The 121,896-nt window shown below is 41.5% G+C and overlaps 1 protein-coding gene and 1 long non-coding RNA gene across 5 annotated transcripts; both read right to left on the bottom strand.

Annotated features, from left to right (window-relative positions):
• Positions 1-3,357: 3,357 nt before the first annotated feature.
• On the bottom strand, positions 3,358-34,540 carry NRBF2 (nuclear receptor binding factor 2). Of its 3 annotated transcripts, none has more exons than XM_042241156.2 (4): positions 33,960-34,540; positions 13,458-13,542; positions 8,544-8,584; positions 3,358-7,226 (listed from the first exon to the last, which is right to left on the bottom strand). In XM_042241156.2, exons 1-4 carry the CDS (start codon positions 33,960-33,962, stop codon positions 6,516-6,518), a joined length of 840 nt encoding a protein of 279 aa, XP_042097090.1. In that variant the 5' UTR covers positions 33,963-34,540; the 3' UTR covers positions 3,358-6,515. The 3 variants fall into 3 exon arrangements, with proteins under 3 accessions (XP_042097090.1, XP_004021445.1, XP_004021446.1); XM_004021396.5 differs by having other exon boundaries at positions 34,316-34,540; XM_004021397.5 differs by lacking the exon at positions 13,458-13,542 and having other exon boundaries at positions 34,316-34,540.
• A 6,537-nt stretch (positions 34,541-41,077) lies between these two features.
• Positions 41,078-83,276, bottom strand: LOC132658630 (uncharacterized). Of its 2 annotated transcripts, XR_009598497.1 has the most exons (5): positions 83,071-83,276; positions 80,603-80,756; positions 67,701-67,843; positions 43,247-43,332; positions 41,078-42,938 (listed from the first exon to the last, which is right to left on the bottom strand). It is a non-coding gene; the product is annotated as an uncharacterized LOC132658630 (long non-coding RNA). The 2 variants fall into 2 exon arrangements; XR_009598496.1 differs by lacking the exon at positions 83,071-83,276 and having other exon boundaries at positions 80,603-82,938.
• Between the last annotated feature and the right edge of the window lie 38,620 nt (positions 83,277-121,896).

The following is a 121,896-nucleotide window of genomic DNA, read 5'->3' as shown; positions in this document are numbered from 1 at the left end:
TACTCTCAGTACCAAGACTTATTTGGAGAACCGACTTCCAGGAAGATAGGCCTGAATGTCATCTGGCTCCTCAAATCTCTACAGCCTCCCTTTCCTAACCTCTCTCTCAAGAAACTCTCATTTACCTCTGGAAACCCCTGATGAGGTCATTAAGTATGTAAACTGTACTGTATCCTTTTTCTCCCTGGGCTTGTACTTTCAAGACAATCTCATTTGTGTCTTGAGTCCTCCACCTCTCATCCTTCTGCCATACTGAGAAAACACTACCTCTTTCCCCCGCCCCCCTCACTTAATGTCTACCATACAGAGGACCGTAAAAACTGGCCCCAGCTTACCAGGACCCTTTTGGCTACTGAGCAAATCCTAGCCTTGACAACATAACCCAAGTATTTTCCATTCCTCAAGACCAGGACCTGACCCTGGCCCCCTCACTCCTAGGAAATGGACAAGGACAATCTGTTGGAGCTGCCCAATATTTCCTCACGTGCCTTGCCATGACCTCATTCTGACCAAGATTACTCAGTTCCTCCTCCCCATTTAACTGCGCCTTTGTTCTTTACCTAGGAAGCCATCTCCCCATCTTCTGACCACATCACTACTTTCATGAGGGCAACATTTATCATTTTGTAGTACTCGTGGACAGTGGTATTCACTAAATATATGGTGCCTGTATTCACATTGCACAAACATTTATCATTTTGTAGTACTTGTGGACAGTGGTATTCACTAAATATATGGTGCCTGTATTCATATTGCACACCTTTTTTGGCTTATTCATAAATGCAAAACCACTCTTGACAGAATGATTTACTAGACACCAACTAATGATTTCGTGTTCATCTGCAACCCACCACAAACTCCAAGGGAACAAGAGTCAGTTTCTCACCATCCACTAGATGGCACCATTGGTCGGTGACTTAGGACAGGCTTCCAGCTGGGACAAGGTGGACAAATCCTGAGAGTCTTGCCACTCGTTCTGGCAGAGATCTTCAATTAGGCTACACTAGGACTATGACACAGTATGATAAAGATTACTGTCTAGAATGATTCAGTAAATAATAGCTGTTACTATTATCACAGGTCACGTCTTTTCAGATAGGTTGTAAATACACCCTGTAGCAGACTGCCTCACTCTGGGTTTGTTCATCTTTTAAAACAACAAAACTTCAGTCACAACTCCTCAAAGATGAAAAAGGGAACTACAGAAAGTGGACATTACGATTTCTACAAGGGATTTTAAGGATGAGCTCCGCTTTCAGCGGGTGGTCTCCAACTTATTGGGGAACAGTAGCGGGGGTGCAGTGGGGAGTATGCGCCTGAGAGGAACTTGGTGACCAGGCCGCTGGGCCACGGTAGGAAAGTGACAACAACCCAAGCGCGGCCCAGGAAAAGTGGCCCAGGACTGCTAGTCTAGACCTCTCCCCTCGGCTCTGCTGCCAATCTGGTATGCAAGTTTACATAAGTCCCACCTTCAGGGCCTCAATTTCTTTTAGAAAATAGGTCTTAAAGATCCTAAAAATTTTAACATCACATAAAAAATGGTTCCAGCCAAAGCAATCTTGAAAAAAGAACAAAAGCCAAAAGGTATCATGCTCCCTGACTTCTGAACTACATTAAGAACTACAGTAACTGAAGTAGTAGAGTACCGCGCAAAAACAGCGATGCAACAAAACAGCCCAGAAACCAGCTCCCACACACTCGGCCAACTAAGCTCCTCAGTAAGTGCTGCTGGGGAAACTGGACAGCTAACATGTAAAAGAATGAAATTAGAACATTCCCCAACATAAAAGGAAACTCAAAAGGGATAAAGGACCCTAATGTTAAGACCAGAAATCATAAAACTTTTAGAAGAAAACAGGCAGAACACTCATAAATCACAACTTTTTTTTTTAAATCTGTCTCCTCAGGAAAAGGAAACAAAGGCAAAAATAAACAAGTGAGACCAAAGTGAACAAAAGTTCTTGTCCGACAAAGGCAACCACTGACACAGACAACTTACTGAATAGGAGAAAATACTTGTGTTATGACTAATATAGGTTAGTATCTGAACTATATAAACATCATTAATTAAATGTGGACAGTAAATTTAAAGACATTTTTCCAAAGAAGACAGATGGCCCACACACATGAAAAGACGCGCAACATTGCTAGTGAGAGAAATGCAAATCAAAACCACAATGAGACACGACCTCCCGTGTCAGTATGGCTGTGAAATGTGGTATTACTTGGCCTTAAGGAAGAAAAAAATTCTGCCATTTGCATTAATACGGATGGACCAGTACGGTGCTATGCTTAGTGAAATACATCAGAAGGACAAATCCTGTATATTATCACCTTAAAAGATGATTGTAACAAAAACAGATTCACAAATAGAAAACAAACTACTTACTGGTTACCACTGGGGACATAGAGGTGGGGAGGGCCAAGACTGGGTTACGGGGTTAAGAGGTACAAAGTACTGTGAATAAAATAAATAAGCTGCAAGGATATACTGAACAGGGAATACAGCTGATATTTTGATTTTAAATGAGTAAAATCTATAAAAATAACAAATCACTGTATGTACACCTGAAACTAATAAAACCCAACTACAGGTTTTTAAAAGTATCTATACAGTGTTAAAAGCAGAAAGATAGTGTTTTAATGTTTTGAATTAACTTATCTAGAGACAAAGTATTTTCATTATTTCAATAACCTTGTGTTAAAACACTAGGGATAGACAATGGCTTCAAGAATGATTTTTAAAGTATCTTATTTCCTCATAAGCATGGTTTCTGAATTCAGTATGGACTTACATACTAACTTTCTCAAAGAAATGTTTTTGTTGACATTCTGTGAAAAGCTGAGAGTAAGAATTTAAAACTGCTTTCTAATGCCCAGTTATCTGGGTTCAAAAGCAGAGGCCACCACTAAGGACGGACAGGAGTGTACTCCACTCCCAGTACACGCATAATTCAATTTCATTTAGTGGAAGAAAGCTTTCCCTAAATCCCTTTCAGGGCCTTAAGCTACACAGAAGAGAGCACCTACAAACCCCAGTTAGGAGATGGGCCACGCGCCTTGTGGAATAGTGTTTTAAGCATCCACTCTGATGCTCAGTTGGTAAAGAATCTGTCAGCAATGCAGGAGACCCTGGTTCGATTCCTGGGTCGGGAAGATCCCCTGGAGAAGGAAAAGGCAACCCACTCCAGTACTCTGGCCTGGAGAATTGCATGGACTGTGTAGTCCATGGGGTAGCTAAATCAGACTTTCACTCACTCCATGGAGACAGTTAGGTTGCTGCAAGTCATCTGGTCAAAAGGGATATACTGGGTTGGCCAAAAAATTCCTTCGGTTTTTAAGTAAAAATGAGACACATTTTTTGTTTTCACCAAGAACTTTATTGAACAATCTCAATCACTATTTTGTTCCACTACCTTTTGCCAATTTTCAAGCAACTTCATAATCCCATCTTCCCAATACTTTTATCCTTTCAAGCAAAGCAACCTGTTCCAGGTACCTTAACAGTCTTCCAGGGAATTGACATTTTTTTCCATTGAGAGAATTTTGTAAAGACCCAAATACGTGGAAATCCGGAGGTGCAATGTCTGGTGAGTACAGTGGATGAATCAGAACTTCCCAGTCAAGCGGCCAGTTTTGCCTGATCATCAAAGAAACGTGAGCTGATGGCAGATGACGCACTGTCTGTTGAACAATTCCAGACACTATTTGTTGAGCGCTACTTTCCCTTGGTCTAACTGGAAGCGGTACACTTGGAATTGTTTGGTTTTCCAGAGGAGCTCATAATAGAGGACTGACTCCCTTCCAATCCCACCATATCTACATCACCACCTTCTTTAGATGAAGACTGGCCTGAATTAAGTGTGGTTGGTGGTGGTTCATTTCACTTGCCCCATGATCTCTGCTGTTTTACCTCGTGGAACAGTATCCACTTTTCATTGTCACATTGCCCATTCCTGTTCTAAAAATGAATGTTTTCATTAGAGGATCGTGTGTAGAAGTACGGTCAAGGTTTCTTTTGTAACTTATGTAGAACTCAAACATCAAAGGGAATAACATAATCAAACTGGTGCAACTGATTTTCAAATTTGAGTTGGATATTTTGAAGTATGTCGGGATTGTTCTCAATGTCTCGATTTGATCGCTATCAACTTCAACTGGTCTACCCGACTGTGGAGCATCGTTCAGCAAGAATCGCCAACTTGACAAACCTCTTGACACATTCCATCAGTCGGAACACCTCCATACACTGCACAAATCTTTTTTTGCATTTCAGTTGCATTTTTACCTCTCTTGAAATAATAAAGCATAATATGTCGAAAATATTTTCTTCCATTCTCAAAGTGAAAGTGAAGTCGCTCAGTCGTGCCTGACTCTTTACGACCCCATGGACAGTAGCCTGCACCAAGCTCCTCCGTCCATGGGATTTTCCAGGCAAGAGTACTGGAGTGGGTTGCCATTTCCTTCTCCAGGGAAATCTTCCTGACCCAGGGATCGAACCCAGGTCTCCCGCATTGTAGGCAGACGCTTTACCATCTGAGCCACCAGGGAAGTCCTCCATTCTCAAAATTTAAGCTACATAGAAATTGACCAATTTTGGTAACTTTTTAAAAGTGCACACTGATGTACAGTTGTCACAATACAATCTAAACTGTTTTGAGTGATGTTAAAGACAACTAAGTGCTACCAGAACCAGCTTATGGAAAAAACCAAATGAACCTTTTGGCCAACCCAATACATTCTACTGATAGACTCAAATACAAAATCTAAAAACAAGATGAAACAGGAGTACTAAAAAGTGTGAATGAATGCTTCAAAGACAATGGGGAAGTAAGGTTAGTCTACTTAACATGATGTTAGTGGGAGTGCACAGAGCAGGGCCTTGTGGAATACTGCTGAAAGCAATGCGGGGCGGGGAAGGGAGATGGCAGAGGAAGAAAAGGAGGGTGTCTTACAAAGTGTTCACATCAAAACATAACATCTCATTTTTAAAAGTAAAATGGGCTAATAACAGTGTCATTACTGGCACAATCTTTCAAATCTCAACTTTTATAAGGAAGGTTAGGCAAGCAAAGTATTCCGAGTCTAGGATACTACAACACTGAGATGGACAATCAACAGAGAACACAACTCTGATCCTATTTTAAGAAGCTAAGTTTATTTTTGGTCTCACCTGCACCACGATGGGCACCCGAGAAAAGGGACCTCTGCGTGGCCACTTCATCTCACCGTCCTGCTGGCTTCATCACTAGACTGTGGGTCCAGCCCTGTCCCCTCAGCCCAGCTGCCCCTGTCCCCTCAGGAGATGCCGTTCACCCGTATTTTCGCCTCTCCCCCAGTGTACGCCTTAGACACACCCAGTGGCTTATACCCTTCTCTTTCACTTACACCTTCCTCTTCTCCCCACTCCTGGGACATCACTGGACTCTGCAGAGAGGAGATCCAAGTAGCGCTCCGCTACCTCTGCTCTGCACTGGAGCGCGGCTGCCTCCAGCCTCAACACTGTCCCTGCGTGCCAGCCCACGAAGGCCGGGTACACAGAGGCTCAGCGACTTCCTTGTTCTCTTCCACCATAGCTGTAGAGGTAGCTGACTACAAAACATGAAGGAAATCCCTAATGTATCAAAGTAATTGTTTGACAGAACATCTTCAAATTCATGTTCAAAATTTCCAACACAGAAGCTGAACAAAACTTGCTTTTAACAAAGGTATAAAATACAATTACTTTATTGATTTATTACAATCAAATACTGCCGACTAGCATTACTTCACTCGTGCATCATTAAAAACAAAAGGATATTTCCTTGATATTTTCAAATGACGCATTACACAATAAACAAAAAAAGTTAGAACTTAAAATGCACCCTGATTAATAATGTAAACTGGTAATTAAAAAAAGCATAACTAATAATTTGGTTCCTTTCTTCATAAATGGAAATTTAAATATCTCTCCTGATAGTCTTGAGGTTATCATTATGTTACGAGTAGTGCAAAGTGTGGCACAGTTTCTTCTAGAAAGGTGTGTCTTACACACCTTACTGGACAAAGGAAACGTGCATGACAAGACGCGTACAGTCAATGCATGATAGAAAGCATGTTTCAAATACAAGGCAGCCCCCCAGGCAACCATATTATTCAGGTTTCGCATTATTGTTTATGGCATTACAGATTAATTACACAGAACATACTTCTATAAATTTTAACCCTGAAGATAAAAATAAATGTTGCTTGAAAAAAATTATTCCAGGTAGCCATTTGGTTTGTATCAGGAGAAAGTGAACCTCCAACAGTTTCGTATCTGCCAGGTCTGGAATCACTCACTGGAGTCAGTAAATGAGACGCGCGACATGCTCCGCGGTGACTGTGCCGAGTCCTGCCTAGCCTCTTCTCTGCAGTGTGCCTGGCGCGGCATCTCCGGGACTACCCTTGCACGCGGCTTTCCCTTCTTCATTGGCGCTAGATTATCTGTATTACCATATTATTTCCTCTCTTTACCTCTTCTATGGCCTTCCCTTTTAATTATTCATAAATCCTTTCAGAAAATCCTCAGAGAGCTCCATGAGGGGAAGTTCTGGAGATGGGAAATCCAAGGGAGGAAGATTGGGTATTGGAATATCCTTGGCTTTCCCAGTGTTTGAGGCAAACTTCTGCCAGGTTGAAGAGGCTGTTGCAGTTTCTGAATGTGGTGGCAAGCTCCATAACTCTGACTTTTCTACAAAATCAGCATCTACATCAAGCTCCTTTTCTATTGGGCCTTTTAGAAGTCTGGCCTTTTCCGCCTTTAGCTGTTTATTCTCTCTCCGTAATCTTTCATTCTCAGCCACGAGGAATTCCACATGCCTCTTCAAATCTGCAATTTTGGTGGCCTGTTCCTCTATAATTGTTTTATCATCTTTTGGGGCTTTGCTTCCAATGCACGGCTCTGCTGGCTCCCTCTTCTGCTGAAGTAAAAATAGTAGTGTGTCTGGATCCCTGTCAAAGACCCCCTGAATTTCAGGCAAGTGTTTCTCTGTGGAAAGGCTGTACTTCTGAGAGAGCAGGGGGCTCTGGCCGTCTGCATCCTCAGCCGAGGGTCTGTGAGATGCCTGAAGCTGGGCAGCTGCTTCCTTGTCTGTGCTCTGCTGGGCTTTCAGTCTCTCCTCCCGCTTTGCCCTCTTCCATCTCTCCTGGATGAGGAGGAGCTGTTTCATGTGGCTATCCCTTTGCAGTTCCAGTGATAAGTGAGCCTATTACACAGAAAGAAAGGTACAATTTAACATTTTTTTAAACTCTCTTTAATAATATCCAGTAAATGCTATTCTAGTATCTTCCTTTCTGAATAAGCCAGTATCACTTGAATTTTTTAAATTTATATTATGTTTGTAATTCTACAGAATGCCAAACATTTTCCAAAATAATAAATAGTCTTTCTAGGTAAGCTACTACCATCTTTATTCATAAACAAAACACTGTTTAAGAAGTCAGAGTAAGTTCTATTCCAATTCCAAATCAACACACTGAATTGTATCTTTTTTGAATGTGCCTCAGCCCTCGCAATGCTATTTGTACTCAGCTTAAAATCAGAAAATTTCTAGTTTGGACTTCTATTCTACAACTAGCTAAAGTCCTTCTAGCAGCAAGGGTTCCATGCATTGTCTGTATCACACTGATAACACAAGAAGTTCTGACAGTCAAAAGGGAGTGCCCAGAATGGAACACAACTTCTACAGAATTGGTATTTTCTCCCCTGTCACTGAGATCCCTCAGATCTCCTTAAGTCAATTAAAGATTTACCAAATAACTCCTCTGTATCTGCCACTTTTATTATCAGGAAATCACCTTTGGTTGAAGATTTAGCTTTGTATAAAGGCACTTTAAAACCCTAGGCAGGCCCTCCCCAAACACAGAAGACAATGTAAAGCCACTAGTGAAATAAAAGTGCCAGAACCGCTTAGGAGTTCAGGAAAAGACAGGTGTGGATTTAAATGGTCTTTGACAGGCAAAGGAAAGACCAAGTGGTTTCCCCTTGGCCAGGCCAGCTTGCTTACTGTGAGCTAAGTATCAGAAAAGGCATTAAGAGGGGTCTCTCAAAGACACACATGCCAATCTAAGGTCTATGAGAAAACCCTAGGAAAAAAAGGACAAGCAGTGTCTGCATGCCATCAGCAGCAATTCCGTCTCGACTTTCACTTTATATTGGAGCACAGCTGATTCACAAAGCTGCATTAGTCTCAGGTGCACAGTACAGTGAACCAGTCACAAATGCACATGTATCTACTCTTCTAGATTCTTTTCCCATAAAGGTCATCACAGAGTATTGAGCAGAGGTCCCTGTGCTGTGAAGTAGGTCTTTGTTGATTATCTATTTTATATATAGTAGTATGTGTATGTCAATTCATTTAATTTCCTTTAGAAAAACTAATCTCTTCCCCATTTTATGTATTTTTGACGGCAGTGTTTTGGGAGGAGCCATATTTCCCTTCAAGAACTTTATTTTATACACAATTCAAGTCTCCACAAGAAAACCTTTCTAACCCTTGTGGGAAATATTAAAAGTGTCTCACCTGCTCAGACTGTGTTAGCTTCATGGCTTCAGAAAGATATGCTGGTTAAAAAAAAAAAAAAACAGGGCACATTAATATATGTCATCATTTTGTTATTACAAGATCCAAGCACGAGTTTTAATACTCTTCCTGTGACAAAGAGAACTGGTCTTAGAAGCAATTCTGCTACACAGTTATATCTTATTCCTGAAAAGGATTTTTTAAAAAAGGATTCTTAACTTCCTCAAAGAAGGGATCTGTGATAATCAAATGGAGATTGATTCATACTTCACCTGGAGGAGCTGGTTCTTTTAAATCACTGTAGATTTCACAGTTAAGGAAGTAAAGATGACATAATCAGAAAAACAGAATTAGGGAAGATTAAAATCATATAAAAACCTATCAAAATCCTATTATGCTCATACAAATATCAAGATATTAACTATCAATTACTTTTTACCCACATGAATACCTAGACTATCATTTTGGCCTCCTACCAAACCATTTTATTGAACTGTTTCTAAGTTATATCATCAGCCTACTATGAATTTGGTAGTTAAAAGTCTAAAGAACTCACCGACATTTATAATAAGCAGCTGCAGGCAGAATTATGAAGTTTATGAAAATGAGCTAATTGCTGGAAACCATGGAGCCATGTTTCCCTTCAAGAGCTCATGATGCCTTTGTGAACTATACTCCCAGCCCTTTCCCACTTTATCTTTCTGTGGAGTTTATATTTTGTTGTATTCCTCTGTAAGCCCTTTTATAGCCTGTCTGGAACAAGATGGAGTATAAATAACAAGTATTATTAGCAACAGTAAAAATTAACAAGTAGTAACGGGCCTCCCTGGTGGCTCAGAGGTTAAAGCGTCTACCTGGAATGAGGGAGACCCGGGTTCGATCCCTGGGTCGGGAAGATCCCCTGGAGAAAGAAATGGCAACCCACTCCAGTACTCTTGCCTGGAGAATCCCATGGAGGGAGGAGCCCGGTAGGCTACAGTGCATGGGGTCGAAAAGAGTCGGACACGACTGAGCAACTTCACTTTCACTTTTCACTTTCAGTGTTAGTAACAAGTTGTGTCCAATCAATCCTCATTTTTTATCTCCTCCTCACTATAAACTTTTTGGCATCTCTCACACATTAAGCTCCTTCTTGCCTTTTTGCTGACACTACAGGCACTGCTTTCTGTCTATTCTTAATCCAAATATTTTAATGATTTTCTAAGTTCGTGACTTGGAACTATTGTCTGCCAGGTTCTATCACAGTCTTTAAGACAGACTAACTGGATGCTCCCTCTCCATCAGAAAACAGAGTTGGTTATACAGCCTTTGTTCCACCCATATTAAATTTTTTTTCCTCAACATTCTTTTACTCCTATATTAAGTCTGTATAACTGCATACAGACCATCTCTTTTCCTCTTCTTCAGGTTTAAGTCTGCTGAGACATTCTATTCCTCACTGTGAAAGTGTGGGTGAGTTTCTCTGGGCATCCCTCCCATTCCCTCCGCACACGTCTATCTCCCTGTATGAGCTCCAGTTTGCTTTACGTTCAGTTTCTCAACCAACCAAAGTTTCACAAAACTATGCTTAACCCAAATGGAATACCTCCCTTTGTAGAATCCTGAAACTATAACATGACAGAAGACACCCAAGGACTGAGTTCCCAAAGAGCAGAGAACTCAGCAAGAGTCACACTGTCATTTAAAAGATTTACCCAATGTCATTTTAAAATCTGAGCCTTTAAAAGTTACTTTAAAAGAAAAAAAATTATTTAAAAAATTATTTTAATTAGAGGATAATGACAATATTGTGGTGGTGGTTTTTAATCTGTTTGCATGGTAATGAATCTGTCCCATAGCCAAGTGCCCGCCATGACAAAAATGTCAGGAGAGAATACTCATCTCAGGAAATCTAACAGTGTGGTTAAACTCCTTCCTTCAACCATGATACAAGGCTAGTATTTAAAGTAAATACTAAGCAGGCGATGAGGAAAAGGAATTAAGAATATCTGAAGAATCTATTACTTTTTAACATCATCCAACCAGTCCATTCTGAAGGAGATGAGCCCTGGGATTTCTTTGGAAGGAATGATGCTAAAGCTGAAACTCCAGTACTTTGGCCACCTCATGCAAAGAGTTGACTCATTGGAAAAGACTCTGATGCTGGGAGGGACTGGGGGCAGGAAAAAAAGGGGACGACAGAGGATGAGATGGCTGGATGGCATCACTGACTCGATGGACATGAGTCTGAGTGAACTCCGGGAGATGGTGCTGGACAGGGAGGCCTGGTGTGCTGCGATTCATGGGGTTGCAGAGTCAGACACGACTGAGTGGCTGGACTGAACTGAACTGCTCCTCTATCATGAACCTGTCGAGCTGCCACAGCCTATCTGCACACACACAGCACTGACTGCACAACCAAGACTGCTGTGCTCCGGGTCAGTTCTGTGACACCGCACCCTCAGGAGAGGGTTCAGGTCGAGGTCTATTTCCAGGTATAAACACACACTCTCAAGTCTGCTCACCTTCCGAAAAGCTCACTCTGAGTGCTAAACATTGTTAATGGCTGTTACCAACTTCCCATTTAAGCCTTTGCCCTTTTTGCTGTCTGTGAAAGAAAAGAAATCCACATAGAGACTGGGCTGCATAAGACTGACAAGGGAGAGCTGCAGCAACCCAGTTACAGCTGCTGACCAAGGATTAAGCAGTACAGTCCTCTAACAGTGTGAGTTCTTGGTAGTTTATAGCTTCTTTAACATTTTTTTCAATAGAGTGTGGTAAAAATAAGTACTCCTCCTCCTCCTCCCTACCCCCTGTCAGACTGAAGGTTTTCTTTCTGAGTTTGGTATCTCAGCTGATCAAGTAACCTCTACACATTCACAAAGCACTATCAGAACACTCACTACCCAGCATAGAGGATATGAGTCCTTAGCACTGTAGTCTCAGGGTCTCCCCTGCTCTTCAAAGGAGGCCCCTTCTTCTGCTAGTGAATTCTCTCACTTCAGGCTTTTGTTTCCAACATTCCTCAGATGAGGACCTTCCCCTGCTGCGTCTCTAACATGATTTCCAAACACTAAGCTGCTTACTCTCAGGATATATTTATATCCACACCTCCCAAAACAGCTCTGTTCAAGCCCAGATGTTAAGTTAATTTAGATAACACTGAGTTCATTCCGTCCACATTAATTCTCAAACTAGCATCACATTCACAACTCTACTCTGAAACACAACACAAGGCTATTTTCAAACAAGTCTAAACTCCACATCAAATCAGCTGGCTGGGATTAAGTAACCACACTTAAAGTTGTACCTCCAAAATTAGCGCTAATGGAATCCAACAAACTGCCTTTATCTTTTCTACCCCTGACAAAGTCAAAGAATTTAGATAAAGAGAAAGGGGGACAGGTGTTTAAAGCCCAGCATTAATTTTAAATCTTCCAATGAAAACAGGAATATAGACTAGGAATGAAAGACACTTCCCTCCCAAGCAGGAAGGGAAGATCCCACGTGCTGCTGAGCACCTAAGCCTGCAAGCTGCGCGACTGAGCCCAGGCTGTGCGCGCAGCTGCTGAAGCCCGTGTGCCCTCAACCCTGTGCTCTGCGGCAGGAGGAGCCACCACCACGAGCAGCTGGGGCACCGCAACAAAGGCCCAGGACAGCCAAAAGTAAAAGTGACGAATAAATCTTAAACAACAACAACAACTTTTATACCTTTTATATACTCAGAATATCCTACCAATCAGAGACACTGCTTTGGGAAAGCAAGTGTTCTCTTTTCTTGCTCCAAGTAATAAATCCTTCCTTCTCTGGGGGAAAAAAAGAATATTCTGCCAATCAACACACAATCCACACTGTGAGGCATGGCCAAGTAGTGATAATAATAAATTTAAAACCACAAAGATTTATGGGATACATACAATGTGCTCAGCCCTACAGCTGAAGGATACACTTCAGTGGCAAAACTAACTCTTCAAACGTAAGGCTTGAAATTTTCTCTCAAAATTACTGACTTTAGGTGAAAATCGCTGACATAGAAGGACTTTTCTAAACCAGTCTCCACTGTGCTGTCTATATTGCAGCAGTAAGGCAACATAGGAGAAGATTCTGCCAGGAAAAAACAGGACACTGATTATGGTACTGACCTCAGGGAAAGGAGGTGCCTTTCTCTAGCAGGAAGACTACAGGGCCTGCTCGAAGAATGGTGGCCACACCGACTTAGGGTGTACCACTCCCACTCCTAAGCTTTCAGGTTCGTTACCTGGCCAACAGAAACCAGTCTGTACAGAACAGACCCTGGAGAGTTATTTCTGAGTTCAAGATATACTAACTTTTATGACTGGGATAAAATAAGGTGTCTGAAAGGAATCCAGTAATTCTAAATGTCATACCTAAAGAAGGTCATCAGCGGCATGATACTACAGGCATGAATGTATAGATGAAACATTCAGAAGGGAGCTAAAGAAAGACCACAGGAAAGGGTTTTGATGGGTTTTCCATTATCAGCACCTTAGGAAACAGAAACTCAGTGAAAATTAATTGGCTGGAATTAAATTATAATCCCAGAACCCAAAATGGCTAAATATTTGAAATCCAAACTCCTCTAAAACAACTAAGATGAACTGACAGACACTTACTGCAATCACTTCTGTCTCTGGGGAATCTTCCGGCTCAGAAGGTTGTGTCCAGGCATCATCTACCAATAAGGCATATTCAATTTCCATGATTTAGAAAGACTAGGCTAAGAGGAGCTGGAAAACCTAACACACTAACTTGAAGCTGTGTTCCAGTGGGTCAGTACTCAGTGTGGCGTATATGCAGGGCAAGAACACATCATTACTCTTGTGACTTTCATCCTAAATACTGTGTTGAGAGGCACTGGAAAAAAGAAACTGCCAAACAGTTTCAGACTCAGTACTACTTAAAAAGAATACTCACCTGCAGCCTTTTTGTGACAAGAAATAGCCTCTTCGTATTTCCCTGCAGCTAACAAACGATCTGCTCGTCTGCTCTGTTGATGGGCCTAGAAGAAAAACTTTCCTGAGTTCTTTACTTAAAAAAAAAAAACAAACAAAAAAAACACAACTTTTAAGACAGTAACGCTGTTTGTTGCCACATGTGCCAAACCATTACAACTCTATCTAAAACTGGGGAAATCTAATGTGTAGTATCTGAAAAGACTGGTAACTTCTTTCAACTCTATTAATAAATTATCAAGGTTAATACCAGGCACTAACTCCTTCAAGGTGCTCACATTCGTCAAAGATTAACCAAGAGTTAAAATCAGATTGTTACTCAAAACGTATACTTTCTTGTTTTTTAATTCATTCTTTCTTTTCAACATTTAAGTTACTGTTTACATTTTAAAGATAAAAAATTCATACATTATACAGTTGAGGAATTAATGACACCAATATTTAATGTTATGGTGGATATTTTTTCAGGTACAACTCACCCAAACAACAAACTCAGAAGTACTGAACACATATTTGGATTAACTAAGTAGTCACTTGTCTCCTTACATCTGTGTTACATTTAAGAATTATTACAATTCTGTGAGATGTGTTTCACCTCTTACAAAAGGGAGCTCCCTAGACTCATAGCGGTCACATATCTTACATTAAGTTATATGGTTAGCAGGCAAGGAGAAAGAAACTGAAGTCTTCCAACTAGGCTAATGTTTTCCTCACTAACAAACTCACAGATAATTTAACAAAGCTAGTCAAAGTGGAAAAAGCACTACACACGTATGTTCATAGCAGCATTATTCACAGTAGTCAAAAAGAGGAAGTAACCTAAGCATCAATAGAAAACTGAACAAAATGTTGTATATATGTACCGTGTAAAATCAGCCTGAAGAGAGAGGAAACTGACCCATGCTGCAACATGGATGAACTTTAAGGGCCTGAAGCTAATAATGAAATATGGCATGAGCCACCTAAAGGAAAACAAACACTGCATGATCCCACTTATGAGGGATCTGTGCTCAGTCTTTCAGTCATGTCTTGACTCTCTGCGACCCCACGGACTGTAGCCCACCAGGCTCCTCTGTCCACGGGATTCTCCAAGCAAGAGTACTGGAGTGGGCTGCCATGCCCTTCTCCAGGGATCAGCCCAGGGACTGAACCCTCATCTCCTGTGTCGGCAGGCTGATTCTTTACCACTGAGATATCTGGGAAGCCCAAAGACATATCTAAAGTAGTCAAATTCATAAAGCCTGAAAGTAGAGTGGTGGTTGCCAGAGACCGGGGGAAAGAAAGGTGGGACGTGCTTATTCATTGGGGGTAGAGTTTCACTTTTACAAGATGAAAAAGTTCTGGACATCTGCTGCACAAAAATGTGAATATTCTTAACACTAATGAACTGTACATTTAAAAATTACAGACGGCAAATTTGGGAGATCTCTGATGGTCTAGTGGTTAGAATCGGTGCTTTCACTGCCACAGCCCAGGTTCAATCCCTGATCAGGGAACTGAGATCCTATAAGCCACATGGTGTGGTCAAAAATTTTTTTAATTAAAAAAAAAAATCAGAGATGGAAAATTGTATGTCTTCTGTACTTTACCTTAGTGTTTTTAACAGCAAAGATAAAATCTGTGTCAGGTGTAAAATGATTCATCTTGAATGCTTTTCAAAAAATGTGCCACTGATGCTTCATAAGAACATTTCAGAGGATCACTTTTGTAACTGAGATTAGAAATACTCTGAGCATGCTTACAGATCATGCTCAGTGGAAAACAGGCGAAGAAGGGCACAGTCCACTTCAGGCAATGCATGCTGTCTACATTTCTCCTGTCTCTACTTCAGTAAGGAAGAAGGAACACTTAGAAACAAGATCATTCTTCCAATTGTTTCAGAGGCTTCTTACTCTTCAAACAGTAAACAAACTTTTTCTCTAAGTTTCAATTCATTCCTAAAAAAGGGGGGCAGGTAACAAGAAATGACTATGGGCTGAAAATAATTTCAACCATGGAGTCTTGGACTGAAGAAAGAACACATGTTCTGAACACAGGAATATTAGATAGCATCCAGAAATGATAGAGATCTTTGGGAAGAGAACGTACATGATGAAGAAAACTAAGTTACGACCAACATGATTTCTCCAAGAAATGTATTGTGAGTATAGCTTAAACAAGTGACACTCCGGTTCTAGGTAGGGGGGAAAAAATGAAAGAATCAAAGGCTTTACCTTTCTAGGCTTTGAAAGAACCCTCTAGAAGAGACAGTGTTCTCTTGAAATCCAAAAGTACTTTCTAACTAGGATGGCACAGTGTAGGCAAAGCCCTACCAAGAACCTGGGCCACTGGGCACAAGTCCTCACTCTCCCACTGCTAAGTCGCTTCAGTCATGTCCAACTCTGTGTGACCCCATAGATGGCAGCCCATCAGGCTCCTCTGTCCCTGGGCTTCTTCAGGCAAGAACACTGGAGTGGGTTGCCACTTCCTTCTCCAATGCATGAAAAGTGAAAAGTGAAAGGAAGTCACTTAGTCGTGTCCGACTCTTAGCAACCCCACAGACTGCAGCCCACCAGGCTCCTCCATCCATGGGAGTTTCCAGGCAAGAGTACCGGAGTGGGTTGCCAGTGCCTTCTCCGCACTCTCCCACTAAAACCAGCCATATTATCTGGGCCTTCAGGGTCTGTTTCCTCACTTGTAAAATGATGGAGTTAGACCACATCTGTGCTTCTTGAGTTTTAACTGAATCTGAATGCCCTGCGAAATACATGTAGACGACTCTTCAGTAGGACCTCAGATTCCACCAGTAAAGCTAGACCCACAGGTTCCCAGATGCACTCAAGAAGCAGGGATGAGATGCTCTCTGGGGTTACCTCATTCTAACGCTGTGTCTTTTGTTTCTGTCCAATGACATCAATCCCTTTCTACCTTGGACCGTATTTATGAAGCTCCCTAGTTAAACTTCAAGTTTCACAAAAAGAGAATATTTTTTCTTTCTCATATCCTTTTTCATCATGGTTTATTACAGGATATTGAATATACTTCCCTGTTATACAGTTGGTCCTTGTTGGTTATCTTCTTTATATACTATAGGCTATGTCTGCTAATCCCAAATTGCCCCACCCCATTTCCCCTTTGCTAACCATGAATTTTCTGTGAGACTGTTTCTGTTTTTTTGTGTCATATTTTTAAATACCACATATAAGTGACCTCATATGGTATTTCCTTCTCTGACTTACTTCACTTGTTATGATAACCTCCAGGCCCATCCATGTTGCTACAAATGGCATTATTTCATTTTTTTTGTGGCTGAGTAATATTCCATGTGAACATATGACACAACACCTTTATCCATTCACCTGTCCATGAACCTGTTTCCATGTGTGGGGTACTGTAATAGTGCTGCTATGAAAATAGGTGTGTATGTATCTTTTAAACTGGAGTTGTGTCCGGATATATGCACGGGAGCGAGACTGCTGGATCGTATGTACAGCTATTTTTCGTTTAAGGGACTCCAACACTGCTTTTCACAGCAGCTGTACCAACTTACATTCCCACCAACAGTTCTGAATTCCTTTTCCCACACTCTCTCCAGCATTTTTAATTTGTAGAATTTTTTTAGTGATGGTCATTCTGACTGATGTGAGGTGGTATCTCATTGTAGTTTTGATTTGAATTTCTCTAATAATTAGTAATGTTGAACATCTTTTCATGTGCCTACTGGCCATCTGTATATCTTCTTTGAAGAAATGTGTGTTTGGGTCTTCTGCCCATTTTTAATCAAGTTGTTTATTTTTTTGTTATGAGCTGTTAGCATATTTTGGAAATTAAGCCCTTGTCAGTCAGATAGTTTGCAAATATTTTCTCCCATTCTGTAGGCTGTTTTTCTGTTTATGGCTTCCTTTGCTTTGCAAAGCTTCTAAGTTTGATTAGGTCCTGTTTGTTTATTTCTATTGCCTTGGGAGACTACCCTAGGAAAACATCGCCATGATTTATGTCAGAGAATGTTTTGCCTATGTTCTTTTCTAGGAATTCAATGTTGTCATGTCAAGTCTTTAAGCCATTTTGAGTTTATTTCTGTCTATGGTACGAAATAAACTTTTTTTTTCTTTTTTTTTTTCATTTCAAAACCAGAGAAACCAAAAGTTCTCAAGTGGTAAGACCAGGATCTCATGGCTCTTCCAACTCCCCTAAAACTTCTCCATGTAAAATTCAATCTCTGATCACTCTGCCACTTCAGGAGTTACATCTCATTTTAAAACGCACACCTACTCTAGTTATCTGGCACATGAGCAATCAAATTCCCTATTAAAATACAAGTCCTACACCAAATTCTTGTTAGACATCCAGCAAATGCTGACTGTTGAGGTTTTCAAATCTCAACTTGAGCATTTATTAGACACTGGAACTTGGCTTTAACTTCCTGCCCAAGTTTTCTCATCTTTAAGATGAGAATGTTATGAAAATTAAACGAGTTAAAAGACAATAAAAGGGACTTGCCTGGTGGTCCAGTAGTTTAAAATCTGCCTTACAATGCAGGGAAGGTGGGTTCCATCCCTAGTCAGGGAACCAAGATTCCACATGCCGTGGGGCAACTAAGCCCACCCACTGCAACTACTTAGCCCACACTCTGGAGCCCATATATCACAACTAGAGAGCCCACACACCACAGGCACCAAGCCAGCGCGCCACAGCCAGAGAGAAGCTGGGCCCCTGCGCCCCGATGAAGAGCCTGTGTGCCACAACTAAGGCCCAACACAGTCAAATAAATATTATTTTTAAAAAGAATTTAAAAGCATCAGAGCTATCTACCACCATAAAATGTATAATGTGGTAGAAGAGACTAAACTGCATTCTCTTTCAACTAAAGATACTGCACAAAACTTACTTTCATGTAGTTCTTATTTTTAAAACAATTTTTAAAGATCTTTCTTAAAGCAAAGATTATATGGTCATTTATTTATATCTGTTTTGTTATATACAGAACATTCGATCCAAAAGCAACAAAATACACATTCTTCAAGTGCTCAAAGAACATCTTCCAGGATAGATAATAGTGTTAGACCACAAAACAAGTCTTAATAAACCTAAAAAGACTGAAATCATTTCAAGGCATCTTTTCCAGCCACCACAGAAACTAATTACAAGAAGAAATAAATTACAAGAAGAAAACTGGAAAAACTGTAACTATGTGGAGATTAAATAGCATGCCACTGAACAATGAATAGGTCAAAGGAGAAATCAAAAGAGAAACAAAAAATACTTTGAGACAAATGAAAATGGAAATAAAACATACCAAAACTTATGAGATGCAGCAAAAGCAATTCTAAGAGGGAAGTTCATATGGATAAAAGCCTACCTTGCAGAACCAGAAAAATCTCCAATAATCTAACTTTACACCTCAAGGAACTAGGAAAAAAAAAATGATGCCCAAGGTTAGTAGAAGAAAGGAAATAACAAAGATCAGAGCAGAAACAGACAAAATAGAGATTAAAAAAAAAAAAAGAGAGAGACAGAAAAGATCAGTAAAACCAAGAGCTAGTTCTTTGAAAAGATTAACAAAATTGACAAACCTATAGCTGTACTCAACGAGTATACTGAAGTGAAGAGCCGACTCATTGGAAAAGGCCCTGATGCTGGGCAAGACTGAAGGCAGGAGAAGGGGGCAACAGAGGATGAGATGGTTGGACGGCATCACTGACTCAACGGACATGAGTTTGAGCAAACTTTGGGAGTTGGTGGAGGACAGGAAAACCCGGCATGCTGCTGTCCATGGGGTCACAAAGAGTTGCACATAACTGAACAACAATACTCAAAGAAGAAAAAAAGAGAAGATTCAAGTAAAATTTTAAAATGAGGGAATTTCCTGGAGGTCCAGTGGTTAGGACTCACTGCTTTCACTGCTGTGGCCTGGATTCAATTCCTAGTTGGGGAACTAAGATCCCACAAGCCATATAGTGTGGCCAACTCCCCCACCCCCACTTCCCCAAACAAACAAAAACAAAAATGAAAGATGTTACAACAGATAACACAGAAATACAAAGGATCATAAAAGACTATTATGAACAATTATCAATATATGCCAACAAACTGGGCAACCTAGAAAAAAATGGATGAATTCCTAGGGAAAAAAGCTTTGGGGAAAACAAACAAACAAACAAACAAACAGAAAACCTGAACAGACCAATAAGAGGCATACCTCTAAGATATTTCAAGTTCAGTTCCAGGCCACTGCAATAAAGCGAATGCCAGAGTAAAACAAGTTACACAAATTTTTTGGTTTCCCAATGCATGTAAAAGTTATGTTTACACTACATGTGCGATAGTATTATGTCCTTAAAAAAAAAAAGGATATTTCCTTAATTTAAATATAATACATTTAGAATAACAATTCCAATAAGACACAGGGTAGACACAAACCTTCAACTTGTCTTAAAAAAAAAAAAAAAATCAACAACATCTGCAAGTGCGATAAAGTGAAGCACAGTAAAATGAGGTAACCACAAGCCTCACACAGAATAACCCCAGGACCAGAGGCCTTCGCTGGTGAATTCTACCACAAATTCAAACAAGAGTTAATACCAATCCTTCTCAAACTCCTCCCAAAAACAGAAGAGTAGGGAATACTTCCCTACTCTACTTATCTTACAAGGCCAGCATCACCCTGATACCAAAACAGACACGGACACCAAAAACAAAAAAAAGCTAGAGGCCAACATACCCGATGAACAGATACAAAAATCCTTGGCAGAATACTAACAAATCAAGCGGGATTTATTCCAGGGATACAAGGACAGTTCAACAAATCAAATTTACCCTAAAATCAATGTGATGACACCTTAACAAAAGGAAGACTAAACATGATATGAGCATTTCAACAGGATAAAAGGCATCTGATAACAATCAACACCCACTCATGATGAAAACTCTTAACAAAATGAATACAGAGAAAATGTATCTCAACATTATAAAAACCATGTATGACAGGCCTATGGCTAACATAATACTCAACACTGAAAAGCCCAAAGCTTTTCCTCTAAGATCAGGAACAAGACAAAGATGTCCACTCTAGCTGCTTTCAGTCAGCATAGCATTGGAAGTCCCTCCTAGCCACAGCAATTAGATGAGAGTAAGACATCCAAAGCAGGAAGAAAGAAGTAAAATTGTTCACTATTTATGGATAACAAGATATTATATACCAAAAGCTCTAAAGATTCCACCCAAAATCTTAGAATCAATGAATGTAGTACGAAGTTGTAAGATAAAAAATCAATACACAGGAACTTCCCTGGTGGTCAGTGGCTAAGACTCCACACTCCTGATGTAGGGGGCCCAGGATGGAGCCCTGGTCAGGGAGCTAGATCCCACACACCATGACCAAGAGTTCTCATGCTGCAGCTAAGATTCTGCATGCCATAACTGAAGACTGAAAATCCCAAGTACCACAACTAAGACCCGGCACAGTCAAATATTCTACAAAATCAATACACATATTTCTGTTGCATTTCTATACTCTAAAAATATATAAGAGAAATTAAGAAAACAATCCCATTTACAACTGCATCGAAAGCAATAAGTACTTAGGAGTAAATTTAACCAAAGAGGTTAAAGACCTGTACACAAAAACTATTAAGCCACTGATGGAATGGATTTAAAGAATAGTTAAAATGCCCATACTACAATACATGGATTCAGTGCAACCTGTCAAAATTCCAATGGTACTTTTCACAGAAATCGAACAATCCTAACAGTTGCACAGAAATACAAAAACTCCCAAATACCCAAAGCAATACAAAGAACAAAGCTGCAGGAATCAGGCTCTTTGATTCCAAACTATCTTACAAAGCTATGTGTGTGCTTAGTCGCTCAGTTGTGTCCGACTGTTTACGACCTCGTGGACGGTAGCCCACCAGACTCCTCTGTCCATGGGATTCTCCAGGCAAGAACACTGGAGTGAGTTACCATGCCCTCCTCCAGGGGATCTTCCCAATCCAAGGACTGAACCCAGGTCTCCCACAATAAGGGCAGATTCTTCACCGTCTGAGCCAGCGGGGAAGCCCTACAAAGCTACGGTAGTCAAAACACTATGATAGCATTAAAGACACAAAGATCAATGGAACAGGATAGCCTAGAAATAAATCCATGAATAAACGGTCAATTAACAAGTGTCTAACGAGCCAAGAATATACAACAGGGAAAGGACAGTTTCTTCCATAAATGATAATGGGAAAACAGGATAGCCACGTGCTAAAGAATGCAATTGGACCACTACCTTACACAACACATAACAGTTAACTTAAAATGGATTAAAGAACGTAAGACCTGAAACTCCACAAAGAAAACTCAGGCAGAAAGCTCTTTGACACAATTCTTGGTCGTGATAATTTATTAACTGACAGCAAAAGCAACAAAAGCCAAGAGTGGGACTACATCAAGCTAAAAAGCTTATGCACAGCAGAGGAAATCAAAATGAAAAGGCAACCTACCAAATGGGAGAAAATATTTGCAAACATTATATCTGATGAGGGGTTAGTATCCAAAATAACAAAGAATTCATACAATATAAAAATAAAAAGCAAAACAATCTGATTAAACCACAGCAATTTTCTCTTCGAGAAAATCAGAGCTACCAAGGGAACATCTCAAGCCAAGATGGGCACAACAAAGGACAGAAATGGTATGGACCTAACAGAAGCAGAAGATATTAAGAAGAGGGGGCAAGAATACACAAAAGAACTTTACAAAAAAGATCATAATGACCCAGATAACCACAATGGTGTGATCACTCACCTAGAGCCAGACATCCTGGAATGTGAAGTCAGGTGGGCCTTAGGAAGCATTAGTATGAACAAAGCTAGTGGAGGTGATGGAATTCCAGTTGAGCTCTTTCAAATCCTAAAACATGCTGCTGTTAGATGATGCTGGCACTCAAAATGCCAGCAAATTTGGAAAACTCAGCAGTGGCCACAGGACTGGAAAAGGTCAGGTTTCATTCCAATTCCAAAGAAAGGCAATGCCAAAGGATGTTCAAACTACCACACAATTGCACTCATCTCACACGGTAGCAAAGTAATGCTCAAAATTCTCCAAGCCAGGCTTCAACAGTGAGCTTTCAGATGTTCAAGGTGGATTTAGAAAAGGCATAGTAACCAAAGATCAAACTGCCAACATCCACTGGATCGTTGGAAAAGCAAGAGAGTTCCAGAAAAACATCTACTTCTCCTTTACTGACCATGCTAAAGCCTTTGACTGTGTGGATCACAACAACCTGCGGAGAATTCTTCAAGAGTAGGGAATGCCAGAACAACTTACCTGCCTCCTGAGAAATCTGTATGCAGGTCACGAAGCAACAGATAGAACTGGACCATGGAACAACAGACTGGTTCCAAATCGGGAAAGGAGCACATCAAGGCTGTATACTGTCACCCTGCTTATTTAACTTCTATGCAGAGTACATCATGAGAAATGCTGGGCTGGAGGAAGCACAAGCTGGAATCAAGATTGCCAGGAGAAATATCAATAACCTCAGATATGCAGATGACACCACCCTTATGGCAGAAAGTGAAGAAGAACTAGAGAGCCTCTTGATGAAAGTGAAAGAGTGAAAAAGTTGGCTTAAAACTCCACATTCAGAAAACTAAGATCATGGCATCTGGTCCCATCAATTCATGGCAAAAAGATGGGGAAAACTGTGACAGACTTTATTTTGGGGAGCTCCAAAAATCACTGCAGATGGTAACTGCAGACATGAAATTAAAGGACCCTTGCTCTTTGAAAGAAAAGTTATGACCAACCTAGATAGCATATTAAAAAGTAGACACATTACTTTGCCAACAAAGGTCCATCTAGTCAAAGCTATGGTTTTTCCAGTAGTCATGTATGGATGTGAGAGTGGGACTATAAAGAAAGCTGAGCACCAAAGAATTGATGCTTTTGAACTGTGGTGTGGAGAAGACTCTTGAGAATCCCTTGGACTGCAAGGAGATCCAACCAGTTCATCCTAAAGGAAACCAGGCCTGAATATTCATTGGAAGGACTTATGCTGAAGCTCAAACTCCAATACTTTGGCCACTAATGCAAAGAACGGACTCCTTGGTAAGACCCTGATGCTGGGAAAGATTGAAAGTGGGAGAAGCGGATGACAAAGGATGATACGGTTGGATGGCATCACCAACTTGATGGACATGAGTTTGAGTAAGCTCCAGGAGTTAGTGATGGACAGGGAAGCCTGCTGTGCTGCAGTCCATTGGGTTGCAAAAGTCGGATACAACTGAGCAATTGAACTGAAACTACAGGCAGAGAATCTCAGTAGACATTTTTGTTTTCTTTTTTCCCCCCAGAAAAATACCCAAAAGTGGAACTGCAAGATAGTATGGTAATTCTACTTTTAATTTTTCAAGGGACCTTTTTCCACAGTGGCTGCACCAATGTATGAATACAGTCCCACCCACAGTGCACAGGGGTTCCCATTTCTCCAATTCTGGCCAACACTTGTTACTTCATATCTTTTAAAGAGTCACCATTCTAACAGGGAGGATTTCCTCTATGGCTCAGACAGTAAATAATCTTGCAACGCGCAAGACCTGGGTTCAGTCCCTGGTTTGGGAAGATCCACTGGAGAAGGGAACAGCTACCCAGTCCAGTATTCTGGCCTAGAGAATTCCATGGACAGAGGAGCCTGGTAGGCTACAGTCCATGGGGTCGCAAAAGTCAAGACACAACTTGGCAACTAAACCACGACCATTCCAACAGGTGAGAGATGATATCTCGGGGTTTTGATTTATTTACATTTCCCTTATTAGTGATGTTGAGCATCTTTTTGTGTACCTGTTGGCCATCCGTATGTCTTCTTTGGAAAAATGTCTATTCAAATCCTCTGCCTGTTGTTTAATCAGATTTTTTTTTTTTGCTACTTTGGATACTAACTCATCATATATAATTTGCAAATATTTTCTCCCATTTAGTAGGTTGGTTTTCATTTTGCTGCTGTGCATAAGTTTTTTAGTTTGATGTAGCCCCAAAGGATTATACTTTCTTGATACTCTTTGTTGCTTCAGTTCTTATTTTCTTTGCTTTTCTATCAGCAATTGCGGTAAGCTGCTTATATGGCTCCCAATGACTTCTCCCTCCTGGGATTCACAACCTTATATAATCTTCCTTCCTCAAATGTGGGTTGGACCTAGTGATTTACATCTAAGAAATAGAGTACAATCAAGGTGATGGAGGGTCACTTCCATGGCTAGGTAACCAAAGATTGTCACTTGCATCTTGGTAGTGCTCTCTCTCCCTTGCTTATTTTAGTGCAGCCAACAGTCATGTTGTTCGCTGCCCCAAGGAAACACTCACCTGGAAGGTTATGAGGTGGCCTGCCAACAGCCAACAAGGAACTGAAGTCCTCAATCCAAAACCCCTCAAGGAATGAAATCTTGCCCTCAACCCTGTGAGTGAACTTGGAAGCAGCTCCTGCCTCAGGAGAGCCTTCAAATGATACCGCACCCCTAGCTGACCCTCACCTTGACTGCAGCCTTGTAAAAGACCCTGAAGCAAAGAACCCAGCAAAGTTATGCCTTTATCCCCAACACACAGAAACTGTGGGGAAACAAATGTGTGTTTTAAGCTGCTACGTTTTGGGATAACTTATCTCAGTAGGTAACTGTGGCTCAACTGGTAAAGAATCCACCTGCAATACAGGAGACCTGGGTTCAACCCCTGGGTTGGTAAGATCTCCTGGAGAAGGGAAAGGCTACCCACTCCAGAATCCTGGAGAATTCCATGGATTCTATAGTCCATGAGTCCATGGGGTCACAAAGAGTCGGAAATGACAGTGACTTTCACTTAAGTATTCACTTAAGGTAACTAATATTTTAATAGTATGGTATCTGTTATTTGTAAGCTGCCTCAAACTTTATTTGGAAATAGATGTTTAAATATGGAAACCAGTGACTGGCCAATCCTTACATGGTTGGGATATCCTGTCACTGAATATTGGGAATATTAGCTTTTGTGATACCATAATCTCATATTAAAATAATTTCTGGCACTTAGGGTTTACAATACACTGATTTGAGAATCCTGTGGAAATTCTCATGGAAATTTGTACCTCTGATCCAGATAGGATGGAATAGCTGGCACTGGTTTACCCTCCAATTGTAAACAACTACAAAACTGGGTGAAGTATAAAAAAACAAGTTTATAGATGGCTGAGAAAAAAAACTAACAGAAGGATACATTTTTAAGAAATGGGAAATGTACAAGGTGAAACCTGCATTCCCCTTGGCATTCTGAGTGCATTTTCCAAAACAGAGTATAGGAAAATAAAGCCCAAGAAGGCAGTATCTCATTGGCCAAAGTTCAGTCACTCAGTTGTGTCCAACTCTGTGTGACCCCTTGAAGAGCAGCATGCCAGGCTTCCCTGTCCTTCACTATCTCCGTGAGTTTGCTCAAACTCACATGCATTGAGTCGGTGATAACCATCCAAGCATCTCCTCCTCTGCTGCCCTTGATCTCTCCTAGCATCAGGGTCTTTTCCAATGAGTAGGCTCTTCACATCAGGTGGCCGAAGTACTGGAACTTCAGCCTCAGCACCAGTCGTTCCAATCAATATTCAGGGCTGATTTCCTTTAGAATTTTGATCTCCTTGCTGTCCAAGGAACTCTCAAGAGTCTTCTCAAGCACCACAGTTCGAAGCCATCAATTTCTCGGTGCTCAGCCTTCTATAGTATGGTTCACCTCTCACATCCATACGTGACTATTGGAAAAACCATAGCTTTGACTATCCCGATCTTTGTTGGCAAAGTGATGTCTCTGCTTTTTAATAGGCTGTCTAGATTTGTCATAGCTTTTCTTCCCAGGAGCATGCATCTTTTAATTTTCGTGACTGCAGTCACCATCTTGCAGTGATCTTGGAGCCCAAGAAAATGAAATCTGACACTGTTTCCACTTTTTCCCATCTATTTGCCATGAAGTGATGGGACCGGATGCCATGATCTCTGTTTTTTGAATGTTGAGTAATAAGCCAGCTTTTTCACTCTCCTCTTTCACCTTCATCAAGAGGCTCTTTAGTTCCTCCTTGCTTTCTGCCATAAGGGTGGTGTCATCTGCAAATCTGAGGTTATTGATATTTCTCCCAGCAATCTTGATTCCACCTTGTGCTTCAATCCAGCCCAGCATTTCGCATGATGTACTCTGCATATAATTCAAATAAGCAGGTGACAATATACAGCCTTGACGTACTCCTTTCCCAATTTGGAACCAGTTGGTTGTTCCATGTCTAGTTCTAACTGTTGCTTCCTGACCTGCACATAGGTTTCTCAGGAGGCAGGTAAGGTGGTCTGGTAGTCCTATCTTTTCCACAGTTCGTTGTGACCCACACAATCAAAGGCTTAGCATAATCAATGAAGCAGAAGCAGACGTTTTCTGGAATTCCCTTGCTTTTTCTATGATCCAACTGACGTTGGCAATTTGATTTCTGGTTCCTCTGCCTTTCCTAAATATAGCTTGTACATCTGTAAGTTCTCAGTACCTACTGTTGAAGCCAAGCTTGAAGGATTAAGGAGATGGAAACTGGAAGGAAAAGCTAGATTTTGAGGAGTCCAGGGTTAGAGGGAAGTGCAATGGAGACACCCTACAAGTATGCATCAAAGACTCTCTCAGATTCTTGGCTAACATCTAAGCTGTACATGAACAGGCCCCAATTCCAGGAAGCTGAGCAGAAATTCTTAGCAATGAATTCAAAAGCCACACAGTGTTGGGGAGACAGGTTGCAGTTTGGGTCGAGAGAAAGTATTACCTTTGGTGAACACTTGGGACTCTGAGTTGAGACCTCAAAAGTCCAGCCCTGTGAGTAAGGCCACACTCTAGGCATCATGGGTAAAACTGAAACAGACCAACCGTGGTAAAGCCTAAAATCAAGCCTGGACTGAATCAAGATGATCCAATAGCATTTTAATTGTCAGCCAGAAGAACAAGCTATTAACAACATTCTTTGGAGGAAAATAACAAATTCAGAATCTCCATAACACATCATCCATTAACGTGTAATATACAATAAAGTTACCAGCACATCAAGCAGAAAAATGGCACTAACAGAAAACAACAGAAACAGAACCAGAGATTACCCAGGTATTGGAATAGCAAGGAACTCTAACTATGCTTAAGATGCTAAAGAAAACAGAGAAAGAGAACACAACAGATGAAAACTACAGAATGGGATAAAAGTTCTGTAAGAACAGGGACTTTGTCAAATCTTTGATGTCCAGATTACCTGATAAGACAATGACCGCTCATGCGTTTGATGGGTCAATGAACAGTCAGTCAGTCAGATGGAAGGACGAAAGAGGTTATGTTGAGGGTTGGTGACAAAACCAAAGATTCTTAAATGCCAAATGAGCATTAATGTATTTCATAGAAAATACCAAAATAAATCTTTGCATCAAAATCTAAAATAAACAACTATACATATGTATATACACCTATACTGAGCACAAGAAAACCAGTCAGTGGTACATTTACTTCATTCACTATCTCATCCACCCAGTCTTGAGGACATTTTAACCAGCAGTTTCCTACTCCCTCCTGAGTAAGCATGAAAGCACAGCACCACAGAATGTCCTAAAGCCCGTCTAAAAGGTGAGACAGCTTTAGACGTGGTAGCACCTTACTACACGCACACGTGCTCGGTCAGGCCCAGTGCTTTCGCGACCCCATGGGCCCTAGCCCACCAGGCTCCTCTGTCCATGGGATTATCCTGACAAGAATACTAGAGTGGGTTGCCATTTCCTGCTCCAGGGGATCTTCCCAACTCAGGGATCGAACTCACATCTCCGATGGCTCCTGCACTGGCAGGCAGGTTCTTTACCACTGAGGCACCTGGGAAGCCCCCTTATTCCATGTGCCCCGTACAAATTCCTCCCTTGCTGAATCCTCCTCAGAAACAGCCGACACTTTCCACATGCCCGTCCCCCTCCCCCACCGTGAACCCTGTGAACTGTTCTTCCTATACAATCAATATGATCCCCATGGAACTTGCTGTATTTATAAATTACCTCGTCCCCTAGACATCTAAAGAAACCATTCCAGCATATTCTCAAACTTAGGACCAGAGGGTACGTCAGGAAAGTTTTGACTGGTTGTAACTAGCCAGGTGGAAAATGTAGATTTGGAATCTGGAGGGAGAAGTAAAGCAATAAAGTCTGATGAGGCACAGCAGAAAAACCTGATTATCTTGAGTCCCTGGTCCCATAAGCCCTCAGACTAACCTACATTGTAGTCTTGCCCTTCCTGCACCTTCGTTTTGCATGTTTCATTTTTTGGGGGGAAGGGGAGAGGGGAGGCATGCTATATGGCACACAGGATTTTAGTTCCCCAACCAGGTACTGAATCCGTGCACTAGACAGTGGAAGCTCAGAGTCTTAACATCTTTCAGGTGCCTTACACCTACCTTTTGATTTCAATAAATTATCCCTTTTGATTTAAGCTAATTTGAAATGGATTTCTATCACCTGTGACCAACAAAACTCCTAACTACAGCTAGACTACAAGTGACTGTCCTCACCAAGAACTACATGCTAACTGCCTTAAAACTACAGGTTCATACTGTGTTCTTTCCCAAAGGAAAAAAAAAGTATCACTTTCTATTAAATTTCCATTTATTTATTTGTGTCCTTGGGGAAACTGTAAGTAAAGATGAAAAGAAAAGGAATACCATTACCAAACACAATAAACTGGCAGAGGAAAATCTAATGTACTCTTGAACCTTGCAGTAATGTCCTCAATGGAGAGCAAAGGAGAAAAGTCATTCACTCTCCATTTCCAAATCAATTTACTATGAGTCTACTATGATGCTTCTAAAGTAGCATCCCCTAACTGTAAGTAGTACACCGACTGTGTAACTAATATAATGAACTGTACTCAGGATAACTGCTCAGCTGTTAGAGAGGTCCAGGAAGACCTTTTTAAGTCATTTCCCCACAGGCAGTCTGCTGCATCTCTCTCCTTCCTCAAGATTTCAGTTTACCTTGCCCCTCCCCCCATGCCCACCCCTTTTTTTAAGAACTGCCATCATCTGCTGTGAAGACAAATTACAGGATGAAAACCAACAGTGAGTCCTGAAATCAATCCGTGGGTCACAACCAGCATTTAAAAAACTCTAACAGTATTTAGAGTGCATCATATATAACACTACACAGACTCAGCTGGTAAAGAATCCGCCTGCAACGCAGGAGACCTCAGTTCGATTCCTGGGTCAGGAAGATCCCCTGGAAAGAGGGATAGGCTACCCACTCCAGTATTCTTGGACTTCCCTGGTAGCTCAGACAATAAAAGAATCCGCCTGCAATGCAGAAGACCTGGGTTCAATCCCTGGGCTGGGAATATCCCCTGAAGGAGGGCATGGCAACCCAGTCCAGTACTCTTGCCTGGCGAATCCCCGACAGAGGAGCCTGGAGGGCTACAGTCCATGGGGTTGCAAAGAGTCGGACACGACTGAGACCAGCACAACAGAGTATATCACATACAATACTATATACACACACACAGCACTTTATGTTTCAAGTTTTCTACATTTTTGTCTTATTTTGGGTTAAATTTATGAATGGCCCTGCATTTTGCACATCCATAAGGAATCAAGCTCCAAAGTAATATACACCTAGGTATGTGTGTACTGTCATTAAGTAAAAATTTCTTATTGTGGATCACAGTTAAAACAAATGGGCAAACATGATCTAATAGAAAGATGAGATACTTTATTTAGAATCTTGCTTTCAAATCCAACTATCACCACTTATTCTGCAGTTCCAAGATTTCATCTGTAAAATGTTAAACATCTCATACAACTACTGAGAAAACAAAACAATAATATTTGTAAGTGCCTGCTGCCAACCCCAGGACTCTGTAATTACTGGGTAAGTCTTAGTGCTTTACTGCCATCCCTCAGAGTGCTTCCACCAAGCTTAGCCTAGCCTGTGACAAGATGAAATTTTCCTTGATATTTTTCAGGGCAAGATTTTATTTTTATTGTCAATATAATTAACATGGAATAGTTACAAAGACCCCATACGTACAAGGCCATCCTTTGGACCATACCTGATACCTTTATTTAGATGAGAAGAGTTGAGCACTCTAAAGAGCACTTCAGCTTCTCAACATATTCTCAGCACTCTTAAAAGGGCCAAACACAAAGAACACAACTGTGGTCACACAGTGACATGGACTCTGTCCTTAGACTTTGGAGAGTAGGTAAGTGAAGCATGAGCAACACAGGCATATGTAAATTGAAGTCTGACATCATTCCCAAATAGACCGAAAACAAAGAACTAGAAATTATCTCACATAAGTTTTGACATTTGCTACTAGCACTTGCATCACCAAAATTAAGTGTAAGGAAAGAAATGCCTAAATATACACTAAGTAATTTTATAAGTTATAATTTTCCATATTGAAAATTGATGGAAAAAAAAAAAAACTTATTCAGAGCCCAAAGATTAGTTATTCCCCCCACCAACGTCAATACAATTCATCCTATTTTCCTTTTGACCAACTTCAAAAACCAGAAAATTAGAACACAGTATTCATACTATATATTAAAATGACAATTTCAAGCTGGTCTCTTCCATATCTTAAAAATCACTGTGAGGAAATAGGCCTACAAATTCATACTGCAAATCTAACATAAAAGAAGAAATACTAAAGCAGAGAAGGGCTTCCCAGGTGGCGCCAGTGGTAAAGAATCTGCTTGCCAAAGCAGGAGACATAGAAACGGGGATTGATCCCTGGGTTGGGAAATTCCCATAGAGAAGGGCATGGCAACCTACTCCGGTATTCTTTCTGCCTAGAGAATCCCAGGGACAGAGAAGCTTGGTGGTCCATAGCGTCAGACACGACTAAAGCGACTTAGCACCATGCACTAGAGCAAAGCCACTCGATATTGACAAAGAATCTGTAATTCAGTATAGACAAGGACCATACTGAAATTTTAAGTATATTAAGACAGAAGAATTACTAGAAAGAAGTCATGATATCAACATAAGGTAGCTCCATAATGTATTTGAGTCACTAATCTACTTAATTTGTCTAGGCTTATTTATCTGTAAAGCTGGGAAGCAATTATTATTTAATTTCAAGGATGCTCTCAGGACACATGATTATAAACCTAGGTACTGTAATAAGTCCTTATGCAATCAGTTTGGAATACACTATGATGTCATTAGAAAAGCTTGTATAGACTAATGGGATGCTCAAAGGCACTCAAAATTATAGCATTGAGAAGTGTTTCTCATGTTGAGTCTGCTGGATACTAGAATGAATATTGGCTGGCATAAAAGAATGTGTTTGTCTTAAAAAAAATTCAGTCTTCTAACGAAAATATTAATTTGCAAAGATATATGCAACCCAATGTTCCCAGCAGCATTATTTACAATTGCCAAGATACAAAAGCCACCAACATACCCATCAACAGATGAATAGAAAGGGGTGTGATGTATGTGTATATGTATATATAGATATGTTTATCAGCACATACACACCACACACAAATAATGGAATACTACTCGGCCATAAAAAAAAGAATGAGATGTCGCCATTTGCAACAACATGGATGGACTTGGAGGGCCTAAGTGAAATCAGTCAGGCAGAGAAAGACAAATACCATATGACATCACTTCCATGTGAAATCTAAAGGAGAAAAATGAATGTATTAATATATTCAATAACAAAGAAACAGACTTGGATACAGAAAACACACTAGTGGTTACCTGTAGGGAGAAGGAAGGAGGATAGGGCAAGACAGGATAGGGAACTAAGGGATACAAACTACACATAAAACATATAAGCTACAGGATATAGTACAACAGAAAATGAAAAAATCTGTCTTTTAAAACTGAGTGACAACAAATTCAGAGGCCAGACACTGATACTTGGCACAGTTAAAATGATTCAAGTAAACGTTAATTTCTGTTCTATTGTTCTCTTCCATTAAAGAGCTAGACCTAAAACTTAAATCTTTGAAATCTCAAATGGCTTAAGAATTCAAGATGCCAAATTTCTGATACTTGTCTACATAAACTGTATGGCTGGATTATGGATTTATGCTAGACTCCTAAGACTACTCAAAATTCTCTTCTATAAAAAGGCAATACCACTGCCAAGTCAACTAATTTTTCCTAAACTGGTGATTCTGCTGCTCCATCTAAACTGTCACCCAGTTCCAGTCTTTTCATAAGCTACCACACACTAGTGGGGCATTTGGCTGGGGTTATGCTGAAGCAAGCAGCCAAATAAAGTGAAGTTAACTGGAAATGAACCAATGGTCATTTTGCAAGGACACTTGAACTTTGAAGCACTTTGTGAACTGCTGGTTATTTCTAATAATGTTCCTGTGAAGTTTCAGTACTGAGCCATCCATTATATTTCACTGCCAAGTATATGTCACCTTAAAACCAAGAAAAGTGCAAGACATTTCCCTGGTTTAAAAAAAAAAAAAAATCACAAATCTAGTCTGGTTCTTTTTAAGTGTAAACAACTCTTACCAATGGGGGCAGGGCTCAACAATAAAACTGGAAAGCACTTCTCATAGCAGCTAACCCGGCACCAGCCATCTGGGAACCATAGCTTTAGGTCTTAGAATCTTAAACTTTTTAAGCTCACCAAGTCCAAGTGAGATTTTTAAATTAAGAGTTTTGGTCTGATTATTGTAATAACTAACTCTTACACTTCATTACATACCGGGTACTGTTCTAGGCTCCTTACTTTTGTTTACTCTCTTAATCCTCATAACAAACCACAAAGAGTGAGATCACCTAATTTGCCCAAGGTCATATAGTTATTAAGCAACAAAGCTAGAATTCAAATCCAAGCAGTTTAGGTCCCGAATCTATACTTTTAATCCACCAGGCTGTACTGCTTCTCTACAGAATGGTTTGATTCCTGCCCAGAGCTCTCCCACCACACGTGTTCTCAGGGTTCCAACGTGAGAAACTATTAGTTTTCATATGTTCATTAGTTTTCATGTTTTCATTTTCCATATGTTCTTTTTTCCAAACCCACTATCATAGTTGAACTGAAAAAAGTTACCTTGTCTGTCTACAACTTTAAGTAATCTAACTTTTGTATCCAAAATAGACACCCTCTCTGGAAAACCAAAAGATACAGTGGCCAGGCGGAAAAAAACTCGTGTTTGTTTTAAAATCGCTACACCTGAGGTGCCTAAAAACATAATAAGGAGCTATCAATGCTTTTTCTGAGAAAGGTAAACATCTACCATACTTTCCTGATACCTTAAGTGATGAAACTGAGCTAAAAACAGGCACAGCTCTGTCTTTTCCCCACAGCTGTCTCTAATTTAGTTGAGAAAGGAAAGTCTCAGTTTATGCATGTGAACACAGGGGAGAAATGGGTGAAGGGAAACAGGGGTGAGAGATTATGATTTCTCCACAGTGGGGACGCTCAGACTTCAGACCCTGTGTTAGAAGTTAGAACCAGTATTACACACCATTTCTCAGTGTCTCTCCAGGCTGCAAAGAGGTGGTTACGTGGCGCTTGGAGGCATTTCCTCCGGTCTGGAGAGGTGGCAGCCCTTGTTGGTGGGAGCCCCCTCGCCCAGGGCCCTGGGGTAGGGGGCGCCTGAAGGCGGCGGGAACAGGAGGCAGGAGCTTCCCAGGGATCCCCGAGGGGCCCTCTGCGGTTGCTTGGCTGGAGCCGCGGTAGGGCCGAGCCTGTCTGCGCCCCCCAGATTTTAGAATCACCCGCGCCAAACCAGCTTCCCGGCCTCCAGTCAGGTGCACGCCGAGATGGGGTCCTGAGGCAAAGGTGCCCGAGAGCCGACGCAACCCTCTGTGGGCCACTCACCAGGTTGAGGGGTCCTTCCATTACTTCCATAGACCCCGGGGTAAGCGGCGGCCTGAGGAAGGGGAGCGACGGATCCCGGGCACATGGAGGGGAACAGCTGGAGAGCGCGAACGCAGCGGCGGCAACTGTGGCCCCACTCCGCGCCCCCAGAGCCAGCAGCGGGCGCAGAAGAAGCAACAACCCCACCACTTCCTCCTCCGGCGCCGCGTCGCGGGCCCGCCTCCTACGCCACGGCCACGCACGCGTCAAGACGTCACACGCAGCTGGTTCAAGGTGGGAGTCCGGACAGGGAGTGGGTGGGGCTCAAGGAAGGCGGGGCACGGACAGACTTTCTCGCGGTCCGTCTTTCCTCTCGCGAGAAGCATAGCTACAGCTTCTTGAAGACTCATAGGTCACCTGCAGAGGTACAGCCGTGTAGGATTTAAAGTGGCAGACTTCTGCTATCGGTCTCTCCTACATACTTCCAGCGTAACTTCTCACAAATTCACTCAGTATCGCCAGATCCTCCCTTGCTCTCAGGCTCCGGGCTTGCTTGTTGCACCTGATTTTTTTTCCCCCTGCAGAAATGAGATTTGAGCGATGGTGGCTCAGCGGCAAAGTATTTACCTGCAGTGCAGGAACCACCAGACCAGGGACAGAACACGGGTTTGATCCCTGGGTCGTGAAGATCTCCTGGAGAAAGGCATGGCAACCCACTCCAGTATTCTGGAAAGTCCCATGGACAGAGGAGCCTGGTGGGCTACAGTCCATGGGGTCGCAAAGAGTCGGACACGACTTAGCCACTTAATCATCAGACCACGCACTGGCTTAGACTCTGTTGGAGGAAGACAAACGATTCAGGGCTGTGCCCTCAGTTCAGTTCAGTTGCTCAGTCGTGTCCGACTCTTTGCGACCCCATGAATCGCAGCACGCGAGGCCTCCCTGTCCATCACCAACTCCTGGAGTTCACTCAGACTCACGTCCATCGAGTCCGTAATGCCATCCAGCCATCTCATCCTCTGTCGTCCCCTTCACCTCCTGCCCCCAATCCCTCCCAGCATCAAAGTCTTTTCCAATGAGTCAACTCTTCGCATGAGGTGGCCAAAGTGCTGGAGTTTCAGCTTTAGCATCATTCCTTCCAAAGAAAGCCCAGGGTTGATCTCCTTCAGAATGGACTGGTTGGATCTCCTTGCAGTCCAAGGGACTCTCAAGAGTCTTCTCCGACACCACAGTTCAAAAGCATCAGTTCTTCAGCGCTCAGCCTCTCTCAACCATACATGACCACAGGAAAAACCATAGCCTTGACTAGACAGACCTTAGTCGGCAAAGTAATGTCCCTGCTTTTGAATATGCTATCTAGGTTGGTCATAACTTTCCTTCCAAGGAGTGAGTGTCTTTTAATTTCATGGCTGCAATCACCATCTACAGTGATTTTGGAGCCCCCCAAAATAAAGTCTGACATTGTTTCCACTGTTTCCCCATCTATTTCCCATGAAGTGATGGGACCAGATGCCACGATCTTTGTTTTCTGAATGTTGAGCTTTAAACCAACTTTTTCCCTCTCCACTTTCACTTTCATCAAGAGGCTTTTTAGCTCCTCTTCACTTTCTGCCTTAAGGGTGGTATCATCTGCATATCTGAGGTGATTGATATTTCTCCCTGGAATCTTGATTCCAGCTTGTGTTTCTTCCAGTCCAGCATTTCTCATGATGTACTCTGCATAGAAGTTAAACAAGCAGGGTAGACTTGGCATACTCCTTTTCCTATTTGGAACCAGTCTGTTGTTCCATGTCCAGTTCTAACTGTTGCCTCCTGACCTGCATACAGGTTTCTCAAGAGGCAGGTTAGGTGGTCTGGTATTCCCATCTCTTTCAGAATTTTCCACAGTATATTGTGATCCACAGAGTCAAAGGCTTTGGCATAGCCAATAAAACAGAAATAGATGTTTTTCTGGAACTCTCTTGCTTTTCCATGATCCAGCGGATGTTGGCAATTTGATCTCTGGTTCCTCTGCTTTTTCTAAAGCTTGAACATCAGGAAGTTCATGGTTCACATATTGCTGAAGCCTGGCTTGGAGAATTTTGAGCATTACTTTACTAGCATGTAAGATGAGTGCAATTGTGCGGTAGTTTGAGCATTCTTTGGCATTGCCTTTCTTTGGGATTGGAATGAAAACTGACCTTTTCCAGTCCTATGGCCACTGCTGAGTTGTCCAAATTTGCTGGCATATTGAGTGCAGCACTTTCCCAGCATCATCTTTCAGGATTTGAAATAGCTCTTCTGGAATTCCTTCACCTCCACTAGCTTTGTTTGTAGTGATGCTTCCTAAGGCCCACTTGACTTCACATTCCAGGATGTCTGGCTCTAGATGAGTGATCACACCATCGTGATTATCCGGGTCGTGAAGATCTTTTTTGTACAGTTCTGTGTATTCTTGCCACCTCTTCTTAATCTCTCCTGCTCTGTTAGGTCCATACCATTTCTGTCCTTTATTGAGCCCATCTTTGCATGAAATGTTCCCTTGGTATCTCTAATTTTCTTAAAGAGATCTCTACTCTTTCCCATTCTGTTGTTTTCCACTATTTCTTTGCATTGATCGCTGAAGAAGGCTTTCTTATCTCTTCTTGCTATTCTTTGGAACTCTGCATTCAGATGCTTATATCTTTCCTTTTCTCCTTTGTTTTTTGCCTCTCTTCTTTTCACAGCTATTTGTAAGGCCTCTCCAGACAGCCATTTTGCTTTTTTGCATTTCTTTTCCATGGAGATGGTCTTGATCCCTGTCTCCTCTACAATGTCACGAACCTCATTCCATAGTTCATCAGGCACTCTATCTATCAGATCTAGGCCCTTAAATCTATTTCTCACTTACACTGTATAATCATAAGGGATTTGATTTAGGTCATACCTGAATGGTAAGGAGCAGCGGCTGCACTTTGTTGGAGCAGCCGTGAAGAGATACCCCATGCCCAAGGCAAGAGAAACCCAAGTAAGATGGTAGGTGTTGTAAGAGGGCATCAGAGGGCAGACACACTGAAACCATACTCACAGAAAACTAGTCAATCTAATCATACTAGGACCACAGCCTTGTCTAACTCAATGAAACCAAGCCATGCCTGTGGGGCCACCCAAGACGGGCGAGTCATGGTGGAGAGGTCTGACAGAATGTGGTCCACTGGAGAAGGGAATGGCAAACCACTTCAGTATTCTTGCCTTGAGAACCCCATGAACAGTATGAAAAGGCAAAATGACAGGATACTGAAAGAGGTACTCCCCAGGTCAGCAGGTGCCCAATATGCTACTGGAGATCAGTGGAGAAATAACTCCAGAAAGAATGAAGGGATGGAGCCAAAGCAAAAACAATACCCAGCTGTAAATGTGACTGGTGATAGAAGCAAGGTCCGATGCGGTAAAGAGAAAACTGCATAGGAACCTGGAATGTCAGGTCTATGAATCAAGGCAAGTTGGAAGTGGTCAAACAGGAGATGGCAAGAGTGTGAACGTCAACATTCTAGGAATCAGCAAACTGAAATGGACTGGAATGGGTGAATTTAACTCAGATGACCATTATATCTACTACTGTGGGCAGGAATCCCTCAGAAGAAATGGAGTAGCCATCATGGTCAACAAGAGAGTCCGAAATGCAGTACTTGGATGCAATCTCAAAATGACAGAATGATCTCTGTTTGTTTCCAAGGCAAACCATTCAATATCACAGTAATCCAAGTCTATGCCCAAACCAGTAACGCTGAAGAAGCTGAAGTTGAACGGTTCTATGAAGACCTACAAGACCTTTTAGAACTAACACCCAAAAGAGATGTCCTTTTCATTCTAGGGGACTGGAATGCAAAAGTAGGAAGTTAAGAAACACCTGGAGTAACATGCAACTTTGGCCTTGGAATGCGGAATGAAGCAGGGCAAAGACTAATAGAATTTTGCCAAGAAAATGCACTGGTCATAGCAAACACCCTCTTCCAACAACACAAGAGAAGTCTCTACACATGGACATCATCAGATGGGCAACACCGAAATCAGACTGATTATATTCTTTGCAGCCAAAGATGGAGAAGCTCTATACAGTCAACAAAAACAAGACCAGGAGCTGACTGTGGCTCAGATCATGAACCTTATTACCAAATTCAGACTTAAATTCAAGATAGTAGGGAAAACCTCTAGACCATTCAGGTATGACCTAAATCATGTGCCCTCAAGTTGCTAACAAATCAATTAGAAAATAATATGGGTCTCAAGTAACCATATACTATATATACCATAACCATATACCATTTATTCAACAATTATGTGTCAGACCACTACAGTAAGTTCTTTCTGTTCAGAAATTCACTGGTAAAAAAATGTGATTTATGCTGTAAAATAAACCGTTGTGATAGAGGCACCATGAATTCTGCCACTTAAATCCTTTCAAAAGCCTTGTGAGCTTGGGAATTAACCTGGTGGTCCAGTAGTTAGGACTCCAGGCTTTCACTGTGGAGGGCACAGGTTCTGTCTCTGGTCCGGTAGCTAAGATCCTACAGCCCCATGGCAAAAAAAAAAAAAAAAAAAAGCCTTGTGATCTTGGGAGAGGACACCAGCTTGGCCTATAGGTTGATCGCAGCCTTATGAGATCTTGAGCAGAGGACCCATCAAAGCTGTTTCTGAATTCCTGATCCATGGAATTTGTGAGGTAATAAATGTGTGTTGCTTTAAGCCACTAAGTTTGTGGTAATTTATTATAAGGCCAAGAAAACTATTAAGACCCCTGAATGCTTGCTAAGTCGCTTCAGTCATGTCCAACTCTTTGCAACCCTGTGGATCATAGCCTGTCAGGGTCCTTTACGCATGGGATTTTCTAGGCAAGAACATTGGAGTGGGTTAACAGTGCCCTCCTCCAGGAGATCTTCCAGACCCACAGATTGAACCTGTGTCTCTTGTGTCTCCTGCATTGGCAGGCGGATTTTTTTTACCACTAGCACCACCTGGGAAGCCTATTAAGACCCCTGCTGCTGCTAAGTCGCTTCAGTCATGTCCGACTCTGTGCGATACCATAGATGGCAGCCCACCAGGCTCCCTCGTCCCTGGGATTCTCTAGGGAAGAACACTGCAGTAGATTGCCATTTCCTTCCTCAATGCATGAAGGTGAAAAGTGAAAGTGAAGTCGCTCAGTCGTGTCCGACCCGCAGCGACCCCATGGACTGCAGCCTACCAGGCTCCTCCGCCCATGGGATTTCCCAGGCAAGAGTACTGGAGTGGGTTGCCACTGCCTTCTCCAATTAAGACCCCTACAAGGTGGTAAAATCCACAGGCAGAGCTTTCTTGTTTTTATTTTTGTTTTTCTGGCCATGCCATCTGGGCAGGGAGTGGTCAGGGAGTGGTCCCTGGCCTCACTTTCTCAACCCAAGAGAAGCCATTTTTGGCTGGAACCAGGAGCCTGCCCCAGGACTGCTCTATTGTTTCTTGACTTCTCCTTTTTTACTACGTTCCTTCCCTTTCCTGTTTATCGGCCTATTAGAATGTGCCCTTTGGAACCCAGGGAAGATTGAGGAGGCTGAATGAAGCTTATTTCCTGCAAACAAGAAACATGGAAAGGATTTGTACCCAGTAGGTACCCAGGGTCCTGTACAAACAGGGTCCTACTCTGTTTATACAAGAGTAGTGAGAAAGGGTAAGAATATGTCTAACTCTGAAGAACCAATCTCTCTTCCTACACATAAGATAAAAATTTAAGTAATAAAAACAATGGCTAAACTTCAGAGAAAGCCAGTTTGCTGGCACAGTTAGCACATAAGTGGATAACACTCTTTCCTGTACTAATTAGGTATAAAGACTCATCTTCTTGCTTTGTCATTCCTTGATATGAAAGGAACTGCCAAATCATTCCCCCATTTCCAAATGTGTCATAAGCAAAGGGGGAAGACTGTCTTTAACTTTAAGTGGAAACAACCTGTAGTTTTAAAACTGAGCATGGTATGGAATGGGAGAAGGAAATGGCAACCCACTCTAGTATTCTTGCCTGGAGAATTCCATGGACAGAGGAGCCTGGTGGGCTACAGTCCCTGGGGTCACAAAGAGTTGGACACGACAAAGTGACTAACGCTACACTATGGTATGGAGCAGAGGGGTAAGTTGATTCATCTGCTTCTCAAAGATTTAAATTTTTCTTAAAACTTTATCCCCATTTCCCAATAGCAATGGTTTAACCTTGTATAACACTCTGCAGGTTTCCAAGCATTTATATGTATAGGTGGACGCTCATTCAGTTCCAACAGATTCAAATTAGTGGCTTACCCAATGTCATAAAATTAGTAAATAGCCAAGTTAGGTTTTGAATCTAGGTCTGTCTGGCCATAAGCCCAGTACTCTTTCCACTACGAGCAGCTAAATATCTGCTGGAGTGACATCCTGAGTTGGTAATGGCAGAAATAGACTCTTAGGGTAACCCACTGTAATTACACAGGTTATTTTAGGTTTTCCTAAGTTCACAGTCCTGAGTACCAAGAGATTCGAGCTAAAAAGAGAGTTGCTATTGTTAGTGGCTCTATTCTCTGGGGCAGTTGCCAAGAACTATTCACCAGACTGGGCAAGAACAGCCCATGTGAGGGAGAGGCAGGGTGGCCACGAGGTTGTAGTCTCTAACCCCCTGGACTCTGAGCCAAGCTGTCCAGTTGCTTCAGCCTGAGCCAAGATGAAGAGAGCCAAGTTAGGCAGGAGTCAGGCATTCTGTTCAACAAAGTTCAACGGAGGGGAGGCCAAGGAAAGTAGAATTTTGGTGCACGTTTCTTACCAGTAAACCGATACTAGGGAAAAGTCCGTCGAATAAAGGCAGAAAGGCAATGATTTAACCAGTTCTGCATTAGACGTTTCTCAGATAAGGGAGCAGGAGAGAATCCTCCAGAATCCCCAGTGTCCTTGAACTATTCATCTGCTGGTACGCCAGTAGGACTGCCTTAATTCTGTCTGTAAAAAATAATTCATCTGTTGATCTGTGGTGGGTCAGACACAAAAGGAACAGTTTTCACATATATTTTATTTTCATATTTGTCAGAACACCGAGGCCTCTACAATCAAAGCTCTTGAGACATTATATTCACCATCTCCAATTACACAGACCTTTAATTTCCAGCTCTACCCCTTGCTTTGATGCTCAGATGCAAAATCCTGGTCTATCTGGATTTTGTTTCAAACAGAATAGCCACATACTGAGAAAGAGTCAAAGGAATCGTGAGCTATTAGAAGATGGAGTTTGATTACTTTTAAAATAAATGTTGATAAGAGAAGACTTAGAAACTGAGTAGTAGGAAAGAAATGAATGAAGTCATAGGCAGAAGTTCAAAGATTGTTTTTCCTTAAGTTTTCTAGGAGAAATTTGACTCTGCTGCTGCTGCTGCTAAGTTGCTTCAGTCGTGTCCGACTCTGTGCAACCCCATAGAGGGCAGCCCACCAGGCACCCCCGTCTCTGGGACTCTCCAGGCAAGAACACTGGAGTGGGTTGCCATTTCCTTCTCCAGTGTATGAAAGTGAAAAGTGAAAGTGAAGTCGCTCAGTCATGTCCGACTCTTCGCGACCCCATGGACTACAGCCTTCCAGGCTCCTCCGTCCATGGGATTTTCCAGGCAAGAGTACTGGAGTGGGGTGCCATTGCCTTCTCCGAATTTCCCTCTAGCGTCCTTTAAAAACATTTTCTAGGACTTCCCTGGTTCAGTGGTTAGGAATCTGTTTGCCAGTGCAAGGAACACAGGTTTGATCCTTGGTTCAGGAAGGTTCCACATGCCCCAGGGCAACTAAGCCCATGCGCCACAGCTACTGAACCTGTACTCTAGAGCCCCTGCTCTGCAACAAGAAAAGCCACACACCGCACTGAGAAGCCTGCACACCTCAACTGGAGAGCAACCCCCACTCGCTAGTTAGAGAAAGCCCATGTTCCATGCTCCCTACTGCCATGCCACCTAAGCAACACAAGCACAGGAGATCTCTGACTGACCATCCAGCGAAGACCTGTGAGGGCTTCAGGGAAGAAAGGGTTCATAGCAAAGCAGCACAGAAAAAAGTAAACATTTTACCACTAACTGAATTTTTTGCCTCTTTGGCTGTATTATTTACTTCGGCAATGGTCTTTTTCACAAGTCTTTATACTCTTTCTACCCTTCAGGAAACTGATAAACCCTTGGGCAAAATCCGTCTTGAAACTGTGTAAGCCTGAATTTCCAAAACAAACAAAAGAAAGAAGGGTGGGAAGAAGCTAGGGAGGGGAGAAGGAGGAGAGAGGGAGGGAGAAGGCGGGAGAGGGAGAGTGAGAAGGAAAGGAAGAAAAAGAAAAGGAAGTGAGGGAGGGAGGAAGAAAGGGAGAAAAGAGAGAGAAAGAAAGGAGAGAAAATCTGAAGACACTGTCTACACTTTATCCTGACCTGTTTACATCATATGCTGTCCACATTCAGTCCAGAAGCAACTGTGGGAAAAATGATGCAACCTCAGATGTTTAGGACGTCAGGACTGCAGCCAGAGAATTTTCACAGCATTCATGGAGGCTAGCCAGACTTCAGCTTTGGCCAGACACTTAGAGATGATTCCACGCTGATTTCTCTCTTGCCAGTACTAGAATCCGCAGGACTCTGATTGACTTCCACAGTTTGACTGCCATGTTCATCACACTCTTCCAGTTTACATTTTGAGGGAAAGGGGAAAAGGAATTAGAGAAATAGACCAATCAGAAAATTTGAAGCCACAATATTGAAATAAAAAATTTTCTTGAGTTCACTGCACCACCTGGGAAGCCCAATTACTTTAGTATTCTTCTCTAAAAAAATCAGAACATTTTTCTCTGCTATGATACCTTAATTGTGCATTACACAATTAACATTCATTCCTTAACATCCACCTATACAGTAGTCGAACTTTCCCAATTATTTTCAAAAAGCAAAATTGTAGCAAGTCAAGACCCAATTAAAGTCCACAACTTACATGTAACTGCTATGTCTATCAGTCTCTTAATTGCTTATCTTGATTAAGATAACTCCTGATTCTCCATTTTATTTCATGACATTTACCTATGGAAGAAACTTGGTCAGTTATCCACACTTCTAGTTGATATTTGATCATTGACTATTCTGTATTTTAAAATCATTGATAAGATAAAATATTATGTATCCTCTCATCAATATTTATTTACAACAAGGCTTAGAGTAAGTAAAATAAGGAATATCAAATTTGGAGTTAAAACCATGAATCCTGTGTCATTTCCTGGTAGCTCAGCTGATAAAGAATCTGCCTGCAATGCAAGAGACCTCGGTTCAGTTCCTGGGTCAGGAAGATTCCCTGGAAAAGGGATAAGCTACCCACTCCAGCATTCTTGAGCTTCCCTGGTAGCTCAGACGGTAAATGGTAAAGAATCTGCCCACAATGCGGGAGATCTGTGTTCAATCCCTGGGTTGGGAAGATCCCCTGGAGGAGGGCATGGCAGCTCATTCTTGCCTGGTGAACCCTCATGGACAGAGGAGCCTGGCGGGCTACAGTCCACAGAGTCAGACATGACTAAGCACAGCACTTTTTGTTGCAAATAGCAGAAATCAGTCCTGACTAGATTAAATGGGCAATTTAATTGAAATTTGTTACTTATGAATTATATTTTCCTGCATATAAAATCCCAGAAAAAAAACAGCTTAAGTAGAAGTCCATAAAAGAAGTCTAGAGGAGGTCAGCCCAGGTCTGGCATGGCAGATTCACAGCAGGGGCCCACTCTCTCTCTCCACTGCAGTGCAGTTATGTGGTTTTCATCTCAAGGTTGCAATCAAGTTACACTCTCATCTTGCCATCCAATCCCATCATTTTATGGCAAATAAAAGGGGAAAAAGTGGAAAGAGTGACAGCTTTTATTTTCTTGAGCTCCAAAAACACTGCAGATGGTGAGTGCAGCCATGAAATTCAAAGACAATTGTTCCCTGGAAAGAAAACTATGACAAATCTACACAGCATATTAAAAAGCAGAGACATCACTTTGCCAGCAAAGGACCATCTAGTCTAAGCTTTGGTTTTTTAAACCAGTAGCTGTGACTACTGGATTTTCCAGTAGTCATATACAGGTGTGAGAGCTTGACCAGAAAGAAGACTGTTTGTTCAGTCACTAAGTTGTGTCCAACTCTTTGTGACCCCATGGACTAGACCATTCCAGGCTTCTCTGTCATTCACTATCTCCTGGAGTTTGCTCAAACTCACGGCCATTGAGTTGGTGATGCGATCCAACCATCTTATCTTCTGTCAGCCTCTTCTCCTCTTGCCCTCAATCTTTTCCCATCATCAGTGTCTTTTCCAATAAGCTGGCTCTTAGCATCATGTGACCAAAGTATTGGAGCTTCAGTTTCAGCATCGGACCTTCCAATGAATGTTCAGGTTTGATTTCCTTTAGGATTGACTGGTTTATCTCTTTGCAGTCCAAGGCACTCTCAAGAGTCTTTTCCAGCACCACAATTCAAAAGCAAAAGCATCAATTCTTCTGTGCTCAGCTTTCTTTTAAGTCCAGCTTTCACATCCATACATGACGACAGGAAAAACCATAACTCTGACTATAAGGATCTTTGTCAGCAAAGTGATGTCTCTGCTTTTTAATATGCTGTCTAGATTTGTCATAGCTTTTCTTCCAAGGAGCAAGTGTCTTTTAATTTCGTGGCTGCAGTCATAGTCTGCAGTGATTTTGGAGCCCAAGAAAATAAAATCTGTTACTGTTTCCACTTTTTCCCCATAAATTTGCCACAAAGTGATGGGAACAGATGTCATGATCTTCGTTTTTTGAATGTTTAGTTTTAGGCCAGCTTTTTTACTCTCCTCTTTCACCCTCATCAAGAGGCCCTTTAGTTCCTCCTCATTTTCTGCCTTTAGAGTGGTATCATCTGCATATTTGTTCAGGGAGATCAAAGCAGTCAATCTTAAGGGAAATTAACCCTGAACACATGTTGGAAGGACTGATGCTGAAGCTGAAACTCCAGTATTTTGGTCATCTGATGTGAACAGCTGACTGACTGGAAAAGTCCCTGAGGCTTGGAAAGACTGAGGGCAGAAGGAGAAGAGGGTGTCAGAGGATGAGATGGCTAGATGGCATTACTGATGCAATGGACATGAACTTGGGCAAACTTTGGGAGATGGTGAGGGATGGAGAGACCTGGTGTGCTACAGTCTGTGGGTCCGCAAACAGTCGGACATGGCAGGGCCACTAAACAACAACAACATCTGCATATTTGAGGTTGTTGATATTTCTCTCGGCAATCTTGATTCCAGCTTGTTTCATCCGGCCCAGCATTTCACATGATGTACTCTGCATATAAGTTTAATAAGCAAGGTGACAATATACAGCTTTGACGTACTCCTTTCCTGATTTGGAACCAGTCTGTTGTTTCATGTCCAGTTCTAACTGTTGCTTCTTGACCTGTGTACAGGTTTCTCAGGAGGCAGGTAAGGTGGTCTGGTATTTCCATCTCTTGAAGAATTTTCCACAGTTTGTTGTGATCCACACAGTAAAAGGCTTTAGTGTAGTCAATGAAGCAGATGTTTTTCTGGAATTCACTTGCTTTTTCTATAATCCAGCAGATATTCGCAATCTGATCTCTGGTTCCTCTGCCTCTTTGAAATCCAGCTTGTACATCTGAAAGTTCTTGGTTCATGTACTGTTGAAGCTTGAAGGATTTTGAAGATTACCTTGCTACATGTGATTTGAGTGCAACTGTACAGTAGTTTGAACATTCTTTGGAGTTGTCTTTCTTTGAGATTAGAAAGAAAATGGACCTTTTCCAGTCTGTGGCTATTGCTGAATTTTCCAAATTTGCTGGCATATTGAGTGCAGCACTTTAACAGCATCTTATTTTAGGATTTGAAATAGCTCAGCTGGAATTTCATCACCTCCACTCATTTATTTATAGTGGTGCTTCTCTAGGCCCACTTGACTTCACACTCCAGGATATCTGGCTCTAGACGAGTGACCATCTAGGTTATACTATGACCACTGTAGTTATCTGGGTCATTAAGACCTTTTTTGCATAGTTCTGTGTATTGTTGCCACCCTGTCTTAATATCTTCTGTTTCTGTTAGGTCCTTGCCATTTCTGTTCTTTACTATGCCCATCTTCGCATTAAAATTTCCCTTGATATATCCAATTTTCTTGAACAGATCTCTACCTAGTGTTTCCCATTCTATTGTTTTCCTATTTCTTTGCATTGTTCACTTAAGAAAGCTTTCTTGTTTCTCCTTGCAATTCTCTGGAACTCTGCTTTCAGTTGAGTATATTTCCCCTTTATTCCTTTGCCTTTCACTTTTCTTCAGCTATTTGCAAGGGTTTCTCAGACAACCATTTTGCCTTTGTGCATTTTTTTTTCCTTTAGGATGGTTTTGATCACCACCTCCTATACAATGTTAAGAACCTCCATCCATAGGTCTTCAGGCACTCTGTCTATCAGATCTAATGCCTTGAATATTCATCACTTCCACTGTATAATTGTAAGGGATTTTATTTAGGTCATATTTGAATGGCCTAGTGGTTTCCCCTACTTTCTTCAATTTAAGTCTGAATTTTGCAATAGGGAGTTCATGACCTGAGCCACAGTCAGCTCTAGGTTTTTTGTTTGTTTTTTTTTTTTTGCTGGCTGTATAAAGCTTCTCCTTCGACTGCAAAGAATATAATCAATCTGATTTTGGTATCGATGATTTTTGTATTGATGATACTGATCTGGTGATGTCCATGAGTAGTCATCTCTTGTGTTGTTGGAAGAGGGTGTTTGCTATGGCCAATATGTTCCTTGGCAAAACTCTGTTAGCCTTTGCCCTGTTTTTTTTTTGGTACTCTAAGCCCAAACATGCCTGTTACTCCATGTATCTCCTGACTTCCTACTTTTGCATTCCAGTCCCCTATGATGAAAAGGACATCTGTTTTTTGGTGTTAGTTCAAGAAGATGTTTAGGTCTTCATAGAACCAGTCAACTTAAGCTTCTTCAGCACTAGTGGTTGGGGCATAGACTTGAATTACTGTGATGTTGAATGGTTTGCCTTGGAAACAAACCGAGATTCTTCTGTCATTTTTGAGATTGCACTGAAGCACTGCATTTTGAACTCTTTTGTTGACTAAGCTTATCTCCTGTCCTCATCCATCAGAGGACAGACAGGAGAAGCAAGAACTACAATCCCACAACCACTAGAACGAAACCCACAATCACAGAAAGCTAACCAAAACGATCACACAGATCACAGCCTCATGTAACTCAATGAAGCTCTGAGCCATGCAGTGCAGGGACACCCAAGATGGATAGGTCATGGTGGAGGGCTGTGACTAAACGTGGTCCACTGGTGAAAGGAATGGCAATCCACTTCTGTATCCTTGCCTGGAGAACCCTATGAACAGTATGAAAAGGCAAAAAGATGACACTGGAAGATGAGCCCCCCAGGTTGGTAGATATCCATATGCTACTGGAGAAGAATGGAGAAATATTTCCAGAAAGAATGAGGAGGCTGGGCCAAAGCAGAAATGATGCTTGGTTGTGGATGCGTCTGGTGGAGAAAGTAAAGTCTGATGCTGTAAAGAACAATATTGCAAAGAAAGCTGGAATGGTAGGTCCACAGTTCAAGGTAAATTGGACATTGTCAGGAAGGAAATGGCAAGAGTGAACATCGACAAAGGAAATCAGTGAACTAAAATGGACAGGAATGGGTAAATTTAATTCAGATGACCATTACATCTACTACTGTTGGCAAGAATCCCCTGAAAGAAGTGGAGTAGGCCTCCTAGTCAACAAAGAAGGCTGAGAGCCAAAGAATTGATACTTTCAAATTGTAGTGCTGGGAAGACTCTTGAGAGTCCCTGGGAGTGCAAAGAAATCAAACCAGTCAATCCTAAAGGAAATCAAACCTGAATATTCAATATAAGGACTGACGCTGAAGCTCCAATACTTTGGCCACTTGATGCAAAGAGCTGACTCATTGGAAAATACGTTGATGCTGGGAAAGATTGAGGGCAGGAGGAGAAGGGGGCGACAGAGGATAAGATAATTAGAGAGCATCACTGACTCAATGGACATGAATTTGAGCAAACTCTGGGAGATAGTAGAGGATAGAGGAGCCTGGCCTGCAACCTCTCTATGGGGTCACACAGAGTCAGACACAACTTAGCGACTGAACAACAGCAACAACAAAGTCCTGCTTGTACCCTAATCTTGACAGAGACCCCACCTTTGAACGGCTGTTTAGAAAACCTCATCAAATTCTTCTGAGTTGAGACACAGTTTTTCTAGGCAGAAGGCTTTGTGTCTCCCTTTGCCTGGCAAGGTAATAAAGCTATCCTTTTCTATTTCACCTAAAACTCTACGAGATTTGATTCTGCGCTGATGTACAGAGAGGGTGAGCTGAGTAGTACATCCTTAGGGACCATTCTCATGAACAATTTACACTTTTCCCCTTTCTTATGGACCTCAGTGCCAGATCTGAAATAATTACAATCCTTGGTTCATGTCCAGCTGCCAACAACAGTCCATGTAGGCCATTTTCATTTATTTGTAACTTTTTACAATATAATCCATGAACCTACCAGAACTCCAAAACAAAGCTCATATGAACATTCTTGTGCATGCTTTCTGGAGCACACTATGCACTCATTTCTGCTGAACACATATCTAGAACCAGAATTGCTGGGTCATGTGTTATGCAAATAAGCAACTTTAGTAGATATTGCTGGTTTTCCAAAACGTTTAAACTAATTTGCACTACCACCAGCACTGAATGAAAGTGTGACTTGCTCTAATTGTCAGTACTCTCTATTTGTTGTGTTTTCAATTTTCACAATCCTATGGGTATGTAGACTACTTATTCTTTAACTCCTTAAAAGTTGCCTTGTGCTCTGATTACTTTATACTAGCAAAGGATATGCTCTTGAAAATGTCACCAGCAATTCCCTTCTCTTTCTTTGGCTGTATTGCACAGCTTGTAGGATCTTCGTTCCCCCATCTTGGATTGAACCCAGGCTCTCATAAGTGAGAGTAAGGGTTCTTAACTATTGGGCCACAGGGGGATTTGAGATGTCCCTCTTAACTTCTTGATCACCAAATCTAATGACCTTACTTCAAACCTTGCCCTTCATCTCTTAGTAACATCTGACACCACTGATACCACTTTCTTCTTGAAACTATATTCCTTTGATTTCCATGATATTGCATTATCCTAGAAGATATGTATTTATCCACAATATCAAAATCCAGTATACCCTGTAAGAAACAGAAAGGTTTTATTCTATCCATTTGGTGGTAAAAACCTACCCTGAACTATTATGAGATTAATCATGGTTCTTCTTTATCCCACTTAATGTTAAATTTACATAATTCCCTAAAGATGAATTAGTACGTGTATTTATTATGAGACACTTGGGCTTTCCAGGTGGCAATAGTGGTAAAGAACCTGCCTGCTAATGCAGGAGACATAAGACACTTGGGTTCGATCCCAGGGTCAGGAAGATCCTCTGGAGGAGGAAATGGCAACCCACTCCAATATTCTTGCCTGGAGAAACCCATGGACAGAGCATCCTGGCAGGCTACAGTCCTTAGGATTGCAAAGAGTTGGACACAACTGCAACAACTTAGCATGCAGCACACACTGAAACAGGAGGGAAGGGGGCAGGGCAGAACCTTTGAGAGAATTACCTAGCCTGAGGACATGACATAAACTGATTAGAACCAAATGGGTCCAAAATGGCAGATCAGTCGGACTTCCACTAGACCTTGAGCTTCAGTACATACTCATTGTAACACAATGGTGAGCTAAATGATACACCCACAGGCACCATGACAGTTCCAAAGCCAACCATCAAAGACCACAAAGTTTATGGTAGCCCAGTACCTGGAAATCCCCTCTTCCCTAAAATAGTTGGAATAATCCTCCCACTCATTGCATGCATGCATGCTAAGTTGCTTCATTCATTCATTCATTTCATTTAGTCGCTCAGTCGTGTCCAACTCTTTGCGACCCCATGAATCGCAGCATGCCAGGCCTCCCTGTCCATCACCAACTCCCGGAGTTCACTCGGACTCACGTCCATCGAGTCCATGATGCCATCCAGCCATCTCATCCTCTGTCATCCCCTTCTCCTCCTGCCCCCAATCCCTCCCAGCATCAGAGTCTTTTCCAATGAGTCAACGCTTCACATGAGGTGGCCAAAGTACTGGAGTTTCATCTTTAGCATCATTCCTTCAATCCCCGGGCTGATCTCCTTCAGAATGGACTGGTTGGATCTCCTTGCAGTCCAAGGGACTCTCAAGAGTCTTCTCCAACACCACAGTTCAAAAGCATCAATTCTTTGGCGCTCAGCCTTCTCCACAGTCCAACTCTCACATCCATACATGACCACTGGAAAAACCATAGCCTTGACTAGACAGACCTTAGTCAGCAAAGTAATGTCTCTGCTTTTCAACATGCTATCTAGATTGGTCATAACTTTTCTTCCAAGGAGTAAGCGTCTTTTAATTTCATGGCTGCAATCACCATCTACAGTGATTTTGGAGCCCAAAAAGATAAAGTCTGACACTGTTTCCACTGTTTCCCCATCTATTTGCCATGAAGTGATGGGACTGGATGCCATGATCTTCGTTTTCTGAATGCTGAGCTTTAAGCCAACTTTTTCACTCTCCACTTTCACTTTCATCAAGAGGCTTTTTAGTTCTTCTTCACTTTCTGCCATAAGGGTGGTATCATCTGCATATCTGAGGTGATTGATATTTCTCCCAGCAATCTTGATTCCAGCTTGTGTTTCTTCCAGTCCAGCGTTTCTCATGATGTACTCTGCATAGAAGTTAAATAAGCAGGGTGACAATATACAGCCTTGACGTACTCCTTTTCCTATTTGGAACCAGTCTGTTGTTCCATGTCCAGTTCGAACTGTTGCCTCCTGACCTGCATACAGGTTTCTCAAGAGGCAGGTCAGGTGGCCTGGTATTCCCATCTCTTTCAGAATTTTCCACAGTTTATTGTGATCCACACAGTCAAAGGCTTTGGCATAGTCAATAAAGCAGAAAGAGATGTTTTTCTGGAACTCTCTTGCTTTTTCCATGATCCAGTGGATGTTGGCAATTTGATCTCTGGTTCCTCTGCCTTTTCTAAAACCAGCTTGAACATAAGTTGCTTCAGTAGTGTCCAACTCTTTGCAACTCTATGGACCACAAGACCCACCAGGCTCCTCTGTCCATGGGATTCTCCAGGCAAGAATACTGGAATGGATAGTCATTCCCTTCTCCAGGGGATCTTCCTGACCCAGGGATCAAATCCAGATCTCTCACATTGCAGATAGATTCTTTATCATCTGAGCCCCCAGAGAAGCCCGTCTGACTCTCAGAAGTTTGGGTAAAAATTTGAGGGCTACAGTAGAAAAGGCATAGCCCTTGCAGTCAGATAAACTTGGGTATGAAAAAACAATTTACTCAACCTCTTGAAACTTCAGAGTTTCCCCACCCCCCCCCCCCCCAACCCCGCAATCTCTTCTCTAAAACATGGATTGAAATGACTAGCTGATAAGGCTGTGAATATCTTTACTTTTATAAGTAACCCACCTAAAACTCAATATATTGAAAACTGAGCTCACCATCCTCCCCTCTCCCTGAACATCTGCTTCTCTGTTTCCTATCTCAGGGCATGGCACTAACTTCCCACCCATTTGCTCAACTCAGAAACTTAAGCATCATCCTTGGTTTTTTCCTCCTTTCCCAGTCCAATAGCAAGTCCTCTCAATCCTATATCCTGCTGCTGCTGCTGCTGCTGAGTCACTTCAGATGTGTCCAACTCTGTGCGACCCCAGAGATGGCAGCCCACCAGGCTCCTCTGTCCCTGGGATTCTCCAGGCAAGAACACTGGAGTAGGTTGCCATTTCCTTCTCCAATGCATGAAAGTGAAAAGTGAAAGTGAAGTCGCTCAGCCGTGTCCGACTCTTAGCGACCCCATGGACTGCAGCCTACTAGGCTCCTCCATCCATGGGATTTTGAGACTTTCTCAATTCTTTATACTTCTCTCCATTCCCACTACCATACTGTCTATTTGATTTTAATAGCCCCCACACTATCTCCAGTCTTCTCTAATATCCATATGAGAAGAGGAAGAAACACCAGGTGTGCACACACAGAGAAAAAGACATGAGGACACAGTGAAAATGCAGCCATTTGCAAGCCAAAAAGAGAGGCCTCAGGAGAATCCAGTTCTGCCAACCTTGATCTTGAACTCCCAACCTCTAGAACTGTGAGAAAGTAAATTTTTGTTGTTAAGTTCTATAGTATTCTGTTATGGCAGTCCTAGTGAATTAATATATAATCCTTCCTTTATCTTCTCACATCATGCTATAATTCTTCCATCAGAATCTTCATCATGTTACATTGTAAAAATCTACTTTATTCTCCATGTCTTCTTTTAGAGTGAAGTACTCCCAAGAGCAGGGATTTGTCTTTCTTCTTCATTACTGAAGCCCTAGATCCTCACAAAGTAGCTAGCACATCGCAGGCGCTCGATCACTATTTTTTTTTTTTTTTTAGTATTTATTTATTTGGCTGTGCCTAATATTATTTTCAGCATGTGAGGTCTTTGATCTTGCTTTCAGCCTATGGGATCCTTAGTTGTGACATGTGGGATCTAGTTCCCTGACCAGGGATCAAACCTGGGCCCCCCTGCATTGGGAATTTAGAGTCATAGCCACTGGACCACCATAGAAGTCCCCAAATAAATATTTTTGAATGAACAAATTAATAAAATGACATATGTAAATGTTCTTGCATGGTTAACAACGGATATTAACAGTCCACAATTGTGGTTTGCATGTTTTCATCTCTTCTGTTCTTAATTGCTTCTCCCTATCACAAACTCCTTTAGTTGTTGCTGATGTCTAGTCACTAAGTTGTGTCTGATTCTTTTGCGACCCCATGGACTGTAGCCCACCAGGCTCCTCTGTCCATGGGATTTCCCAGGTGGGAATACTGGAGTGGGTTGCCATGTCCCAGGGATCGAACTCACATCTCCTACACTGGCAGGCGAATTCTTTACCACTGAGCCCTCAGAGATGCCCTATGCTCCTTTTCCCATTCAGTAAATGTAACTGCAGGTTGATACAACTATTTAAATTTAGACATGCCCAAGCACACCTAAGATGTTATAGGACAGACTCACCATTTCTGTGTTTGAGGGGCTATGTGGTCTCCTGGGGAGAAGGCGATGGCACCCCACTCCAGTATTCTTGCCTGGAAAATCCCATGGACTGAGGAGCCTAGTAGGCTGCAGTCCATGGGGTCGCTGAGTCGGACACGACTGAGCGACTTCACTTTCACTTTTCACTTTCGTGCATTGGAGAAGGAAATGGCAACCCACTCCAGTGTTCTTGCGTGGAGAATCCCAGGGACGGGGGAGCCTGGTGGGCTGCCGTCTATGGGGTTGCACAGAGTCGGACATGACTGAAGTGACTCAGCAGCAGCAGTGGTCTCCTGGAAATCTAGTCATAATACATTTGACTTTGAAGTAACAAGCCTTTGTGGTCTGTGCAAAGAAGTGACCCAAAGTGTGGTGAAGCATCCGTTACTAGGAGAGTCTACCAACCTATATTACATTCTAATATAAGCTAGCTCCAAAAAGGGAGTGTATTAATTTGCTAGGGCGCTCATAATGAAGTACTATAGACTCCGTGACTTAAAACAGCAAAAATTTATTTTCTTTGAATTCTGGAGGCCAGAAATCCAAAATCAAGGTGTTGGCAAGACTGGTTTCTTCTGAGGCCTAGCTCCTTGACTTCACATTGTCAGCTATAAATTAGCACTTGCCAAGAGCCAGCAACTGTAAAACAACTCCGCCTATGCTGCTGCAGCTGCTGACCTTTGACACACCCTGGAGGGAATTCAGGGTGGAGACTTAGGCATTCTGTGCGCCAGGGAAACAGGTAGAACAGGTCTTTAGATAGCCAGATATTTTCAGTAACTGATTTCTTGATCTCTATCCTTGCATCTCCTCATATCTAGAAAAGAATAGTGGCATCAGCTCCTCATGACTAGCAAAAAACCTTTTGTAAAGTAAGCACTTGATTCCCTGAACTCCCCCTTCACCAAAATCATATATATTGACCTTCTCCCACTGTCTCTTTGGAGCAGTCTCTGAGACCTGTCTGAGGTGCTATTTCCTGGGCTGCAGTCCTCATTTTGCCTCAAATAAAACTTAACTTGCAACTCTCACATTGTGCATCACTTTTTAGTTGACAACATGGTCTTACTTTTGTATATATCTCTGTTCTGAATTTCCTCTTAAAAGGACAAGAGTCATATTGGATTAGGGTCCACCCATAGGACTTCATTTTACCTTAATTATCTCTTTAAAGACCCCCTATCCTCTTATCCTTATCAATCAGAGGGCAGACAGAATGAAAACCACAATCGCAGAAAACTAACCAAACTGATCACATGGATCATAGCTCTGTAGAACTCAATAAAACTATGAGCCATGCTGGGTAGAGCCACTAAAGATGCGCAGGTCATGGTGGAGATTTCTGACAGAATGTGGTCCACTGGAGAAAAGAATGGCAAGCCACTTCAGCACTCTTGCCTTGAGAACCCCATGAATAGTTCAGTTCAGTTCAGTTCAGTCGCTCAGTCGTGTCCGACTCTTTGAGACCCCATGAATCACAGCACGCCAGGCCTCCCTGTCCATCACCAACTCCCGGAGTTCACTCAGACTCACGTCCATCAAGTCTGTGATGCCATCCAGCCATCTCATCCTCTGTCGTCCCCTTCTTCTCCTGCCCCCAATCCCTCCCAGCATCAGAGTCTTTTCCAATGGGTCAACTCTTCGCATGAGGTGGCCAAAGTACTGGAGCTTCAGCTTTAGCATCATTCCTTCCAAAGAAATCCCAGGGCTGATCTCCTTCAGAATGGACTGGTTGGATCTCCTTGCAGTCCAAGGGACTCTCAAGAGTCTTCTCCAACACCACAGTTCAAAAGCATCAATTCTTCGGCGCTCAGCCTTCTCCACAGTCCAACTCTCACATCCATACACGACCACAGGAAAAACCATAGCCTTGACTAGACGGACCTTAGTCAGCAAAGTAATGTCTCTGCTTTTGAATATACTATCTAGATTGGTCATACCTTTCCTTCCAAGGAGTAAGCGTCTTTTAATTTCATGGCTGCAGTCACCATCTGCAGTGATTTTGGAGCCCCCAAAAATAAAGTCTGACACTGTTTCTACTGTTTTCCCATCTAGTTCCCATGAAGTGATGGGACCAGATGCCATGATCTTCGTTTTCTTAATGTTGAGCTTTATGCCAACTTTTTCACTCTCCTCTTTCACTTTCATCAAGAAGCTTTTAGCTCCTCTTCACTTTCTGCCATAAGGGTGGTGTCATCTGCATATCTGAGGTGATTGATATTTCTCCCGGCAATCTTGATTCCAGTTTGTGTTTCTTCCAGCCCAGCGTTTCTCATGATGTACTCTGCAGAGAAGTTAAATAAGCAGGGTGACAATATACAGCCTTGATGTACTCCTTTTCCTATTTGGAACCAGTCTGTTGTTCCATATCCAGTTCTAACTGTTGCTTCCTGACCTGCATACAGATTTCTCAAGAGGCAGGTTAGGTGAATAGTAGGAAAAGGCAAAAAGATATGACCCTGAAAGATGAACCCCCGAGGTCGGTAGGTACAAAATATGCTACTGGAGAAGAGAGGAGAAATAGAACCAGAAGAAATGAAGAGGTTAAGCCAAAGAAGAAACAATGCCCAGTTGTGAGTGTGTCTGGTGAACGTAAAGTCCACTGATGTAAAGAATATTGCATAGAAATCTGGAATGTTAGGCCCATGAATCAAGGTAAATTGGAAGTGGTCAAACAGGACATGGAAAGAGTGAACATCAGCATTTTAGGCATCAGTGAACTAAAATGGACAGGAATGGGAGAATTTATTTCAGATAACTGTTATATATATTACTGTGGGAAAGAATCCCTTAGAAGAAATGAAGTAGCCTTCACAGTCAACAAAAGAGTCTGAAATGCAGTATTTGGGTGCAATCTCAAAAACAACAGAGGATCTTGGTTCATTTCCAAGGAAAACCACTCAGTATCACAATAATCCAAGTCTATGCCTCAACCACTAATGCCAAAGAAGCTGAAGTTGAACCATTCTGTGAAGACCTACAAGACCTTCTAGAACTAACACCAAAAAAGAGATGTCCTTTTCATCACAGGGGACTAGAATGCAAAAGTAGGAAGTCAAGAAATACTTGGAGTAACAGGCAGTTTGGACTTAGTGTACAAAATGAAGAAGGGCAAAGGCTAACAGCATTGCCAACAGAACACACTGGTCATAGCAAACATCCTCATCTAATAACTTACGAGATGACTCTACATATGGACATCACCAGATGGTGATACCAAGATCAGACTGATTATATTCTTTCCAACTGAAAATGGAGAAGCTCTATACAGCCAGTGAAAACAAGACCAGGAGCTGATTGTGTGTCAGGTCATGAACTCCTTACTGCAAAATTCAGACTTCAATGGAAGAAAATAGGGAAAACCACTGGCCATTCAAGTAGGACCTAAATCAAATCCCTTATGATTATATGGTAGAAATGATGGATATTCAAGGCATTAGATCTGGTAGACAGAGTGCCTGAAGAACTATGGACAGAGGTTTGTAACACTGTATAGGAGGCGGTGATCAAAACCATCCCTAAGAAAAAGAAATGCACAAAGGCAAAACAGTTGTCTGAGGAGGCCTTACAAACAGCTGAGAAAAGAAGAGAAACAAAAGGCAAAGGAGAAAATGAAAGATATATCCATCTGAATGCAGAGTTCCAAAGAATAGTAAGGAGAGATAAGAAAGTCTTCCTCAGTGATCACTGCAAAGAAATAGAGGAAGACAACAGAATGGGAAAGACTCGAGATCTCTTCAATAAAATTAGAGATCTCAAGGGAACATTTCATGCAAAGATGGGCTCAATAAAGGACAGAAATGTTATGGACCTAACAGAAGCAGAAGATATTAAGAAGAGGTGGCAGTAATATACAGAAGAACTATATAAAAAAGATTGTAATGACCCAGATAACCACAATGGTCTGATCACTCACCTAAAGCCAGACATCCTGGAATGTGAAGTCAAATGGACCTTAGGAAAGATCGCTATGAACAAAGCTAGTGGAGGTGATGGAATTCCAGCTGAGGTATTTCAAATCCTAACGGAAGGAGCTGTTAAAGCGCTTCATTCAATATGCCAGCAAATTTGGAAAACTCAGCAGTGGCTACAGGACTGACTGGAGAAGGTCAATTTTCATTCCAATCCCAAAGAAAGGCAATGCCAAAGAATGTTCCAACAACCATACAATTGCACTCTTTTCACGTTAGCAAAGTAATGCTCAAAATTCTCCAATCTAGGTTTCAACAGTATGTGAACCGAGAACTTCCATATGTTCAAGCTCGATTTAGAAAAGACAAAGGAACCAGAGATCAAACTGTCAACATCTGTTGGATTATAGAAAAAGCAACAGAATTACAGAGAAACATCTATTTCCACTTCATTGACTACACTAAGGCCTTTGACTGTGTGGATCACAGCAAACTGTGGAAATTTCATTGAGAGATGGGAATACCAGACCACCTTACCTGCTTCCTGAGAAACCTGTATGCAGGTCAAGAAGAAAGTTAGAACTGAACATGGAACAATAGATTGGTTTGAAATTGGGAAAGGAGTACGTGAAGGCTGTATATTGTCACCCTGCTTATTTAACATATGTGCAGAATATACATGAGAAATGCCACAGTGGATGAAGCACAAACCAGAATCAAGATTGTTGGGAGAAATAACAATAATCTCAGATATGCAGATGATACCACCCTTGTGCCAGAAAGCAAAGAGGAAAAAGCTGGCTTAAAACTCAACATTCAAAAAATGAAGATCATGGCATCCGGCCACATCACTTCATGTTAAATAGATGGGGAAACAATGGAAACAGTAACAGACTTTCTTTTCTTGTATTCCAAAATCACTGCAGATGCATGAAATTGAAAGATGACTGCAGTCATGAAATTAAAAGATGCTTGCTCCTAGGAAGAAATGCTATGAAAAACCTAGATAGTGTATTAAAAAGCAAAGACATTACTTTGCCAACCAGACATTACTCTGTTAGTTAAAGCTATGGTTTTTCCAGTAGTCATGTATGGATGTGAGAGATGGACCATCAGGAAGGCTGAGCGCTAAAGAATTGATGCTTTTGAACTGTGGTATTGGAAAAGACTCTTGAGAGTCCCTTGGACTGCAAGGAGATGAATCCTGAATATTCATTGGAAGCACTGATGCTGAATACTTTGGCTACCTGATGCAAAGAGCCACCTCATTAGAAAAGACCCTGATGCTGGGAAAGATTGAAGGCAGGAGGAGAAGGGAACAACAGAGGACAAGATGGTTGGATGGCATACCAACTCAATGGACATGTTTGAGCAAGCTCTGGGAGATGATGAAAGACAAGGAAGCCTGGCCGTGCTGCAGTCCACAGGGTCACAAAGAGTCAGACACGACTGAGCGACTGAACAACAGCAACAGGAAACTAAGATCCTGCATGGCATGGCTTAAAAAAAAAAAATTCTACTTAAAATTATTCCTTTATCCTCAACCTACTTCCTGACCTGGATATTCATTCCATTTGTACTCCTGACACAAAAGAGTTGACCAGTTCTAGCTCCTGGCTTTCCTAGTTCAGCTCATGACTCCACCATTCTTTCATCTTTGACCCTTCCTTTTCCTCACTTCCAAAATCCAAAAAAATTACCAATCATGAAGATTTTGCCTTTGTAATTTTTCTCAAGGATACCTTCCTTTATTCATGATTCCTCACCTACAAAATGGCTCCCCAATGTTTCTTGACATGCCAACTAATTCCTCATGTTAGTTAATAATAATTACGATATAAATGATGATGAGGATTATGTTGACCTGGCTTTGGCCACAATTAGCCCCACTCCCTCAGCTTCAATAAAACAAACAGCTTTAGTAATGACTGAGCTCACAAAGGGGCTTCCAAGGTGGCTCTAGCAGTAAAGAACCCACCTCCAATGCAGGCAGACATAAATAACGTGGATTTGATCCCTGGGTCAGGAAGATGCCCTAGAGACGGTATCGGCAACCCATTCCAGTATTCTTGCCTGGAGAATCCCATGGAGAGAGGAGCCTGGCAGGCTACAGTCCATAGGGTCACAAAGAGTTGGACATGACTGAAGTGACTTAGCATACATGTACATGAGCTCACTGCAGGACCTGAGAAAAACTGATGAATTGGGGACAGTCAGGCAGTGAGGTACTATATAGTGATGGAAAACGAATAGCAGTCATACATGTTATCATGCACGAATTTCAACTAAGCTTCAGTGAAAAAAAAAAAGCAAGCCACAGAAGAACATGTGTGGCATAGTTCCACTCACCAACCACATCATAAACGAGAACAAACAATGTGTTGTTTCAAACAGTGGTCCCTAACCTTTCTGGCACCAGGGACCAATTTCATGGAAGACAATTTTGCCATGAGCTGGGGGCTACAGGGAATGGTTTCAGGGTGAAACTATTACATTTATCGTGCACTTTATTTCTATTATTACTACACTGTGCAACGCACCATAATGCAGAATCAGTGGGAACCCTGAGCTTGTTTTCCTGCAACTAGATGGTCCCATCCGGGGGTGATGGGAGGCCAGGAGACCAGAAGTGTGTTGATTATATCCAGTCTACTCCATAATCTTGTTTTTGTTGCTGTCACTGCAGAAGATCCTTCTTCACATAGACAGAATGTTGGAAATAGAAGCAGGCTTTTCAGTGCTCTTGTGGCAATCTTGGGATACTCCGCCTTGACTTTAACCCAGAATGCATGGAGATCTGAAGTTGTCTGAAACATACTTTTAAGGCCACCATCATCTGTGATCTCAAGAAGTTGATCTTCTAGCACAGACAAAACTGATTCACTTGGTTTATTCACCAATGGATCTCAGAGCCATTCTTCACCAGTTTGAGGGTCTTTTGTGGTTGGAAAGTAATGCTCAAATTCTTTTGAAAGCTGAGATAGGTAATCATGCATCAGCTGGGACAAAGAAGACTCTAGATCAGTTTCTTTCAAAATCTCTGCTAATGTTTGAAACGTGTCAAAAATCCCAATATTCACTCATTGCCCCCATAATTTCAGTTTGGCTTTGAATGCAGCCACTTTATCTGCCAACTTGTAAACAGTTGTTCTTCCCTACAATAACAGATTGAGTCTGTCGAGCAGGTTGACTATGTCACACAAGTAAGTAAGTTTTGTGATCCATTCTGTGTCACTGAAATGTGCTGCCAGTGGTAACTGCTTTGCTAAAAGAAATCTCTGGAGCAGCTCTCATAACTCAGAAACTCTGGCCAGTGATCTACCACCTGGCAGATCTACCATCTAATATGCAGAAGTGAAATGGCTTTAAGAGAGGATGTGTGTAGGACTTCCCTGGTGGTCCAGCTGTTGAGAATCCACTTGCTAATGTTGGGGACATGGGTTTGGTCCCTTGCTGGAGAAGACTCCACATGCTGAGGAGCCTATACACTGCAACTACTGAAACCCATGCTCTAGAGCCTTGCTCCACAACAAGAGAAGCCACCGCAATGAGAAGCACATGTACTGCAAAGAAGAATAGCCCCCATGAGCAACAAAGACCCAACGCAGCCAAAAATAAATAATTTTAAGAAAGAGATGTGTGCGCTGTATCCATCTCCTCACAGACCTGGTCGAACAGACATGAGTTAAATGTGGTTGATAATTTTAATCAACATTCTGCAAAATATTAAGTTCAGGAGACATTTTTCAGCTAGCCAGCATTTTTCTATGAATGACACACTGCATAGACTCACATTCAGAAGCGACCCCTTTGACCCAAGTAGTAAAACCAGAAAATCGTCCAGTCATAGAAAACACTCCATCCATGCATATACTGAAACAAATAACCAGTTTAGTCCTCCTAATACGCAAAGACTTGAATAGTTCAGTATCTGTGGTGTTGGTTGGCAACAAAAGTGCATATAACATATCCTCCTGAAAAAATATATCACACAAAAGCAAGCGTTGTTGCCTTGTTGTCAACATCAGTAGAGTCGTCAACCTGGATTGCATACTACAGTGACTCCTTAATCCTCTCTAACAATTATACCTCAATATCCTCTGCCATTTCATCAATTCATCTAGCTATGGCATTAGCTGAAAGAGGAATCTTTTAAACTGAAGCTTCTCCTAAAAGTGCATGACAAATGTCCTTAGCAGCAGGCAGCATCAACTCTTCACCAACAGTAAAGGGTTTCTTCACTTTAACAATGTGGTTAGCCACTAAGAATGATGCTCTCAGTGCAGACACATTTGATAAAGGGATGGCCTTCAATAATTGCTTCTGTTCTCTGTGTTCATGCTTCTGTCTTGAAAAATTCCAAAGGCTTATCTTTTAATGCAGGGTGTCCATGTGACACTGACGTTCTGAAGGTTTCATGGCTTCGTTGGATAGCTGGTCTCCACATACTGTACAAAGCAGGCTGGATGTGAATCACCTGTTGCAGTGAATGCATAATTTAAGTAGGACTTTTGATATTTTCTTTCAAATTCAGCTTTCTTTTTCCTGACAGTCTTATGCTGTCTCATCATTGGGTCCTTCCCTCTTTTCAAAGAAGCTCTCCAGTAATGTTCATTTTTTTACTCATTTTGGTGAGGGTTAGCTTTGGGGCTTACAAAAACTGTGACTGAGACAATTGCACAGTGTGGGAAAGAGGCACAGATGGAAGTGGCACATAAAATAATGGGTGGGCCACATGCAGACTAAAATAAGTGTCAAATTCAGACTCAGAGCCTGTCACCAGATGCAGCTTAATTGTCACTTGCCACTCACTGGTAGGGTTTTGGTATGAGTCTGTAAGCGATTAAATAGAGCTGAAGCTTTGCCTGCTTGGCCTTGCCTGCTGTGCTGCCCAATTCCAAACAGGCTAGGGACCAGGCCTGGGGGTTGAGGACCCCTGATTTAGGGTACATTTTTGGTAAAACAGAAGAGGAAACAAAGGAATGATAAACTCAAAGTTTAGAACAAGGACTGTTTCTAAGGTGGGAAGGAGGGAGAGTGACAGGGGGTCATGACAATGTGGGCAACTGTTCTCTGTCTAAGCAGGGTAGTGGACCTGGGTGCTTACTGTTGTATTGTTTCCCATTTTACCATCTCTGAAATCAGGTGATCATAGAACCACTGTCAGCCAAGTGGCAGTTGTGATAATGTTGTATTACTTTAAAAATACTTTAACAGGTATGAGGACTCATCGTCCTGTTGGGTCATTCCTTGTCCTGAATAGGAATGCAAAACTCCGCCCCTCTTCCTTTCTTTCCCTCCTTTTTTTTTTTTTTTTTGGACTGCCTGTACGGCATGTGGGATTTCAATTCTGTGACCAGGGATTTCATTAGTCATGTATGGATGTGAGAGTTGTGAAAGGTTGTTGTTGTTGAATCATGACGCCGGGATTCTTGGCCCCCCGGAGAAGAAGAATTCAATCCGGGGCCAGAGACGAGGCTTGATCGCTCAGAGCTTTTGTGTAATAAAGTTTTATTAAAGTATAAAGGAGATAGAGAAAGCTTCTGACATAGGCATCAGAAGGGGGCAGAAAGAGTACCCACTTGTTAGTATAGGCAATGAAGTTATATACTCTCCAATGAATCCAAAGAATGTCTGGAGGTTGTAAAGACCTCACCAGACCTACTCCCATAATTTACATTTTAAGATAACAGAACTAGCCAGAAGGTTTAATCCAGAGACTGTCCTCAGGCAGAATACATTGTTGTTATATAATCCTTATAAAGAGCAGGTCTACTCCCATACAGAATTAGCCAGAAGGTTTAATCCAGAGACTGTCCTCAGGCATAATCCATTGTTGTTATATAATCCTAAGGAATGTAGAGAAGGAAAAAAGTTTGTCCTTTCTTCTTCCTTGAGAATTCCAGACCCCTCTCTCCTTGGGGACCCCTAGACTTCTTATCAACCTGCCTAGGAAATGACACTCTCAGCTGGACTATAAAGAAAGCTGAGCACTGAAGAATCGATGTTTTTGAACTGTGGTGTTGGAGAAGGCTCTTGAGAGTCCCTTGGACTGCAAGGAGATCCAACCAGTCCATTCTAAAGGAAATCAGTATTTCCTTCCAATGCATTGGAAGGACTTCCACATTCATTGAGGTTGAAGCTGAAACTCTAATACTTTGGCCACCTGATGCGAAGAACTGACTCATTAGAAAAGACCCTAATGCTGGAAAAGATCGAAGGCGGGAGAAGGGGATGACACAGGATGAGATGGCTGGATGGTATCACCAACTCAATGAACATGAGTTTGGGCAAACTCCGGGAGTTGGTGATGGACAGGGAGGCCTGGCATGCTGCAGTCCATGGGGTCACAAAGAGTCAGGCACGACTGAGTGACTTAACTGAACTGATCAGGGATTTAACCTGTACCCCCGGAAGTGGAAGCATAGAGTCCTAATCACTGGACTGCTAGGGAAGTCCCTCTCATTTTCAACTTTATAATGTATAAAAGGTAGGACTGCCTTTAACTTTAAAGAGAAACTGCAGAGTACATTATGCAAAATCCTGGGCTGGATGACTCATAAGCTGGAATAAAGACTGCCAGGAGAAATATCAACAACCTCAGATATGCAGGTGATAGCACTCTAATGGCAGAAAGCGAAGAACTGAAGAGTCTCTTGGTGAGGGTGAAAGAGGAGAGTGAAAAGCTGGCTTAACACTCAACATTCAAAAAACTGAGATCATGTCATCCAGTGCCATCACTTCTTGCAAATATATGGGGAAAATGTGGAAACAGTGGCAGATTTTATTTTGGGGGGCTCTAATATCACTGCAGATGATGAGTGCAGCTATAAAATTAAAATATGCTTGCTCCTTGGAAGGAAAGCTATGACAAACTTAGACAGTGTGTTAAAAAGCAGAGACATCACTTTGCCAATCAAAGTCCAGACAGTCAAAGCTATGGTTTTTCCACTAGTCATGTACGGATGTGAGAGTTGGATCATAAAGAAGGCTATGTGCTGTAGAATTGATGCTTTGAACTGTGGTGCTAGGGAAGACTCTTGAGAGTCCCTTGGACAGCAAGGAGATCAAACCAGTCAATCCTAAAGGAAATCAACCCTGAGTATTCATTGAAAGGACCAATGGTGAAGCTGAAGCTCCGATACTTTGGCCACCTGATGCAAAGAGCCCAATCATTGAAAAAGACCCTGTTGCTGGGAAAGATTGAAGGCAGGGGGAGAAGCAAGCAACAGAGGATGAGATGGTTGGATGGCATCACCAACTCACTGGACATGAATCTGAGAAAACTCTGGGAGATAGTGAAGGACAGGGAAGCCTGTGCTGTGATCCATGGGGTGGCAAAGAGTTGAACATGACTTAGCAACTGGAAAACAACAACAACCATAGATTTAGTTGTTTAAGACTGAGCATGGTGTTGAGTGGACTGTAAATACCATCTTGGTTCAAGTGCAGAAACTTTGACCCTAGATGCTGTTTTAACTACCTCTAAATTAGAGATACCAAGGGAACATTTCATGCAAAGATGGCCTTGATAAAGGACAGAAATGGTATGGACCTAACAGAAGCAGAAGATATTAAGAAGAGGTGGCAAGAATACACAGAAGAACTGTACAAAAAAGATCTTCACGACCCAGATAATCATGATGATGTGATCACTAATCTCGAGCCAGACATCTCGGAATGTGAAGTCAAGTGGGCCTTAGAAAGCATCACTACGAACAAAGCTAGTGGAGGTGATGGAATTCCAGTTGAGCTGTTTCAAATCCTGAAAGATGATGCTGTGAAAGTGTTGCACTCAATATGCCAGCAAATTTGGACAACTCAGCAGTAACCACAGGACTGGAAAAGGTCAGTTTTCATTCCAATTCCAAAGAAAGGCAATGCCAAAGAATGCTCAAACTACCACACAATTGCCCTCATCTCACATGCTAGTAAAGTAATGCTCAAAATTCTCCAAGCCAGGCTTCCGCAATACATGAACCATGAACTCCCTGATGTTCAAGCTGGTTTTAGAAAAGGCAGAGGAACCAGAGATCAAATTGCCAACATCCGCTGGATCATGGAAAAAGCAAAACAGTTCCAGAAAAATATCTATTTCTGCTTTATTGACTATGCCAAAGCCTTGGACTGTGTGGATCACCATAAACTGTGAAAAATTCTGAAAGAGATGGGAATACCAGACCACCTAACCTGCCTCTTGAGAAATCTGTATGCAGGTCAGGAAGCAACAGTTAGAACTGGACATGGAACAACAGACTGGTTCCAAATAGGAAAAGGAGTACGTCAAGGCTGTATATTGTCACCCTGCTTATTTAACTTCTATGCAGAGTACATCATGAGAAATGCTGGACTGGAAGAAACACAAGCTGGAATCAAGACTGCCAGGAGAAAAATCAATAACCTCAGATATGCAGATGATATCACCCTTAAGGCAGAAAGTGAAGAGGAACTAAAAGCCTCTTGATGAAAGTGAAAGAGGAGAGTGAAAAAGTTGGTTTAAAGCTCAACATTCAGAAAACAAAGATCATGGCATCTGGTCCCATCACTCCATGGCAAATAGATGGGGAAACAGTGGAAATAGTGTCAGACTTTATTTTTGGGGGCTCCAAAATCACTGCAGATGGTGACTGCAGCCATGAAATTAAAAGACACTTACTCCTTGGAAGAAAAGTTATGACCAACCTAGACAGTATATTCAAAAGCAGAGACATTACTTTGCTGACTAAGGTCCATCTAGTCAAGGCTATGGTTTTTCCAGTAGTCATGTATGGATGTGAGAGTTGGACTGTGAAGAAGGCTGAGCGCTGAAGAATTGATGCTTTTAAACTGTGGTGTTGGAGAAGACTCTTGAGAGTCCCTTGGACTGCAAGGAGATCCAACCAGTCCATTCTGAAGGAGATCAACCCTGGGATTTCTCTGGAAGGAATGATGCTGAAGCTGAAACTTCAGTACTTTGGCCACCTCATGCAAAGAGTTGACTCATTGGAAAAGACTCTGATGCTGGGAGGGATTGGGGACAGGAAGAGAAGGGGACGACCAAGGATGAGATGGCTGGATGGCATCACGGACTCGATGGACGTGAGTCTGAGTGAACTCCAGGAGTTGGTGATGGACAGGGAGGCCTGGCGTGCTGCGATTCATGGGGTCGCAAACAGTCAGACACGACTGAGTGACTGAACTGAACTGAACTGATTATTCCCCATAGTGGTCCACCTAATACTTTGCATGCGGTGGTTAAGACTCTAAGACCCCAGTGCAGGGCACCCAGCTTTGATCCCTGGTCAGGCAACTAGATCCCACGTGCCACCACTAAGGGCATGCATGCTGCAATTAAAGACCTCACATGCCACAACTAAGACCTGGCACAACCAGATAAATTTTTTTAAAAATAAATTCTTAGAAAAATGAATAAATTTTAATATAGCAATGATGTTAAATAATTCAATGAAAGTTAAGATGTGTATTTAAAGGTCTATACCTATACTTTCCAGTTAAGCATTTTCAAAGCAGAATATATCCACTCCCAGGGTACCTCATGGTGGGCTGAGGATCCTCAGAACAGAAGGATACTACAACATTCATAGTCCTGAATGTCAATATTACCTGTGAGTAAGTCACTGAAAACATTCTTTTACTTGAATCTCAAACTGTAAAAAACAAATTGATTTGCTTCAACTCTTGTACACAAACCAAGATAAGATTAATATTCAATATCAAACTCCAAAATAGTCTCTAAATATTCAGAAACAATTGAATGGTTTTGGTTCTGTAACTCCAGCAGAATTAAGTGACTCTCCTTTGCTTTGTGTCATTTTCTTATTTTCTATTTAATAGTAGTTAAAGGAGACTTATTCTTGGCAACAGGCAATAACTAAGGCATCTCTGGAATAGAGCTAGAAAGTGCCAAAGCATTCAGGGCTTAGAAGACAGAATTTTACACTTACCTCCAGATGAAATTACTCATACACCTCCAGAGATACAGATATGGTACAGATAAGACTGAGAACAGAAGTTGTATCTTACAACTTGAAGTGTGTATCATCCTCCTGGATGCCATGTGTGTGGTGCACTTTGAGTTAATTTGTTTCGTAAATTCCCCAATTATCTTTTGAATAGAATGACTGAATTTGTTGGTTGTGAATATTTAAGCTGTCCCCCAATTTTAGGCCAGTTTTGGGCATGTCTTCATCATTCAATATGATAAAGCTTGAGCCTCTCTCTCTCATTCATAATAAACCCTTTGATTGTCTCATTTTGTTCCAAATTGAATAAACACAACATATTAAGCAGTTAAAACATACCTGGGATCTCTGTTCCCCGTTACTCACCTGCCTTGCCCTGAGTGATAACTAAGGTCAAAATATTACTTCCAAAGCTGTAGTTCTCCAAACTCCAAATCTGAAGAAACTCAAGTTCTTTCCAAATAGTGCTAGGAGTTCCCAGTGTCTCAAGTATGTCAAGTGCCCTGAGTCTGAAAAACAAAACTTGGCCTAAAGATCTTTAAAACCTTGAGAAGACTAGAAGCCAAAAAACATTATAATTTCAAAGTTTTGAGTGATTCTCTATGTTGGAAATTAGAGAAACCTAATTCACTCCTGTGGCCAAATACCTCCTGATCTGGAACAAGCAACCCTTCCAACAGCTTGTTAGTCTTAAAATGAGAAATAAGAATCTTTGTTGCTACAAAGACATTTTGAGGGACTTCAGATCTATAGCTATAAAATTGCTTTGGGGTTGACAGTGGTTTTAAGATTTTTCTGCGGGGAATAGTGAGCTACATCTGAGAGACTGGGACTTCCTTTTAGCTGAGAGGCTAGGAGGACACCAGGTCAGCCAACTATATTCCTGTTGATACTGTCCTTCCGTAAGTACCTTCTGTTGTTTATGTTTCAAAGCAGTAATATTCTCCCTTTCTTCCCTCTTCAGACCTCCTGCACACCACATTATTGTTCAGTCTCTGAGTCATGTCCAACTTCCTGCACCCCCATGGACTGCGGCAAGCGCAGCTTCCCTGTCCTTCACTCTCTCCCGGAGTTTGCTCAAACTCATGCCCACTGAGTTGGTGAGACATCTAACCATCTCATCCTCTGTTGCTCCCTCTTCCTGCTCTCAATCTTTCCCAGAATCAGGGTCTTTTTCAATGAATTGGCTTTTCACATCAGGGGATCGAAGTTCAGCATCAGTCCTTCCAATGAATATTCAGGGTTGCATACCAGACCTTACTCTTAGATTATCTATATTTTCCGGGTCTTAGTTTTGGCCCTTGGGATCTTACAAATCCTTAGTTGAAGCATGTGGGATCTGGGAGTTGCCCCCTCACCCCTCCTTTTTCTTTTGATGGCTTAGGCATATTTTATTGGTTAACTTTACCTCACCTTTACTCTTAATTGATGACCTTGCTTCAATCTTTCCCAGAAAAATAAAATAATGAGATATTTGGGAATGATTCCTTTAAATCTCTTTAATGCACTTCCCTGGTGGCTCAGACAGTAAGGAATCTGCCTGCAATGCAGGAAATCTGAGTTTGATCCCTGGGTTTTTCAGATCCCCTGGAGAAGGAAATGGCAACCCACTCCAGTATTCTTGTCTGGAAAGACAGAAGAGCCTGGCAGGCTACAGTTCCTGGGGTCACAAAGAGTTGGACACTGCTGAGCGACTTCACTTTCACTTTTCTGTGTCCACAGATCCTAACCATCATATGACAATCCTTACCTAATCCTAACCAAGCCCTTATCCCACCCTATGTTGAAAGACCTGCCTTAAACCAGTCTCCCAAACCTCCTAAATCCTGGCTTTACCCTCCCTACTTTGAGACACTTAAGACTATGAAGTGGTACTCTCTCTTATCACAGTAGGAATAAATTTATCTCATCAACCAGCACTGGTTTCTTTCTCCCCTCAGGCATGCGGCTCCTGCAATTAACTTCTCTCTTCTGCACTATTATTGGGCTTCCCTGGTGGCTCAGAGGGTAAAGAATCTGTCTGCAATGCAGGAGACCTGGGTTCAATCCCTGAGTTGGGAGGATTCCCTAGAGAAGGGAATGGCAACCCAAAAAATAATACTCCCATGTGTGTGTGCGTGTGCTTAGTCGCTCAGTTGTGTCTGACTCTGTGACGGCACAGACTGCAGCACACCAGGATCCTCTGTTCATGGAATTCTCCAGGCAAGGATACTGAAGTAGGTTGTTATTCCCTTCTCCAGAGGATCTTCCCAACTCAGGGATTAAACCCAGTTTCCTGCATTGCAGGCATCCTTTACCAACTGAGCCACCAGGGAATACATTGATACGCTTCAAAAATTCCAAAGGCTGATTCATGGACCCACTGCTGAAGACATCTTGTAAGTGCTTGGAGAAATACACTCAAGGAACCATACAGCAGTAGTGCCAGAGTATTCACACTATCTCTACCTTTCACCAAACAACATATCCTGGAAATCTTTCTGTATCCGTACAAAAAGATCATCGTCACATTTTTTGTAATATTTCATCTCACTTTTCTAACTTCTCATTCTCTCTTTAACCTATTCCAATAAGGTAGCACCTTCATAGATAGAATCCTTGTCATGGTGAAGGAGCTGGCATAACTCCAGTGAAGCTGTGAGCCATGCTGTGCAGGGCTACCCAGGATGGACGGGTTGTAGTGAAGAGTTCTGACAAAATGTGGTCCACAGGAGGAGCAAATGGCAATCTACTCCAATATTCTTGCTACGAGAACCCCATGAACAGTATGAAAAGGCAAAAAGGTATGATACCAGAAGGTGAGCCCCCTTCTGGAAGGTGTAGGAAGGTGTCCAGTATGCTACTGGGGAAGAGCAGAGGGCAATTACTCATAGCTCCAGAAAGAATGAAGCAGATGGGCCAAAGTGGAAATGATGCTCAGTTGTGGATGTGTCTAGTGGAGAAAGTAAAGTTTGATGCTGTAAAGAACAATATTGCATAGGAACATGGAATGTCAGGTCCATGAATCAAGGTAAATTGGACGAGGTCAAGCAGGAGATGGCAAGAATGAACACTGACATCTTTGGAATCAGTGAACTAAAATGGATGAGAATGGGCAAATTTAATTCATATGACCATTATATCTACTACTGTGGGCAAGAATCCCTTAAAAGAAATGGAACAGCCTTCACAGTTAACAAAAAAAAAAAAAAAGAGTTTGAAATGGAGTACTTGGGTGAAATCTCAAAAATGACAGGAGGATCTCAGTTTGTTCCCAAGGCAAGCCATTCAACATCACGGAAATCCAAGTCTATGCCCCAACCACTGATGCCAAAGAAATTGAAGTTGACTGGCTCTATGAAGACCTACAATACCTTCCAGAACTAACACCAAAAAAGTGATGTGCTTTTCACCATAGGGGATTGCAATGCAGAAGTAGGAAGTCAAGAGATACTGTGAATAACAATCAAGATTGGCCTTGGAGTACAAAATGAATCAGGGCAAAGGCTAACAGTTTTGTCAAGAGAACATAGCAGTTATAGCAAACACCATTTTCCAACAACACAAGAGATGATTCTACAAATGGACATCATTAAATGATCAGTATCAAAATCAGATTGATTATGTCCTTTGCAGCCAAAGATGGAGAAGCTCTATACAGTTAGTAAAAACAAGACCTGGAGTTCACTGCAGCTCAGAACATGATCTCCTTATTGCAAAATTTAGTCTTAAGTTGAAGAAAGTAGCAAAAGCACTAGGCTATTCAAATCTTAAATCAAATACCTTATGAATATATAGTGAAAGTGAAAGTATTAGTTGCTCAGTCATGTCTGACTCTTTACAATCCCCATGGACTGTAGCCCAGCAGGCTCCACTGTTCGTGGGATTTTCCAGGCAAGAATACTGGAGTGGGCTGCCATTTCCTTCTCCAGGGGATCTTCTGACCCAGGGATTGAATTTGGATTTGCTGCACTGCAGGCAGATTCTTGACTGAGCTACCAGGGAAGCCCTTATACAGTGGAGGTGATGAACAGATTCAAGGGATTAGAACTGGTAGACAGAGTGCCTGAAGAACTATGGACAGAGGTTAGTAACATTGTACAGAAGGCAGTGTCCCAAACCATCCCAAAGAAAAGGAATGCAAAGTAGTCTGAGGAGGCTTTACAAATAGCTGAGGAAAGAAGACAGCAAAAGGCAAAGGAGAAGGGAAAGTGAATGCAGAGTTCCAGAGAATAGCAAAGAGAGATAAGAAAGCCCTTTTAAATGAATAATGCAAAGAAAGAGAGAAAAACAATAGAATGGGTACAGCTAGAAATCTCTTCAAGAAAATTAGAGATACCAAGGGAACACTTCATGACAGGATGGGCATGATAAAGAACAAAAATGGTAAAGACCAAACAGAAGCAAAAGAAATTAGGAAGTGGCAGTTCAGTTCAGTTCAGTCGCTCAGTTGTGTCCGACTCTTTGCGACCCCATGAATCGCAGCACGCCAGGCCTCCACCACGCCATCACCAACTCCCGGGGTTCACTCAGACTCACGTCCATCAAGTCAGTGATGCTATTCAGCCATCTCATCCTCTGTCGTCCCCTTCTCCTCCTGCCCCCAATCCCTCCCAGCATCAGAGTCTTTTCCAATGAGTCAACTCTTCGCATGAGGGGGCCAAGGTACTGGAGTTTCAGCTTTAGCATCATTCCTTCCAAAGAAATCCCTGGGTTGATCTCCTTCAGAATGGACTGGTTGGATCTCCTTGCAGTCCAAGGGACTCTCAAGAGTCTTCTCCAACACCACAGTTCAAAAGCATCAATTCTTCAGCGCTCAGCCTTCTTCACAGTCCAACTCTCACATCCATACAATGCCATGATATTCGTTTTCCGAATGTTGAGCTTTAGGCCAACTTTTTCACTCTCCTCTTTCACTTTCATCAAGAAGCTTTTAGCTCCTCTTCACTTTCTGCCAGAATGGTGGTGTCATCTGCATATCTGAGGTTATTGATATTTCTCCCGGCAATCTTGATTCCAGCTTGTGCTTCTTCCAGTCCAGCATTTCTCATGATGTACTCTGCATATAAGTTAAATAAGCAGGGTGACAATATACAGCCTTGACGTACTCCTTTTCCTATTTGGAACCAGTCTGTTGTTCCATGTCCAGTTCTAACTGTTGCTTCCTGGCCTGCATACAGATTTCTCAAGAGGCAGGTCAGGTGGTCTGGTATTCACATCTCTTTCAGAATTTTCCACAGTTTATTGTAATCCACATAGCCAAAGGCTTTGGCATAGTCAATACAGCAGAAATATATTTTTCTGGAACTCTCTTGCTTTTTCCATGATCCAGCGGATGTTGGCAATTTGATCTCTGGCTCCTCTGCCTTTTCTAAAACCAGCTTAAACATCAGGAAGTTCATGGTTCACATATTGCTGAAGCCTGGCTTGGAGAATTTTGAGCATTACTTTACTAGCGTGTGAGATGCATGCAATTGTGCGGTAGTTTGACCATTCTTTGGCATTGCCTTTCTTTGGACTTGGAATGAAAACTGACCTTTTCCAGTCCTGTGGCCACTGCTGAGTTGTCCAAATTTGCTGGCATATTGAGTGCAGCACTTTCCCAGCATCATCTTTCAGAATTTGAAACAGTTCTACTGGAATTCCATCACCTCCACTAGCTTTGTTTGTAGTGGTGCTTTTAAGGTCCACTTGACTTCACATTCCAGGAGGTCTGGCTCTAGATGAGTGATCACACCATCATGGTTATCTGGGTCGTGAAGATCTTTTTTGTACAGTTCTTCTGTGTATTCTTGCCACCTCTTCTTAATATCTTCTGCTTCTGTTAGGTCCATACCATTTCTGTCCTTTATCGAGCCTATCTTTGCATGAAATGTTCCCTTGGTATCTCTAATTTTCTTGAAGAGATCTCTAGTCTTTCCCATTCTGTTCTTTTCCTCTATTTCTTTGCATTGATCACTGAAGAAGGCTTTCTTATCTCTTCTTGCTATTCTTTGGAATTCTGCATTCAGAGGCTTATATCTTTCCTTTTCTCCTTGGCTTTTTGCTTCTCTTCTTTTCACAGCTATTTGTAAGGCTTCCCCTGACAGCCATTTTGCTTTTTTGCATTTCTTTTCCATGGGGATGGTCTTGATCCCTGTCTCGTCTACAGTGTCACGAACCTCATTCCATAGTTCATCAGGCACTCTATCTATCAGATCTAGGCCCTTCAATCTATTTCTCACTTCCACTGTATAATCATAAGGGATTTGATTTAGGTCATACCTGAATGGTCTAGTAGTTTTCCCTACTTTCTTCAATTTCAGTCTGAATTTGGTAATAAGGAGTTCATGATCTGAGCCACAGTCAGCTCCTGGTCTTGCTTTTGTTGACTGTATAGAGCTTCTCCATCTTTGGCTGCAAAGAATATAATCAATCTGATTTCGGTGTTGACCATCTGGTGATGTCCATGTGTAGAGTCTTCTCTTGTGTTGTTGGAAGAGGGTATTTGCTATGACCAGTGCATTTTCTTGGCAAAACTCTATTAGTCTTTGCCCTGCTTCATTCCGCATTCCAAGGGCAAATTTGCCTGTTACTCCAGGTATTTCTTGACCCCCTACTTTTGCATTCCAGTCCCCTATAATGAAAAGGACATCTTTTTGGGGTGTTAGTTCTAAAAGGTCTTGTAGGTCTTCATAGAACTGTTCAACTTCAGCTTCCTCAGCATTACTGGATGGGGCATAGACTTGGATTACTGGCCGAGAGCTACTCCGCATCCGAGGCCATGGGTGACGGCCAAGAGGTGCTACCCCGCGTCCAAGGCCAGGGATGGCGGCTGGGAGGAGCAACCCCACGTCCAAGGCCAGGGCAGTGACTGGGAGGAGCAACTCCACGCCCAAGGAGTGGTGGCTGTGCAGGCACAAGAGGGCCTAGAGGAGCCATCCCACGTTGAAGGTCAGGAAGGGCAGTGGGAGGAGATACCCCTCATCCAAGGTAAGGAGCAGTGGCTGTGCTTTGCTGGAGCAGCCATGAAGAGATACCCCACGCCCAAGGTAAGAGAAACCCAAGTAAGATGGTAGGTGTTGCAAGAGGGCATCAGAGGGCAGACACACTGAAACCATACTCACAGATAACTAGTCATTCTAGTCACACTAGGACCACAGCCTTGTCTAACTCAATGAAACAAAGCCATGCCCGTAGGACAACCAAAGATGGGCGGGTCATGGTGGAGAGGTCTGACAGAATGTGGTCCACTGGAGAAGGGAATGGCAAACCACTTCAGTATTCTTGCCTTGAAAACTCCATGAACAGTATGAAAAGGCAAAATGGTAGGATACTGAAAGAGGTACTCCCCAAGTCATTAGGTGCCTAATATGCTACTGGAGATCAGTGGAGAAATAACTCCAGAAAGAATGAAGGGATGGAGCCAAAGCAAAAACAATACCCAGTTGTGGATGTGACTGGTGACAGAAGCAAGATCCAATGCTGTGAAGAGCAATATTGCACAGGAATCTGGAATGTCAGGTCTATGAATCAAGGCAAATTGGAAGTGGTCAAACAAGAGATGGCAAGAGTGAACGTCGACATGCTAGGAATCAGCGAACTAAAATGGACTGGAATGGGTGAATTTAACTCAGATGATCATTATATCTACTACTGCGGGCAGGAATCCCTCAGAAGAAATGGAGTAGCCATCATGGTCAACAAAAGAGTCCGAAATGCAGTACTTGGATGCAATCTCAAAAACGACAGAATGATCTCTGTTCGTTTCCAAGGCAAACCATTCAGTATCACAGTAGTCCAAGTCTATGCCCCAACCAGTAATGCTGAAGAAGAAGTGGCAAGAATACACAAAAGAACTGTACAAAAAAGGCCTAATGACCTGGATAACCATGATGATATAGTTGCTCACCTAGAGCCAGACATCCAGAAGTATGAAGTCAAGTGGGCCTTAGGAAGCATTACTACAAACAAAGCTAGTGAAAGTGATGGAATTCCAGCTGAGCTATTTCAAATCCTGAAAGATGATGCTGTGAAAGTGCTGCACTCAATATGCCAGCAAATTTGGAATACTCAGCAGTGGCCATAGGACTGGAAAAGGTCAGTTTTCATTTCAATCCCGAAGAATGGCAATGCTAAAGGATGTTCAAACTACCCTACAATTGCACTCATGTCACATGCTAGCAAGGTTATGCTCAAAATCCTTCAAGCTTGGCATCTGCAGTACATGAACCAAGAACTTCCAGATGTACAAGATGGATTTTGAAGAGGCAGCAGAACCAGTGATCAAATTGCCAACATTCTTTGGATCATCAAGAAATCAAAGGAGTTCCAGAAACACATCTACTTCTGCTTCATTGACTACACTAAAGCCTTTGACTATGTGGATCACAACAAACTGTGGAAAATTCTAGAGATGGGAATACCAGACCACCTGACCTATTTTCTGAGAAACCTGTATGTGGATCAAGAAGCAACAGTTAGAACTGGACATGGAACAGTGGACTGGTTCAAAATTGGGAAAGGAGTATGTAAAGGTTGTATATTGTCACCCTGCTTTTTTAACTTCTATGCAGAGTATATCATGAGAAACACTGAGCTGGATGAATCACAGGCTGGAATCAAGATCGCTGGGAGAAATATCAACAATCTCAGAAATGCAGATGATACCACTCTCATGACAAAAAGTGAAGAGGAACTAAAGACCCTCTTGATGAGGGTGGAAGAGGAGAGTGAAAAAACTGGCTTGAAGTTCAGCATTTAAAAAACTAAGATCTTGGCATCCAGTCCAAAAACTTCATGGCAAATAGAGTGGGAAAAAGTGGAAACAGTGACAGATTTTATTTTCTGGGACTCCAAAGTCATTGCAAACAGTAACTGCAGCCATGAAATTAAAAGATATTTGCTTTTTGGAAGGAAAGCTATGACAAACCTAGAGAGTGTCTTAAAAAGCAGAGACATCACTTTGCTGACAAAGATCCATATGATCAAAGCTATCATTTTCCCAGCAGACATGTACAGATATGAGAGTTAGACCATAAAGAAGCCTGAACACGGAAGAATTGATGCTTTTGAATTGTGGTACTGGACTCTTGAAAGTCCCCTGGACTGCAAGGAGATCAAACTAGTCAATCCTAAAGGAAATCAACCCTGAATATTCATTGAAAAGACAGATGCTGAAAGTGAAGCTCAGATATTTTGGTCACCTGATATGAAGAGCTGACTCATTGGAAAAGATCCTGATGCTGGGAAATATTGAAAGCAAAAGGAGAAGGGGGCAATAGAGGATAAGATGGTTAGATAGCATCAACGACTCAACGGACATTAATTTGAACAATTCTGGAATATAGTAGAGGGCAGAGGAGCCTGGCGTGCTGTGATCCATGAGGTCACAAAGAGTTTGAGATGACTTAGGGACTGAACAACAACAAGGTGGCTTCTGTTACTTCCAGCAAAATTGGAACAGAAAGGAAGGGGTCAGGGCACAAATTTAAAGAATGCCATAGTCTAGGGACACAACATAAACTGATTAGAACCAAATAGGTCCAAGACAGTAGACGTTGACTGCCACTAGACCTTCAGCCTCAGTATACACTCACTGTAATACATCAGTAAGTTAAATGATACACCCACAGCCACCATGACAATTCCAAGGCCAACCATAAAGACCAAAAGGTGGGCAAGTAGCTCAATTCCTGGAAATCTCTGCCCTTTCCCCAAAAGAGTTAGAATAATCCTCCCACTCATTAGCCAATGAAACTACCAAGAACATAAAAACTAACCGTGCTATATTTTGGGGCTTCTCTTGCCTTCTGAGACAGACCACAGGCAGATAAGCCAACAATCTGGAAAGACGGTGGACTCATGTCCCAAGATCAACTCAAAGTTTCTGCTCAGTTATGGCAGTTTTTAAAAGGAAAAGGTGGCTGGCAGAGTGAGTGTGTGTGCAGGGGGACCTTAGAGAATCACTGATGCAGGAGGTTGGATTCTGAGTCATTCTCCATTGCATGCAGGTTTGACTAACTCTCCAGATGTTTTCTGGCCTGTGAGATCTGCCTGTAGGATTGCTATGGGACTATAGGCAGTAAAGAGATAATCATTTTTTAACTACTTAATTCTTCACTCATACTTCTTTTTATCTAGGAGAAGAATCAACAAGATAGGCAAGGCATAGGTACATTGAGGAGAGTGTTATGCCCAAGTCGCAGAATCTCCCAATGACCACCAGGGAGCTGATATCCAATGCAAAAGCAAGAGTTTTTATTACCAAGCTTGACCTGGGGCTCCCACCGATACCGATGCAGCAGCTATAGGGAGGAGCCCTGAGCTCTGGGTTTCATTGTTTATATAGGGTATTCTCACGCGAAAAATTTGAAAAACGGGAGTTTCTGGGTTAGGAGATGTCTAACTGGTTACCTTCTGTGGAAGGGTTAGGTGTTGGGTTCTGACTGGTTCCTATTTCCTCAGCTGGCCACGGGTTCTGATTGGTTCCCATTTCCTGGGCTTGCCATGGGTTCTGATTGGTTCCCATTTCCTGGGCTTGCCATGGGTTCTGATTGGTCCCAGGGTGGTGGGGTGAGGTTAAGGGATTTCCCAAAAGCTCTTTTCCGGGAATTTTTACAAAATGGAGTCTTCTTTAACAAAATGGAGTAGCTTAGGTCCTTCATTCCCCCCTTCTCTAGGATCCAGGACAGACCCAATCATGGGTCTGAGGTCAGCTCTATATTGTCTCCTGCTAAGGGGACAGTTGGTAGGGCCACATATTGGGATCTGAATACCATGAGCTGCACCGTGTTGATGCGGCTTTTAATGAAGGCCACCAATTTGTTTAGTAAGCATGGCCCGAAGGTGAGCAGTAGTAACGAGATAATCAGGGGCCCCACCAAGGAGGATATGAGAGTTTCGAACCAGGGGGATGAATTGAACCAGGATTCAAACCAGATTTGAGACATTTCTCTTTTTCTTTTTTTTCTGACTCAGCCCTTCTCTTATCTTGGCCAGGGACTCTTTGACTACCCCCGAGTGATTCACATAAAAACAACGTTCTTCCCCTAAGGCAGCACACAGGCCCTCTGAGAGACTTATACTCAAGATACTTTTTGGGAATTGGGGTGGAGGTCTCTTTCTTCTGTAACTTCTTCCTGCTGTGCATGAGTGTAGGCCTGCCTAACAGAGCAGAAGTCTCTCTCTCTACCTGATCTAAGTTTGGGTTTTCCACATATGAAACCAGCTTCTACCCTTGTAGTAACAGCAATTTAGTTGGCCCCTCTCAGAGATGAAATAGACAAGGGCCAAACAGGAGACCTAACAGGATGGTCATCTCTGGTCCCCGGAAACAGAAGGCAACATTTGGGGTGAGGGTTGCAGGATTTGTGACCCCTTTTGATTGGTTGGTGGTGAGGCAACAGAGCTCTGCTCCAGGAATCTTGTGTTCAGTCTGAAGTTACCATCTTCCACCTGGGTGGGGGCTCAAAGACATTGTTATGCATATTTTTTTGAGTAGGAACCAGGACTCTGTCTGGAGGCTGTACCAACCTTTGATTGTTTCTGGTTTTGTAGACCCTCCCTTCCCTGCTTAGCAATTGTTTGACTCCAAGCTTTGGAATTCAGGGAAGGTCAAGGAGGCTGAACAAAGTCTATATCCTACAGATAAGAAATGGAGAACACAGATCGGATCTGTACTCCAGAGCCACACAGAGTCCTGCTCAGTTTTAACTTTAGGGAACTAGGCAACTATGACTGTGATAACTTCCTGTCAAAATGGGGCATAGGACTGCCCCAGCTTGGAGTATAGACACTGAATTGGAAGTATTTCTGAGTTCCAAGTTCTAGATCTGAGTCTTGTATGATTAAAATCCTAATCCCATGGTCTGCCATTTTGGTGTAACAGACCCAGTTAGAAGTAGTTGGAGGAGTGATAACTGGAATTTAGTAGACAAAATAAATCTCATTTCTTTTTAGAAGAATAGGCCTGAAACCCAGTATGGACCTGGCACTTTAGGGAGACTTGTAGCCATGTAGCCAGTTGCATAGTTTTATAAAAAGTAAGGTTACTAGCTTCCAGCAGACTTTGTTTTGAAAATGGTGGCATCCAAGCCTGACACGACTGAGAAAACTCATGTGTTTAGCAATACAAGGTCTAATCTGAAAGTACACCCATAGCATCACCTAGTTGTTTCCCAGGATATCTGAACCATAGCTACTCTATTTTGACTTTTAATTGTAAACTTTTCCTTAATAGCCAAAACAGATTTCACCGTTAATGACGTCAGTGTTTCTCTAGGTACAAGAAGATGCAAGAATCGGGACTCATAAAATCTTCTCCTGAAAAGATCTAACTATCTGAAGGCCTGTTCTGCCAGTTTTTCCCAGAGCACAGAGTGCCTCATTCCTGATTTTCACCCTGAACTCCTTTCAGGGGCATTGAAAGTCAGCAGTTGCAGCAGCCATGATTTAATCTCTGTAGATGTAGATGGCGAGTGTCAGTCTTCAGTTGGCAGAGCCCCTTTTTGCTCATAAGCTTGACCATGATTATGAGGGGGGCACTTCATGACCATTTTATCCCATGGTGCTGAGAATGTCCATCCTCAGGTTTGGCAAAGATTCTGTTGACAGGCCATTCAATGTTCTGTTACTGGACTAGGCCATAAAACAGCATCCAAAATTCTCTGGACCACCTGTCTTACTAGCTTTTTGGTCCAGGAAAATATTCCCTCTTGTTGCTTCTTGCCATATCTAGAGTTACACTGTTACCATCATCGATCTCATATGGGACTATATATTATTCTATTAGAGGCCACACACACATATTTGACAGTGTAAGAAACAGCAATTTTGTAAAACAGGTGAAATACAAATAACATAGCCAGCAGTATTAGTAAAGTCACAAGTAAGACTTATGTTAAGAACTTCCATTAGATGTAGCCCAGTATATCTTCAGGTCATCTGACTTAGTCTGCCCTGTAGAATCTTTTATCTTCCAGGGTAATTATATATTGGCACCATCTATAAGGCACATAGCCCAGTTTTCTAGTGTTACTAGACTGATTATCTTTAGTATGATTTAATTTTTAAGTAAATTTTCTCAGGGCCAACCAGTTAGAGTCTGGTAGTAGAGAAATTTACCAAGGTAACCCAGAACTAGACACAGGTAATTGGCCACAAACCCAATAACTGGGTTGATTTTTAAAACTAGCATAGGATCAGGCCTATGATAGAAAACCATTTGATTTATATGCAAAGGTCTAAGAAGTCAAGAAAACATAAATGATCATACGAATCAGGTCCCGCATCTCGGGGAAGCTGTCTACCTCTGATGTCGTCATCTTCTCATCCTGGTGTAGTGTAGTTTTTCCTGATATAAAAGTCCTTCCATCCATGTTGGATACAGTCCCTTAAATTATGTCTTTTTTCAGTCCTGGTTGCAGGTCATGAGGCATCTGATCTTCATCCAAAGATAGATTACTGAGATAAGCGTCAGAAACAAACTTAGGGTGTTTTTCAAGAATTCAATTAAATTTTACATTAATATCACATAACATCAAAGAACTATTTAAGAGATGAGTCTTACTAGACGCAGACCTCCATTAACAAACTGGTATTTAACATTTTGAATTATCCTTTTCTCCTTAAAGTTACCCTTATTTTTATTAAATACCACCAAATCAAGGCTAGTTTGTTTGCAAAATAGGTCTGTTCTCACTAATTTTGGTCTGATGATTTTTATAACCATAATTGATTATACGCTTTTTATTTTGCTGAAACATTTATAGAGTCTCAGACTGAACTTTTAAAATAAAATAGGGCTGGGAAACACACACCACAGGTAAAGGCTTATCACAGATTTTGCCTAACAAATCTAGGTGAATTCTTCCCTTTTAGCTTGTTGATATGTCACCATGGGTGTAGGCTCAAGGTCTAGTGAAAGTCAGCTCCACCATTTTGGACCTAGTTGACTCTAATTTCCTTGTTGACAAACTTGTAACAGGTATAATATTTAACTTATATTAAACCTAGGTACAATGAAAATATTCTACCTAACGTTAATTACTCTAAGATATGTCTATATTAGATAGGTCAACAAACAAACATTAATATCAGGTATTTAACACTGAATATTTCCCAGTTCACATGAACCTGGAATTTATTGTTTAATTTAGAATTACTTGATTTGTAAGCACTTACCTTTTTTTAAGCCAAATAAATAGAGCTCATATACAAATTAACCACAAAAATATTACCAAGACATATTTAGACAGACACAGTGCAAGATCTAGCTTCAAGTCTTTTTTTCCCTTTTTCCTCAGTGTCAGGAGTTAGAGATGGTCTAGATTAGTGTTCCTGAGAGCCCTGGTCTCAAGGCACAGGGAAAGAAAATCAAGTTTTAACAAAATAGCGGCAGGTGTAAACCACATGGTAGCCAGACAAAGCAAAATTTCCTTCTCCAGGGGATCTTCTCGACCCAGGGATCGAACCCAGGTCTCCCATATTGCAGGCAGATGCTTTAACCTCGGCTCCACCAGGAGTCCTTAAATACAAAAATACAGTCTCAGAAAACCTCCTATAGAGACACAGAACTTTAGATCTAAGTACTAACATCAAAGATTTCAAGGGAGGAAAGGAAGCCAGGTTGAAAGAAGAAGGGGGAGGAGGCGGGAGCGGGGTGCAAAAGGGGTGGCCTTACAGACGTCTCCTGCCACCTACAGACATCCAGGCGTTACAGGACTTTTCCCTGGGCCTCCAGAGAAGGGAGGACTGGAACTCGGCCCTACCAGAAATCAGAACCAGAATTCGAGTTCTCTGCCAAGAGGTGGTGATCAGTCTCCAATCCTCAGCTCAGGCTGAGGGCCCTTCGACCAGATTCCTGCATCCAGGACCGGGGGACTAGGAAAACAGGGAAGGATAGGAAGGGTTAAGGAGAAGAGACAGAGAGAAGGGGAGAGAGATCACTAAAGTCTCTTGTTCCTTACTGGTCGGAGCACTCTGGCCAGTTGTCTGCGTCAGGAGGAGACCAGGGACAAAAGGGTCCCAGTTGCGGTCGCTGGGTCTGGTCCATTGGCAGGCAAGCTGGCCCGAGTACCCCGAGTGGTCAGGATGTCAGTCTCAGTGAAGAAGAGTCCCCGCCAGAGTCGCCATTTGTTGCAGGAAAAGGGACCCCTTCCAGGGCCCGAAACTGGGCTCTTGTCTAACACTCGGAAATGAATTGTCCGAGGAGACACATGTGCTGACAAAGGGAACTGATCCACGGTCAGAAGATGACATCTCGGACTCGGTGTACGGTTCCCAAGTCGAAGGTGCCCTCTGAGGGCCAGCCTACATGGAAAGTCGGCCATTCTGTGGTGCAAAAAGTGATTAATTTCTTTCTTTTAATTTTTACACTGAGGTCATGAGCGTGCATCTTGACCTCCTTAAAATTACCAGTAACCAAGAATAGAGGTGTGGGGCTAGAATGGCATTGCCCCATCGTCCCGGGATCAGTCAGATGTTGGTAAATTAACACAGACAATACGAACAGCCACACAGACAGACAGAGAGACAGGAGAAATACACCTCTGGGAGTCCGGAGGTAAAACCAAACGACGACAGCCTCCAGCCGTTCAGCAGGAAAGACCCATTATCGTCTACAGAGAACAGGGGCACTCCGTCCGCCCCCACCAGGGTCGGGGATGTCTCCCAACGACCCCCACTGGTGACTCTCCGGCGCATCCACCTGAGTCGTATACTGGTCTCAGAAAATAGGCCCTGCCAGAAAAGAAAAGAAAGATAGAAAAAAGCTTACCAGCTGCAGATGACTCTCTGAATTGCTCTTCCTGTGGAGCCGGTGGGAGATCCCAGATGAGCCCCCAAATGTTATGCCCAAGTCTCGAAATCTCCCAGTGACCACCAGGGAGCCAATATCCGATGCAAAAGCAAGAGAGTTTTTATTACCAAGCTCGAGCTGGGGCTCCCACCGATACCAACGCAGCAGCTATAGGGAGGAGCCCCGAGCTCTGGGTTTCATTGTTTATATAGGGTATTCTCACGCGGAAAATTTGAAAAACTGGAATTTCCGGGTTAGGAGACATCTAACTGGTTACCTTCTGTGGAAGGGTTAGGTGTTGGGTTCTGATTGGTTCCCATTTCCTGGGCTTGCCATGGGTTCTGATTGGTCCCAGGGTGGTGGGGTGAGGTTAAGGGCTTTCCAAGAAGCTCTTTTCTGGAAATTTTTACAAAATGGAGTCTTCTTTAACAAAATGGAGTAGCTTAGGTCCTTCAGAGAGCATGTCAAGATTTAATTTAGTGATCTTATTCCTACAATTAGGTTTTTTCAAGATTAGTAAAGAACAGAATGGGCAAACGGGAAAGAGCAAAAGAGTTGCTTTCAATTCCCTACTGTCCAACATAATTTTATTTCTATGGGATTAGAGGTGAAGGTTCATCTTCTATAACTTTTTCATGCTGACATAGGGCACCATATTCTTAGAGAGGAAATGTCAACATGTTGCTGTTCAGTCGCTAAGTCATGTCCAACTCTTAGCGACTCCGTGGACTGCAGCCTGCCAGGTTCCTCTGTCCTTCACTGTCTCCTGGAGTTTGCTCAAATTCACATCCATTGAATCCATTGAGTAGCATCTCTTTGCTGACAATTTTAGTTGCCCCCTTACAAATAGGGCAAAGCAAGCTACAATTATTTTGATGCCCCTCAATTATTATGAGCAATAAATTAATCCCAATCGCTTAAGGCCAGTTCTTAGAACTGTGCCAGCCACAGACTTAGTACTGCTCAAGATGAAGCAGTTTACGTCACGACTGCAGTCTGGTCATTGTGCAGTTAACGTCTTTCCTCTGGCGTAAAACAACTCAAGAATGTGCATCAGACACGGAGTCTGTGACTCTATTGTCCTAATCATTAAGTGCTTGGGTTTGTTCTTGAGTGGCCCTACAGTGTTCTCCTCAGTTCCATATACACTAAAAAAGCACTGTGCTGGGACTTCCCTGGTGGTCCTGTGGTTAAGAATCTGTCTGCCAAATGCAGGGGTCATAGGTTTGATCCCTGGTCCGAGAAGATCCCACACACTGTGGGGCAACTAAGCCAGTGAGCTACAACTGCTGAAACCCTCATGCCTAGAGCCTGTGCTCCACGACCACGGAAGCCACCACAGTGAGAAACCCAAGCAGCACAATGAGGAGCAGCTGGTACTCACCACAACTGGAGAAAGCCCACATGTGGCAACGGAGACCCTATTTGTAGCCGGAAAAGAATACATACAATTTTTTAAAAAGGCACTGTGCTTTTGGAACTTCCCTGGCAGTCCAATGGTTAAGACTCTCTGCTTCCAAAGCAGGGGACCTGGGTTCGATCCCTGGCCTGTGGACTAAGATCGCACATGCCATGTGGTGAGGTGAAACAAAAAAAAGAATTTATCAGAATTCCTGTGTTTGTAGGGTAGGAACCTGATCTACTACAGTGAAAACACACGTGCGAAGTTGCAAGTTTTATGCATCCTGACTTCACTGGATTGCATTTTAGTACAATTGCTACATCTTGTCCTTCAAAATCTGGTGGTTCCAGATGAGCTGGCACCAAAATTGATGCCAAGAGAGTCAAATGATCTGAAGAAACCAGTGTTCCAGACCCAAAACTCCTATACTTTTTCATCAGCAAGTCAATGTATTAGACTAAAAGGAGTTTGACTTCACAACTACTCTGTTCTACATAATGCAGCAGCAATTTAAAACATATTGGAATTGCTCGTGTGTAGATCCAACCAGTCCATTCTGAAGGAGATCAGCCCTGGGTGTTCTTCAGAAGGACTGATGCTAAAGATGAAACTCCAGTATTTTGGCCACCTCATGAGAAGAGTTGACTCATTGGAAAAGACTCTGATGCTGGGAGGGATTGGGGGCAGGAGGAGAAGGGGACGACAGAAGATGAGATGGCTGGATGGCATCACTGACTCGATGGACGTTGAATCTGGGTGAACTCCGGGAGTTGGTGATGGACAGGGAGGTATCCTCCCAACTTCAATTCATTGGAAAAAGACTCTACCTAAAGAAACTAAAGACCTGAAAACTCACTGATGAAAGAAAATCTCCATGTTCAGAATCTTGATGGAACTGGAGGGACTTCAGACTTCGGATGATCCACCTCCCAGAATTCTGGAGGGATCGATATAAGCAAGGTGACAGCCTTCTGCAAAATGAAGCAACTGATGGGGCCAAAGAACTGACATGAAGACACTTCAGAATGGCTGATGCTGGAGACCCTCCTACACTGTTCTAGTATATGTGTTTTGCAAAATAGAACTACCTTATGTTCTGGATAGATGTCCATCAGCAGTGAAGAATTCATTTGAATCATACATCATTCTAACAAAAAAAATAAAGGCTCTTGTAATCAAAATCATGAAGATTAGGGAAAGATTCATGATAGCCAACAGAAGTATCTAAAGTGATTATAGGAATCAAGGCACTTTTAAACAAGAAATAGAAGACAGAAGAAGAAAAATGAAAGGAAAATCTATGTATATTCAATAGAACCAAAGAAGGTCAGAAGGTACCTCACTTTGATGAATTCACTGATTTTGATAATTGCCATAATCTTTCACTGTGGCCTATTTAAGGAGCAATAATTTCATTCAATATTGAATAATCAAAGAGTTCATCCTGCCCCCAATTTTGACCTACTAATCATATCAACAGAGAATTAAAGAGATCATGGCAAAACATACACTTCTCAAACAGATACATTTACAAAATATTTTTAAATGCTCAAACTGCTATGAGAATCTGAGTAGCCTCTTTGAAAATTAAAGGTTGTATTTATAATTTTGTTTGTAAATTGTTTTCAACAAGACAGACATTACATCAGATGGCTTTTTGGACTGGATAAATATATTAAGAAGTTTCAAAAGTCAAGTACATTCCACAGAACACCAGTAGGCCATGTTTACTTGAAATACATGGAAGTCTAATAAAAATGCACTAGGCCAATTTTTAAAAAAGTAAACAGGAAAAACATTCTGAATTATCTTGAAATCCCATGAAGTTTAGCAGCAGCTATTAAATTTTTAAATAAAAATGGCTTCAGAGATCACAGGGAAAAAATTGTGGTCTTTAAAGAAAGGCAATTTCGTGGAAATCATTGATCTGATTGCTAAATTCTATTCTTTTTTTGCATAAGGACTTGGAAAAAAATGTCAAAATAAAAGAACAAATGTGACTTATCTGAAATCACTTTAAAATTAATCAAAATAATGAAAAGTATTCAAAATTAAGTAGTGAAATAAGACAGATATCTAATATCCATTAGTTAGAGTCTATACTGGAGTGATGAACGCTGATCAGATGGTGATTATCATATTTTACATTAACAACAGAAACATCTGTGAACAATTTTTAACTTTTCTCTAACTGAAAACCACCTATTTGTGCCTTTATTCAATAAATGCGATTTTCCATTGAACAGTGTTCATGGTCAGTTATGCTATCACATAACTGTTAGGAAAGATGAGAGCAAAGGCTACCAGCATTCTTTTACAATGTTAATCACATCGAGTTTTCTTAATTTTGGTAGAGAAAAATCTTTCATAATAGAACCTGAAGTTAGTGACTATTTCAGCATTTTGTAACAGTTATATTTCCCTTTTGGGTTTCTCTCACATATGGAGCATTTGAAACAAACATGCCAACTTGGACTTTTCTTTAAGAAAGCTAAATATAATGAGATGATCTGCCTGTTTTAAAGATGTTCTAAGCCTTGCAATATGGATACAACAATGTTTTGATGAGTCCAAAACATATTCTTCAAGGACTCAGAAAGCCTAACAAAACCAGATGCAAGAAGTTTATTCAAAAGTTGGTGAAATTAGACTATGTTGTTTTAATTGCAATTTGGAAAAGTAATTTGGAATACTTCAAAAAAGCAAGTGAGAACTTATAGACTTCTGATCTGGACTTATATGAAGGGTCTTTAAAATTTATTTACATATTAAATAATGGAGGAAAGATAATGGAATGTGAGACAAAAGGAAAAAACAGTGATAAATTAATTATTCTGAAACTGAGAAGCAAATTGTAACAAAAAGCCAGATGATCATACTAAAAGCAGTTACTTATTAGAAGAAAGAGATGCTTTGACTGGAAGCAATGAATAAACTTGTGGACTGTTTGGTGGGAAAAGATTTCAATTTCTTGCTAATTTACATGGAAAAACTGATACTGATGAAACTAACATAAAACTTTTAATATGACACTACAATGACATTGATGACAACTGGTTAATGAGTCTGGTCAACTCAAAACACATGTCTGAGGTATCTGTCTCAGAAGAAAACTTAAAACGCCCTAATATCTTACAGCATGTGAAAAAAACCTGATAGAGGTTTTCCTAAGTTGACATCAGTCCTAAAAATGTACATGACGTTATGAATTACTACTTGTAAGGCTGAAACTTTTAAAAATAACATTAATCAGTCAATGTTATATAAATTATGTGTGAGGTAGATTGTCTCATCTATTAATTACATTTTAGAATCATAAACACTTATATTTGTTGTGAATAGAGGCTACTGGGTTTTATAAGATTAAAAATTACTAAGTTTGTCCAAAGTAGCTTCCCAGTTTCTCCTCCTATCACATCATGTTGTTTTATTTTCTTCATAGCAATTATCACTAGCTAATAGCTTCATGTTAACTGATTGGTTTAACTGTTCTCTGCTTACCTGCTCTAAAATGCAATTCTTGTAGGAGTAGTAACTTTATTTGCCTTATATGTTTTACTCAGTGTCTAGAATAGTGTCAGGCACAGAATTGGCCTCATTCACTGGCAATCAGATGGATGGATGGGTGGATGGACGATGGGTGGGTGGATGGATGGATGCATGGATGGGTGAGTGAATGGCTGAATGAATGAAGAGGATGGTGATAGCGCCTGCTTCCTGTTTGCCCCTTATATTGAATTTGAGTCTCACTTGTTTAAGAATTGATGATCAGATACTGACAGAAAGGCTAAATGAAATTCTGATCATGGGCTGAACAACTTTAGTGAGAGATTTAGCAGATTCTGGATGCAGACAGAGCTGTGGGGGGCTCAGGTGAGAAGATGTGGCATGGAATGGAAGAGGAGACATTCTCCTTCACTCCGCATCCCTCTCAGTGCTCCTCTGGCATCCTGAGAGACAGTGGCTTTGCTGGCTTCCAAAAATGCTTGGCAAGGCTTCTGCAGTTTTAGAAGCAGCCAGTGATGCTTGCAAGTTGGAGCTGGAGAAGGAGCTGGTACCTAGAACTACCAGCTGGGTTGTAGGCACTTGTGAGGCCCCCCTTTGGGGATTTTCAAAATTACTTGTGTTGTGAGCAGGTGAGTGCTGTTTGAATAGATAGGGACTGGATGGTTGTATTTAGAGGCATGGCCATTTGGACACCAAAATTAATTTCGACCTCTGTTTAAGTTTATAGGCCGATGGGGCAAGCAAGTTACAGATTATATATACATTACCTCATTTTAAATCATCTAGATCTTTGATCTAATCTGCCAATACAGTTCTGTAAGAATCAGTATTGAGCTACATGACAATTGTGTTGTCTCGTTCTCTTGTTCTTAATTTGGAGCCACCATACATAGCTGTAAGTGTGAAGGGCCCTCAGCTGAGGGATTCTGTGGGAGTTGAAATCCAGTCTTTGCTTCACTTGCCAAATATGCCCTAGCATGGGCTTCTTCCGCCTGGGGAAGTACTTTTTCTTAATCAACACACAAATACACTCTGCTCACTGAGACTTGGGACTGTGGTTCACCTAAAAGGACATTTAAAAAAAAAAAAATTTGAATGAAGTATGTGTGTACGAACTACCAGAATCCCTGCCATAATTCTTCTGTTGGTTTCCTCCTTTTTGCCTTGGGATCTCTGAAATGATGTCTCTAGGCTCAGCCAAGGCCAAAGTGGCAACTATACCACCAGCACATGCTAAAAAGAGCTAGTATACTGTAGAAATGCTTTGAATGAACTTCAGAGCCAGAGGACATGGGTCCAAAATCTAGTATTGCCACAGAACAAAAGATTTTAAAAACCTGTAAGAATACAGAACACCTACAAACCTTCATTTTTCATGTCATAGAAAATGACAATTCTGTGTGAACTCCTGGGTAAACTAACAATGTAGACCTGGCCAAAGGACTAAGCCAGAGTCTGCAGGTCCTAAGAGCCAAGGAGGAGTGGGGAGGGTGAGGCTGGGGCGGGGGAGGTCAATAGTTCTATTTGCCTGCAACCCTTTTTGGCAAACCTGTGGAAAAGCCCTTCAAGGAGAGAGGTCAGTAACTGAGAAGGATTTCATGGGGGAGGTGAAGGTAGAACTTGGTTTTGAAAGGTGATTGTTTGAAAGGACGTATTGAAGGGAAAAGACCTCCCAGCAGAGGAAATGATACAAACCAGGGCAGAGAAGTGGGGGTAAAGGTAAGGTCTGTGAGCTGTGGGGAGTGGCGGAGACAGTGAAAGATGACTGCAGAGGGTCTACGTTTAAATGTAGTGGGATTTTTGCAGACTAGACCCAGAATGGGGAAATTACAGAAACTACCATGTTAAGGCTCAGCAAGAAGGAGGTATATTTTTTAAGAGTCCATGTTGGAGAAGGTGAGGAAACAGATAATTCCTGCTGGTTCAATATAAATGGTATAACCTCTTTGGGGGAACTTTAGCAGCTTCTACCAAAAGTGTAAGTTCCCAAGCTCTTGATCCAGAATCTCACTTCAAGGAATGTATTCTGTAAATGTAGATCTATACTTTTTTGTTTTCTGTTTGGCTGCACTGTGTGGCATGCGGGATTTCAGTTCTCCAACCAGGGATCAAACCTGTGCCCCCTGCAGTGGAAGCATGGAATCTTAACCATGCACCACCAGGGAAGTCCCAGTCTATGGTTTGCATATGGGTATACCCAAGGTTCCCTGGAGGCTCAGACAGTAAAGCATTTGCCTACAATGCAGGAGACCCAGGTTCAATCCCTGGGTTGGGAAGATCTCCTGGAGAAGGAAATGGCAACCCACTACATTATTCTTGCCTGGATAATCCCATGGACAGAGGAACCTGGTAGGCTACAGTCCATGGGGTCACAGGGTCAGACACAACTGAGTGACTACACTTTCACTTTCATACACAAGGTTACTCACTGTACCATTTTTGTAACAACAAGGGATGAAAATAAGATTTGGAAACAACCTGAATATTCATGATTAAGGGCTCACTGTATAAATTAAAGTACATCCATACAATGGAATACTATAAAGATATAAAAAGAGAGTTCTATGTACTTCGTGCTTTCAAATATATATTTAATGGAAAAAGCAAGGTACAGAATGCAATGTTTAGAATGCTGATGTAAGTGTAAAAATCAAGGGAAAGAAGATGTGTGTGTCTATGTATTTATATGTATAAAATAAAGAGTACATTAAAAAACATAACGGTTGCTTCTGAGTCAGGAAACTGGTTGCTAAGAAACGGAGTGGGAGGAAAACTTTTTATAGTATATCTTATTCTTCTACCCCAAATTTGAACTCATGTGTATTATGTATTTAGGAATAAAATTCAAGTTGAGAAAATCCATTAGACTACTTAAAACAAAAAAATAGTATCCATGATCCTAGATATTCTAGGCATGCAAGATACTAAGAGATAGAAGTTTTTATTTGTTTTATTTCTTTTAAAATTGGGCCTTTGTTTCTTCTACCTTTACAAGTCTTCTGGATTCCTATTTTTATATTAACTATTCCAGCAATGGTCACTTAGTTCACTTTAGTTCAGAATCTCTTAATAGCATCTGCACTTGATCAACCATCCAAAAACATTTGATTGTGCTTATTTTTCACATGTATTTTAATGAATTGTATCATTCAAGCCCAAGACTGAAACACATTATGTAAAGACTTCAAAATTATTCATATTATTCAGTTCTATTTTATGTAGGTGCTCAATAAAGATCAAACAATAATGCCATCCCCATGTGTATTAGCAAATATCCTCCTGATTTTGGTGGAATGAACAAACCTATTCATTGTTTACCTCTTTGAAAAAGAATTGAAAATTGCCAAATGCACTTTTCCCTCAGTTCCAAGTCTATGTCCAACCACACCCTGTCTGGACATAAAAATGCAGCCTCATACTCAAGTTTGTTATTGCTAAGTGCTTCCAGACACTGGTAAGCAACTTCTTCCTGTCCCCTGATCCCTATCCTAAAAACAGAGAAGAAATTTAGGCAGAAAGCTCAAGTATTTTAAATCAATAATTGGGACAATAAAGCAGATGTTCCTGAAGTAATACCCTTGATCGATATTCTAATCTCTCTGCAACAAAGGAAAACAGAAAATTTCTCTTAAAATACCTTCACAGAAGGGCCTTGGTTACTTTACAATCTTTCTCAAAAGAGTGCTAGACACAGCATGCATTCTTGTAATAAATATTGCTTGAAATATTTAGATTTCTCTCTGGGCCATGGGATTTTGTGTTAAAAACAGTTGTTCTTGTTATAGTTGTAGCTATACATTAAACAGACTAGTACATTTGCTAGGAGTGCATGTTGCTGCACACCCAGACTGTGCAAGTCCAGGATCCTAAGGCAGTAAAGCACTGTCTCCATTAGCCAGCTACAAACTGGAAAGAATACTGGGGAGCAAATGGGCCAAAGAGAGTAAGATAGGTCACCTCTTCTTTCTAACTAAGGGCAGACAAATCTGGGGCTTTTGGTTAAGGCAAAGGAGAATTTTCAATGGCATTAAAATAACTGTGGTGTGTTGTGTTTTTTTTTGTTTTGTTTTTTTTTTTTTGCCATGCAGCATGGCTTGTGGGATTTTACTTCCTAGAATGCTTTGCTTTAGTTGTGTCTGAATCTGTGTGACACCATGGGTTATAGCCCACCCAGCTCCTATGTCTTGGGATTCTCCAGGCAAGAATACTGGAGTGAGCTGCCATTTCCCACACCAGGGGATCTTCCCTCCACCAGGGATCCAACCCATGTTTCTTGTGCCTGCTGAATTGGCAGGTGAGTTCTTTACCATTAGCGCTACCTTACTTCTCAGACTGGGGATCAAACCTGTGGCCCTGCAGTGGAAGCATGCGTCCTAACCACCGTATCTCCCTAAAACAACTTTTTAAAGTTTACATAATCCATAGGTACAGGTACCATTAAGTAATAGGAAAGGACAATAAGGCGTCAGAATAAACGCAGCAAAGATTTTCTGCCTTCCTTGACTATTATCAACCACAATAGAGATTTTCAATGATTTTTCTTTTTTAGCCGATGACATTCATTCTTATCTATTGTATCAGGAATGTCGCTTAACATAATCTTATGGAGCTAAGGTAGCTCATTAAGCATAGTGAAAAAATTATGCTGGTATGTGCTGAGGATCTGATTTCGCAGCGTTCATTACCAGAGTCCCAATTCCCAAACGCTTCCTCCTCCCACCAGGCATCCTGAATAAACACTGTAAACAGAGTATTTACTATCCTGTCACCATGCAGTTTACGCATGTGTCCTCTAGGTGTCTTCAGTGACCAGCTTTCGAGGAGATTTTCATGCAGTGGGCCAGCTGGCATAGCAAGAGCTCAGCTTACTAGAATACGTTCTCATGGCTTCTTTAGAACATTTTGATTATCTAGAATAAAATACTGTATTTTGGATTCCTCATCTGTCTTTTGTGCAATAAATACTTCCAGACATTAAAAAAAATTTTCAAGTTCATCTTTACTAGCTATTTAAAAATGTTTTTGCTTTCATCTTAGGTAAATACTGACCTCACATTTCTACAACGTGACTACTCAGGAAATACTCTCTCCTGATGTAAGTGGTTTAAATTAAGTTGAAGCACATTTCCTGGGAAGGGGAGGTGAGGAGATAAAATGTATAATTATTTTCTGTTTTCCTTTGTTATTACAGGTTTGTACTTAGGGAAAATTCTAAAAATATATTGAGGGGGAAGATGGTGTTGTTCTTGAAACCTAAGAAGAGTTTGAAGAGGTGGCCGAGATCTGGGATTTGACACTGATAAATGTGGGTGGGGGTCAACGTTCCTTGGGCTAAGGAGTTTTTGTTGCAAGCCAGACGATCTATTGACTGTTTTCAAGACTCTATGCCACTTAGTATAAGACACTGAGTGAGGGCCCAGCAGAGGCTTACAACATTTAAAAATGACACTTCCAAGTAAGTGTTCTTCGAATATTTTTCAAAAAATTTTATGTTCAAATAAGTAGGAAAATTGATTTGCAATGATAATTAGAAGACAACAATACAGTATCCCATGGAATCATTTCCTCTTATTCCTTTGTTCTTTGAGCTACAGATTATCACAATTTTTCTCTTGTTAAGCTTTTTATTTGGAAACAGTTTCAAACTTACAAAAAGTTGCAAAAGTCAACAGCATTATAAGGAACACTCCTAGACCTTTTATTTATATAACATTATGCTATTTGCTTTGTCGTCTCTGCTCCTCAATATCTATCTCTGTCACTGTTTCTGTTTTCTGTCTCTCTTGTTTTCTGAACTGTTTAAAGGCATCCTGCAAATATTATGGCACTTTACACCTAAATCCTTCAGTGTGTATTTCATAAAACTGACTGAAAGATGGTCATTTATGTCTTAAATTCACATATCCATATTCAAATGTTGTCTGTAATCTAGTAATGTCATTTTGTAGTATTTTTTCCTTTCCTGGGGATCTATTCTAGGGTTAGGTATTATATTTAGTTGTCAAGTCTCTCTAACTTCCATTAATCTGGAGCAAATCACACAAATATTCTTTGTCTTTTATGATACCAATTTTTTTTTTTCTCTGCACTATGTGCAGCATGTGAAATCTCAGTCCCTGATCAAGTCTTGAATCCAAGCCCCCTGCAGTGGAAGCTCAGAGTCCTAAGCACTGGACTTCCAGGGAATTCACAAGACTGATATTTTTTAAAGAATGTATTTACCACCCCCCCCCTTAAAATTCATTATATAATTACTTTTTCTCTCTCTTGTAACTAATAGGACTATGCAAATGTCCCTATGTCATCAAAATTTTCTCCCAAAAGTTAACAGTCAATGACAATTCCCTCTTGGTTTGATTTTAATCATGACAGCTGCAAAAGGATAATTGTTGAACTCCAGCACCACGTTTGTGTCTACTATTTGGTCTTCTGCATTCTACTATAAGCAGAAGACCTCACTTTTCATGCCCACCTAGCTATCGATCTATCTATTGTTATAAATTACCACTATTATCTGTCTATGTGTTTTGGGAATGGATATATTAATTCTTATTTATTCACTGGCTTAAAATTCATGATTGATGCTGGGACACCAGTGCTCAGACTGTCCCAGATTTGGTCAGGAGGAGCCCATTCAAATTGGTTCTTGTGCCTTTGTAACATGTCCTCATCATTGGTTTGAGCATCTTCTTACTTTCTGGCACAGAAAAATATCCCAGGCTCTTGTGCACCTATCCTATCCTGTCCCTGAAATCAGACATTTCTCTGAGAATCCCTGATTCCTCTTAGTGAGGAATGGCATTAGAGACCAAGATCTAGGTATGCTTATTGCTACTGGGGGCAGGGGTGAAATCTTTGCCTCTTGGCCCTTTAATGTATAACACTAACAAACACTGGGATTTCCCTGTGGTCCAGTGGCTAAGACTTCACGCTCACAAGGCAGGGAGACCGGGTTTGATCCCTGGTCAGGGAACTAGATCCCACAACTAAGAGTTTGAAAGTCTCAGCTAAAAGAACTTGCATACCACAACTAAGACCTGGATCAGCCAAATAAATAAATATTAAAAAAGAAGAAATACAAACATGTACATATGCATATACACACAGATCTGTGTGCATATGTGTATTTATAATATGTATGTATGTATATATACATACATATTTTAGAATATTTTAGAAATCATAGCTCACACGAATACCCCCAATTCAATTACAGTTCCAAAGGATTATTTCTGTCCTTCTCTCATTTTATATTTGTAAGTTCCTTCTTCCATAATAAGAACCATGGCTTTCAACAATATCAACCCATTTACTCATTTTCAAAGCACTTTTTTTCAATCTTTCATATATGGCTCCAAACAGAAAACAGTTTGAATAAAACTGTAAAAAATTGGAAAACTCTTAAGTTTTTCTTTCAACATTAAGGATTTTGTAAATCTGTAGCACGAGTTCTTATGTGATCTCATAAAAATTGGAAATGGGTTGAACGGGACAAGCACTTTGAGTTATATACAAAGACAAGTAGCCAGCTGTCTTGCACTGCAGAGTATAGGGTGGGATTTTAAACACCCTGTCCCATGTGACTCAGAGACCTTCAACATGTTTTCTGTTACAATGTGGGACTGAAAGAAGACAGAAGAAACCAAAACAAGAAGGAAGCCAGGAGCCTGTGTTGAGAGAATTGGTACTTGAAGGTGGTTCCAAGAATGAACACACCTGGGTGGAATCCCTGCAAGTCAGCTTTAGAACTATTCCTAGATAAGCATGCAGCTCAGTCTAAGTTGGGTTTTTTAGTATTGGGTCATAGAAGATTCGGAGAAGGCAATGGCACCCCACTCCAGTACTCTTGCCTCGGAAATCCCATGGACAGAGGAGTCTGGTAGGCTGCAGTCCATGGGGTTGCTAAGAGTCGGACACGACTGAGCGACTTCACTTTCACTTTTCACTTCCATGCATCGGAGAAGGAAATGGCAACCCACTCCAGTGTTCTTGCCTGGGAAATCCCATGGACAGAGGAGCCTGGTAGGCTGCAGTCCATGGGGTCGCACAGAGTTGGACATGACTGAAGTGACTTAGCAGCAGCAGCAGCAGTATAGAAGATTTCTTACAAAGAAAAGGCTATTTCATTATTGAAGGTGAATTATAGTATTTTTACCTTCCTAAACTTTTAAAATGAAAATAGATTGGTTTTAGTTTAGAATAGTTAGGGGAAAACCTCTCTGAAGGTTGATAGTTGACAAATGTACACCCCATGTCCTTTCTGGCAGTCCAGTGGCTAAGACTCCATGCTCCCAATACAGGGAGCCTGGGATTCAATCCCTCATCAAGGAACTAGATTCCATGTACAGCAACTATGAGTTTGAATCCCACAACTAAAGAACCCACATGCCACGTGGAGACAAGATCCTGCGCACAGCAACCAGCATAGCCAAACAAATATTTTAAAAAAGATTCTGTCATCCTATGAATGAAGAGATAAAGATATAAATTACAAAGTTTTGCAAAAGGGCAGACATTTCCTTTACAGAGAATTACTGCCAAACTTTCATCTATAATTACTGAAGTCCTCTGATGTTTCTGTTCTTAAATATCTTTTGATTCGCTAGCTAGTTCCCATGTTGCAGGCACTGAAATTCTGATTCTAGCAGTTCTAAACTTGGTACCAGGTAGGTCCTAGAAATGTCTTCTTTTGATGCTCACCCCCCTTCTATGTACCCACCTCTTTTTCCCTTCTGAAGTCTTTCCTATTTTTCTAATGCCTTTTCTTCCCCTCATTCCCCATGTACCAACTTGCATCTGCCAAGACTGACAGAGTTCCCCAGTGTGGAATTCATTGATTCTTAAATTTTACAGGACTTACCTTGATACTGAAGATCCACATCCCAGACTCCTCAGGAAGATACTGCCTTTTGGATTCTTGAGGACTGGGCTCCTTTTGCTTCAACATAAAATAGTTGGTGAATTTGAGACAATGAATGAGAACTAAAGACCACCCCACCAAGCTCCACCAAGTGTCTTATAGAAAGAATTTTCATTCATCCAACCATCCATTCTTTATTGGGCACACAGTATGGGCACAGCAGATTTGGACAATAACTATTAAATAAGTAAGTACACAAGTAAATGAATTAAAAAGAAGAGAATAGAAGTCTGTGATAAATCTTTCGAAGGAAATAAATAGGGTGATAAGTATAACTGGGGTAAAGATTTCATTTCTTAGTCCTTACAGAAGGAAAAAAAAAAGAAGGTAAAGGTGGGGATTATAGACTGGCAAGGAGGGCCTCCATCATCTGACCCTGCTCTAAAGTTATTTCCTACCACTGTTTCAGTGCCCTTTTCTGATCAGACATGTCTCACTGTCCTAAGAAAGACCCTTTTACCCCTGTCTCTGTGCTACAACACTTCTTGATCTCCTGTCCTTACTTCTTAGCCCTGCTGTCATTCTAGATTCCATTCCTTCATCTGTATGGTTATTCCCTGTCAAAGCTCTCCATGACTGCTCCACTTCTTTCTCCTTTCTCTTAATTCTATAGCCCTTGAAACTTCAGCACACAATTTAAATTCTATATTATCTTCATGTATTTAATACTATCTCAACTACTCTATGTTTGTCCCTCTGACCTATTGTTAGGTCTTAAAGTCAGGGACAATATTTCATATTTGCTTTGTGCTCAGCAACTGTTGGGCAGGGAACGAGTGTTCAGACCTAGATGAAAGTTTTAAGCATATTGGTTAATCCTGATTGGTTGAGGAGCCTATTGGGCTGTTGCAGATTTGTAGAAGAGCTATTTTATGGCCAGCAGGGCCTTGCTGTACATTTCAAATTACGTGATATAGGTGGCTGCCCTTCTTTCTACACATGAGGCTGGCAAGAGGCTGACTTACTTTCTTCTAAAAAACCTTCTTCTAAAATGCAGCCAATGACTTTGTCACTCACTTCCTGGCAGGCTGTAGACCAAAACTCCAGACAAGCCACAATTTTAAAATTTAATTGTATCACTAGGAGAAGGCAATGGCACCCCACTCCAGTACTCTTGCCTGGAAAATCCCATGGACGGAGGAGCCTGGTAGGCTGCAGTCCATGGGGTCGCTAGGAGTCGAACACGACTGAGGGACTTCACTTTCACTTTTAGCTTTCATGCATTGGAGAAGGAAATGGCAACCCACTCCAGTGTTCTTGCCTGGAGAATCCCAGGGATGGGGGAGTCTGGTGGGCTGCCGTCTATGGGGTCGCACAGAGTCAGACACGACTGAAGCGACTTAGCAGCAGCAGCAGCAGCAGCAGTCCTCACTATTCTGCCTTTCCCCCTCCCTCTATGAGATAATTCAGATCTCTACAGCATAGATGGCTTATATAAAAATGCAGTTATTTTCGAGAAGTTGAGAGACAAGGAGAAACTTACTACTTTGTTTTACTGTGAAAAGAAGTAACATTATCTGAAATAGGAGCCTATACAAGCAAAGCAATACGTTTGCATAGATCATAACATTTGGGTAACATAGATATATTTTTTAAATTAATTTTTTCTTGAAGTATGGTTAATTAAAAATGTTGTGTTAGTTTCCTCTGTACAGCAAAGGGACTAAGTTGTACATACACATACCTTCACTCTTTATTAGATTCTATTTCCATATAGGTCATTACAGAGTATTGGGTTAGATATCGTTGACTAAAGCAGACATCAGCTATTTGAAAGACAGCATTTTAAGTGGCATAGACTGATGACTCGGGTTTTTACATTCTTTACTGAGTGGAAGCATTATTTGCATTATATTTTAAGGATACGTTAGAAAGCAATACCTATATAACATTTGCATTGTATCAACTTTTCCTAACTGTTCACTCATTCACTCACAAAGCCTTCCATGATGGCTCCAATTACTTATTCTTTCCCTTAATTCTCTAGCACTTGAAACTTGTCACTGTTTTAATTATATATACTGTCATATTTTATTTGATATAAATTATCTTAAATTTGACAAATATAGTCTTAGTGTATTCCGTATTGCCTCATAGAATCGGGTGGCTCAGACAATAAAGAATCTGCCCACAGTGTGGGAGACCTGGGTTTGATCCCTGGATCAAAAGATCCCCTTGGAGAAGGGAATGGCTATCCAATCCAGTATCCTGGCCTGGGAAATCCCATGGAAAGAGGAACCAGGTGGGCTACAGTCCATGGGGTCACAAAGAGTCAGACACGACTGAGCGACTAACACGTTCACAGAATCCATTTATTTCTGGGGTTTTATATAGTTTCATTCCTTGTCCAAACGAGAATGTTTTGGTTCTGCATTTCTGAACATAGTTGTGATGGGTAATGATACAAAATTAGGTGAACACATGTCCTGCTCAAGTGAGATCCTGCTCAGTTAAGTTTCCTTACAGTAAATATTAAGGCACTACATATTGATTCTGTACTTACTTTCAGACAACTGGTGTTTCATCTCATTCTGCAGAAAACAAAACAAAAAAAACAAGGCAAGGATAAGTGATTAAATGCCAGGGCGATAAGAGTGAAACGTTACAGATTTTCTGCGGTTACGATTCAAAGCATTCTGAGACAGTGCCTGATGTATTAGAGGTTTGTTTGCTTCCTTCTTGAAAAAGAGCTTGGGTATGAATGGACCCAATAGTGGAAGAGGCTCCTGCAAAACCAGTGTCTCCAGCATGGAATTTGAGTGGGCGAGAAATGCTTAATTGCTATTTACCTGCTGAATGCTGCCTTTGACACACATGATGAGCCAGCGTCGTTTGACTGTCACCTCCTTAGGAGGCAGGATTCTTCAGCCCACACTCTGCTCAGCACTGAACTCTTCTCTGTGCATGCTTTGTGTCTGTGTTTTTTGCTCAGACTGTGCATTTTGAGGAAAGCACCAACCCAAGGCAGGCTCCTCGGTTTTGTCATTGTAGGGAGACCAGCAGAGCCTCCCACACAGCAATGTGCTCAAAGAGAAGCAGGGATGCCGAATCCTTTGAAGAAGCATTTCTTAAACAAAAGGGATTCCCCTATGTGCTGGTGTGCCTCGCAAGTCTTTCTTTCCCACCATATCAGGCAGAACTCACAGATGGATGGCTGTCTATTTGTACTTATTAGGCCATATGTTGCCAAATAAGTAAGTAAGTAAGTAGGTCTTAGATGTTTGGGGTCTGGCTTCAGCTCATTTAAAAGTTCAAGATGCAAAGATACCAAGTGCAGATTTATCAACAGACTAAATGTATTCTCTAAATAAAATAGACCAGCACCCAATATAATAGCCCTGGCTAGTGCATGGATTATGTCTGCTCAGTCGTGTCTGACTCTTTGTGACCCTTTGGATTACAGCCTGCCAGTCTCCTCTGTCCATGGGATTTTTCAGGCAAGAATACTGGAGTGGGTTGCCATTTCCTCCTCCAGGGGATCTTCCCGACTCAGGGATTGAACCCATCTCTCCTGAGCCTCCTGTATGCAGGCAGATTCTTAACCAGTTGAGCCATCAGGAAAGCCCCACTAGTGCATGGATTATTATTATTATTAATAGTTAATTCAGATATCCCACAGGTCAAATTTTATTCTCTGAAATGTGACAGAATGGCATAGTCAAAGCAAGAAATTACACACAGGATGCTTTCTACCTATCTTCCGTAACCCTCAGCAGAACCCCACCTCTGAAGAACCGCACTGCTGACATCTTCCTGCTAGGGATGGACCTGAGCCACTAGATCAGTATCAAAATAAACTCACTCTCAGCACAGCTTCCTGGGAAGGGAATATTACCTGGCCAGGCCAGACCTCTGGGCCCACAACAATCCTACAATCCGTGAAGTCCACTAAATCAAGTCGCATGGGGGGTGCCATGCTAGGGAAAAGTCGTGTTTCTTGTGGCATTACTTGGCGTGTCTATCCATGTTCTCTTGGCTCCCCTCTCCCGGCAGAGGCTCCGCTGTGCAGCCTGAAACAATAAGAGGCCCAGCCCTGGTCCCACAGCAACTCCCACCCACTGTGCAAGGTGCTGGGTGAGAGTCCCCAGGGCCTGGGCGGAAGTTCTGGCTGCCCTGGCAGGCCCAAACACGAGCTCAGGAGAAGGTACACATCCCAGGGGCTTTCCGCCAGCTGTCTAAACTGGTTCAGTTATCCAACTCTTTATCTTCTCTATTTGTTTTTCTTTCCCTGCTCTGGGCCACATATTCTTCACCTTGACATCCAACTCACCTGCAAATTCAAAATTTCCTTGCTTACGTAGCCCCCGTCACAGTAGCTTTAGGCTCCCACACAGTTTAACAAATTAGTGATGTGCTTTTTTCCATTCTCGGAAAATTCTCTATTTCCTACTGTGTTCCTTACTTCTTTTTTCCCCACTACGAACTCTTTTGATCCATAGATTTTTTTTTTTTTTTTTTACAAGTGATGGTAGATACCCAATGGAGCAGTGCACTGGCTGCCCTGTTGCTCATTCATTAGTTTTAAAAAATACCTATGTACTGGGATTTCCCTGGTGTCCCAGTGGCTAGCACTCTGTGCGTGCCCAATGCAGGGGCCTGAGTCTGATTCTTGGTCAGGAATCTAGGTCCTACACCCTGCAACAAAGTTTGAAGATATTGTGTGCCACAACTAAGACCTGGTGTGGCCAATAAATAAATTAAAAACAAATTTTTAAGTTTGTGCTAAAAAAGATCTACCTACTTTTGAAACATAAAGATCTCCTTTAACTTAATCCTAAGCCATACTATCCATGAAATCACAGGTTTTATGTTTTCTAACATAATTCTCTTTTGGGGGGTGTCTAATATAATTTTTAATAAGTAACTGCAAAATTAAAAGAATAAATAAAATTATAAAAATGAAATAAAAGGTGCTAATTCATGAAGGTTGCATGGGACACCTTCACTTCCCTTCCCATCTCCCACCTAGGTAATTGGAGGTGTCCTCCAAACCCGAGACCAGACTGGTATCAGATAAGAGGAAGTCACTGTACAATTCTCACTATTCTGTTCCTCCTCCTCCTTTCTGGGCCCAATTGCTGATTTAGGATCACAAAAACGATCATTTGTGGGATTGCTATTGGTAGACCATAGGAAAGGAGACACAGCCAAGACAGCTTGGTGTTACGTGACAATCTACCAGCTCAGGGAGGAGGTAACATGCCCAAGGGTGGTGAGGAAACCGCAACTTCTGCCGGAGATAAGGACCAGAACTTACTGTGAATTCCCCTGGGTCAAATGAAAGGCAAAAGATGGGGAGAATTGTGAGAAAAGTAAGACATCATCTTTATCTAAATATAGCATAACATAGAGTCAGTGAGTGATACTAACATTAAGGAAGTTTTTGGAGTTCTTGGCAGGGCAAGCTATTCCTGTAATTCAATTTGTGCTGAACATCTCAGCACGTGGGAGACTGGATCAATCTGCCTGTCCTTGCATTTTTACACCACCTTTTACCAGAGAACCCAGGTGCTCAGACTGCACCCATTTGGATGGCTTGCCCCCTCCCAAAACCTGGCAGGGGCCCATGCCAAACATGACAGCAATGTTTGAGCAAGAGATACTCCACCCCTGCCCAGGTTCTGTTCTTCTACTCCTGCCTCCATCAGCTAAAAGCAATTAGCCCCCTCGTGGGATCAGTTAAACAATCAGGTCAGCTTCAGATAATGAGATCATGGACTCCAATAAGAAAAGGAGCCTGAGATTAGCTCTTAAACACTATTCATAGCCCTGTCTGGTGGCCTCTGCACTTTTATTTATCACTGACTGATGCTGGAAAGAAAACCCTGGGCAGGGATGACATGCCTGCCTGGCCCAGGGGTTTGGGGAAATACAGATGAGGTGTGTTCCTTTTATCATATTGCCTAAAGGCTGGGGAAGGAGGCATAGCTGGCCACCTGAATGACAGGCAGTATACCCTGGTTGGAGGGTTCCCTCCAATAGCTCGGGGCACAATCTGGCACTACGTCCTCAGCTTCAATCACGATATTTTAGTTTCTAAAAATATTTGTCTACTTTTGAAACATAAATATGTACTTTAGCCTAATCCTAAGCAACAATATGATGAACTCACAGGTTTGATGTTTTCTAACTGACTTTTGAGAGTCCCTTGGACAGCAAAGAGATCAAACCAGTCAATCCCAAAGGAAATAAACCCTGAATATTCATTGGAAGGACTGATGCTGAGGCTGAAGGTCCAATACTTTGCCCATCTGATGTGAAGAGCAAACTCATTGGAAAAGATCCTGATGCTGGGAAAGATTAAGGGCAGGAGGAGAAGGGAGCGACAGAGGATGAGATGGTTGGATGGCATCACTGACTCAATGGACATGAGTTTGAACAACTCTGGAAGATGGTGAAGTTCAGAGAAGCCTGGGTGCTTCAGTTCATGGGGTTACAAAGAGTTGGACATGAGTTAGCAACTGAACAACAACATACTTTTGAATATGTAACTTCTAAAGCAAAAAATAATGCAAACGGAGGCTTCCCTGGTGGTCCAGTGGTTCAAAATATGCGTTCCAACGGAGGGGACATGGGTTTGATCACTGGTGGGGGAACTAACATCCCACATGCTATGGGACAACCATACCCATGAGTCACAACGAGAGATCCAGAGTGCCACAACTAAGACCCAATGCAGCCAGATAAATAAGGCTCCTCTGTCCATGGGATTCTCCAGGCAAGAGTACTGGAGTGGGTTGCCACTCCCTTCTCCAGAGGATCTTCCCAACCCAGGTATCAAACCTGGGTCTCCAGCATTGCAGGCAGATTCTTTACTGTCTGAGCCACCAGGGAAACCCAGATAAATAAATATTAAAAAAATAAAGTAAAAATGAAATGTGCTAATTCATGAAGCACCTAAAATTATCTGGAGTACTACCTTTTAGGAAAATTGAGTCAGATATGTTGGCCTTGGAGGATAGGACAGATTGTCTTGTGTCGATGTGAAGAGGCTGACATTGAGTCGATTCCAGATTGTTCTAAATGAGGCTCAAGATTCCATTCTTCATGGGAGGGAGGAGGAGGAAGGGGAGAAGGGAAGGAAGTAGGGGAAGGAGAAAGAAAAGGAGAAGTAGAAATTTGGAAATTAGAAGGCTAGGTGTGGTAGAGGGCTTCCCTAGTGGCTCAGATGGTAAAGAATATGCCTGCAATGGGGAAGACCTGGGTTCCATCCCTGGGTTGGGAAGATCCCCTGGAAGAGGGCCTGGCAACCCACTCCAGTATTCTTGCCTCAAGAATCCCCATGGACAGAAGAGCCTGGCAGACTAAGCACAACTCAGCATCAGACACAATTGAGCGACTAAGCACAGCACAGGAATGGTAGAAAATGAATCTCAGTTTAGGAGGCTAAGGAGAGAAGAAATTTTGATTATCACAGAGACTAATATGGGCTTCCTAGGTGGTGCTAGTGGTAAGAACCTGCCTGCCAATGCAGGTGGACATAACAGACATAGGTTCAATCCCTGGGTGGGGAAGATTCCCTGAAAAAGAGCATGGCAACCCACTCCAGTGTTCTTGCCTGGAGAATCCCATGGACAGAGGAGCCTGTAGGGCTATAGTCCATAGTGTTGCACAGAGTTGGACACGACTGAAGTGACAGCACACACACACACAGACCAATGCTTTAGGCCTGCAGCATTAACTCCGACCAACCAAATTTCAAACGTCCAGCAATGTCATGGGTAAACCAGGTTAGATAATCCTGAACTAACACAAATCTCCAAAGTCCTAGTAGCTTAATACAGTCTACTTTTACACTTAATACACTCTTACTTTTTAGTACTTAATACACTCTTTAATTATTTTTTTTTAATTTTTATTTTTACTTTATTTTACTTTACAATACTGTATTGGTTTTGCCATACATTGACATGAATCCATCACGGATGTACATGAGTTCCCAAACATGAACCCCCCTCCTACCTCCCACCCCATATCATCTCTCTGGATCATCCCCATGCACCAGCCCCTAGCATCCTGTATCCTGCATCAAACATAGACTGGTGATTCGTTCCTTACATGATAGTATACATGTTTTAGTGCCATTCTCCCAAATCATCCCACCCTCTCCCTCTCCTTCAGAGTCCACAAGTCCACTCTACACATCTGTGTCTCTTTTGCTGTCTCGCATACAGGGTCATCATTACCATCTTTTTAAATTCCATATATATGTGTTAGTATACTGTATTGGTGTTTTTCTTTCTGGCTTACTTCACTCTGTATAATAGGCTCCAGTTTCATCCATCTCATCAGAACTGATTCAAATGTATTCTTTTTAACGGCTGAGTAATACTCCATTGTGTATATGTACCACAGCTTTCTTATCCATTCATCTGCTAATAGACATCTAGGTTGTTTCCATGTCCTGGCTATTATAAACAGTGCTGCGATGAACATTGGGGTACATGTGTCTCTATTCTGGTTTCTTCGGTGTGTATGCCCAGCAGTGGGATTGCTGGGTCATAAGGCAGTTCTATTTGCAATTTTTTAAGGAATCTCCACACTGTTCTCCATAGTGGCTGTACTAGTTTGCATTCCCACCAACAGTGCAAGAGGGTTCCCTTTTCTCCACACCCTCTCCAGCGTTTACTGCTTGCAGACTTTTGGATTGCAGCCATTCTGACTGGTGTGAAGTGGTACCTCATTGTGGTCTTGATTTGCATTTCTCTGATAATGAGTGATGTTGAGCATCTTTTCATGTGTTTGTTAGCCATCCATATGTCTTCTTTGGAGAAATGTCTATTTAGTTCTTTGGCCCATTTTTTGATTGGGTCATTTATTTTTCTGGAATTGAGCTGCATAAGTTGCTTGTATATTTTTGAGATTAGTTGTTTGTCAGTTGCTTCATTTGCTATTATTTTCTCCCATTCAGAAGGCTGTCTTTTCACCTTGTTTATATTTTCCTTTGTTGTGCAGAAGCTTTTAATTAGATTCCATTTGTTTGTTTTTGCCTTTATTTCCAGAAGTCTGGGAGGTGGATCATAGAGGATCCTGCTATGATTTATGTCTGAGAGTGTTTTGCCTATGTTCTCCTCTACGAGTTTTATAGTTTCTGGTCTTATGTTGAGATCTTTAATCCATTTTGAGTTTATTTTCGTGTGTGGTGTTAGAAAGTGATCTAGTTTCATTCTTTTACAAGTGGTTGACCAGTTTTCCCAGCACCACTTGTTAAAGAGATTGTCTTTACTCCATTGTATATTCTTGCCTCCTTTGTCGAAGATAAGGTGTCCATATGTGTGTGGATTTATCTCTGGGCTTTCTATTTTGTTCCATTGATCTATATTTCTGTCTTTGTGCCAGTACCATACTGTCTTGATGACTGTGGCTTTGTAGTAGAGCCTGAAGTCAGGCAAGTTGATTCCTCCAGTTCCATTCTTCTTTCTCAAGATTGCTTTGGCTATTGGAGGTTTTTTCTATTTCCATACAAATCTTGAAATTATTTGTTCTAGCTCTGTGAAAAATATCACTGGTAGCTTGATAGTGATTGTGTTGAATCTGTAGATTGTTTTGGGTAGTATACTCATTTTCACTATATTGATTCTTCTGATCCATGAACATGGTATATTTCTCCATAGTACTTAATACACTTTTACTTTTCCCTCACAGGAAGATTGTTGTAGGTGAATTGGGTCCTTTGAGGCATCCTTCTTCCAAGGGAGACTTGTAGATCCAATCTTGTGGCTTCATGACTTCAGTATATGGTTGCCAGAGTGACCACAGCAGAAGAAGAGCACGTGGAGAGTCTCATGGGACCTATCACTGCCTGAGCCTCAAAGTGACCTGTGTGGGTCACACGGCCCTGCACACAGCAGCAAGATGGGCTGGGACATGTTTCCTCTGGGAGTCCAGGAAAATGAGGAGAACAGCATGAGTGCTGGAAATCTCGGTGCTGTGCTGTGCTAAGTTGCTTCAGTCATGTCTGACTCTTTGTGACCCCATGGATTGTAGCCCACCAGGTTCCTCTGTCCATGGGATTCTCCAGGCAAGAACACTAGAGTGCATTGCCATTCCCTTCTCCAGGGTCTGGAAACTTCTAAGTAAGAACAATATAACTTTGGACTGACTTGGCACCAGTTAACGTGTTTCTTCATACATAACACCTGTACTGGGAGGTCTACTTTGTGGCTTTGTTGTGAGGTTAGACAGGATGTTACATATAGAGTGCCCAAGAATTTCATGACTAGAAAAGCCCACTGGGGTCCCTGGGAAAAGTAAGATGGAATCTAGGTGTTAAGATAAGGACTAGCCTCTTCTTTTGTGTTTAGTCTGGTTTCACTTGCCTTTAGGGGCATATGTACATAGGCCTTGCACCTAACACTTTGGATTAGAGTTCCCAGCACAGAACCATGGTGCCTGACACTTCAGCTTGGCAGACCATGTGCAGAGATGCTGCCCCTGGCTCTGCAATCTGGAGCAGAGACTGTCTTTCTTACTCTCAAGCCATCCAAGTAAGGAGATGGGAGAAAAAGAAGTCTCACATCCACCTCCCTGAAGGCAAAGAGCTCCGGATATTTATGGGTTAAAGCTGAGATATGCAGAGTGTGAGGAAAGGTGACTGGAGGTAAGAAAAGGGTGATGTGAACATCATTAGGATAGAGTTTTTGGCCTTCTGATGTCAAAAGGTCATGGATCTTGGACATTTGCACATGCCCAGTTGGAGAGTTGGTGGTCCCAACAGTCTCAACCTGCTTGAGCTCAAATTGGACATAGGTGACCCCTAGTTCCTAAAAACAACTTGGGCAAACATCTTATTGTCTAGGCTATGAAACCCTTGGGGAACGTGCAAGTTTTTGAAAAAACAATAAACACAAGTTTGATCAGTAAAGGCAGGTTACAGTTCATTATTTACTAAGCAAGTTATAGTTTAATGGATCCAACTGATGACCACCCCCAAGTTTCATGTTTGTCACCCAATGAATGAAAGATCTCATTTTCTTCTCTCCTGCAAGGCTGAAGGAGCTGGTATTAGGCTCTAAGCTCTATTTAAAATGCAACAATAGGGACTTCCCTGGTGGTTCAGTGGCTAAGACTCCATGCTCCCAATGCAGGGGGCCTGGGTTCAATCCCTGGTCAGGCAACTAGATCCCATATGTCACAACTGAGAGTTTGCATGCTGCAACTAAGACCTGGTGGAGTCAAACTAATAAGTAGATATTTTAAAAAAATAATAAAATGAAATAAAGCTTACAATTTAAAAATATTGTGGTAAAAGTACATAATATTAAATTTAACATCTTAATTTTATTCAAGTGTTTGTGCATGTTAAGTCACTTCAGTTGTGTCTGACTCTTGGTGACCCCATGGACAGTAGCCTGCCAGGCTCCTCCATCCATGGAATTTTCCAGGCAGGAATACTGGAGTGGGCTGCCATACCATCCTCCAGGAGATTTTCCTGACCCAGGGATTGATTGAATTCACATCTCTTACGTCTCCTGCATTGGCAGGCAGGTTCTTTACCACTATTGCCACTTGAGAAGAACTCAGGAATGTTAAATACAGTCACATTGTTGTGTAACAGACCTCCAGAACTTTTTCATCTTGTGAAACTGACAATGTATACCCACTGAACAACTACTCCTCATTCCCCATTCCCCTAGCCCGTGAAAACCACATTCCAGTTTCTATTAGCAGACCGCATTAGGTACCTTGTATAAGTGGAATGACAAATTTTACTTAAAAATCATGATTAGAAAATAACAAATCCCCATGAATAATGAATGGAGCCCTCTTCCAGTGCAAACACAATATTTGAAACTGAGGAAAGGAATTACAGGATCTGTGACACTGGTAGACTTGATGGATCTAATGTCTCCTCTGGTGGCTATAAAGCAATTAACAAAACACAACTGTGGAAGTTGAGATCCTTATATTTCCTCATAAAATTTACTTCTTATGCTTAATCTGTTACTCTCAGTAGTGAAGTTTGAGAGTCATCAATATGACAGTACAGCAATATTGCCTCATCAGTCATGATTTACTTAATGTTTTCTGAATTTAGTAATATTTGATTAAAATTTAATGTGAACATATCATATCATGCCATATATATTATTGCATCCATTAATCAGGTAACTATAGTAATGAAATGCCGGAAGGTTGGATGAAAAAAGAGCCAAAGTCTTGATATATGTTTGACATAATTCCATGAGTGATTAACCAAAAAAGAAAAAAAGTCAGTCATACAAAGCTTCATTAATATATATTGCTTTTACAATCATCTATGTATCATCAGATATTTTTAACCTTTGTTAAGCTTGATTTTTTAATTTACTTAAAGACACTAAATATTAATAACTATGAAAGATATACATTGTTCCATTGAATCACAAGTTGACAGAATGATTCATAGTTTATTCTAATTATTTTTGGATAATGATGTGTGTTAAAACATTATCTAAGTTATTTAATCAGTTTGTCATGAGGGAAATGGCACATATTTAACATGTGGCTGTGTAAAATACTAATTTAAATGTCATATTTCTGTCATTTTAAACTTCCATGTCATTGACCATAGCCAGTAATCAGTATGATACATAATTTATGTCTAACATAGGATGTGTTTCATGTGCAAAAATTCTCCTTTTCCTATTAAACACTGAATTAATCATAGATTGTTTCTTTTAATACTGCCATTTAAGTCAACCAACAAATAAAGGACCAATTAGTGTATAAACACCTATCTGCAAGATAGTTTAATTTTGACTCAACAGAAGAATGTTGCCTGTAAAACACAATTATCCTCTAAATTGTTCCCTTTTAAAAATCCTGTCAGGTTGCACTCCATTCATTCATTCATTCATCACATTTTTTTACTGAACATTTCTCATGACAAGCATGGTGCTAGGTTATGGGATACAAAAATAAAACAATATGGTCCCTGGTTCCTAGCAGCTCAGAATCTAGTAATGAGCAGAAGCTTACACAAATGCAAGCAGGGGTGGGTTCCCAAGTGGAGTCTGAACAAAGTACACGGACACTGAGAAGAGTGTTAGAGCCAGCCTGGGGTGTCTGGAAAGGACTCTCGGCGGGCAGCTGCCTTGAACGGAGGCAGAGGTGTAAATAACAGTTTCCCAGACACACACATGGGGATGGGAATATGGATTAAAGGTGATTCTAGAAAGCATGACCGCAGGTGCAAAGGCTCAAGAGACATGCAAAAGCATTTTCCAGGAAGAAGAAAAATTCACAAACCTGCCTTTACCTTGTTCAGTTCAGTCGCTCAGCTGTGTCTGACTCTTTGCAACCCCATGAATCGCAGCATGCCAGGCCTCCCTGTCCATCACCAACTCCCGGAGTTTACCCAAACTCATGTCCATCAAGTCGGTGATGCCATCCAGCCATCTCATCCTCTGTCGTCCCCTTCTCCTCCTGCCCCCAATTCCTCCCAGCATCAGAGTCTTTTCCAATGAGTCAACTCTTCGCATGAGGTGGCCAAAGTATTGGAGTTTCATCAGCTTCAGCATCAGTCCTTCCAATGAACACCCAGAACTGATCTCCTTTAGGATGGACTGCTTGGATCTCCTTGCAGTCCAAGGGACTCTCAAGAGTCTTCTCCAACACCACAGTTCAAAAGTATCAATTCTTCGGGGCTCAGCTTTCTTCACAGTCCAACTCTCACATCCGTACATGACTACTGGAAAAACCATAGCCTTGACTAAATGGACCTTTGCTGGCAAAGTAATTTCTCTGCTTTTCAATATGCTATCTAGGTTGGTCATAATTTTCCTTCCAAGGAGTAAGCATCTTTTAATTTCATGGCTGCAATCACCACCGGCAGTGATTTTGGAGCCCAGAAAAATAAAGTCTGACACTGTTTCCACTGTTTTTCCATCTATTTCCCATGAAGTGATAGGACCAGATGCCATTTAGTTTTCTGAATGTTGAGCTTGAAGCCAACTTTTTTGCTCTCCTCTTTCACTTTCATCAAGAGGCTTCTTAGCTCCTCTTCACTTTCTGCCAGAAGGGTGGTGTCATCTGCATATCTGAGCTTATTGATGTTTCTCCCGGCAATCTTGATTCCAGCTTGTGCTTCTTCCAGCCCAGCATTTCTCATGATGTACTCTGTATATAAGTTAAATAAGCAGGGTGACAATATATAGCCTTGGTGTACTCCTTTTCCTATTTGGAACCAGTCTGTTGTTCCATGTCTAGTTCTAACTGTTGCTTCCTGACCTGCATATACCATGTTAATATATACTAAAAAGACAGAGATGCCAAGACTGCTTCAGGACACTTGCATGCCAAACTATGACTTCATCCCAAGCTTTATGGTGAGGCTGCTGTTATTTGACCTACCTTGTACAGGCATGGTTTTATAACTGTGGACCTAAACAGGAAGACTGGAGAAGGAAATGGCTACCCACTCCAGTATTCTTGCCTAGAAAATTCCACGGACAGAGTAGCCTGGTGGGTTACAGTGTTCCCTGGGGTTGCCAACAGTCAGACACAAATGAGTACACACACAGGAATATGGGGCAACAGGCAGAGGTCACACTCATGCAACTTAAACTGTAACAGACGTGATGACCTTTCTCTAAAGAATTGTGACTCATACAATTCTTTAACTAAAATTAGAAACTAACCAAAAAAGTTTAATTTAAATCTTTCCCTTAAATATTCAAAAAGAGTAATTGTAGACGGAATCAGGGAGCCTAGGACTATGATATATGTTATAGCTGAATTCAACCTTAGTAGGGAATGTACTATAAGAAAATAGATGTTAACGAGGACTTAAGAAAGCAGTAATTGGAATGTTAGGTGTTGGAAATGGAATCATTTCTAGGATAAGACTGATTCAGGATGAGGAGTAATAGAAATAGAAAAAAGGAACATGATACCCGGAAGGAAAGATCAAACCTGCCTGTCTTATGTATCCGAAATGCTTGACCCTGTCTTTGGGAGTGGGAAGTTGCTCCCAGTTGGAATGAATACTGCTCATGGATGAATGAGTCTGGTCCATGGTGAGGTCAACATCATTTTCAGTGACTTGTTGCAACATTCATGATTAATGTTGATTTATTACTCAATCATTGCGTTATGTAAATAGGCGGCAGTTTTTGTGTGTGTGTCTTGGTGTGATGCTGGTTTAATTGAGTTTGGGGAAGGGGGGGAGGAGGTGGGAGGTTCCAGGGTTAGGGTTAATACTGTTAGCTTCTTCCTCAGTAGCAAACTCTTCTCAAGATGGATGAAACAGCCAAACCGTTATTGGAATTCCACATGGAAAGGAAGGGTTTTATTATTATAGCAGCGTTATGACAGTAACAGAGAAGGATCTATAAACTAAAGAAAGTTAGTTATAAAGGTTACCATGAGTCAAAAACTGCAACAAAGCATATGTGAATTTGCTGACTCCTTAACCAAGCTCAGGTTTTATTATTTTACTGAATGGTGAGATTATTTAGTTAAACAGAGATACACAGACACAGACCCCCCATACTAGGACACTTCAAATCAGAAGAGAACTTAAACATTTTCCAAAATGATTGATGTTTATGCCAAATAAAAATGAGAAACCCCATATTTATTATAAGACTTCTATTGTGAAAATGGAATTGTTTCATAAGCAGAAAATTTTTTCTTAAATCCAAATTGAAGCAGTATTCTATTTAAGTATATAGTTCATTACTTAGAGGGTCCTATTGGGGATTTGAAACTCAAAGTGGAAACAACTTTCATATCCCTGAAGAAAACACTCATCTCTAGGATTTGCTTGGTACTAAGAACTACAAATGATGAGAAAAAGCATCTCTACCCTAGGATTTTAAGATTCTGAATCGATACCTGAGTTTCTAATGACTGAGGAATCTTTACTACCAATCTCCCTTGCCCCTGTGGAGCTGCTGATACGGAGTGTGGGAGGTGAGTAGGACAAAGCCTCTTCAATTGTGATCAGATAGCTGTTCACAGAAAGGTCTTCCCAGAGTTTGCTGTATAGAAAGCACAACCCACACATCATCATTATTCATTCTTCCAGCTTAAGAGGCTTGTTTTTCACAGATGTGCCCTTCCTGTTTGGCATTTGTAACTGTGGACTGTTGTTCAGTTGAAGAAAATGCGTCATCTAAATATAAACTGAGATTTGGAGCTGATTCATGAACACCTTTTGTTAAGTGAAACATAGAGAGGAGTATCGTTGCTCAGAGTGAGGTATGCAGCCCGGCAAAATTTTACTAGTGTGCCACACCAGGCATAAAAGAGACCAACCAGTGGAATCAAGGGAGCCTTTCTCTCAGGAAGAGTAAAATATGAGGGATAAGAAACATCCCGGAGAAGATTAATAAACAACTTGCTGTAGCTTCCGTTTTCTTGTGTACACACTCTATATTTCTCTTGAAGCTTTTCCCATAGAGATAGGTGCATTATTTTTAAGGCGATTCTCGGATTTATTCTTTGAAGCAAATTAAACTTCCTTCTACGCTTTGATTCAGACATTTGTTTTAGGGCATGTTGCATCTACTGAGGCAGTAGAAGGAGGGAGTTACTGACTCAGTCAAAATGATAGAAGAGAATCTTGTAATTATAGGGACTATGTTCATTCATTTAACATTTACTGAGCACCTAGAGTTAGCTAGGCGGCGTGTGCAATAAATGTTTGTGGAATTGATCTCTTGCCACTTCCACAGCACTTCAAACTTCCTGGGTCAGATGGTTAAAATAAAATAGGACTCCAGGAAATCTGGTCTGGAAAGTCAGAGTGCAAAAGCTTGTGAGTACTAGAAATCATGAAGATGGTAACAACACCACAAGGAATACAATTTTTTTATCAGGCTGATCATTTGCTCAAAGTTGGCCTATTAGCTACCATCAGACAAAGAGGGATCATTCTAATAAAGAATACATATTCGGGGACTTCCCTGGTGGTCCAGTGGCTAAGACTCTGAGCTCCCGACGCACGGGGCCTGGGTTTGATCCCCAGCCAGGAAACGAGATATTTGACATGGTACAACTAGAGTTCACATGCTATGAAAGAAAAGACCTGGAACAGCCAAACAAACAAAACCAAGTAAAACAATTATTTTAAATTTAAAAAAAGAACACTTATTTTCTCTCTGATGTCTTTTACTGTTTCCACAGTGAAACATTATCATCTAATTTCATATTTGCATTTCACCAACAGGGAGGAAGCAAACACTGCCACCTCATTTTCTAACCAATGTTTTATAGAAATGGTCTAGTTTGGTCAAAGTTCTGGGTCTGATTTCCAGCTACTTCTCAACTCTGTCCTTGGACATCTTGCATCTTTGAACCTCAGTTTCCTCAATTAAAAAAAAAAAGACTAATATACATGGAATGAGATAATGATTATAAAAGTACTTTTAAAACTGTAAAGCCCTATGAAAATGTACAGTACAGTAAGTTTTAAAAGGGTAGCTCAAAGCCAAAGGCAGGGAACAAATTTCGGTTAGGTAAAATTACTTTGTTGAATAGAACTTAATCCTATCTCCCTTAAATAGAATCTTCTGAATGCTAAATTCCTAGATAAAATTTATTACTGGTTAGTGTCTAAAAATCTACCTCAAAATGTAGTGGTTATCCATGTCAAAATGCAAGTATATCTAAGGTGGCTACTAGTCACTTACCCCTTAGTATAACTGAGAAGAGATTAAGAAGCTCATTTTAAAATGGGAAAATGAAGTATGTGAGCACTGCCTGTCTGAAGAAGGTTGAACACTGCTAATAGGAGGCTGAGGTGTTGGAAAACTTGTCCACATTCACTCAAACTGTAATTCTGAAGTCTTTGAAACCACAAGATTTAAAAAAATAATTCATTTAGTTAAAAAAAAAAAAAAAACCTACCACAGGACTTCCCTGGTGATCCAGTGACTAAGACTCTGTTTTCCCAATGCAGGGGGCCTGGGTTCAATCCCTGGTCAGGGAACTAGACCCCACATGCTGGAGCTAAGACCCAGCACAGCCAAATAAATAAAGTAAAATTAAAATAAAATCCTGCCCTGAATGACTGTGAAACCGTTTAGATTCCTTATTTTTCCCACTCAGCGTAATTGAGTGTTGATATGCTTTGCTGAAGAATATTAATGGGTTTGATTTGGGGGTGGTTTTCCCTAGGCCCTACTGGGGATGTTATGTAGCATGTAATATACAAACAAAATCTGAAAAAGTTTACATTCTGAAAAACACCTGTTCCTGGTGATTTCACTGAACCTATACAAATATTTTGCACCACCCAGCTTACTTTTCACATTATTCTAACTCAGCTGAGTCCTTTTATGAGCTTGCCTATTAGCAAGAGAAATAAGCCAAACTGCACATAAATTAATAGCCCAAGAAGAAATCTAAAGAACATGATTAACTTCTGAATTGCCCTACATTCACCACTTGCACCTATTTGTTCCTCTGGTCTTTTCATTAGACACCCTCAGCTTTCTGTATTCTCTACTGCCTGTGTGTTCTAATTGACAGTACTTTTACCTTCTTAACTTTGGTTAATCTCTGGATTCTGTTTATTTTTTGTCACAGAATCATGCCTAGCGTGATTGTGCTTGCCTGGATCGACAGCTTCATCATAATGACAGTGCTGTTAGAGGGCTCATGGGCTTCTAATCCTGATGCAGTGGACTAGTAAGTGGTCCTTACGGGGTCCTTACGTGATGTTACCTAACATCACGAATCAGCAGGTATGATTACTGGAGTAGTACTTAGTGGTCTAAAGGCTTTGCTTCCCAAAGTGTGATCCCTGGCCACAGTGAGCTTCTCCTTGGAGTCTGTGAGAAATGCAGAATCTCAGACCCCAACCCAGACCTTTTGAACCAGAATCTGTATTTCAATAAGATCCCAAGCTATGTTCATTCACATTAACTCTGTGGAGCTCTGCTCTAGGCCCACGTCCCCACCATGCCTAGCACGATTGCAGGCTGCTCCCTGTGAAAATTAATTTCTACTGAGAAGGTTACAAATATCTGGAACTGGAAGCTTAAAGTAAAATAAATTTCTGCATTAAATTTTACAGGAATTTCTCTCTCATTGCCTTTGTCTCAGCTTCATTAGGCAAATAAAACCTTTAAGAAAATTGACTTCTTCTACGAGTCCTTAGTTTTTCAATATAAACTACTCTTTTGCTCATTTTTGAACAGGACTGTATTTCTCATGATATTATACACACTTGTAGTACTTGATGAAGATCAGTAACTAGCTTTTGCCTTTTAATAATCAGGTCCCCAAAACTTTCATGTATATAAAACATTTTACCTGTTCTTAAGAAAGATTTAAGAAGGCATATATACATCCCTCCCTTTCCCCTGCTTTTTAGTTATACTTTGCCTAGAAGTAATTATAACAATTATTTTGAAATAATAATTTATTTTATAAAACTGACTCTCCCTGATTTACAAAGCACATGAATTAAAAACTCTCACCTTAAAAACAATCAATGTAGGACTTCCCTGGTGGCTCAGTGGTAAAGAATCTGCCTGCTAGTTCAGGAGACACTGGTTTGATGATCTCTGATCTGGGAATATCCCACATGCCCCAGAGCAACTAAGTCCATGCACCACAACTACTGAGACTGTGCTCTAGTGCTTGGGAGCCGCAACTACTGAAGCCCACGCAACCTCAGAGCCTGAGCTCCGCAACAAGAGAAGCCTCTGCAATGAGAAGCCTGAGCACGGCAACTGGAGAAAAAAGCCCTTGGGGAAATGAAGACCCAGCACAGCCAAAAATATCTAACTAAAAATTTTAAAAAATTAATATAGGGACTTCCCTGGTGGTCCAGTGGCTAAAGTTCCACGCTCCCAATGCAAGGAGGGGGCTCAGGTTCAATCCTTAGTCATGAAACTAGGTCCCACATGCCACAGCTAAAGATCCTGGCTGCCCCAACTAAGACCTGGTGCAGTCAGATAAATATTTAAAGTAATAATAAGACATTTTCTCACAACCGTTAGTTTTTAAACCCCTAAATATATTGTTTTTTCAGCACTTACTACAGACCCTTTTGCTGCCTAGATGGTTGCTGCCTAGATAGCATATTTCGTAAGCAAGTCATCAAGTCCCAGTTCATCAACTGTTCATTTTAATTTATGGACACAGTCTTGGGTTGGCGATGTGGAAGCACAGCGGTACAAAAGCTCCAGGGCCTTCCTTCACGGAACGGAGGGTGCACAGGCACTAAAATGATGGTATTATGAAGAGAATATAATAATTGCGTAAAAGCATAAGCAGGCCACCAGGAGACTTTGGAGAAGGTTTGAGTATGGGGGTGAGCACAGAGAAAGCCTTTACTAACTATGAACTTTTACCACACAAACTCTTGCTTTTAAAAAAAAGAAATGGAATTAGATGCTGAACAGAAAAATTTTATAGTCATTTTACTCTCTGAAATAACTGTAAAAACAAGAGTAAAGAAATGTGACTGACAAAGAATGATTAGGAACCCAGTTTCCCGTCTGGGTATAGGACATGTTTGCGTGTCCTCCTCTCTTTCGTTTCCCTGTACACACCTCCTTCTCTCTGGCTAGTTTAGATGGTGCTCATCTTTGCTGCACCCATGTGTCTCTGCCCAAGCGGAGTGTGACTAGCAGTTCAGCACTGCTCACCTGATCTGGTCATTTCACTTTCCCATGGCTTTTTTTCCCCTTCAATATTTCCTCTTTTGGGACTTCCCTGGTGGTCCAGTGGCTAAGATTCCACACTGCCACTGCAGAGGGCCTGGGTTTGATCCCTGGTCAGGGAACTATTAATAGATCCCACATGCTGCAACCAAAAGTTTCGGAGTGCCTTGGCTAAGACTTGGTGCAGCCAAATAAATGATAAATATTTTTTAAAATTTCCTTTCTTCTTTGAGGGAAAGTTTTAGCCTTTTGCTTTATGTCAGTACATCTAATAAAGTTAGAATTGTGGAGGGAGGTGAAATTTAAGCCCAGAAGATTAGCTGCTTATAATGTAGCAGCTTTAATAAGAGATGTAGTACAGAAGAAATTTTATGGAGTATTAATCTAATTCACTGATTCACTTATTCTCTGATTGCGATTAATCCTCCTATCACTGTGATTTACCTATTTTTTACAGATCATTGGAAGTTTCATTGTTGGTATTTTTATCTTATTAAACATTTTATTCAATTTATTCAAACCAAAAAATAAGTTCACACATTTCTCCTACCCCATCCCTAACCTTCCCTGTGCCCTACCCTCATCTCATGCCACCACCAATCTGTTCTATCACATAGCTTGCTTTTTTTTTTTGTTTTTTGGCTTTCCACATATAAGAGAGATCATAATAGTGTTTATCTTTCACTATCTGACTTATTTCACTTACTCTTATTTTTTATTTTTATTATTTTGCTGTGCCACATGGTTTGCAGAATCTCAGTTTCCCGGCCTGGGATTGAACCCAGACCGTGGTAGTGAAAGCTCTGAATCCCAATCCCTAGGCCACCAGGGAACTCCCTTACACTTGTTTTTAAATAATTTTTCCACTTACTTTTTTATAATGAAAAGATAATAAATCCAACAACCTCTTTTAACCCTCTGGCCAAAGCATTTTCCTCAAATCCAGTGCCTATGTACTTGCTATTTTTTCTGTTTTTGTCTTCTATTCTATTTCTCCTCCAAGAGGAGAGAGAAAAGAACTGTTAAGTAGTTCCTTTATTTCCATGACACCAAATATCCCAACACCCAACCAGCCAATGGCTTTCCTGACTAGCTTGAGCAGTTGGGACCCATGAGGACACAGACTTCTGCCACCGGGCGACTTCCTCCTGGCCTCCCTGCTGCATTTGGAAGGCAGAGGCTCCTTGTAGCATAGTGCCAGTGCTGGTCTTCAAAGATGGGGCTTTTGACTTTCAAGAGGGAAGAAGATGAAAAGAAAGGAAGTGCAGGCGTGGGAGGACTCCGAAGACCCACAGGATGAGGCCAAAGGCCATTGACCTATGACAACTTCAAATGGGGCAATTATGAAAATAAGAGTTTTCAGTCTTTCATAGTTGCTAAAGACCTATGATACATGTTACATTTATCATATAAAGCAACACAATAGCTTTACTCGCCAGAACAGTAACTCACCTTTGTCCCTCTAGCATGAATAAAGGAGTTAGGAAGCCTGAATTCGGGCTTAATATCTGTCATTGCCTGGTCAACATTAACTTCCCTGTCCATTCCTCTTGTTTCTATCTTTTATTATATACAAGTGATGACTCCTGAGGATATACCTAGATGGCTTCTTTAACCCCCTGGCAAAGTATGCTCTTCAAATCCAATGCAATACACTATGCTTGACAGTGAAGTATGAAAATCAAGTAATATAGAAGGGAAGCAGAACACTTCACCAGTGAGGCTCAGGGATGCTGCTTCATTTATCATGGAATTCTTGAATGACTGGTATTCATACAAGCATCTTGGTTTTACTAGTCACAGAAAAATAGATGCATTAAAATATATGTTGAGGCTAATTCTAAAATGCAGTTGTTTATATGACACAAGAAAATACATGTACAAAACTGTAAAGTAAAATACCTAAATCACTGCATTTTTAAACACTTCAAATGAAAACAGATTTGGGAATGTAAAATGTGTATTTCCATAAATCATGAGAAATCCAAAGTGTAAACTGTGTAACTAGAAATTGGGGGTTCAAAATAAAACAGATCCTCACCAAAAACTCAACCTATTTGTTTTTGGCTGTGCAGTATAATTACATATTTAAACACTTCAGAATCTCGCCTAACAATTGAACATTCAGAGCGGAAGCACAGAAACCACACTGGAGCTAATACAGAGTTCCTTTCTCCTTGTAGAAAAGCTTGCCCGGTCAGGCAGTGTGGGAAATTTTACAAGGCTCACACTCTCTTCTTATTCTAAGGAGAAGTAAATGGCTTGAGTGCCCTTGGGCATTCTTCGGGAGGAGTGTGGTCACGGACTTTCAAAAAGTGGGCTTTTCTGTTAATCCTCTTCCAGTCTGTAAATACATGACTCCCCCTGTTTCCTCAGAATAAATGCTGAGCTAAAAAGCTGTTTAAGGAGAGGTGCTTCAGTCATATAAAAAGAAAAACAAAACAAAACAACGACAAACCAAAAAATTATGTAAGGCCCTCAGTAAACATAGTGAGGTTGTGGGGCTCCTAGACAAGTCACTAAACCTTTCTGCATCTCAGTTTCTCCAACCATGAAATGGAGATAATAACACATGTCCTTCTACCTCACAAATAATTCTCTTATAGGATACTATTTGCCTGAGGGACCAAGAGATCTAGGAAAGAAAGGAGGGCCCTTCCAAAATGAATGCTTGTGTGTTCACTCATTCCACAAATCCCTATTGTATTGAGGGCCTTCTATATGGCAGGTGCTTGGACAGTTCTGGGGACATAACAGTGGGATGATACCCTGGACTCTAGCTGAGCTAAGTGGAGACAAGACAGAATGTCCTTTGGCCTGAGCTGTATTAACCCATGCCTGATTCATTGGGGAAGGGGCCATGATTCAAAAGTAACTATGACTGTCTGAAAAGTATCCCAGTGGCCAGTGGGAATCTTATTATAGGATTCATGTGACAGAGTACGACTTCCAAGTTCAGGAGCATTAGTGTTCCACCCATGGCAGAGGTATCAGCTCTCAACGGGGCCTTTGGGGCTTTCTGGATCCTCACCTATGGCCATTGGAGCTGGAGCAAGAGAGGAGGTGTTCTGGTTTGGGTTGCTCCCACAAACACCGTAGACTAAGTGACTTAAACAACAGACATATATCTCTTACAGTTCTGGAAACTGAAAGTCTAAGATCAAGGTGTAAGCAGATTTGGTTCCTGACACTGACCCTTTTCCTGGCTCGCAGACCACTTCCTCACTGAGTTCTCACATGTGGAGGTGACAGAGGGAGAGAACGGGTCTCTCTTCCTCTTCTTCTAAGGGTACCACTCCCATCATGGGGGTCTGACTCTCAAGGCATCACCTACAATTAAGGCATCACCTTCATTACCTCCTAAAGGCCTCATCTCCAAATACCATCACATTGGTGATTAGAACTGCAACATATGGATTTTGGGAGGACTTTAGTCCATAGCAGGAGGGAAACTGTAAGTGACCCTCAGAGCTAAGAGCTTGTGAGAGCCTCTTGGGAACTCCCAGAAATCACAGTGGGTGAACTTTCCGGCAAGGGCTAGTGGTACAAAAATAATGGATGAGCTCAAAACTGGAGAAATACTATTTCTGCTGTTATGGTGACTAACAAGTATTACTACTATTAGTACCTCTCACCATTACTAGTGCTACTACAATTATTACTGTTATTTTTTTCTCTTTAGGCACAGGGAAATTCATTCTCTATAGCAGAGAACCACCACTGTGAAAAATAAGAGAGCCAAAAATCAAACTAATGTATAAGAAACTGACTTCTAGAATTCTATCAGATATACCGTTGGAAATGATACATCAAACGCAGTACTTTCATGGTTGATATTCTTAATTGTGATCTTTAAAAAAAACAACAAACCATTACTCTTAGACAAAATTAATCTATGGTTTTTCCTATTTATCCTTTTTTGGTATATTTACCACAACATACATTTTAATCTAGGTAAGGAACATTGTTTCAGTCTATTTTTTGGTTTGAGTGTAAATGGCTCTCTATAAAATCTGGAGGGTATCACTGATGATTTGGCCATGAAATTCTCTTGGTGGGTGTGGTTTGAGGAGTAATTAGAACTCATGCCTCTGTAGAGGAAAGTAGAGATATGCTGTTTATAGGTAAAGTTATATGAGACACAATGATAACCATCCAGAAGTGCAAAAATTTTTGATAACAAGCTGTGCTTGGAATTTAAACATTTTTAAGAAGGGAAAATCAGTATTTATTATCCAGATACCAAATCACAGTGATTCCCTCAAAACCTGCCTGTTCAATTTTTTTTTTTCCCCCCTCCGGCTGTGCTGGGTCTTAGTTGCAGCATGTGAGATCCAGTTCCCTGACCAGGGATTGAACCCAGCCAGGTCCCT

The sequence above is a fragment of the Ovis aries genome, chromosome 25, assembly GCF_016772045.2.
Source record: "Ovis aries strain OAR_USU_Benz2616 breed Rambouillet chromosome 25, ARS-UI_Ramb_v3.0, whole genome shotgun sequence".
NCBI lineage: Eukaryota > Metazoa > Chordata > Mammalia > Artiodactyla > Bovidae > Ovis > Ovis aries.
The sequence above is the reverse complement of the archived record's forward strand: the minus strand, read 5'-3'. Positions and strand labels throughout refer to the sequence as shown.

Coding starts and splice junctions, on each gene's coding strand:
- NRBF2 (XM_004021396.5), bottom strand. CDS start 34,345: ATGGAAGTAATGGAAGGACCCCTCAACCTG. Junction 13,543..34,315: donor TGGAAGGACCCCTCAACCTG/GTGAGTGGCCCA, acceptor TTTTTCTTCTAG/GCCCATCAACAGAGCAGACG. Junction 7,227..8,543: donor AGCTAACACAGTCTGAGCAG/GTGAGACACTTT, acceptor TCTGTGTAATAG/GCTCACTTATCACTGGAACT.